The 132,475-nt window shown below is 56.1% G+C and overlaps 13 protein-coding genes across 26 annotated transcripts in view; 2 read left to right on the top strand and 11 right to left on the bottom strand.

The window, feature by feature from the left end:
* LOC122097334 overlaps positions 1-5,409 on the bottom strand; it is a 10,776-nt gene extending 5,367 nt beyond the window's left edge. Inside the window, exons 1-2 of the mRNA XM_042667765.1 lie at positions 4,952-5,409; positions 3,500-4,467 (exon numbers count right to left, since the gene is read on the bottom strand). Coding sequence (XP_042523699.1) covers positions 3,500-4,467; positions 4,952-5,135 — 1,152 coding nt within the window. The 5' untranslated portion in view covers positions 5,136-5,409. The remainder of the gene's footprint in view (positions 1-3,499; positions 4,468-4,951) is intronic.
* Positions 5,410-6,997: 1,588 nt separating this feature from the next.
* Positions 6,998-8,966, bottom strand: Ffar1 (free fatty acid receptor 1). Its single transcript, XM_042668048.1, has 2 exons — positions 8,868-8,966; positions 6,998-8,502 (listed from the first exon to the last, which is right to left on the bottom strand). Exon 2 carries the CDS (start codon positions 8,271-8,273, stop codon positions 7,371-7,373), a length of 903 nt encoding a protein of 300 aa, XP_042523982.1. The 5' UTR covers positions 8,274-8,502; positions 8,868-8,966; the 3' UTR covers positions 6,998-7,370.
* A 2,799-nt stretch (positions 8,967-11,765) lies between these two features.
* Cd22 (CD22 molecule) lies at positions 11,766-23,795 on the bottom strand. 5 transcript variants are annotated; one of them, XM_042667975.1, is made up of 14 exons: positions 23,723-23,795; positions 21,551-21,645; positions 21,013-21,405; positions 19,827-20,114; positions 18,418-18,684; positions 18,031-18,294; positions 16,485-16,742; positions 15,681-15,941; positions 14,941-15,204; positions 14,526-14,622; positions 14,300-14,375; positions 13,447-13,565; positions 12,907-12,997; positions 11,766-12,541 (listed from the first exon to the last, which is right to left on the bottom strand). In XM_042667975.1, the coding sequence occupies exons 2-14, from the start codon at positions 21,585-21,587 to the stop codon at positions 12,362-12,364; spliced, it is 2,595 nt and encodes an 864-aa protein (XP_042523909.1). In that variant the 5' UTR covers positions 21,588-21,645; positions 23,723-23,795; the 3' UTR covers positions 11,766-12,361. The 5 variants fall into 5 exon arrangements, with proteins under 5 accessions (XP_042523909.1, XP_042523910.1, XP_042523911.1 ...); XM_042667976.1 differs by having other exon boundaries at positions 23,730-23,745; XM_042667977.1 differs by having other exon boundaries at positions 21,551-21,609; positions 23,723-23,744.
* A 3,255-nt stretch (positions 23,796-27,050) lies between these two features.
* Mag (myelin associated glycoprotein) lies at positions 27,051-37,782 on the bottom strand. Of its 3 annotated transcripts, XM_042668008.1 has the most exons (10): positions 37,702-37,782; positions 36,954-37,322; positions 35,450-35,502; positions 35,206-35,323; positions 33,882-34,139; positions 31,503-31,763; positions 29,738-30,025; positions 28,854-28,950; positions 28,328-28,427; positions 27,051-27,241 (listed from the first exon to the last, which is right to left on the bottom strand). In XM_042668008.1, exons 1-10 carry the CDS (start codon positions 37,745-37,747, stop codon positions 27,077-27,079), a joined length of 1,755 nt encoding a protein of 584 aa, XP_042523942.1. In that variant the 5' UTR covers positions 37,748-37,782; the 3' UTR covers positions 27,051-27,076. The 3 variants fall into 3 exon arrangements, with proteins under 3 accessions (XP_042523942.1, XP_042523941.1, XP_042523943.1); XM_042668007.1 differs by having other exon boundaries at positions 35,206-35,502; XM_042668009.1 differs by lacking the exon at positions 27,051-27,241 and adding an exon at positions 27,901-28,111 and having other exon boundaries at positions 35,206-35,502.
* On the bottom strand, positions 35,685-74,328 carry Lsr (lipolysis stimulated lipoprotein receptor). 5 transcript variants are annotated; one of them, XM_042668014.1, is made up of 12 exons: positions 74,017-74,327; positions 71,976-72,320; positions 68,327-68,446; positions 65,622-65,681; positions 64,973-65,119; positions 61,656-61,820; positions 61,487-61,543; positions 61,251-61,382; positions 60,436-61,061; positions 60,284-60,317; positions 44,020-44,026; positions 35,685-35,700 (listed from the first exon to the last, which is right to left on the bottom strand). In XM_042668014.1, coding segments are annotated over exons 1-11 (1,782 nt in total). In that variant the 5' UTR covers positions 74,111-74,327; the 3' UTR covers positions 35,685-35,700; positions 44,020-44,024. The 5 variants fall into 5 exon arrangements, with proteins under 5 accessions (XP_042523948.1, XP_042523949.1, XP_042523947.1 ...); XM_042668015.1 differs by lacking the exons at positions 35,685-35,700; positions 44,020-44,026 and having other exon boundaries at positions 59,935-60,317; positions 61,251-61,379; positions 74,017-74,328; XM_042668013.1 differs by lacking the exons at positions 35,685-35,700; positions 44,020-44,026 and having other exon boundaries at positions 59,935-60,317.
* On the bottom strand, positions 44,446-45,687 carry LOC122097526 (hepcidin antimicrobial peptide). The gene is made up of 3 exons (XM_042668089.1): positions 45,556-45,687; positions 44,648-44,707; positions 44,446-44,556 (listed from the first exon to the last, which is right to left on the bottom strand). Exons 1-3 carry the CDS (start codon positions 45,643-45,645, stop codon positions 44,446-44,448), a joined length of 261 nt encoding a protein of 86 aa, XP_042524023.1. The 5' UTR covers positions 45,646-45,687.
* On the bottom strand, positions 47,795-58,671 carry Usf2 (upstream transcription factor 2, c-fos interacting). 3 transcript variants are annotated; one of them, XM_042668045.1, is made up of 10 exons: positions 58,579-58,671; positions 58,151-58,197; positions 57,899-58,017; positions 57,563-57,763; positions 56,576-56,726; positions 56,407-56,494; positions 55,269-55,327; positions 48,837-48,931; positions 48,592-48,720; positions 47,795-48,495 (listed from the first exon to the last, which is right to left on the bottom strand). In XM_042668045.1, exons 1-10 carry the CDS (start codon positions 58,647-58,649, stop codon positions 48,406-48,408), a joined length of 1,050 nt encoding a protein of 349 aa, XP_042523979.1. In that variant the 5' UTR covers positions 58,650-58,671; the 3' UTR covers positions 47,795-48,405. The 3 variants fall into 3 exon arrangements, with proteins under 3 accessions (XP_042523979.1, XP_042523981.1, XP_042523980.1); XM_042668047.1 differs by having other exon boundaries at positions 57,644-57,763; XM_042668046.1 differs by having other exon boundaries at positions 58,151-58,200; positions 58,588-58,671.
* A 1,646-nt stretch (positions 74,329-75,974) lies between the features above and the next one.
* Fam187b (family with sequence similarity 187 member B) lies at positions 75,975-77,925 on the top strand. The gene is made up of 2 exons (XM_042667764.1): positions 75,975-76,705; positions 77,496-77,925. The coding sequence occupies exons 1-2, from the start codon at positions 75,975-75,977 to the stop codon at positions 77,884-77,886; spliced, it is 1,122 nt and encodes a 373-aa protein (XP_042523698.1). The 3' UTR covers positions 77,887-77,925.
* Positions 77,926-88,371: 10,446 nt separating this feature from the next.
* Positions 88,372-94,813, bottom strand: Fxyd5 (FXYD domain containing ion transport regulator 5). Its single transcript, XM_042668071.1, has 10 exons — positions 94,735-94,813; positions 94,234-94,294; positions 92,683-92,763; positions 91,646-91,693; positions 91,031-91,168; positions 89,975-90,049; positions 89,716-89,745; positions 89,531-89,605; positions 88,658-88,697; positions 88,372-88,566 (listed from the first exon to the last, which is right to left on the bottom strand). The coding sequence occupies exons 2-10, from the start codon at positions 94,292-94,294 to the stop codon at positions 88,494-88,496; spliced, it is 621 nt and encodes a 206-aa protein (XP_042524005.1). The 5' UTR covers positions 94,735-94,813; the 3' UTR covers positions 88,372-88,493.
* Positions 94,814-95,285: 472 nt separating this feature from the next.
* Fxyd7 (FXYD domain containing ion transport regulator 7) lies at positions 95,286-102,275 on the bottom strand. The gene is made up of 6 exons (XM_042667762.1): positions 102,248-102,275; positions 99,842-99,871; positions 97,760-97,834; positions 97,622-97,664; positions 97,438-97,478; positions 95,286-95,664 (listed from the first exon to the last, which is right to left on the bottom strand). Exons 1-6 carry the CDS (start codon positions 102,273-102,275, stop codon positions 95,639-95,641), a joined length of 243 nt encoding a protein of 80 aa, XP_042523696.1. The 3' UTR covers positions 95,286-95,638.
* A 302-nt stretch (positions 102,276-102,577) lies between these two features.
* Positions 102,578-107,244, bottom strand: Fxyd1 (FXYD domain containing ion transport regulator 1). 2 transcript variants are annotated; one of them, XM_042668078.1, is made up of 7 exons: positions 107,098-107,244; positions 105,537-105,601; positions 105,125-105,157; positions 104,741-104,815; positions 104,135-104,171; positions 103,085-103,134; positions 102,578-102,855 (listed from the first exon to the last, which is right to left on the bottom strand). In XM_042668078.1, the coding sequence occupies exons 2-7, from the start codon at positions 105,595-105,597 to the stop codon at positions 102,833-102,835; spliced, it is 279 nt and encodes a 92-aa protein (XP_042524012.1). In that variant the 5' UTR covers positions 105,598-105,601; positions 107,098-107,244; the 3' UTR covers positions 102,578-102,832. The 2 variants fall into 2 exon arrangements, with proteins under 2 accessions (XP_042524012.1, XP_042524011.1); XM_042668077.1 differs by lacking the exon at positions 107,098-107,244 and adding an exon at positions 106,385-106,494.
* Positions 107,245-110,612: 3,368 nt separating this feature from the next.
* Lgi4 (leucine rich repeat LGI family member 4) lies at positions 110,613-118,842 on the top strand. The gene is made up of 9 exons (XM_042668093.1): positions 110,613-110,785; positions 111,149-111,220; positions 111,768-111,839; positions 112,337-112,408; positions 112,525-112,596; positions 112,706-112,875; positions 114,801-114,965; positions 115,060-115,565; positions 118,528-118,842. Exons 1-9 carry the CDS (start codon positions 110,613-110,615, stop codon positions 118,840-118,842), a joined length of 1,617 nt encoding a protein of 538 aa, XP_042524027.1.
* A 1,422-nt stretch (positions 118,843-120,264) lies between these two features.
* On the bottom strand, positions 120,265-125,803 carry Fxyd3 (FXYD domain containing ion transport regulator 3). The gene is made up of 8 exons (XM_042668084.1): positions 125,744-125,803; positions 124,102-124,223; positions 122,490-122,522; positions 122,367-122,390; positions 121,622-121,696; positions 121,264-121,300; positions 120,794-120,831; positions 120,265-120,366 (listed from the first exon to the last, which is right to left on the bottom strand). Exons 2-8 carry the CDS (start codon positions 124,139-124,141, stop codon positions 120,347-120,349), a joined length of 267 nt encoding a protein of 88 aa, XP_042524018.1. The 5' UTR covers positions 124,142-124,223; positions 125,744-125,803; the 3' UTR covers positions 120,265-120,346.
* Positions 125,804-132,475: the final 6,672 nt, after the last annotated feature.

Below are 132,475 nucleotides of genomic sequence, written 5' to 3'. Positions count from 1 at the left end.
CCCTCCCTCCCTGCCCCTCTCCTTCCTTCCCTTCCTTCCTTTCTTTCTTTCTTTCTTTCTTTCTTTCTTTCTTTCTTTCTTTCTTTCTTTCTTTCTTTCTTTCTTTCTTTCTTTCTTTCTTTCCTTGTCTTTTGCTCTCAGCACTCCACCACAGCGCCACTTCCAGCTTTTTCTAGGTAGTTTGAGATAAGGATCTCATGGACTTTCCTACCTGGCCTGGGATCGAACCAAAATCCTCCAGATCTCAGCCTCCTGAGTATCTAGGAGGACAAGCGTGAGCCACCAGAGCCCAGCTACTTTTTTTTTGGTTGTGTTGTTGGTCGCGGGGCTTGAACTCTGGGCCTGGGCTCCGTCCCTGAGCTCTTCAGCTCAAGGCGAGCGCTCTACCACTTGAGCCACAGCGCCACTTCCGGTTTTCTGGTGGTTAAGTGGAGATTAGAATTTCATGGACTTTCCTGCCTGGGCTATCTTTGAACCTCGATCCTCAGATCTCAGCCTCCCGAATAACTAGGATTACAGGCGTGACCCACCAGTGCTCAGCTTTTTTTTAAATTGGAAAAAACTAGCAGGCCTTGAGCCTCCTATCTCCACCTCCCAAGGGTCTGGGATGGCAGATGAGAACTATGGAGCCCAGCCTCTTTCCTCTTTCCTCTTTTCTCTTTGCGGCAAAGAAGACACGGAATTCAGAATGTCACAACTCTTACTAAAACCCCGTCTTCCACAGTCTCTTTCTTTCCCTCCGCCCCAGGGCAGCCTGGCTCGTTCTGTTGTGCACCAGAACCATATTTAAGTGTGGCACCGTTTCCCTCCGGTCTTTATTTCTCAGGGACCCTCGGCCCACTGGTGCCTGGCTAAATTAGCACCCTTTCCCATCATTGATAATCCTCTTATTATCAACCCAGCCTTCTCTCCTCTTGCTTCATTTTTTTTTTTTTTTTGGTCAGTCCTGGGGCTTGAACTCAGGGCCTGGGCACTGTCCCTGAGCTTCTTTTTGCTCAGGGTTAGCACTCTACCACTTGAGCCACAGCACCACTTCTGGCTTTTTCTATGTATGTGGTACTGAGAAATTGAACCCAGGGCTTCATGAATGCTAGACAAGCACTGTACCACTAAGCCACATTCCCAGCCCCTAACACCCAGACTCTCTGTAGCCCCCAAGGGGCTCCTATAGAAGGCTCTTATAAAAGGAGCCACGTGCACCCCCAAACATTTACCATTAGTGGGAAATTTACATATAAATATGAATGTACCTGATATGCAAATCAGGGCCATCTATTTGGCTGGCCTGAGGTTCCCTGGGTGGGGAAACAGGAAGGACATAAAGTAAGAAAATCAAGGAATGAAGCTGGCGCCAGTGGCTCACACCTGTCCGGGTTATTCAGGAAGCTGAGATCTGAGGATCATGGTTCAAAGCCAGCCCAGGCAGAAAAGTCTGTGTGACTATTTCTTTTTTTTTTTCTTTTTGCTTATGTGGTGCTGAGGAATCGAACCCAGGGCCTCAGGCATTCAAGGCAAGCATTCTACCACTGAGCCACCTTCCCAGCCCCTGTGTGACTATTTCTAATTCATCAACAACAAAAAGAAAAAAACCAGAATCAGAGCTGTGGCTTACGTGGTAGAGCACCAGCCTTGAGCAAAAGTAGCTCAGAGAGAGAGCCTGGGCCCTGAATTCAAGCCCCGTGACTGACAAAAGAAAAGGCCAGGCAAGGCCTGGGAAGGTGGCTCAGTGGTAGAGCGCTTGCCTCGCATGCATGAGGCCCTGGGTTCCATTCCTCAGCACCACATAAGCAGAAAAAGCCAGAAGTGGCGCTGTGGCTCAAGTGGTAGAGCGCTAGCCTTGAGCTGAAGAGCTGAGGGACAGCGCCAGGCCCAGAGTTCAGGCCCCGTGACTGACCAAAAGGAAAAGAAAAGAAAAGGACAGTATGCTGATCAAGGTCTTTCTGGTTAGGCACCATCTCCTAGCTCTGGGTCTGCCATTGCCTCTGGAATATATGAGGCTCTGAGTTCAAATCGCAGCATCACCAAATGGGAATGTTGTATGCGTGGTTTGTTTGGGTTCTTTTCTTTTTTGTCAGTTGTGGGGCTTGAACTCTGGGCCTGGGCGCTGTCCCTCAGCTCTTCAGCTCAAGGCAAGTCCCTACCACTTGAGACACAGCGCCATTTCCGGCTCTTTCTGCTTACGTGGTGCTGAGGAATCGAACCCAGGGCCTCGTGCATGCAAGGCAAGCGCTCTACCACGGAGCCACCTTCCCAGGTCTTGTTTGGTTGCTTAATGCAGGTGGCGCCCTCTGCTGGTGGCAGGCTTGTGGCTGAGCCCGGGCCGCTGCGCCTCCACCCCAGGCCCGGTGGCCATGTGCAAAGGAAATGAGGCAAAGACCGCACGCCATCTCTCTTTGGTTTGTTAGCCGATTTATTAGGGCACATTTTTCTTCTCTTACTGTTTATCATTGTCCCTGCTACATCTGAATTTCTCCAGCTGTGAGAACTTTCTAGAAAAGTCCATGAGAGAAAGATTGCTGCCTCATTCCCCCCCCCATCCTTCTCCCCTCTCCTGTCCTAAACCACTGGACAGTTCCCTCCACTCCCTCTGCCCCTCACCTACCCCCCCACACCACTGATATGAAGTCAAGAAAGAGGGCGTGGCCTGCTGCTGGGCCTTGCCCCATCCGGTGCCTGAAGGAGGATGAGCAAGGGGCGGGGGAGGAGAGAGGCAAGAATTGGCTTGGTGGTAACACCCTGAGAAAGGCAGGGTTTGAGGGTCAGCAGTGGTAGCGCACACCTGTAACCCCAGCTCTGCGTCAGGGCTTGGGAGGGGCAAGGAGGGCATGGAAATGGGGGTGGGGGGGGAATGGCAGTTCTAGCCAGTCCCGGAAGTACAAACAAAACCCAAAACACAACCAAAGAAAAAGTTATCAAGACCCCATGTCAGTAAGCTGGCTGTGGTGGTCCATTCATAATCATTTCTAGTAGGAAGGCATAAATAGGCGGATTACAGTCCAAACCAAGCCAAACCAAAAACCATGGAGACCTTATCCAGCTGGACGCTGGTGGCTCACGCCTGTCATCCTAGCTACTCAGGGGGCTGAGATCTGAGGATCAGGGTTCAAAGCCCAGGCAGGAAAGTCTGGGAGACTCTTATCTCCAACGAACCAGCAAAAAGAAGGAAGTGGCACAGTGGCTCAAGTGGTAGAGTGCCAGCCTTGAGCAAAAAGGGCTCAGAGACAGTGCCCACGCCATAAACGAAAGCAAAGAAAAGGGGGACTGAGTGGGACATGACTCAAGTGGTAGAGCAACTGCAAGACCCCAAGTTCAAATCTCAGTAGCCCCTCCTTCCCCGCAGAAAGAAAAACGATTTAGAGCTGGGTCAGCTGGGTCTTGAGTCACCCCAGCCTGCCGCTGTGGGGTCCTGCCTGCCCATCCGCAGAGAGCTCCCAAGCTCTCCTGGGTACCCCATTTCCATCTCCCAGGCCTGAGGGGGGTGGGAGAGCCCCCCTCAGGCCTCCCTCTGCCCCCCTCCCCCCTTCCCTTTCAGTTCCAGGCTGCTGTCCACAGCCAGGGGGCTCCTGCCCCCTACCAGCCTCCGCAGAAGGTTCTGGAAGTCGACTTGGAAGCGGGAGGAGGAGAAGTAGTAGACGAGGGGGTCCACGCAGGAGTTGAGGGTGCTGAGCAGCAGCACGTAGCCCCTCCAGGTGGGGCTCACCCCCTGCATGAACCCCACTATGTGAGACACATTGTAGGGCCCGAAGCACACGATGAAGTTGAGCAGCGTGGCGATCAGGAGCCCCAAAACCCGGGTCCTCCGCCGCCGGCTGGCCCCCCGGCCCAGCAGCCACACCAGGCGCCCGTAGCAATAGCTGGTGATGAGCAGGGGTACCCCAAAAAGCAACACGGCCATGGTGAGCCGCACGGGCAACACCACGGCCAGCTGGTCATCTCGGAACTCCAGGTAACACGTCCCATTGCTTCCTTGGCTCTCGGAAGAGTTTCCAGAGAATTCCGCCACGTAGATCACGCTGCAGTGGGCCCCGGACAGCAGCCAGCAGCCCACGCTGACCATGATGGCCTGGCCCAGGCGGGGCCGGGTTCGATACCACAGCGGGTAGGCCACGCTGAGGAAGCGCTCAACGCTCACGGCCGCCAGGAAGAGGGAGGTGAGGTACACGGTGGTGAAGAAGAGGAAGCTGGACAGCGGGCACAGGATGAAGGGCAGAGGCCAGCGCAGGCCGCTGGCCGCCTCCACCATGCGGAAGGGCAAGAAGAGCAGCAGCAGCAGGTCGGACAGCGTCAGGTTGAGCAGCAGCACGTCCACGGCCACCGGGCGCCGGCGGAGTTTGCCCACGAACACCACCAGCGCCAGCAGGTTGAGTGGGAGGCCTACCATGAAGGCCACGAGGTACACAGAGAAGTAAAGCCAGTGATGGCCCACAAAATACGCCCTGTCCATGTGCAACCCCATGATGCCAGGCGCTGCAGAGAGAGAGAGAGAGAGAGAGCGAGAAAGTGGTCATCTGGGTGGAAAATGGGGGGGAGGGAGAGAGACTGGTTAACCCAGGGCTCAGGATTTCATAATAACGGTCAGTGGCTCAGGCCTGTTATTCTAGCTCCTCAGGAGGCTGAGATCTGGAGGATCGCAGTTCTAAGTCAGCCTGAACCACCAAAATCAAAAAAGCTGGAAAAGGGCTGGGAAGGTGGCTCAGTGGTAGAGTGCTTGCCTAGCATGCATGAAGTCCTGGGTTGGATTCCTCAGTACCTCATACACAGAAAAAGCCTGAAATGGCGCTGTGGTTCAAGTGGTAAAGTGGCAACCTTGAGCAAAAATAAAAAAGCTCAGGGATGGCGCCCAGGCCTGAGTTCAAGCCCCAGAACAGGTACAAACAAATGATAAAAGAAATAAAGAAGCGTTTTATCCAATCGCCAGGAGCAATATCACGCCGGCAGCCTCTGAACTCACCTCTCTGAGCAGGGCCGGCCTGGATTCCTGGGCTCCCAGCTTGAGCCCTGAGCCGCCCCCTGTACCCTTTCTCTGGGCTCCTCCCGTCCACCTGCGCTGCCCTATTTATCCACACGGAGCTCGAAGGGGCGGCCCAGGAGCAGAAGCAGGAGATGTCTGTCATGGGCTCCATCAATCGGTCCATATGCAAAAGAGGAGAGCAAATTCCACCACAGGGCCGCCCCAGCGGCTGGCCCTCCCATCCCCCAGGTCTCTTCTCCACCTTCTAGAGTGCTGATGATCCAGGTCGTGGGGGGGCCCAGTGCCCTGGGGGATCCCTGGGACAGTTGCAGAGATGATCATGGACACAGCCAAGCCGGGTGCCGTGGTTCATGCCGGTCATCCCAACGACTCAGGATCTGGAGGATCGTGGTTCGAAGCCAGCCAAGGCAGGAAAGTCCATGAGACTCTGATCTCCCATGAACCACCAAAAGCTGGAAGTGGAGGCGTGGCTTAAGCAGGAGAGTGCCAGCCTTGAGGGGAAAAAAAATTCAGAGATAGCAGCACCCAGGTCCTGAGTTCAAGCTCAGAGAGAAAGAGAGAGAGAGGGAGGGAGGGAAGGAGGGAGGGAGAGGGAGAGAGAGAGATAGGAAGAGAGAGAGAGAGAGACCCATGCATGCTACAACCCACCCCGCTCCAAGGGGAAATAAAATAGGCAGTTCACAAAGCAAGCTGGACACAAAAGGCCACACAATCTATATAATTTCATTTCCATGAAAGACTCAGAATAGGCAAATTTTTTTAAAGAGCTAGAGATTGTCTTGAGAACCTCCTGTGGAAATGAACCGAACAAGAGTAAAATAGAGATCGTATTGGAAGGGTGGAATGTTCTAGAACAACATCATCTTCTGGCCTATGCCTCTGTAAATGTACTCAGAATCGCTGGCCGTTTTGAGCTCAGGTCCGGTGAATGTCACCACAGATAAACTGTCTCCAGGAGGTCGTTAAAAAGTATAACAGGGAGGGCTGGGAAGGTGGCTCAGTGGTAGAGTGCTTGCCTTGCATGCCTGAGGCCCTGGGTTCGATTCCTCAGCACCACGTAAGCAAAAAGAAAAAAGCCGGAAGTACCGCTGTGGCTCAAGTGGTAGAGCGCTAGCCTTGAGCTGAAGAGCTGAGGGACAGCGCCCAGGCCCAGAGTTCAGACCCCACGACTGGACCCTCCCCCCCCCCCCCAAAAAAAAGTATAACAGGGAATAAAAACTTTTTTTGGAGGGGGTGAGGGGGCGGGGCGGATGCTGGTGGTTCAATCTATAACTCTAGCTACTCAAGAGGCTGAGATCTGAGGATCACCAGCCCAGGCAGAAAAGTCCATGAGACTCTCATCTCCAATGAACCACCAGAAAACCAGAAGTAGCACTTTGGTTCAAGTGGTAGAGTGCTCACCTTGAGCTGAAGAGCTCAGGGACAGAGCCCAGGCCCTGAGTTCAAGCCCCATAACAGACAAACAAATAAAACCCTCTATTTTGGAAGATAAGGGAAGGTATAATAAAGATACCATATTAAGCTAAGCATGTTGGTAGTTTATTCCTGTAATACCAGCTAACTCAGGAGAATGAGATCTGGAGGATCCTGGTTCAAAGCCAACCCTGGGGGCAAGGAAATCCATGAGACACTTGTGTGTGTGTGTGTGTGTGTGTGTAGTTGTGGGGCTTGAACTCAGGGCCTGGGCACTGTTCCTGAGCCTCTTTGTGCTCAAAGCTAGTGCTCTACCACTTAAGCCACAGCACCACTTCTGATTTTTGAGTGATTAATTAGAGACAAGAGTCTCACTGGGACTTTTCTGCCCTGAGTAGCTTCAAACCATGAGCCTCAGATCTCAGCCTCCTGAGTTGCTAGGATTACAGGCATGAGCCACTGGTGCCTGGTTTTTACCCAACCAGCAAAAAACCAGAAGTGGAGCTGTGGCTCCAGTAATAGAGCAGTAACTTGGGTAGAAAAGCTCAGGGACAGCACACAGGCCATGAGTTCAAGCTCCAGGACTGGCACGCACGCACACACACACACACACACACACACACACACACACACATGCACACAGGCATGCACAAGAAAGACAAGCACAAATTAGCTGTTTATCAGTCAGCCACTGTCACCAACTTCCTGTTTGCATGCTGCCACCTTGTGGTCGCAAGATGGTATGACAGAGGCCTCTACATTTTTCTTGCCTCCTCTCTTCTTTCCAGATTCAAAGGTTCTTTCTTGGGGTACGGTTTCTTGGGGTGATTTCTAAAGAGAATCACCAGGCTGGCACCGTCCCCCCACCATCTCACCTCCAAAGCCTCCTTCCTATGAGTCCAGCCTGTGGGCAGACAATCAGAAGGACCGGCAGGCACCCCTCTTTCCCCTGCCTCCTGACCACCTGTAGGCCCAGCTGGGGCAGCTACTTCAGGGAGGGCCCTCCCTGGGTTCTGGGCCCACACACGGTCCCCCGTCTGGGGCCAGCACCCAAATATCCAGTCACCAGTGGGTTGAGGACCACGCTCCAGGCCCCAGTGATGAGTCCCAGCTTCCTCCAGGGTCCGCCCAGGTTGGGGTTCAGGAAGTCAGCCACGTTGGAGGCGTTGTAGGGGCCCAGGCAGAGCAGCAGGGTGAGCAGGGCGCCCCCCGCCACCCAGGCCGCGTGCAGCTTCCGCCGGTGGCTGAGCCCCGAGAGCGCCAGGGCGCGCAGGCAGCCCGCGTAGCTCAGCCCCGTCACCCCCAGGGGCACGAAGTACAGCAGGATGGAGAAACTGAGGCGGGCAGGTCCAGCCGAGGCTGGGTCCCAGGCCTCCAGGCAAACCGGGGAGCCATTGATGGGGATGCTCATGCCCAAGGAGTGGGTGCTGTTGTCTAGCCAGCCCCCCGGGGCCTCCAGGCCCAGGACCAGGCCCAGGTGGCAGAGGACCAGCGCCCAGATAAACACGCAGACACCCCAAGAATAGCGGGGCCTCCGGAGGGCCTGGTACCCGAAAGGGAAGGCAGCCCCCAGGTAGCGGCCAGCGCTCAGGGCGGCCAGGAAGCCCCCGCCCGCGTAGAGGGGTGCAAAGTGGGCCAGGGCAAACACAGGGCAGAGGCTGGGGGGCAGAGGCCAGGTCCCCGAGGCCAGGGCCTCCACAGCCTTCAGGGGCAGCGTGAGCGCCAGCAGGAGGTCGGAGCACCCCAAATGCAGGGCGTAGACCAGGCTAGGCGTGAGGCGGCGGCGGGTGTGGGTCATGGCACCCCGGATGGCCAGCACGTTGAGCGGGAACCCCAACGCGAAGGCAGCCACGTAGAGGGCAAAGGACAGCTGTGGGGGCAGGTCCATGGGGACGGTGGGAGGGGGGGCTCGGGTCCCCCAAACCCCCTTTCTCAAGCTGCCCTGGATCTCTTGAGGTCTGATCTGTGGGGGGCTGGATCAGAAGCGGGGCGTCCAGCCCTCCGTCCTCCTCCTCCACCTCTTCCTTCTGGGCTGTCAGATGGCTTCTTATAAGATCGAGGCTCCGTGGGGGGGGTGTCATGCGGGAAACCCCCGAAATAAGGGTGGCTGTGTAGTCCTGGAACGGGTAGAGGTGGGATCTCGCTTAATCCCTGACACTCTGAGCGAAGAGCAGGGGCAGAGAGCTCAGAGCAGATAAGCAAGAGCACCCTCAACGCGTTCACTGCCCCCCTCCCCTTCCCCCCCAGCAAGGGGGACGGCGTCCCCCGTGAATGGGGGCCCCCTATGACAGGCACCAAGGCCCAGAAGCAAAGAAGAGACGTGGGGGGGCGGCAGACAGAGGGGTAGGCCAAGGGGACCCCAAGGAAGCACTCTAAGGACAAGCCTCTTGGGGGGGATGTCAATTCTGGAGACCCCTGTAGATCAGGGGGCCCTAGGGGGATGGGGTGGGGGTTTTAGGGGAGAAGAGCAGTAGAGACTCACCTGACGCCCTGAGATGTCTGTGGGGTTCACTGGCCCCCTTTTCCAAGCAGCTGGAGAGCACCCCTGAGTTAGGCAGTGAGCCGGAAGGAAGGAAGGCAAGTACGGGAGTGGCCATTAGCCCCGCCAGGCTAGCAGCCTGGGTGAGCAGCTAATGGGGCATCTCAGGCAGGGAGGGGGGCTGGACAGCAGGAGGGGAGGGGGAGGGGAGGCAGAGGGGGGGGGGGACTAGATTCTCCCTCCTCCTCCCAGTTCTTTTTTTTTTGTCAGTCCTGGGGCTTGAACTCAGGGCCTGGGCACTGTCCCTGAGCTGCTTTGGCTCAGGATGGGCACTCTACCAGTTGAGCCACAGCGCCACTTCTGGTTTGGGGTGGTTCATTGGAGATAAAAGTCTCACAGCCTTTCCCGCCCAGGCTGGCTCTGAACTGTGATCCTCAGATCTCAGCCTCCTGAGCTGCACACGACATGACAACAAAAGAACCTTTCCAGGGCTCATGTGGGAGGCTTAGCTTCTCTCTCCTCCTTTCTCTCCCTCCCCTAGCTTTGAGGATTTTTGTTGTTGCTGTTTAACTTCTTTGTGTGTAGGGTGGGCACTAGGATTTGAACTCAGGGCTTAGCACTTGTTATATAGGTACTCTACCACATAAGCCACATACCCCTAATTCTTTTTTGCTTGCTTTTTTTCTCTTTTCAACTTTTCTAATAGGGCTTTGTGTTTATACCCTGGCTGGTTTGGACTGTGATCTTCCTCCGGAGGTTCCTAACTGGGATGACAGGTGTGAATCACCATGCTCCGATTTTTATTGGTTGAGATGAGGTCTTGAGTTTGTTGTTGTTGTTGTTTGGGGGGGGTGTTTTGTTTTAGCCTCAGTTGGCCTTCAACTGTGATCCTCCCAACCTCAGCCTTCCAAGTCTTAGTCAAGATTACAGGTTTCAGCCACCATACCTGGCTTGTGTTCCCTTTTTATTCATTTATTTTTTTTTTTTTTTTAATTAGAATTGCCAGAGTGCTGGTGGCTCATACCTGTCATCCTAGCTACTCAGGAGGCTGAGATCTGAGGATCACGGTTCAGAGCCAGCCCAGGTAGGAAACTCCGTATGACTCTTATCTCCAATGAACCACCAGAAAACCGGAAGTGGGGCTGTGGCTCAAGTGGTCGAGGGCTCCCCTTGAGCTGAAGAGCCCAGGCCCAGAGTTCAAGCCCCACAACTAAAGAAAAGAAAAGAAGAAAAGAGACAGGAAACAGTTCAAGGCTGGCCTCAACCCTCGATCTTCCCCATCTTTGCCTCCTGAGTAGCTGGGATTACGGCACATCCCACTGCACCTGGAGAAAGTAATTCTTACTGCCTTGCAATCCACCCCTATGGCAGCCTTCCTTGACCCTCTCCCCCACCCCACCCCCATCCTCTGCACCCCAACTTCTATTTGCATCTTGCTTTGTGCTCCTTCAGAGTCCCAGCGCTGTCATCGGGGCTGTGAGGACTGAGCCTTCCGATGTGGGGATTCGCCTGCCCCCATCCCCCCACCCCCCAAGATCTGCTGTGGTGGGGAGTCCCCAGCCCCTGAGTTTCCTGGACACCTGCTCTTTGCACCTCAGAAAAACTGTTGACATTCTCTCTCCATGGCTACTGGGTCCCAAGCAGTGCCAGCCCCGCCCAGGACAGCGGGGAGACCAAGCTGCTGGGGTTGCCAGGAAGCTAGGCTGGCTCTGAGAGGCGCCAAGGGCTCCCGCAAGAGGACTCCGCCCTGGAAACCTTAGAGGACTCCCAGGCTAGAGATCGCACAAAAAACTGGATCTGTGCAAGTTCAAGGTCTGTGTGTGCAGGGCGGGGGGGGGGGGGGGAGGCAGCTCAGTTTAGCTTAGCAGAAAAAATCATGATTAAAACTCCCAAGCTGGGTGTCAGTGGGCTCCTGCCTGTCATCCTAGCTACTCAGGAGGCTGAGAGCTGAGGATCACAGTTCAAAGCCAGCCCTGATTAGAAAAGTCCAGGAGACTTTTTTTTTTTTTTTGGTTGATCCTGGGCTTGAACTCTAGGTCTGGGTGCTGTCCCTCAGCTCTTCAGATCAAGGAGATCACTCTACCACTTGAGCCACAGCACCACTTCTGGTTTTCTGGTGGTTCATTAGAGATAGGAGTCTCACAGACTTTCCTGCCTGGGCTGACTTCGAACTCTGATCCTCAGATCTCAGCCTCCTAAGTAGCTAGGATGACAGGCATGAGCTACCAGCACCCAACTTCCTGAGAGTTAACCTCCAATGATCCAGCAAAAAGCTAGAAATGGAAATGTGGCTCAATGCAGTAGAACACTAGCCTTGAGCAAAAATTGTAGGGACAGTATCAAGGCCCTGAGTTCAAGCCCCATGACTAACCCAAACAAAAGGACTATCTTATTGTCTGACTTGAGCACAGAAATCACCATGCCCCCCCCCCCATGCCACCCCACAGACAGGACAGAGACCTCTGGCTCTCCGGAATTGTGTGCCTGTGTTTATTGAGCAGCTAGGCCTCTTCTGCTGCCCTTCCTCCCGCTGCCGCCCACCCCCATCCCCCCACCCCCACCCCCCCCACCCCAGGGCAGCACGTGCCTCTCTGTGGAAGGCCCGGTTTGCTGGTGGGCATGTTGGAAGAAGAGAAGGCAGCTGGGCACTGGGCCTCTCTCTGCCTCATTTCCACCCCTCCTGGAGACTACCCCAGGGGCAGAAATTAGACATTGAGTTACTGACTGAGGCCAGGCACTGGTGGCTAATGCCTGTCATCCTAGCCACTCAGGAAGCTGAGATCGAGGGATCGTGGTTCAAAGCCAGCCCAGTAGGAAAGTCCGTGACACTCTTATCTCCAATATACTACTCAGCATGGGGAGGAGGCTGTGGGGGGGGGGGGAACGACACGGGGGGGGGGGGGGCAGATGGCTGGGGTTGGGGGGGACACAGGAAGTTGTACGGTCTGGAATTGGGCTTGCAGAGTGCTGAGGAGGAAGGGGCTGTGTGTGTGTGTGTGTGTGAGTGCACGGGCACACATATGACACATGCTCGCATATGAGTGAATGTGTATGAGCACTGCTTGCGTGCGCACGTGTGTACGTGAATGTGTGTGGGTGTGTGATTAGCACATGTACCTTGCACATTCATTTGTGCGTGTGTGTGCATGAATTTGTGAACATGTATGTATGTCTATGTACGTGTGTGCATTGTATACAGGCGTGCATGTTTGTGTGCATATGTGTGTATTGTCCAAGTGCACAGTGTGTACGTGTGGGTTGCATGGTACGTGTGTGTGCGTGCACACTGCATGCACGTGTGTGGCTGTGTGCATATACTGCACGTGTGTGCGTGTATCTGTGCGTGCCTGCACACACACACGGGCATGCGTGTGCGTGACTGTGTGCATACACTCTGTGCGTGTATCTGCGTGCTTGCACACACACACACGGGCATGCGTGTGCGTGACTGTGTGCGTGCGCAGCCCCTGGGCGGCCCGCCAGTGGCCGCAGCAGAGTCAGCTCTGGGCGATGGTCACGTAGTCCACCTCCTCCGGCCGCGGCCGCCGCTCCCCAGCGCCGAACAGCACCAGCTCCGAGTAGTGCACGCCGTCCTCCCCGGCGCGCTCCTCCGCGCGCGCCCCCGCCGCCTCCTCCGCGCGCGCCCCCGCCGCCTCCTCCACGTTCTCGTAGTCGCCCTGGGCAAAGGCACAGGCCGGGGTCAAGGGTCAGCCGGGCTGTCACGGCCCCCCTGCCAGTCACCCCACAGGCCCCCCACAACCCCACCTGCTGCCCCCCAAAGCCCCCGCAGGGACCCCTGGCCCATCTCCCACGGTGCCCAGACCCTCAGACTTGGGGGACCCCCCTCCATGGGAGTCCGAGCCTCCCTGGGGGGCCCAGGGCTTCCAGAATACACCAAACCCCTCCCACCTCAGCTGCCGGCCCCCCAACTGGATCAGCACCAGGACCTCCCCCCTCCTGGTTTCCCCCACCCTCAGACCCCTCCCCCCAGGTCCCCCTCCCATGACCCCCCACTCCCCTCCCCCCACGGCCGACCCCTTACCACCAGAGGCCTCTGAAGCACAGAATACGTGACCGCCTCGTCCCCCATCAGGAGACATTCTGGGGCCTTGGCGTCCGCGGTGCCGAGGTCCCTGCGGAGGGAGAGGCGATGGAGGGGCACCCCAGGCTGGCCACCCAGCACCCCAGGAAGGAAAGGCCAGATAAAATGCAGCACAGAGCCGGCCTGTCATCTTAACTACTCAGGAGGCCGAGATCTGAGGATCAAGGTTGGAGGTTCGAAACCAGTGAGATTCTGATCTCCAAGAAACCAGCTCCCCCAAAAAAGTTGGAAGTGGAGGTAGCTCAAATGGTAGGACACCAGCCTTGAGCAAAAAAAAAGGACAGCTCCCAGGCCATGAGTTCAAGTCCCAGGACCGACACATAGACACACAGTGTGATACTGAACAGGCAGGCTCCTCGCTCATTCCGGGGCTGGGTACCCCCCCGGAGGGATGCCAGGGGGCACGGTACAGGGGTGCCTGGCCCAGGGATGGCAGACGGGACGCTGGCGCTGCCCCCACATCGGGGACTCAATCCTCACCCCTGCCTCGGTGTGTCGGCCTCCGGAAAACGCAGGACGGCGTAGCTGACCTCGTCATCCATCATGGGGTTCAAACAGCCCGTGGATGGGGGGCCTTCGGAGCGGCGGGCGTGCCGCACCTGCAGGGGAGAACAGCTTACAGCCGGCTGCCCCCCATTTCCTTCTGCAGCCTCTGGACCCCCCAAGATCTCCTGTGTGTGTGCACATGTATGAGTGTGCGTGCATATGCATGCATGTGCCGGGGTTTTTCTATGCAACCCAGGCTCTTTCTCTTGAGTAGCTGGGATTACAGGCATGCGTCCTCACTGTGGGCCCCAAAAGATATTTTATATATATATATATATATAATACATAATATTATATGTTTATATATTATCTAATATATTACATATATTGGTGTGTGTGCATTCCTGAGCTTTTTTTCACTTAGGGCTGCCATTCTACCACTTTAGCCATAGCTCTACTTCCATCTTTTTGGTGGTTCATTGAAGATAAGAGTCTCATAAACCAGAAGCCTGGGTTTAAGCCTGTTATCCTAGCTACCCAGGAGGCTGAGATCTGAGGATCGAGGCTCAAAGCCAGCCAAGGCAAGGAAAGTCCACGAGCCTTTTATCTCTAATAAATCACCAGAAAACCGGAAGTGGCGCTGTGGCTCAAGTGGTAGAGCGCTAGCCTTGAGCTGAAGAGCTGAGGGACAGCGCCCAGGCCCAGAGTTCAAGCCCCATGATCACCTTCCCCCCCCCAAAAAAAAAGAGGAGTCTCATAGTCTTTCCTGCCCAAGCTTTGAACTACAATTTTCAGATTTCAACATCCTGACTAGCTGGGATTACAGGCGTGTCCCACCCAAACCTACCTTTTTATTCCTCACAAAGAAGCTCTGATTGCTGGAACCTTCCTGAAGCCCCTGCTGGCTCTGACTCCTTTTCCATCTGAGAAACAAAGGCTTTTGTGAGGGCCGCATGAGGTCAGGGAAGGGAAGCAGAAGCCCGCAGACTTTGGGGTGGAATGCCAATGCCGGGGAGGAGGAGGAGCCGCTCAGGGAAAGGAGGAAGGCATCAGGGCTGGCGGGAGGACCTCACTTGTGCCGAAGTTTTATCCCCCAAATGGCCAAGATGAAGAGGGTTATGCAGCCCCCAATGCCGACGGCTGTTCGCCTCCCGATGGTCTCCGGACTATCTAGTAGAGAAATAAACCCTGGGAAGCCAGGCACTGTAGCTCACGCCTGTAATCCCAGCTAATCCAGAGGCAGAGATCAGACGATCGTCGCTGTCCCCAGCCAGCCCAGGTAGGGAAATCCCTGCAACTCTTTTCTCCAATGAACCAGCAAAAAGCCAGAAGGGGTGCTGTGGCTCAACATGGTAAAGCGCCAGCCTTGAGCATCAACAAAGCTCAGGCCCTGAGTTTGAGTCCCATGACCACAAATAATAATGATGATGATGATATGGGGAGTGGGGAGGGTCACCCCAGGAGCAGCCAAGAAGTGAGGGTGCTTACAGTAGACGGTGAGGGTGTGGGGGGGCGAGCGGCCGCTGCCCAGCCGGTTGAAACCCTGACACCAGTAAGGCCCCGAGTGCTGGACCTGGGCAGGCTCCAGTCTGAGCGTCGGGCTGGAGAACTGGAGCTGCTGACCGTCGCCGTGGAACCAGGCGTACTGCCACACCGGGGGGTTAGCGTCGCTCTCACAGGTCAGGGAGACCTTCCTGCCCTCCACCACGCTGGCCTGCGGGCTAATGGACACGCGCAGCCTTCGCGGAGCGTCTGCAGGGGGGAAACTGAGTCAGGCTGACAGACACGTGCAGCTTCGGGGAGCACGAGTAAGGGGAAACTGAGTCAGGCTGGTAGCCACATGCAGCCTTGGGGAGTGTCTGCAGGGGAAACTGAGTCATGCTTCACAGGGTGTCTGCAGGGGGAAACTGAGGCTGGCGGAGACGCACAGCCTTGGGGGAGGGCGTCTGCAGGGGGAAATTGAGTCAGGCTGACAGACATATGCAGCTTTGGGGAGCATGGGGAAGGGGAAACTGAGTCAGGCTGCTAGCCACATGCAGCCCTGGGGAGTGTCTGCAGGGGGAAACTGAGTCATGCTAACAGATACACAAAGTCTTGGGGGTAGGGGGTCGGCAGGGGGAAGCTGAGTCAAGCTGATGGCCACATGTAGCCTTCGGGGGGGCATCAATGGGGGGAAACTGAGTCAGGAACCCCCCCTTGCCCCCTTGGGCCATGTCCCCCTCACTCACACAGAACCTGGACAGCATGGGCCCTGGACACTGTGGGGCCCACGGCATTGCTGGCCTCGCAGCTGTAGTCGCCCGCGTCCTCGGGGGTGATGGCGGCCAGGACCAGCTGGGACCCCTCGGCCACGCGGCTGCCGTTCCTCATCCACAGCACGTGCACGGCCTCAGGCCGGGCCCTGTCCACGCTGCAGCGCAAGAGCACGCGCTGGCCCGCGTGCAGCTCCCCCAGCGGACTCTGCCGCACCTCCACGCCGCGCGGGGCGTCTGCAGACACGGGGGAGACAGGGAGATGGCAGACAGGGGGACAGGGGGACAGGGGGACAGCGGGACAGGGGCCTCTTCACCTTCCCACCAGCTCCTCTCCTGCACCCCAGGAGCAGGGTGACCTGCCCGCCCCCAGGGCTCTCTCTCTCTCTCCCTCTCTCTGTCTCTGTCTCTTTCCCTCTCTCTTTTTCTCTCTCATCTCTTTCAGTCTCTTCTGCTCTCTGTGTCTGGCTTTTGGTATGTGTGTTGGTTGTGGGGCTTGAACTCTGGGCCTGGGCGCTGTCCCTCAGCTCTTCAGCTCAAGGCGAGCGCTCTACCACTTGAGCCACAGCACCACTTCCGGCTTTCTGAATGGTTTATTGGAGATAAGAGTCTCATGGACTTTCCTGCCTGGGCTGGCTTTGAACTGCCATCCTCAGATCTCAGCCTCCTGAGTAGCTAGGATGACCCGTGACCAATATCTGGTTTCAGCTGTATTCTTGAAGATGTTGAGCCCGACACCCCGAGACCCCAGTGGGGGCCACCCCTCCCCCCCATGCTTACACTGGACGTCCAAGTTGACAGGCACCGCCCACGAGCACCACTGGTTACACGCGGCACACGCCACGGGGTCGGCATCCCAGGCCACCCTGGGAATGGTCAGCACCCCTGGGATGGGCTCTTCCCAGGGGCCACGGGGGCGCCACTGGAAGTGGGAGACTTGGGGGTTGCTGGAGTTGTAGTGGCAGGACAGGGTCACGGGGTCCCCTTCCCGGATCTCAGCGGTGTTCTCCACCACAGCTTCCACCATCTTGGGAGCATCTGGAACAGAATGGAGAGGCCAGGCATGCACCAGGGTCGATTCTCCTCTCTTGCCTCCTTGCTCCCTCCACTCCCATCCCAACATTTCTATCCAGTTCCCCCAATGTATCCCAACAACACCAGCTCGCCCAGGGCTTCTGTCTTAGGCTGGGCTGTGGGCCTCAGTTTACCCATCTGTCAAATGGGTTCTTGTCTAGACCTGCAGGGTGAGGAGTCTTTGCCCACTGGAGTTTGTTCTGGGGAGGGGGCTAGAGGTGTCAAGCTGACGGTCTGAGGATCAAAAGTAGGGCTTCTCTGTGTCCTGAGTTCAAGTCTGCCCCAAGATTGAAGAGCTGGCAGTGACACCCCCCACAGATCTCCGGAGAGTCATGCTATCTTGCAGTTCATTTATTCATTCATTCATTTCACTCACTCATCCAACAAACATATATATAGCTGGGCACCGGTGGCTCACACCTGTCATCCTAGCTACTCAGGAGGCTGAGATCTAAGGATCTGGTTCAAAGCCAGCCGGGGCAGGAAAGTCTGTGAGACACTTATCTCCAATGATCTAGCAAAAAGTCAGCAGTGGAGTCATGGTCCAAGTGGTAGAGCACATACCTAAGGGATAGTACCCAGGTTCTGAGTTCAAATCCTAGTACTGGCAAGTACGCATGCATGTACACACACATACACACACACACACAATCTACCATTGCTCGTGGCTCATGCCTGTCATCCTAACTACTCAGGTGGCTGAGATCTGAGGATCACAGTTCAAAGCCAGCCTGGGCAGGAAAATCTGTGTGCCACTTTTTTTTTTATGTCGATCCTGGGGCTTGGGCACTGTCCTTGTGCTCTTCAGCTCAAGGTGTGCGCTCTATCTACCACTTGAGCTATATCGCCCCTTCTGGTTTTCTAGTGGTTTATTGGAGATGAGTCTCACAGTTCAAAGCCTGCCTGAGCTGGCTTTGAACCTCAATCCTCAGATCTCAGCCTCCTGAGTAGCTAGGATTACAGGCGTGAGCCACCAGCGCCCAGCTTCTCTTATCTCCAATGAACCAGCAAAAAGCCAGAAGTGGCGCTGTGGCTCAAATGATAGAGCACAAAAGCTCAGCAACAGTACCTAGGCCCTGAGTTCGAGCCCCAGGACTGACACTCCCCCCAAATAGCACACCACATACCCATGAACCCACACAATTTGTTGGGAGGGGACTGGCTATATTTTCCTCATCATGCACACTCTGGGGGCCCTGTGACCCCCATCTTCCCCCCCCCCCCCCCGGCTCTGGCCATCCTGGAGCCTCACACTGCACGTCCAGCTCGGCCGGGGAACCCATCGGTCCTGCTCCGAGGCTGTTGTACGCCAGGCAGGCGTAGGCCCCAGCATGGCGGGGGAGGACACTGGGGAAGTGGACCTTCTCCCCTGTCTCCCCTGCCAGGGCTGCCCCGTTGTGGAACCAGCTGAAATTCCTCGCCGGGGGATTGGCAGAGGCCGCGCACACCAGCTCCACCGACGTGCTCTCCTGAGCTGGTGATGGGTGGATGTGCACCGTGGAAGGTTCTGGAGCATCTGGAAGAAAGGGGAGGGCCAGAGACAAGTTGGAGAGGTGAGGATCTGTCACTTCTTGGGAGGGAGCTCTGCCCCCTCCGGCCCTCCTCCCTCCTCCTCCCACCCCTCCCTCCCCCCACTCACACAGCACGCGGAGGGTCAGCTCCTCCGACAGCCCCAGACCCACGTCATTGGTCGCCTGACACTGGTACTTCCCACCCATGGCCCTGGTGACGGAGTGCAGGACCAGCGTGAGGGTGCCCTGTCCCTCTAGGGGGACCCCGTCCTTCAGCCATGACAAGGCCGTGTACTCGGGGTAGCTGCTGGCCACCTGGCACGTCATGGTCACCAACTCCCCCTCCTTGACGGTGGCTTCATGGGGGCTGATACTGATGTTCAATTTCGGGGTGTCTGCAGGACAGATGGAGAGTGAGGAGGGGAGGAGACAAGCTGTCTTCCACCAGGGTCCCCCTACCCGCCCCCTGCCTGGGATCCTCCAGGATCACGCGCTCAGGGCCTGGGCACTGTCCCAGAGCTTTTTACTCCAAGCTGGTGCTCTACCACTTGAGCCACAGCTCCATGTCTGGATTTTTTTCCCCCTGTAGTTCATTGGAGATAAGAGTGTCCCAGACTTTCCTGCCTGGGCTGGCTTTGATCCTCAGATCTCAGCCTCCTGAGCAGCTAGGATTATATTCGTGAGCCACTGGCCCCGGGCTTACAACTCTTCTTATCTCAGGCTCCTGAGTAGCTGGGATTACAGGCGTGGACTATCGGCACCCAACTAAATGCCAGCTTTTGAAAAAAATAGAGATCTCTATCTGAAATGATGTGCTGTGTTTCTTTGCTAATCTACCACTCACATAGCACTAGCTCACCACTACTTCCTCCAGCCCCAAGCTGGCAGCCATGTTAACGCCTAGGGCCTAGTAGAGCCACTGTAAATATGTTCCTGAATGAATGAATGAATGAATGAATGAGGTACAAAATAAACTCTGTGGAAACTTCAGATGATCCTAAAGCTCACCATCGCTGGTGGAGAGACTGGTTCATTCTTTCTTTTTTTTTTGGTCAGTCATAGGGCCTGAACTCTGGGCCTGGGCGCTGTCCCTCAGCTCTTCTGCTCAAGGCTAGCGCTCTACCACTTGAGCCACAGCGACACTTCCGGCTTTTTGTGTTTATGTGGTGCTGAGGAATCGACCCCAGGGCCTCATGCATGCAAGGCAAGCGCTCTACCACTGAGCCACCTTCCCAGCCCCTGGTTCATTCTTTTATTTATATATTATTTAGATATTTATTTTTAACTTCTGTGGTGCTGGGAATTGAACCCAGGGTCTTGTGTTTGTTCCTTAAACACCAAGACTGATCTCCTACCTCTCCAGCCTTTGGTTTTATGAGATAGAGTCTCTCTATTACAGCCTCAGCCTGGCCTCAAACTTGGCGATCCTCCTGCCTCAGCCTCCCTGAAGGGCTGGGATTACAGGTGTGTGTCACCATAACTGGCCGGGCTGTGGGGAGGGAGGTGACAGGCACTGGGGAGGGGGAACAGGACTCACGTTTCACGCACAGCTGCACAGAGTCCTTAGAGAGGATGGTGGAGAAATTCCTGACCTGGCAGGTCAGCGTCTTCCCATGGTCAGTCCATTGGGCCTGGAAGGTGAGATCGCTGCGGGTATAGACAGACTGGACGGAGAGGGAGACAGAGGTGTGAGCAGAGCCCTTCTGCGACCACCACAGCTGGACGGGGCACCCGGGGCAAGCAAACTCCAGCAGACAGGTTGCAGTGAGGGTCTGTGACTCCCTGATTTCCGTAGGGAGCTGGATCCGAGGTGGGAGAGGCGTCTCTACAAGACAGAAGGGCAGGGCCGGGCTCATTGCCTGCCATCCTAGCTACTCAGGAGGCTGGGATCTGTAGGATCTGGGTTCAAAGCCAGCCTGGGTAGAAAAGTCCAAGGGACTCTTATCTCTAGTGAACCACCAGGAAACCAGAAGTGGGGCTGTGGCTTGAAGTGGTAGAGCGCTAGCCTGGAGCAAACAAGCTCAGGGACGGTGCCCAGGCCCTGAGTTTGAGACCTACAGCTGACAAAAAAAAAAAGATAGCAGGGTGGGACTGGAAATGGTGGAGCAGAGGAATCATCCACACAGATTGCGCCCCCCGCCTCTGTCGCTTCAGAGGGTCCCCCTTCCAGCCCAATCCACTTGCCTGCCCAGCCAAGAGAGTCACTGGAATAATTTTAGGGAATGGTGTTTGATACTTAACTTGGTCCTGGTGCTTCTCTTCTGGGTAGTTTCAAAATTCTCCCTCCTATCCCCTGAGTATTTTTCTTCTTCTTGTGTGTGTGTGGGGGGGGGGGGGGGGGTGTCTGTGTCTGTGTGTGTCTATGTGACAATATTGGGACTTGAACTCAGGGCCTCACACTCACTGTTGGCTTTTTCCCTCAAGACTAGAGCCAAATCTCTTCAGGGCCTGGGCCGCTGTCCCTGAACTCTTTTGCTCACAGCTGACGCTCTACCACTTGGGCCACGGCGCCATTTCCATCTGTTTCGGTGGGCCACTGGAGATAACAGTCTCATAGACTTTCCTACCTGGGGCTGGCATGGAACCACAGTCCTCCAGATCTAGAATGGCAGGTGTGAGCCACCAGTGCCCCTGAGAGGCACAGCCTGATCTTGTGCCGCCCTAAGCCCTGGCGGCTGGGGCCTCCTCTCAGCTGCTCCTCCCAGTCCTCCTGAGAGACTTACTGGAGACATTGAGAGAAAATTTCTCCATCCATTTTAACGTCGGCCCTGACGTCAGCCTCAGCCCCAGCCGGCCGCTGTCCTGTATTGACACGGAGTCGAGACTCAGGGTGCAGTTCTTATGTTTGTCTCCCAGGAAGTGGGCCCTCCCCTGCTCAGGGGGGAACATCCCAGGCTTCGTGTTTTTGTAGAGGACAGTCCCATTGAACTCCTTGGTGACATTATCGAACTCGTAATCATGCAACAGGATCAGATTATCCAGGGTCATCCTGAACTTGGGGATGGAGTACCGGCATGGAATCCACAGGCACATGCCTTCCCAGGTGTAGAAGGTTTTGGGGACCTCAACCTTCCAGGGCTGGTCCCAAGTATTTGAATCAGACCAAGGCAGGTGCTCTGAAAGGTGATCAGAAAGCCAGGAGGAGCCATGGGGACCACAGAGAGGCCAGGCACAAACAAACAAGCAAACAAACAAACATGGATCCTCTCCCCACCCCCACCCCCTCAGAGCCCAGGCTCCTGCCCCGCCCTCAGTCCTTACCCAGAAGGAGGAGGAGCCAAAGGAGAAGGAGGGGCATGGCGTCCTGTCTGGATGGGGGCCTGGAGGGGGGGGAGGAGATTGTCTTTGAGGCCTGCCTGGAATTTAAAAAAAGCAAGATTCGGGCTGGGAAGGTGGCTCAGTGGTAGAGCGCTTGCCTTGCATGCCTGAGGCCCTGGGTTCGATTCCTCAGCACCACATAAGCAAAAAGAAAAAAGCCAGAAGTGGCACTGTGGCTCAAGTGGTAGAGCGCTCGCCTTGAGCTGAAGAGCTGAGGGACAGCGCCCAGGCCCAGAGTTCAGGCCCCATGACCGGACCCCCCCCCCCCCAAAAAAAAAAAAAAAAAAAAAGCAAGATTCCATCTTTAAACCAAGCCAAGACTAGACTTGGTGGCCAAGATCTGGACGATCTCCATTTGAAACCATCCTGGGCAAGATAGGCTGTGAGACTCTTATCTCCAATGAAGCACTAGAAAGCAGAAAGTGGAGCTGTGGCTGAAAGTGGTCCAGTGCTAGCCTTGAACAACAAAAAATAAAGAGTGCAGGACAGCACCCAGGCCCTGAGTTCAAACACTAGGACCGGCAAAAAAAAAAAAAAAAGCAGTGAGAGCATGAGGTCCTGAGTTCAAGCCCTAGTAGTCACGCACACAGACACACAGATACACAGACACACAGGCACACACCTACACACTCAAAGCCAGATACACACTGCCGGTTAATAGAATATAGCTGTGAGCTGGTGGCTGGGGGGGGTGGGAGGGACTCCCAATTTTGCAAACATATCCTGGTGTCTCTTGCTCTTGATCTATGTTAGTAAGTTTTTCTTCTACTGTTCTACACTTAGTGTGTGTGTACACACGTGTGTGTGTACATGTGTGTGTGCATGCCGCAGCATGCATGTGTGTGCTGGTCCTGGGGCTTGAACTCAGGCCTGGGCACTGTCCCCTGGCCTTTTGCTCGAGCTAGTTAGTGCTCTACCACTTGAACCACAGTTCTACTTTCAGCTTTTTTGCTGGTTCATTGGAGATAAGGGTCTCACAGACTTTCCTACCCAGGCTGGCTTTGAACTGTGATCCTCCAGATCTCAGCTTCCTGAGTGGCTAGGAGGATAGGTGTGAACCACCCTTTTACATAAGGCTAAATTTACAGAGTGAAACTGAACTCTCTGTGGCAGTTGGGGCACTGGAGGGTCCCCGGGGGAGCGGGCAGGATGTGCTTTCCGAGTGGAGTGTGTCTCCGGTGTCAGCAGGTCCCATACATGCGTAGGGCTGCTGGTGACCAGCGGGCAGAGGGGGGGTGGGGGGGGGGAGGAGTCTGTCCTCAGGTACCCAGCTGGCCTGGCAGGAGGGCAGAGGGCCTGAAGGACTGAAGGACCACCACATTACCATGTTTTAGCCACAAAATAGTCTTCAAGCTGCCCATCACTTGAGTTCAAAAGTGAAACAAAGCTGGACACCGGTGTCTCCTGCCTGTCATCCTAGACACTGAGGAGGCTGACATCTGGAGGATCCTGAGTCCAAGCTAGCCCAGGCAGGAAAATCCATGAGACTCATCTCTAATGAGCTGGCAAAAAAAGCTAGAAGCATGGGGCTGGGAAGGTGGCTCAGTGGTAGAGCGCTTGCCTTGCATGTATGAGGCCCTGGGTTTGATTCCTCAGCACCATATAAGCAAAAAAAAAAAAAGCCAGAAGTGGAGCTGTGGCTCAAGTGGTAGCGCGCTAGCCTTCAGCTGAAGAGCTGAGGGACCGCGCTCAGGCCGAGTTTAGGCCCCACGACCGGACCAAAAAAAAAAAAAAAAACAGCTAGAAGCAGAGCTGTGGCTCAAATGATAGAGCATTAGCCTTGAGAACAAAAGCTCAGAGACAGCACCCAGGCCCTGAGTCCAAGCCCCAAGACTGGCACCAAAAGAGATATATAATATCTCTTTTATATATATATAGATATATAATATTAATATAGATATAGAGAGAGGGAGAAATCTGCATTCCAAACTATTGTACCTCACACCAGAGGGAGAGAGCGGAACCCCCTCCCCAATCCTGACCACCCCATACTTGCTTGTTGATTGCAAAAAGAAAGCAAAGAACAAAAGCAAACACACACACACACACACACACACACACACACACACACACACACTCACTCACTCACAGAAACAAAACTCAAGCATCCCGTACTTGCCACCCGTGCCTGTGACTCCGCCGCTCCAGCAGGTTCTCAGGGTGAAAAGGGGAAGAGCAGAGCCTTGTGGACCGGCTTGGCCACGCCCCTTCCTCTCTGTGGTTCCCAGGGGACACACACCCCATGGTGACCTGGGAGTGTGGGGGGGTAAAGGTGCACTTGACCATCATCTGCTGGGTCTGAATTGGGGGAACCATTTCTGTTTGTTTTTTTTTTTTCCTTGATGGTCCTGAGGCTTGAACTCAGGGCCCAGGCACTGTCCCTGAGGCCTATTGCTCAAGGCTGGCGCTCCACCGCTTGAACCACAGCTCCACTTGTGGTTTTCTAGTGGTTCATTGGAGATAAGGGTCTCACGGACTTTCCCAGCTTTCAAGAAATGCTGAAGACTCAAGCCAGGACAGCCAAACAGCTGGAAGAGAAACTTGTCCCCTGGAAGGACTGGCTGACACCACCCCCTCACAGCCAGAATGGGGGCCTGGCCCTGACACTGACCCTCCACAGCACCTCTATGGCTGAAGAGCACTGGGGCTCGGGGGGAGAAGGCAGCTTGTCTGAGTGAAGCACTGAAGCGTGTGAAAGTCTTGAGGTTGAAACCCCAGCACTTTTACCAGGTCACTGTGGGTCTCAGAGGCAAGACTGAGTCAGCAGGCTAGGCAACGGTGCTCACGCCTGTAATCCCAGTTACTTGGGAGGTTGAGATCTGAGCATCATGGTTTTGTTTGTTTTGGTTGGTCATGGGGACTGAACTCTGGGCCTGGGCACTGTCCCTCAGCTCTTCAGCTCAAGGCTAGCGCTCTACCACTGTGAGCCACAGCACCACTTCCAGTTTTCTGGTGGTTCACTGGCAATCAGAGTCTCACAGGGACTTTCCTGTCCAGGCTGGCTTTGACCCATGATCCTCAGATCTCAGCCCCCTCACAGGCATGAGCCACTGGTTCCTGGCTCCTATGAGACTCCTATCCCCCAATGAACTACCAAAAAGCCAGAAGTTGGGCTGTGGCTTAAAGGGTAGAGCGCTAGCCTTGAGCAAAAGAGCTCAGGGACAGCACCCAGGCCCTGAGTTCAAACCCCAGTAGCAGCCTTAAAAAAACAAAGCAAAACCAAACTGAAGTAGGTTATGTCCTTAAGCCTGAAGCCTGACCGAAGTAATGCCATTTTGTCCCCCAAGGGTAAAGGCTCCTCACCCCAGAACTGTGGACTGCTCTGCAGAGTCTGCACAAAGTTGTTTGCTGAGCAGATTTTGCAAAAACTACCTCAAAATGTTCTAGCCAGCCAGTAGTTTGGGAAGTAACACTCAGATTTCCTTCTGTCTATGCTATGCAAAACCAAAATGCCCTATACATTGCTTGCTAAAAAGGATGTGGTTTTTGTCTTTAAAAGACTAACTCTGAGTTGTCTCCATGCGGCACAATTGGATACTTGGGTGCAGCCACCGGCCTGGAGAGGAAACACTAAAGACTCCTATAATTTGGCTTATTAATTGTGGCATCCTTTGTTTTCTTGCTGGTTAGCAAACAACAAAACCAATCAGCATCCAGCTATGCAAATCCTGTGGGTGGTGGGAGGAGCCTATAAGAAATCTCTCAGGCTGGGGACTGGGGCAGAGTCAGGAGGGAGAAACTTCAGGCCAGGCACCGGTGGTTCACACCCGCCACCCCAGCTACTCAGGAAGCTGAGATCTGATCATCGTGATTCGAAGCCAACCTGGTGGGCAGGAAAGTCTTTGAGGCTCTTACCTCCAATGAACCACCAGAAAACCAGAAGTGGCGCTGTGGTTCAAAGTGGTAGAGCGCTAGTCTTGAGCAAAAGAGCTCAGCCACAGAGCCCAGGCCCAGAATTCAGACCCTAGGACTAGCATCAAAAAGCAAAACAAAACAACAACATCAAAAAAACCCACTTCAGAAAGTTCTGGACAGGTGAAATATATGTAGATCATAGTTGTGATGATAGTCCCTGCTGTGTAAATGTACATTGGTACAAGTCAGGACCACATTTTGTCTGTTTCTTTAGAAAATGAGCAGAATGCGGTAGCCACATTACGCACCTGTCACGATCTCTGCACATTTTGGGGGGGGAGGGGGTGCCAGTACTGGGACTTAAACTAAAGTTCAGGTGCTGTCCCTGAGCTTTTTTACTCAAGGCTGGTGCTCTACCATTTAAGCCACAGCTCATCCACTTCTGGCTTTTGCTGGTTCATTGGAGATTTCCCTGCCCGGCCTGGCTTTGAACCTTGATCCTCAGCTCTCAGCCTCCTGAGTAGCTGGGATGACAGGCGTGAACTCCAGTACCTGGCACATCTGCACAAAAGCCGATGTTAAAGGGTCCCAGGCAGAGTGAATGCTTGCGATGGGAGGTCGCAGGGGCAGGTGGAGGGGGGATAATGGCCGGAGTAGGGGTGGGACAGGGGCATGACCCGGATGTCCGGTTCACAGGATTCCCTGATGCTTTATGTGGCTTGCTGCTGTATATACGGACTTGCGATAAAATAGCACAGCCCTGCACCCACACCAGCGTCAGGTTCTTGGGTTTGATTCTGTGCTATAATTATGTAAAACAACTGTGTCGGGTGCCAAGCATATGAGCTCTGTTCTATCTTTGGGACTTCCTGTGTGCATAATTATTTCAAAATAGCAAGTTGAAAAGAAAGAAAATTATATATATATACATATAGCTATGTATATATAGAGTTGCTGGGCATCTGTGGCTCACACATCATCCTAGCTACTCAGGAGGCTGAGATCTGAAGATCTTGGTTCAAAGCCACTGCAGGCAGCAAAGCTTGTGAGATTTCATTTCTCCTATAAGTCAGCCAAAAGTCAGAAGTGGAGGCATGGTTCAAGTGGTAGAGCACCAACCTTGAAGCACAAAAAGCCAAGCAAGAGGCTGTAGCGATGAGTTCAAGCCCCAGTATTGACACGTACACATGCGCACTTGTGCACGTGTGTACACATATACACACACACACATACCACCAGCATCTAGACAGGCATGGAGGCCATTTATTTATTTCATGTCCTTTGTATAGAGGTCCTGGGGCCGGGCAGAGGGGGGTAGGGGCAGAAAACCAGGTGGGGGTAGCAATAAATAACACAGATGGACAGAGCTCCCCTCAGACAGACAAGGTTAGAGGAGGATTGAGGGGTGCTGTGGTGGGGGTAGGGGTGCTGGGGGGGCGGCAGGGAAGGAGCGGGGGGGGGCTGGGCCCCCAGGACTTTGCTGTCCCCTGCCTCAGGCCCTTCCTGCCCCATCTCTCCCCCACGCAAGCACGCATGCGCACGCACACACACACTCACTCACACTCAGGAGCAAAGGAGGCCGGTGAGGGAGGCCGAGGGCCGCCTCTGGCCTCATCACTTGACGCGGATCTCGGCGTACTCAGCCAGCTCCTCTGTCAGGGTGTAGCTGTCTTTCGTGGGTCGTTTTCCCAGCTCCGAATGGGAGTAGCTTAGGTCCAGCTCTGGGGGTTCCCCCCGCAGGCCTAGAAGTCTCCTCTCTGAGCCCGGGCGCCTCTCGCTCTGTGCAGGTAGAGGTGGGAGGGACCGTGATCAAAGCCCTCTCCCCATCTTTCGTCCTGAGTGAGCACCCCACTCTGGGATCTTTGCTACAGCTCACTTGAAAGTCTCGTGGGGGGAGGTGGAATGTGTTTGCTGTTTCCGTAGTGCTGAGATTTGAACTTAGGGCTCGAGCTTGCTAGACACCTGTTCTATGGCTTAAGCCACACTTCCATCTCTCTCTCTCTGTCTCTGTCTGTCTGCCTGCCTGTCTGTCTGTCTGTCTGTCTCTCTCTCTCTCTCTTATCTATATGTTTTTCAAGCCAGGTCTTTCACTTTTGTCCCCAGGAGCTGCCTTTGGCTGTCATCTTCTTAACCTCTGCCTCCCTGGGGTAGCTGGGATTACAGGCAGGTGCTGCTAGGCTGGGTCCTGCCCTTGAAAATTTGCTACGTGTTTCAGAAGCCTCCTCAAGAGAGGCTCGCTCTTGGTGGAGATCACTGTAACCCAGAACGCCCTTCTTGATGGGTCTCTATGGTCAGGTCTCAGCTTGCAGGTCCTGGGTTCGATTCTTCTTTGTCTCTGGGAGCTCTTGTCCAGATGGCCTCTGCCACCCGCTCTCCAAGCTCTCCACCCCCACCCACCTGCGTCGGACACACAGGACAGTGGCCACAGACAGAAGGCAGACAGCAAAGTGGACAGAGTGCACAGAGTGGACAGAGGCTGGGTCTGCGGGGCAGGGCTGCCCGGGGTCAGATGATGTCTGAGCTGACAAGGACACACACACACATGCACACCTGCCCCAGGGCCCGGCCAGGTCCCCGGGGGTCGGCACACTGAGGCCCGGACCTACCTCGGGGCTCTCAGTGACTTTCCAAGGGAGAGACCTCTTTGGACTATTGGAGAAGGAAAGTCAATGACAGACAGCAGCGAGAGTTAAGGCCACCCTCGGTACCACCCTCTGTAATCCCTGCCACAGCAGCCTGAGCCAGGGGCTCCAGGAAAAGTGGGGCTGACCCAGCCCTCCACGATGCCCCCCCTCCAATCTGCCCCCCTCCCCACCTCCACCCAGCTCCTCTGGGAATGCACGGTCACATGACCCCGGCCCTCACCTCGTATTTGTCGGGTGCCCCAGAGATGCGGAAGTCAGTGCTGTACAGGATGTGGGGGTTGTCCCCTGCGGAGAAGCTGGAGCTCTCTGTCACGTTCTTTCTGCAGGGCACAGCAGCCCCCGGTGACTCCCGAGTGGTCTTCTCCTCACCCTTTCTGCACCCCCCGCCCCGCTCTCTCTTAAGACTTTGCCCACCCCCACCCACACTCCAGTTGTCCAAGAGACCCTCTCCAGAGTGGCTGGTTTGGAATGACGAGCCTCGTGGCTCCCTGCTTCTGTCCCTGCCCACCTTCCCTGAGCCTCTGGCCGGGGGTGAGCAGGGAACATTTCTGGGGTTGGTTTTTGTTTGTTTGTTTGTTGGCAAGCTAGGAGGACAAAGAGGGTCTATGGCAAATGCTCAGCCGGGCCTTGGCAGGTCCCGAACCACCAGTGGCAGGAACCCTTGTCCCCCAAACCCTCTCTCCACAGACGGGGCGCCTGGCCTCGCTTGCCGCCCAGGCTTCTCACAGCCCCTCATCCCCACTCACTTCCTGCGGGTCTGGGTGATGTAGCACACGATGGCGATCAGGATGGCAAAGGCGACCACAGCGCCCACAGGCCCGATCTTGGCCCACATCAGCCGATCTGAGGACAGAGAAGGCAGGTTCCCAGTGCGTCTGCTGATGGGGACAGACCCAGGCCCAGGAGGCTGGCCAGGTTCCGCCAGAAGGTGGCTGATGCCTGCCATCCCAGCTACTTGGGAAGCTGAGATCGGAGGATCGCAGTTCAACACCAGCTGGAGCTGGAAAGTCCGTGAAACTCTTATTTCCCATGAACCACCAGAAAACTGGAAGTGGTGCTGTGGCTCAAGTGGTAGAGCACTTGCCTTGAGCCCCACGACTGACAATATATATACATCTATACTGACTCAGTAGGCCAGAGCTAATTGGCTGGGAGACTCCAGTTGTTCCTGTCATTGCTGGTTTGGGGGCAGGGCCCCCATGAAGAGCACACACAATCTGAAGGCTGTTTCTGCCCACTGGACAGAAAGGACATCTTTGGTTTTTTGGTTTCTGTTGTTTTTTTGTTGGTGGTGGTGGTGGTAGGACTTGAACTCAGGGCCTCCGAGCTTTCCCTGAGCTTCTTTTGCTCAAGACTAGTGCTCTACCACTCGATCCACAGCACCACTTCTGGCTTTCTGGTGGAACACTAGAGATCAGAGTCTCTCAGACTTTCCTGCCCAGGCTGGCTTTGAACCACAATCCTCAGATCTCAGCCTCCCGAGCAGCTGGGATGACAGGTGTGAGCACCGGCACCCAGCATCTTCATCGATTTAACCAGAGGCCCAGCTTTAGAGGTAGGGTAGGGCTGGACTTAAGAAGGACCCCCTCCTTCCTGGAGCTCCTCTTCACCCTCAAAGCCCTTAACTCACGGGCTCCCTGGAAAGGCAGCTCCAGGCTTTTGGTGCCGTAGAAGTTTCTGGAGGTGCAGATGACGCGGGGCGGGGCCTGCGCCTGGCCACGCAGGGTGAGGATGCTGGTGAGCAGGAGGCCGCTGCGTTCTGAGTACACAAACTCCCGTTCGGTCTCGTTCACTGTCACGTTGCGGGATGGCAGCTCAAAGGCCACAGATGGCTCTGGGTTGGATTTCACCACGCACAGACACTGCACCGTGTCCCGCGCCGCCGCGCAGTGTGACTCCAGGAGGATCATGGGAGCGACTGCCAGGCCAAGAACAAGAGCAACGGAGTTAGAGGCCTCGGGGAGGAGGGTTGAGGCTAGAAGGATCCAACACTGGGGGGAACAGAGGCAGGGGAGTCCCCAGTTCTGCTGCTGATCTGACCCAAAGCCATGGAACTCCTTGACTGAATGATGCACAGACACATTCAAACCACCAGCTTGCAGGATTGAACTCCAAGTCATGGCTGCTATCCCCAAAACAGTGAGAAACACCCACCTCAGCCCTGAATCACTGGACAGAAACCTTTAATAGTATATTTTTTTCTTTTTTGCTGATGCTGGGGCTTGAACTCAGGGCCTGGATGCTGTCCCTGAGTCCCTGAGCTTTTCTTCCTTCCTTCCTTCCTTCCTTCTTTCTTTCTCCGGTCAGTCATGGGGCTTAAACTCTGGGCGTGGGTGCTGTCCTTCAGCTCTTTAGCTCAAGGTCAGCACTCTACCACTTGAGCCTCAATGTCACTTCCAGTTTTCTATAAGAGTCTCACGGACATTCTTGCCCGGACTGGCTTTGAACCACAATTTTCAGATCTCAGCCTCCTGAGTAGCTGGGATTACAGCTGTGAGCTATCATAAGCTCCTGGCTGTGTGTAGTTTTGTAGACAGACTCAGAGAGCTATGAATCCTCCCACCCCCACCCTATCCACCCACCCTTCCAGGATGCTAGATAAACACCAAGGAATGGAGATTGGGCCAGCACTGCCTTGGCGTGAGTGCCAGCTCTGCCATCTAGTGGCTGGGTGAGGTCTCTCAGCATCCACAGACTCCAAGATGGAAGCTCCTGATGTAGACAGGGCAGCCAGGGGTCCTAAACTTGCAAAGGACTATGGGACTCCAGAGGTGGTGAGTTGGAAACACTCTGAATCCATACAAGGACTTTCAGCTCCTATAGGGGAGCATAGGAACTAAAAGCTATAACCAGCCAGTAATCCTAGCTACTCAGGAGGCCGAGACCTGATCATCTTAGTTTAAAGCCATCCTGGGCAAGCAAGTCTGTGAGATTTTATTTTAAATTGTTGATGGTGGTAGTGGTCATGGAGCTTGAACTCAGGGCCCGGATGCTGTCCTAGAGCTTTTTCCGCTCACAGCTGGCACTCTATCACTTTGGTCACATTTCCACTTCTGACTTTTTGCTGGGTCATTGGAGATAAGAATCTCATGGATTTTCCTGCCCCAGGCTGGCTTTGAACTGTGATTCTCCAGATCTCAGCCTCCTGAGTAGCTGAGCTGCCAGGTGTGAGCCACCGGTGCCTGGCTGGATTTTGATTCTGTTGCTGTGGACTCTGCTTCCCTGAAAACCCCTCCCCACACCCTCCCTGCCATCTTCTGGTGAGTAGCGGCAGCACCAGCACAGGCTTCAGGCTGGGATGCCAGGAACCCCGTGGCACCCCTAGATCTCCCCCACCCCGGAACCACGGGTCAGCAGCCTGGGGAGTCAGGGGGAAGGAAAAGGACGGTACGCACACTCCACGGACAGGTTGAAGGCAGTGGCCCGCTGACCATACTGGTTCTCAGCCACACACCAGTACTCCCCATCATCCTCGGGGCTGACGGCGGGCAGCTCCAGCTGCAGCTGGCTCTCGTAGATCACTGTGGCCAGGATCTGCTTCTCCTTGAAGATGGTGAGGATGGGGTCGGGGTTGCTCTGGGTGGAGCAGATGATGGTCGCCGTCTCCCCCTCCACGGCCACCCAGGTCCCATTCACTGTTGGCTTCCAAGGGGCATCTGGGGGGAGCGGGGGAGGTAGTCAGGCCGCCAAGTCCCACCTTCACATGTGACCCTTGACATCCTAAACCTAGTCCACCTCTTCAGGGGGCCCCAAGAGAACCCCAGGCCTGGTGAGTTTTATTTACACAAACGGCCATGCTGTGCCTGGCAGCTTGTCTTTTTTGGATCCTGGAGCTATTCACCCCTTCCTACCTGTGTGCAGGGCCCTATGGATCCCCGGGTCTCACTTTTCCCATCTGGAAAATGGCCTTCTTCAATTTCCATCACACAAACAAGGCCCCTGGTGTCTCATGCCTGAAATCTTTAGCTACTCAGGAGGCTGAGATCTGAGGGTCATGGTTCAAAGCCAGCTTGGGCAAGAAAGTATGTAAGACTTTTTTTTTTTTTTTCTGATCCTAGGCATTGAACTCTGGGCCTGGGCATTGTCCCTAAACTCCTTTTGTTCAAGGCTAGCACTCTACCATATGCGCCACAGCACCACTTTCTGCTTGTTCTGTGATTAATTGAAGAGTCCAAAAAAAGTCAGAAACTGGAGCTGTGGTTCAAATAGTAGAGTACAGGCCTTGAGTGAAAAAGCTAAGGCACAGCACCCAGGCCCTGAGTTTAAGCCCTAGTACTGGCACAAACACGCGCGTGCACGTGCACGAACACATACACACACACACACACACACACACACACACGCCTGCATAAATCCAACTGCATAAATCCAACCTCAAGCTATTATCCCTCACTTGATGAGAACCTGCCTAGTAACAGATACATTTTTAGCTTAAACAAGGTCTATGTGGGATGCCGTAGAATAAAAAAAAAAAATGCATTTCCAACTCAGGACTATGAAAACCAAAAGTCAGGGAGGGGAGTCAGGACCTCCATGGTTGGAAATATGAGAATGAGAATGAGGGAAGGCTTGGGGAGCAGAGGGGTGAACCAGGGGAGCCTGAGAAGTGCATGCACCGAAAGCATTCCAGAAGTGCTATATATGTGGGCTGTGCTGTTGTGATGAGCCCCAGTTCCTGGACACTTTGCTTCAATAGCTAGTTATGAATGAGTGTATGAATGAAGAATTAATGAACACCTTCTTCCTGATGCTGACCTGAGTCATGCAGTGCCCCTGTATCCATACATACCTGATGAGACTTGATAAGGCCTTCAATCCTCTTATTAGAACTACAACCAAGCCAGGCACCAGTGGCTCATGCCTGTAATCCTAGCTACTCAGAGATCTGAGGATCGGGGTTCAAAGCCAGCCCAGGCAGGGAAGTCTGTGAGACTCTTATCTCCAATAAATCATCAGAAAACCGGAAGTGGTGTTGTGGCTCAAGTGGTAGAGCACTAGCCTTGAGCTGAAGAGCTGAGAGAGAGTGCCCAGGCCCAGAGTTCAGGCCCCATGACCAACAAAAAGAGAAAGAAGCCTAGTGTAGTGGCAGAATTCTGAAATCCCCCTACTCAAGAGGCAGAGGTAGGAAGGCTGGTTCCAGGCAAAAACTAAGACCCTCTCTGAAAAATAAAGCAAAAAAAAGGGGGGCTAAAGATATGACTCAAGTAGTAGAGCACCTGCCTAGTGAGCAAAGTGCCCCTGAGTTCAATCCTCAGTGTCATTCACTCCTATCCCCCTCCTCTGCTGGTACTGGGTCTTGATACACAGTCTGAGTGCTGTTACTTAGTTGTTCTTTTTCTGCTTAAGGCTTGTGTCCTGCCACTTGAACCACACTTCCACCTCTGGCTTTTTGCTGGCTTGTTGGAGATAAGAATCTGGCCGACTTTCCTGCCAGGGCTGGCTTTGAACCTTGATCCTCTGATCTCGGCTTCCTGAGTAGCTAGGATGAGGATGTCTGGTGTTTAAGAGCCATCTTGCATTTATTTTAAAGCACAGATCGCCTGGGCTGTGACCTCAGGCTGGGTGAAGTAGCTCAGGCCCAGAGGAGGAATTGTCTTCTCACTGGCGGGCATGCACCAGTACAAAGGGAGGGAGGGAGGGAGGAAGCCCTGGGCCTGCACCCTCCTCTCCATCTTGGCCTCTGTGGCTGGCCCGGGGGTCCCTGAGTGGGTCCCCCCACCTGGGCCTGGCTGGTCCGGGGGTCCCTGAGCCCCCTGCGCGCAGCGCGGACTCACACATGACGCTGAGCTCCACGGTGCGATTGTCCTGGCCGTAGGCGTTCTCGGCCAGGCAGGCGTAGACGCCGTCCTCCCCGGGGGTCACCTCGTCCAGCTCCAGGTACAGGCTCTCGGCCACCGCCTCCCGGAGCACCGTGCCGTCGCGCATCCAGGTGAGCAGCGGCGGCGGGTTGCTGTCAGCGCCGCACAGCAAGCTGACCTGGGAGCCCTCGATGGCCTCCACCGAGGTGTTCATCTCCACGATCACCGGTGGGTCTGAGGCCGGGGGGCGGGGGTTCGGGAACGGGTCATCCCCCGGGGGCAGCGGCCGGCCCCACCCACCGCCCAACCCCCACGCCCAAGTCCCGCCCCCAGCACAGACTCCGCCCTCCCCCGCCACAGCCACACCCCGTCCTTACCTGGTCCCATCCTGGCTGGCCGGAGCCTAGAGCAAGCCCCGCCCCTTCCCGTTAGAGCCCCGCCCTATCAGTCTAGCCACACCCAAGTCCTTGGTCCCACTGGAAGACCCGGCTCAGTTCAGCTAGGTCTGGGCCTGAAGCCCCGCCCAGCCCCCCTCTCGTGGTTCTTCCTCTAGCCCCGCCCAGGCCCCGCCCATAATTAGCTCCTCCCAGCGGAGGCCCCGCCTCTCAGAGGCCTCGCCCACTCCTGCTTAACCCCGCCCAAGCCCCTCCCGTTCATAGCCCGCCCATCTATCACAAGTCTATCCCCGCCCCCTTCCCATCTTACCCTCACCCCCTCGTGTACGTAGCTCCCCTCTTTCTTTTTTGCCAGTCCTGGGGCTGGCACTCAGGGCCTGGGCACTGTCCCTGAGCTGCTTTTGCTCAAGGCTAGCACTCTACCACGTGAGCCACAGCACCACTTCTGGCTTTTTCTGTGTATGTGGTACTGAGGAATCAAACCCAGGCTTCCTGCATGCAAGGCAAGCACTCTACCACTGAGCCACCTTTCCCAGCCCCAGGTCCCACTCGTAAGTCCCGGCTTGGGCCACCATGCGCCCATCCTTAGCCCCTCCCTGACCGGGCCCAGCCTCGCAGAGGCCCCACCCACACCACGCCACGCCCACACCCAGTCCTGCCCTAGCCCCATGCCTTCGCGCGTACTTAGCCAGGGCCACATCCAGGCCCCACGCGAAGTCCCCTGACTTGGCCCGCCATGCCCTCATCTAGCGCCGCCTCTGTCCACACTTAGCTCCTCCCTGACCCGGCCCAGCCTTGCAGAAGCCCCACCCACTCCGTGCTGACCACGCCCACTCTCACCCCGCCCACATCTCCCTCCGCCTATCCCCGGCCTGGCTCCGCCCCCGGCCCGCCCCCAGGCTCACATTTGACGTCCAGGCTGGCGTAGCCCTCGAACTGCAGGGTGGTGTTGGGGAAGGCGGCCTGGCAGCCCAGCCGGTGCCCGTTGGCCTCCCTGGTGGGCACAAAATGCAGCAGCGACACCTGCACCCAGGTACCCTCGTCCTCACGCAGCCGGCCTAGCACGGTGGGCTCCCCCAGCCCCACGTGGCCCAGCCAGCTCAGCTCCGGACGCAGCTCCGGACAGTTATCCGGCACCATGCAGCTGACCTCCACCTCCTTGCCGGCCACCACCTCGGGGGGCACCACGATATTGGGGGTGTCTGCGTGGGGAGAAGAAAGAGAAGGTGAGAAGGCAGTACTGTATTAGGGGCCACACCTCCCTGGACCACCATGATCCTGGCACCTTGTTTCCTGAGGGTGAACTTGAGGCAGTGTGGGGGATGGAACCCTTGCACACGCTAGGCAAACGCTCGACCACTGAGCTACAGCCCAGCCCAAGAGTACACACACATACACGCATGCGCATGTACACCTATGTGTATATACATGCACGTATATGTATATATACATATTTGTGTGTGTATATATATGTATAAACACACATTTATATATATACACACATATATACAGGTCGGTTGTGGGGCTGAACTCTGGGCCTGGGCACTGTCCCTCAGCGATTCAGTTTAAGGCTAGCACTCTACCACTTGAGCCACAGGGCAACTTCTGGCTTTTTCTGCTTATGTGGTGCTGAGGAATTGAACCCAGGGCTTCATGCATGCAAGGCAAGCACTCTACCACTGAGCCACCTTTCCAACCCTTGTTTTCTTTTTTTTCCTTTTCTTATTTTCTTTTGTCAGTCATGGGCCTAGGCACTGCCCCTCTTCAGCTCAAGGCTAGCAAGGCTAGCACTCTACCACTTGAGCCACAGCACCACTTCTGGCTTTTTCTACCTATGTGGTGCTGAGGAATCGAACCCAGGGCCTCATCCATGCAAGGCAAGCATCTACCACTGAGCCACCTTCCTGACCATGTGTATATATATTTATATGTTAAGTAGCAGCCAATAGTAGACAATCTTGTTCCTGTGGAAAATTCTGAATGGCCAGGTGCAATGACCTGCAGCCTGCAAGCTAGAGCTGGGCACCCGGTGCCAGGTGCAGGCAGCAGCCCTGACAACCATTCACTCACAAAGCTGTACACTCTGTTCTTTGTGTGTGTGTGTGTGTGTGTGTGTGTGTGTGTGTGTGTGTGCATGTGTGTGTGTGCCATTACAGGGCTTCACACTCTTGTTCATAGCTGACACTCTACCACCTGAGCCACACCTCCAGTCCAGCTTTGTGCTGGTTAAGTGGAGATAAGAGGCTTTAGGACTTTATGACTTGAGCTCGTTTCCAACCTTTAGCCTCCAAACCCATCCTGAGTAGCTACAAGTGTTCTCATCTCCACTTTACACCAAAGGAAAGCCAGGTCCAGGGAAGACAATTAACTTACTTAAGGTCACCCAGCAAAAGCAGAGACACTCAGCCGCCCCCTAATCATGGCCTACTGCCTTGAGTCACCCCCTCCCCGTGTGCTCCCAGAATAAAAGCAAACGTTTCACCAGACACTGATAACTGGCGCCTGTCATCCTAGCTACTCAGGAGGCTGAAATCTAAGGATCACGGTTCGAAGCCAGCCCGAGGCTTAAGTGATGGAGCTCTAGCCTTAACTTCCAGAGCTGCCAGGCGGGCGGGGGGAGCCCCCCTTACCCCACCCAGCCCCGGGGACTCACTGATGATGTCCAGGACGCTGTGCTCCGAGAATGTGTACTGGTTGTAGCCCCCCAGGTCTCCTCGGAAATAGTACTTGCCCCCCAGCTCCGGGCTGAGGGTGCTGAGCAGCAGGGTGCAGTTCCGTAGGCCCAGGTCCCCCAGCAGGCGGCTGCGCCCCTGGAAGCTCTCGTGGACCACTTGCGTGCGGGACTTGAAGACCACCGGGGGGTAGTTCTTGGGGTAGGGGCTGTTGAAGTACCAGACCCCGTGCACCACCGCCGGCCGCAGCTCATCCGGGAAGTCAAAGCGACAGGGAATGGAGACACAGGTGCCCTCGAAGGCCGAGATGGACGCGGGCATCCACGCGCTCCAGTGGCCGCCCCGGGAGGCTGTGGGCGGGGCAGAGGCGCACGGGCTGATTGACAGCTCCCCTACCCAATGAATGACCAACCTCCAGCTCCCATCACCTGCCAATCAATGGCCCTGGGGCTGAGGACGGGGCAGAGGCGCACAGGTTGAGTGACAGCTCCCGTACCCAATGACCAACCTCCAACTCCCATCACCTGCCAATCAATGGCCCTGGGGCTGAGAACGGGGCAGAGGGGCACAGGTTGAATGACAGCTCCCGTACCCAATGACCAACCTCCAACTCCCATCACCTGCCAATCAATGGCCTAGGGGCTCTTAGGACCAAATAATAATAATAATATAATCAGGACGACAGCAGCCCCATATACCCCCAGTTTGGGGGGGGGGGGGGGTTGTTACCTGAAATCATAATCCAAAATAAAGGTAGTGTTGTGAGGAATATCATTTTGGACAGCAAACCAGTGAGCCGAAGCTGGGGGAAAAAGAGGGATTCATGAGTGAGCCAGGGAAAGTGACAAACGAAGCTTCTGAAAGGCCCCAAGACGCGCAGAAGTAGCTGCTACTCTCGTGTGTATACTTTTTGGTTTGAGTTTTTTTTTTCAGTATTAGGATTTGAACTCAGGGCTCTGTGTTTGCTAGGCAGGCACTCTCCCACTTAAACCACGCCCCCATCCTATCTGCTTTCATCTATTTTTTCAGAAGGATACCTGGCCTTCTTTATCCTGGCTGCCTACCAGTGCAACTCTCCTAAGCCTCCTGCATAGCTGTGATTAAGGATATGATCAACACACTCAGCTTGTTGGTTTAGATGGGGTGAGGGTATCTCACTAACTTCTTTTTCTGTTTTTAGTTGGTCGTGAGGCTTGAATTCAGGGCCTGGGTACTGTCCCTAAGGCTAGCTAGCACTCTACCACTTGAACCATTGCTCCACTTGCGGTTTTCTGGTGGTTCATTGGAGATAAGTCTCACTGCCTTTCCTGCCCAGACTGGCTTTAACCTGTCATCCTCTAGATCTCAGCATTCTAAGAAACCCGGTGTGAGCCACCAGCGGTGTGTGGCCAGCCTTTAGTCTCAGCCACCCACTGTCCTATCTCTGTCTGGTCATGACATGTCGAATATAATATTGAATGCTATTGTGCCCCTGGATAGATCAAGAGCAAGCGGGATCTGGGCTAGTGGCAGGAAAGTAAGAAGTAAGGAAAGCCAAGGAAAGAGAGGGGGGATGGTAGTACCCCGGCCCCTTACCTCGTTCTCCCTGAGTTGACAATTATATCCTGATCTCCAGAAGGTGCCAGTCAGTTCACCTGGAGTAAGAGTTTAGAAAGTGCCAGGGTTGGGGGGTGAGAGGCTGAGCACTTGCTGCCCCCTCTTTTATCATGTACTCTGGCCCTGTAAGCTCCCCAGGAAGCTCCCCCACCCCCTCCAGCCAGGAGATAACAGAAGCCACCACCCTCTCCTTTCCAGACTGGATGGATGACACGTGGGAGAACCGTGGGGAAAGAGATCGGGGGAATGGCAGCCGTGGGCTGGGGTGGAGGGGGGCCAGGAGCAGTGGTGAATGGGGCGAAGGAGCAGTTGTGTCACCCCTGAGGACCTGGGGGTGGCAAAGCAGGGACCCCATCAATGACAGGGTTTCACAGCATCAGCATTCTCCACATGCCGTGTGAATTCCTGCCGCCCTCTGCCACCCTGCGGCCCGGCCCCTGCGGCCCCACCCTCCCCAGAGCCGGGAGCCCAGCACAAAAAGAGGCCTGTTCTGTTCCCTTGGGGGTACTGGGGGACCCCCAGAGTTGACAGTGAGGGGTGGGGCATTGCAGAGTGGGGCCACGAAGGTCCAGGGGGGTGAGCCCCCCCCATTGCCACCGATGCTCTGTGGGTTGCTTGGGTCTAACACCAGGATTTCCAAGTGGCCACTTAGCCCGGCCCAGGCCACCCACTTCCCACAGACACAGATGCATGCTCAGACACATGCCAAGGCTGGACGTGGACAGACAGGACACTCTCTGCCCCATGTGTGATCAAGAAGGTGTCAGCGTATTCGAACTCGCGACTTGGGCGCTGTTCCTGAGCTTTTTCTTTTGACCCAAGGCTAGCACTCCACGACTTGAGCCATAGCTCCACTTCTTCAGGGTTTTTTTTTTGTGGTTCACTGGAGAATGAACTGTGAGCCTCCAGATCTCAGCTTCCTGAGTAGCTAGGATGACAGGTGTGAGCCACCACCACCTGGCAGCCCTGCCTTTTCTTGGGCATGCATGGAGTGGTCCTGCAGGGTACACACACGGTCCTGTGTGCCATGCTCTCTCTCTCAAACACACACACACACACACACACACACACAAACACACGTCCAACAGCAACCACAGCCCTGGCCCCAGTGATAGGTAGATACTCAGATAAGCACTGGCCACACATTCAATGAGCATGTGGAACTTGAATTCTCCATAGGGGATGAAAATTAGTAGTGGGGTAGGGACCCAAACAATACTAGCTGTGACTGATTTGTGTTTTCCCCAAAAAAGCCCAGTGCTCAAGTGTCAGTCTAGGTAGCAAGCTATCCTTACTCCACTTCTGAAGGAGGGGCCCGTGGTTAAAAACGCATCTACAAAGATGATGAGATAACTCACCAATCATGAGCGGCTCACCCCTGTCACCCCAGCCACTCAGGAGGCTGAGATCTGGAAGATCATGATTCAAAGCCAGCCTGGGGCAGGAAAACGCCACAAAAACTATCAAAAACACAAAAATGGAAGTGGAGCTGTGGCTCAAATGGTAGAGTGCTAGCCTTGAGCAAAAATAGAAAATAAAAAAAGCTCAGGGACAGCATCCAGGTCCTGAGTTCAAGCCCTAGGACTAGCAGAAGAAGAAAAAAGGAAAAGTGGAAAAGAAAGAGGAAGAGGAAGGAAGAGGAGGAGAAGGAGGAGGAGGAGAAGAAGAGGAGGAGGAGGAGAAGTAGAAGGAGGAAGGAGAAGGAGAAGAGGAGGAAAAAGAGGAGCTATGCATCTGGATGCACAGATGTTTGTGCACACACACACACACACACACACACACACACACACACACACACACACACCTGCTGTGCACTCAGTTCTTGAACATTCTCATTCACAGCCCAGGGCCCTCAACCAGGTGTCTCATTGCCCCAGCCCAGACCACTGCCACATCACATACCCCAAACTTGGGAGTCCCAGGGCTCCCAGAACCCCTCTTCCTGTGATCCCTTCCCAGAGCCCCAGGGCTGTCCCCAAGAGCCCCCCCAGCATCTTCTCACCAGCACCCAGGATACCTGGCCTTGCACAAAGTCACCCTTTCAGCCCTCCTGGGGCCCCCAGGCCCACCCTGCACCCCGGTCCCCCACTACCTTACTGTAGTACTTACTGGGTGCGGTGGCTTCTGACCTTCTGCTCTGCTAGCCAGGCTCACAGTGGCCCCTGGCCCCCCACTTGCCAGCCCCTCCCTGCCCTGGGGTGCCAGGGGCCGCCTGCCTCCAGGGCCCAGCTCCTCCCTGCCCTGGGATGGGCACAAAGAGCCCTTGTCAGCCTGAGCAGCCTGACGCCCGGGCTCCGCTGGGTCCTTCCTGTGGGGACAGGGCGCTGCTGCACCCCTCCATCCTCCACCCTCATGCAGGGGCCAGGGGGGACAGGAAGGTTAATCTGTCAGTCCCAAATTGAAGGCACAAACCATTGTTTTGTTTTTGTGCCAGTCCTGGGGCTTGAACTCAGGGCCTGGGCACTGGCCCTGAGCTTCTGTTGTTGTTGTTCAAGGCTGAGGCTCTACCACTCGAGCCACAGCTCCACTTCCATCCTTTTTGGTGACTCATTGGAGGTACAAATCTCATAGACTTTCCTGCCCCAGGCTGGCTTTGAACTATGATCCTCCAGATCTTAGCCTCGGGTAACTAGGATGACAGGTGTGACCATCAATGCCCGGCTCAAACCATTGTCCTTTAAGGGTCTGGTGGTGATATTGGTTGTATTCCTGAGGCCAGCAGAGGCGGGGGTCGACAGGGAGAGGAGACAAGTCTCCCCCCACCCCCGACGCCACACCCCCCCCCACACACACACAGTGTTACCCTACCATGTTTCCAGTCACTTGCCCATTTATTTATTTAGTTGCCAGTCCTAGGGCTTGAACTCAGGGCCTAGTGCTGTCCCTGAGCTTCTTTTGCTCAAGACTAGCACTCTACCACTTGAGCCACAGCGCCACTTCCAGCTTTTTCTTTTTCTTTTTTTTTTTTGGGGGGGGGTGTCCAGTCGTGGGGCCTGAACTCTGGGCCTGGGCGCTGTCCCTTAGCTCTTCAGCTCCAGGCTAGCACTCTACCATTTGAGCCACAGCGCCACTTCCGGCTTTTTTCTTTTTTTGCGTATGTGGTGCTGAGGAATCAAACCCAGCGCCTCATGCGTGCAAGGCAAGCGCTCTACCACTGAGCCACCTTCCCAGCCCACTTCCAGCTTTTTCTGAGTAGTTTATTGGAGATGAGTCTCACAGACTTTGCTGACCAGGTTGGCTTTGAACAGCAATCCTCAGATCTCAGCTTCCCAAGTAGCTAGGATGACAAGCATGAGCCACTGGCCCCCAGCTCCTCATATTTTTCCTGCATCCAGAATGACCTTAAGTACCCAATGCCTCTTCTGAGAATACAATGCCCACTCCCACCTCCAAAGGCCAGGGCTTGGCTTTGCCTGCCTCCTTCTGATCAGTCCTGCTTGTGAGGTAGGGCCCTGGATGGGTTCTTCAAATGTCTTGGGGCACCCTGGGCTCCTCTTTCCTGGAAAGCAGACCCCATCCCAGACTTCTCCATCTCTTAGGCTTTGGTGCCGTTTCCCTAGCTGCAGCCCTGCCCTGCGTGCTGTGCTTTTCTTTTCTTGTTGTGGTTTTGTGGGTACTCCAGAGGTTCAGTCACTATTTCATCTGTCCTGGGCAGGTGGGCGGATGGGGGGGACGGAGAGGGGGGGGGTCCGCGGAAGGTGGAGAAACAGCCCGGCTGTCCCCCAGCCCAGTGAGGCTAGAGTAGTGGCCAGTGGAGGAGGGAGGGAGAGGGAGGAGGGAGGGAGGGAGGGAGGGTCCTCAGTCCCCTGGGAGAATGGGGAAATCCCTGGGCCCTGCGTGCCTTGCAGGACTCAGAAGGCACAGGGTCCCGCCCCACCCCCACCCGGCCTCATGAGGTCAGCCTCTGCCCGTGCCTCCCAGCGGGGCACAATGGCCCATTGAAGGAGGGGCGGGGCTTCCACAGCCCCACGGATCCCAGAGAAGAGTGAGACCTGGTGCCTGGGTTTTGGGGGTGAACACGGAGATTGTGGGGCGCTCTGTGTCCTAGCTTTCCATCTGGCTGGCTGTCAGCAGCTCTCGGCTGAGGGTGCTGAGTGGAGGTGGGGGAGGACATGTCCATTCTGACTGTGAACCCCACGGCCAGGGCGGGGGGTTGTTGCTGCTCAGCGCTACAGTAGAGGGGGGAGTCCCCTAAGTTCAGGCTGATGGTTCCAGTGAGGGTGACTGAGGGGATGGATGGGAGTGGGGGAGGGGCAACGGACTCAGAAACCAGACTCACCCGCCTGGCTGTGGAGATCATGGCTTTTCAAAAGAGCAGGTGGGATTCGATCCCTGGGCTTCAGTCCCTGGGCTTCACACTCAGACTGTGAAGCCAGCAGCTAATGGCTCACGCCTGTCATCCTAGCTACTCCAGAAGCTGAGATCTGAGGCTCACAGTTTAAAGCCAGTCCCGGCAGGGAAGTCTAGGAGATTATGTCCAATTAATTACCAAAAAGCCATAAATGCTGCTGTAGCTCTCAGTGGCAGAGCACTAGCCTGGAGCACAACAGCTCAGGGACAGTGCCTAGGTCCTGAGTTCAAGCCCTAGGACCAGCACAAAACAAAACAGAAACCCTCAGAATGTCAGCCATGTGAGCCAGGATGCAGTGGCTTATGCCTGTAATCCACGCTATTCAGGAGGCAGGAATCTGTAAAGATTACAGTTCAAAGCCAGCCAATTTGATAGACTCCATTTTCTTCCTCCTCCTCCTCCACCTCCTCCTTCTCCTCCTCTTCCTCTTCTTCTTCTTCTTCTTCTTTTTGTTGTTGTTGTTGGTGGTCTTGGGGCTTGAACTCTGGACCTAGGCGCTGTCCCTCAGCTCTTCAACTCAAGGCAAGTGCTCTACTACTTGAGCTACAGCGCCACTTTTTCTAGTGGTTAATTGGAGATGAGTCTCACAAACTTTCCTGCCTGGGCTGGCTTTGAACTGTGATCCTCAGATCTCAGCCTCCTGAGTAGTGAGTATTACAGGTGCCACAGGCACCTGGCTTTCCCTCTTCATATATTAACCAACAACATCAAAAGCCAGGCTGGAAGTTTGGCTCAAGTGGTAGAGTACCAGCTGTGAACAAGAAAACTAAGCAAGAGTAACAGGCCTTGAGTTCAAGCCACAGTACCAATACACACACACACACATACACACACACCCATACACACAACCAGAATGTGGCCAAGCTTGGTGGCTCATTCCTATAATCTGTGTTACTCAGGAGGCTGAGGATTGCGGGATTGTGGTTTGAAGCCAGCCTGGATAAGAAAGTTTGTGAAACTCTTATCTCCAATGAACCAGCAAAAGCCTGGAAGTAGAGCTGTACCTCAAATAGTAGAGAACCAGCCTTGAGCAAAACACACACACACATGCATGCACATGTACACACACACCCCTCAGGGACAGTACCCAAGTCCTGAATTTAGGTCTGAAGACTGGCACGAAAAGAAATGAGAAGCTTGGGATCTGGAAGCTTAGTGGCATTTATGAAGCCCTAGGTTCAATTCCTCATTACCACATCAACATCAGAAGTGGCGCTGTGGCTCAAGTAAGTGGTAGAGTGTTAACCTTGAGCAAAAGAAGCTCAGGGACAGTGCCCAGGCCCAGAGTTCAAGCCCCAGGACTGGCAAAAAAAAGAAAAAGAAAAGAGAAAGGAAGGAAGGAAGGAAGGGAGGGAGGGAGGGAGGGAGGGAGGGAGGGAGGGAAAGGAGAAGAAAAGAAAGAAGAAGCACAGCGACTCACGTTTGCAAAATAACAGCGGTTTTATTCCAAAATCACTGGTGAGGGGGTAACAGGTATAAATAAGGGGGGGCTGAGGCTTCGGGTGGGGAGTGGGGAGCGGACCCCACTAAGTCTTGCAGCAAATGCCACAGGCTGATTCCATCTTGCAGCAGCCGCAGCAGAAGACACAGATAGGGAAGTGGCTGTCTCTCCGCTCTCTCAGCTTCTGGGGCACAGGCTGGAAGAAAGAAGAGGGGGTGAGCCCGGGGGGCTGGGGGAGTCTGTGCACAAGAAGGTGGACTTGGGGAGCCAGGGTAAATTGCTCTCACCTGCAAGCCCGTCCTGGCTTCCGCTGTGTGCTGGGGCTGGAGGGCGGCCAGCTCTCCTGCCTACAAGACAGAAGGGACACAGATGACAGCAGGGGCCACAGCACTCAGCCCTGACCTCCCCATCCCCCAGTCCTCCCCACCCTCCTCACCCCCCACCCCCAGTTCCCCAGGAGGACCGTGATATCTTGATTCCTTCACTCTCCCCCCAATCAATTCTTCCTAAAAATGCTGCTGCGCGCCGGTGGCTCACACCTGTCATCCTAGCTACCCAGGAGGCTGAGATCTGAGGATCGCAGCTCAAAGCCAGCCCAGGCAGGAAAGTCCCTGTGAGGGTCTTATCTCCAGTTAACCACTCAGAAACTGGAAGTGGTGCTGTGGCTCAAGGGGTAGAGCGCTAGCCTTGAGCACAAAGAAGCTCAGGGACAGCGCCCAGGTCCTGAGTTCAAGCCCAGTCCAGATCTGTCTGTTCCTCTCTTTCCCTCCCTTCTCCCCCCCTCTCTTGCCAATCCTGGGGCTTGAACTCAGGGCCTGGACACTGTCCCTGAGCTTCTTTTTGTTCAAGGCTAGCCCTCTACCACTTGAGTCACAGCGCCACTTCCAGCTTTTTCTGTGGCTATGGTACTGAGGACTCGAACCCAGGGCTTCATGTGTGCTAGACAAGCACTCTACCACTGAGCCACCTTCCCAGCTCAGGATACAGGTTTTGATAAGAAGGAACTCTCTCCTCTTCTCTCCCCGCTGGCCACGGAGGAGCTGACCCTGGGTGACCCAGGATAAAGCCCGTGTCATTAGGGCAGGCTTCCCCTAGTGCACCGCTCCTAGTCTTCCAGCTGCAGTCTGGATCCCAACTGTCCTGTATGGTGTGGGGTGGGGGACCCCAGCACCCCCAAACCCCCCATGGCTCTCACCTGTTGCTGGAGGTCAGCAGCACTGGCCAGGCTGGAGAGCAGGAGCAGCAGGAGGAGGCAGGCGGCGGGGACCCGAGCAGACAGTGCCATGGTGCCCCGTGCAGTCCGTGTGCTTGGCTGGGATCTGCTCTGAGTCCGTGGTGCAGTTAGTGGACTTTTATGTGGGTAGCTGGAGGAGGAGGGGTGGGGGGCGGGGGTCTGAACCCCCACCCCTTCACCCTGACTCATTTCTAAGAAGGTGGTGGCGCCAAAAGGTCTGGAGAGATAAGCGGGAATGGTGACAAGGGGATTGTGTCATCTTCGTCCCCGGGAGATGGGGGGGGGGGAGGGTCGAGGTGACCCAGGTACCTGGGACTCTGGCAAGCTCCCTTTTCCTGCACATGATGTCACTCTGTTATCTTAGAAAATTTCCCTTCTTGCTGCACAAAGGTCTGGTGCCTCTCACCTCCCCCACACAGACTTTTTTTTCCTGGTCAGTGGTGGGACTTGAACTCAGGGCCTGGGCACTGTTCCTGAGCTCTTTTGCTCAAGGCTGGGACTCTACCTCTTTGAGCCACAGCACCACTTCATTTTCCGGTGGGCACTTTCCTGCCCAGGCTGGCTTTGAACCATGATCCTCAGATCTCAGCTTCCTGAGTAGCTAAGATGACAGGGGTGAACCCCCAGCACCCGGCCCCCTCACCCCATTTCTGAAGTCATTTCATTGTTCATGGCTGTCTGTAGCCATCAGAAAGGGTGTGCAATACTAGGGGTCAGGACATGGGTTCCCTGATGCTATCCTTTGAGCACGTGGAAGGAGGGGGGAAGGAGGGGAACATAGGGTTCCCCAAGAGCCAGAACTCTGGGCTCTCTTTTGACAAGAATCCTCTCAGCCTGTACCTGGTGCCAGTATCCTACACACCAGTGTGATCACTAACTCTCCCAGTGCAGCCTGGCCCATCGGTGGCCCCACAAGAGGTTTTAGATTGTTGGCTGTGTTGTCAACCAATGATCCCAGGACGCTGGTCTCTGACACTGTGGCCTGTGATGTTTGTCATCAAGCTGTTCTGATTCCTGCTATAAACAAGTTTGTGGCGCTCACCTCCCCCCCCCCCCAACGTTTGTTTGGGTTTTTTTTGGTCTGTTGTGGGGCTTGACAGCCTGGGCGCTGTCCCTGAGCTCCTCAGCTCAAGGCAAGTGCTCTACCACTTGAGCCACACTTCGGGATTTCTGGTGATTTACTGGAGATGAGTCTCACAGACTTCCTTGCCCCAGCTGGTTTTGAACCGTGATCCTCAGATCTCAGCCTTTTGGGTAGCTGGGATGACAGGCGTGAGCCCCCAGCTCCCGGCTCCCCCCAACTCTTTAGCACCATCATGCTGGCACCTGAGACTGGCAGTGGTGGGTGTTTCTACCACAGAACTGGCAGACAGACAGAATTCGGTGTTTTGTGCGCAGGTACTGGGGCTTGAACCCTGGGCCTGGACACTGTCCCCTATTAGCTTTTATTTTGTTCAAAGATGGTGCCCTACCACTTTAGCCACACCTCTATTTCTATCTTTTTGGAGGTAAAGTGGAGAGGAGTCTCTTTCCTGCCCAGGTTGGCTTTGAACCACGATTCTCAGATCTCAGCCTCCTAAGTAGCTAGGGTTAGAGGTGTGAGCAACAGTGCCCTGCTTAAAGTTTCTTAATGACTACCGTGATGCCTTCACTTATCTACTTATGGGGACCCCTTCAGTACAAGTGGCCCAGAGTACCCTAAAACCTGAATTCGAGATCCTGGAGGGGAACTGGTAGGGGATGGGGCTGGTGAGGGGCTCAGCAAGGTGAGCAGAGCGCAGGCTTCGCACCAGGGGCTGCGCGGGCCTCCCTGGGGGGCACGGCCAGCACCCCAGCCCTGCTGCCAGGTTTCGTCATCGGCCAGGGGCAGGGGTCATGGTGGAGGCGCCAGAGGCGCGGTGCGAGGCGACAGGCTGCCGGGCCAAGCCAGGCTCCCTGGCCACCTGCCCTCCCAGGGGGTGGGGGGCTCAAGGCCGGGCCCCCTCATTGGCTGCTGCAGAGGGGAGGGCGGTAGTCAGCTGGGCTGGGAGGAACTGTTGACATGGGGGACCCCAGCCTCTTCTACTCCCTGGCCCTGCATCTCACCCCCTGGGGCCTCAAATTCCCCTATCCACCCCCACAGCAGACTGGGGATCTGGTGGTACGGGGGTAGCAGGGCCTAGCCCCTTCCCACCCCCCAAGATGGCCAGACACACAGACAGACAAGGCGGGGGCCGCAGGGGGCCAGTTTATTGCAGTTAAATACCTCTCTATTTTTTTTTTGTCCACTTTTCCATAAAGAAAATTAAAACACACACACGCACGCACACACACACGCACGCACACACACGCACACATACACGCACGCACACACACACGCGCGCACACACTCGGGGGAGCAGGGATCCAGAAACAAGAGGTGGGGTGGGACAAGGCCTCCCTGCATAGGCCCAGGGCCCAGAGGGCCCCCCTCCCCCAAAGCTCCTTTCTTCCCATAAGCACCCTGTCTCAGTTCCTCTAGAGACCAACGAGGCAGTGGGAAGGGCAGGGCCTCTGTCCCCTGGAAGGGGGGGGCGCCTGGCGCAGACCGGGAGACAGACAGACAGACAGACGGACGGACGGACAGGGACTCATTTCCAAGTTGAGGAGGGTGGTGGGCAATGTATCCACAGAAATGCATGTATGTCTCCCCGTGTTTGTTAAAAATCTACTATAAAAAAATCGCAGCTGGGGGAGGGGCGTCGCCCCTCTGTGTGCTAAGGGCTGGGGAGGGCAGCGAGGCCGGCGGCGCACGGGCACCGGGGCGACGGGCACCGGAGGGTCCACCCTGCGTCACTGCCGGGTACCTTCGCCCACCAGCTCCAGGTTGTGCTGCTGTAGCTGGGCTCGGAGGAGGGCGTTCTCATTCTTCAGCTCCTCGATCTGCAGGTGTGTGACATGGGGGTGGGGGGATAATGTGAGGTGGGGCGGGGGGCCCGGCCGGCGGTGTCCTAGCCGGGCTCCAGGCCTGGCACCCACCTGCTGTCGGAGAAGCTCATTGTCCACCTGCAGCCGCTCGGCCTCCTTGAAGGTCTCCTGCATGCGCTGGTTGGTCTGCCTGAGTTCCCGGATGTAATCGCAGGCCTTCGACAGGATCCCCCCTTTACTCTGGGGTACGGGGTGGGCAAGAGCATCAGCGCCAGCGCTGCCCAACCAGCCCAGCCCCAGGACAGCGGTGAGGCAGGCGCCGTGGCCTCCTGGCCCCAGGGAGCGGGGACACTCACCGCTCCTGTCTTACTGTTGTCCGCGTTACAATCTGGAATGATTTTGGAAAGTTGCACGATCCAGTTGTTGATTTTGTCCCTCCGCCTCCGCTCTACTGCAGGGAAAATGCAGCATCCATGGTTATGGGGACCCGGGCTCGGTGGGTCCCTTTGGCGGGCAGATGGTCAACATCGTGACTTGGCTACAGGCTGCCCTGCCGAGTCCTGGCCCTCCAATGCCAGGGCAGAAAGGAAAAGCTAGGCCTCCGGGTTTGTGCTGCTGGGCCTGCCTAGCGCACTCACAAGCATCTGAATCAACGTTTAAAATAAGGCCATTTCCTGTCAGCATCAGCAGCTTTGGGCTTGGGTCAACAGAGCTCTGGACACAGTGGGCTCATATTCTTGGGGGATAAGAAAGGTCTGGAAGCAGCCTGGTGCTGGTGGCTGACGCCTGTAATCCTAGCGATTCAAGAGGCTAAGACTGGAGGATCACAGGTCAAAGGCAGCCCAGGCAAAAACCGGAAGTGGTGCTGTGGCTCTAAGTGGTAGAGCACTAGCTTTGAGCAAAAGAGCTCAGGGACAGCGCCCAGGCCCAGAGTTCAAGCCCCATGACTGAGGAAAAAGAAGGGAAAGAGAGTGAGCGAGCGAGAGCAAGAGCAAGAAAGAAATGTCCAGAAGCCCAGAAGCTTTCCCCCAGGACCTTTGGCCCCCACAGCTCTGCTGTTTGTTTCTTCCTCTCCGTGTCCCTGGGACCTATGAGGGCCTGGCACCCCATCTTCCTGCTGAGCAGTGTGTGGAGAGGGGGCCTTGGAACAGAGGACAAGGGAGCACCAGAGGAGGAGCACTCTGGATGGGCAAGGGCATCCCGCTTCCTCCTCACGTCCTGTCCCTGCACCTCCGTTCCATTCCTTCAAGGGAACCTCATGGAGCATGAACAAGCCGAGGCCAAGGCCTGCTCCTGGCGAGTCCTCATTGGCTGAGCCAGGTGCCCCTCATCCCATCACCAGCCTGAGTGTCAGAGGGGGGCGGCCCTCTGCTGCTGACCATGCCTCCCCTCCCGCAGTGAGCCCAACACCAAGGCTATCTGCCATTCAGCTCGGCCAGGGTTGGGCTACGTCATCCTATGGGCTCTCCTTCGCTGACTTGGACCCTGCCATCTCTTGGGTGCGCCTCACTCCAAGCCATCAGTGGCAGGGGTGGGTGTGTGCGCTCGCACGTGTGTGTGTGCACACACGCATGTACTTCAGATTATATTTACTTCTGAAAAGGTGCATGCCCTGCACAAGGCTGGACCCTGGGGGTGGGTCAGGCCCAGCTCTGTTGTGCACTCCTGCAGCAACCCTGGGAAGCAGAGGACCACACATGATGCTCACCCCACAGCCATGGGAGAGGGAGGCAAGGACACAAGTGACAGGGAGGCGGGGGATGGAGGATCTTCAGAGGAGGCCCAGGAAATGCTGAGGCTGCCTTCCGAGAAGAGGATGTGACAGCATCCCCGAAATGACCACAACAGAGCGGCTCTGGGGCGGAGTGCCTGGCCTGCTCTGGAGGCCTGGCCTGTGAGGTCAGCCTGTGGCTTGGGAAGATCAAGGCCAAGGCCACGTCCACCCCCTAGAAGCTCTCAGATGCTCACGCAGCACTCAGTGCAACCAGGCAGTACGGAGGGGAACGACACATCTGCCAGTGGACTTGGCCCCAGTGACTGATCGCCTCCAGCAACTGAGAACACAAGCAGACTGCAAAAGCAGGGGGGACAGAAGTGGAGGTGTGGCTCAGGTGGTAGAGCACCAGCCTTGAGCCAGGAGAAAAAAGCCAAGTGAGAGGGGGAAGCCCTGAGTATAAGCCCCAGCAAAGACACAAAAACTAATCAAATGTAATTAAAAGCAAAGAAAGAAAAAACCACTCTGGAGAGAAATCTCAACATTCAGTTAGGTGGTCTGTAATACAGAGGGACTGTCTACCTACAACTGTCTCTGTCTCTCTCTCACACACACACACACACACTCCCCAGGACACACTATCAAGGCCAAGGTGACTTACAACACAGAGATTCACAACCAGAGTACAGCTCGTTCTGACAACAGATCTGCAAGGACAACAATGAACAAAAGCAGCCAGAAACTTCATGAACATTAAGCAACGTACCCCCAAATGACCCAAGTCAAAGAAATCACAAGGAAAACCAGAGAACAGGTCAAACTGAGAATGAAAAGAAGCTATTGTAACAGTGACACAGCCTGTGCAGATCCATCAGCCAAGAGTAGTGGCTACGTGTGTCATTTTAGCACCCCAGAGGCAGAGGCTGGAGAATGGAGTAGAGGCCAGTCTCTACTACACAGTGAGACCCTATCTCAAAAAACAAACAGGGGCTAGGAAGGTGGCTCAGTGGTAGAGTACTTGCCTTGCATGTATGAGGCCCTAGGTTCGGCTGGATTTCTCAGCACCACATAAGTAGAAAAAGCCGGAAGTGGCACTGTGGTTCAAGTGGTAGAGCGCTAGCCTTGAGCTGAACCACTAAAGGACAGTGCCCAGGCCCAGAGTTCAGGCCCCACAACTGACTAAAAAAAACCAAAAAACCAAAACTGCAGGGTACCAGTGGCTCATGCCTGTCATCTTAGCTACTTAGGAGGCTGTGATCTGAGGATCACAGTTCAAAGCCAGCCTTGGCAGAAAAGATTGTGATACTCTTACCTCCAATGAACCACCAAAAGCTGGAAGTGGTGCTGTGGCTGAAGTGGTAGAGTGTTAGCATGGGGTAAAAAAGCTCAGGGACAGAGCAGAGCCTAGGCCCTACTAGGACTGGCACAAAAAAAAAAAAAAAAAAAAGAGTGCATGTGTGAAACAACAACAAAAAATCCAGCAAGTAAATAAAAGTCAAAGTAAAGAGAAGTGAGCGACTTCACACAGTGTTGTCAGTGGAACGCAAAGGCGATCAGGCCTGGCATGGAATGCCAGCTTCCCTGTAAAGATCCAGATTTCTAGCCCTGGTCAGCCCCAAATTCTGCCCCAGCCACGGTGGGCTAAGCCATGCACCCTGGTTCACTCAGGTCCGGGGTCCTGCTCCCCGGAGTGACACACCAGAGCCTTCCTTCCTTGAGCCTCCTTAGAACACAGAATGGGATTCCCGGAGCCCCCAAAGCAGCCTGGGCTGTGAAAGGGATCTAAGCACAGGGAGCCGTGCGTGCAGCATGGGAAGGGGGAAGCTGGGCCTGGAGCTCTGTTGGGGCTGAGCGGAGTGCAGGCTGCGCACAGCTCTGAGGGGAGTGTGGACGGAGCCGGAGAGGAAGATGGAGGAGAAAGACGATTTCAGTATTTGTAGGATCGTGGAGACAGTGAGGGTTGGGGTTCACCTTTCTCAGTCACAGACTCACATTCCTACATGGAGGCTAACTTTGTAGGAGGACTGGGAGCAGGTCCTGGGGCTTGAACTCAGGGCCTGGGCACTGTCCCTAAGGTGTTTTTGTTGCTGGTTTTTTTTTCTTGCTCAAGGCTAGTTAGTGCTCTACCAATTGAGCCACAGCTCCTCTTCTGGCTTCAGTGGAGATGAAGAGTCTCAGGGACATTCCTGCGCTGTTGGCTTTTGAACCATGATCCTCAGATCCCTACGTTTTTCTGCTCAAGGCTAATGATCTATCACTCTTCTGGTTTTGTTTTATCCACTTAATTCAGTCATTTTTTGGAGTTGAGTCTCACAGGTTTTGCTGTCTTGTCTGGCTTCCAACCACGATCCTCAGATCTCAGCCTCCTGAGTAGCTAGGATTGCAGGTGTGAGCCACCAGCACCCAGCTGATGCTAATTTTTGCTCCAGCAGAACTTCTGAGGGCCAGGCCTGCCTGCCCTGAACCCCCTGTACTTCTGAGGTCCATGGAAGAGGGGCCAGGCCTTAGATTCCTGATCAAGGTGGCTTGTATGCTAGGTATAAATCAACTTCGGCCCCCTCTGATACACTCATCAGAAACTTCTAAGGGAGAGCCAGACTGGGAAGGAAAGTTGAGGAGCCTTGCCTTGCGGGCAGGTCAGGAGCACAAGGGACTCAGAAAGGGCGGAGCATTAAGAACATTCCTGAAACAGAGGGACAGGCCAGATTAGATGCTTGGCCCACAGACAGGAAAGGGAGCCAGTAGATTTGGCAATGGGTCATCACAGGTGATGTTTAATGGAGCCGCTCTGGTAAGGCCAGACTGCCAGGGGACTGAGTGAGGGGTGGATGGTGGGTCAGCCTGGGGGCGGGGGAATGAATGGATCTGGGCACAGGCAAGAGGTGGGAACCCTACCCTCCAATCCTCAAACTCCCCCAAGTTCCTGTTAACCAAACCCTAACTCCTCCTTTCTCTTTAGAACAACCCACCCTCAATGTCAAATCCAGACCCTACAGCTCTGAAGCGCACCCAGCTCTTCGTTCCTGCCCAGGCCAGGGTCCTACCTGAAGTCACCTCCAACTTGCCTTACCCTTGAGTCCCACAATCCCCACCCCCCCACCTTCAATCTAATATCCAGCTAGGTACGATTTCTCATGTCTGTAATCCCAGCCACTCAGGAGGCTGAGATCTGAGGACCTGGATTCAAAGCCAGACCAGGAAGACAAGCCTGTGAGACTCTTCTCTCCAATTAAACACCAAAAGAGTTAGAAGGGGAGCGGTGGCTCAAGCGCTAAAGTGCTACCTTTGAGCACAAAAGCTCAGGAACAGCATCCAGGACCTGAGTTCAAGCCCCAGAACTGGCACACACAGAAAATAAATAGCCAGGTGCTGGTGACTCACACCTGTAATCCTAGCAACTCAGGAGGCTGAGATCTGAGGATCGAGGTTCAAAGCCAACCTGGGCAGGAAAGTCTGTGAGACTCTTATCTCCAATGAATCACCAGAAAACGGGAAGTGGCACTGTAGCTCAAGTGGTAGAGCACTTGCCTTGAGCTGAAGAGCTCAGGGACAGCGCCCAGGCCCAGAGTTCAAGCCCCATGACTGACCAAAAAAAAAAAGAAAGAAAAAGAAATAATAGGGCTGGGAAGGTGGCTCAGTGGTAGAGCTCTTGCCTTGCATGCATGAGGCCCTGGGTTCGATTCCCCAGCACCACATATGCAATAAGAAAAAAAGCCGGAAGTGGCGCTGTGGCTCAAGTGGTAGAGAGCTAGCCTTGAACTGAAGAGCTGAGGGACAGCACCCAGGCCCAGAGTTCAGGCCCCATGACCAGACCCAAAAAATAAAATAAAAATAAATAATAAAAATCAATCCACAAATCCTCAGCCGGCTGCCTGTCATACCAGGCAACCCTCCAGGACCAGAGACCAAGAGGAGGCTGGGGGAGCTTCAGCCCCTTCCCTATTCCCAGAGTCCCACACTTCCAACAGCTGAGGGCCTCAGCAGACCCTAGGCTTGTGGCTCTTCACCACCCCAACCCTCGTCATCGCTCTTGCCTTCAAGGCCCCTCCAGGCCTTTACTCTAAGATCTCTCAAAGTGTCTTTAAAGTCAGCGATCATTCCTCCAACTCAGCTCTCATCTTTCTCTGGGTGTCCAGCCACGCACCCCAATGCTTGTGACAGCAACATGGCCAGTCTCACCACGTAGCCCAGGACCAGCACACTGGGGGGCCAGGAGGTGGGGGGGAAGGGGAGCTGCACAGCTGTATCACAGCTGGAAGCCAGATGGCACAAGCAGCTTAGAAGAGCAGAACAGGCTCCTTACCCCGCATCCAACCCCCTCAGCACCTGACATGCCATTCAAGGCTTCCAGAGACCTTCCTGAAAAGTTCCTCCTCCCCAGCCCGTGCCCCCCCCCCCCCCAAAACCACCATACTCCTTCCACCCACCACCCCGGCTTCCTTGTGTGGCCTTGCCACGCCTCATCCTCGTTTTCCACCCCTCCCCAGAGCTTCAGATGCTCCAGGCTAGGCCACAGACCTGGCACAGGCCCCATGCCGCCCCGCCAGGTTCAGTAAATATTTGTTGAGGGCTGGCTATTTGGGTGTCAGGCTGCCATGTGTGCCAGGGTGGCAAAGGACCAAGGCAGGGAGACGAGGGACAAAAGACCTCAGGGTGGGATCTAAGCATTCTGGAAAGGGATAAGGGAGACATATGCTGGCCTTGCCTAGCCAGAGCACAGCTCGCTCTTCACAGCTGCCACTGCTGGAGGCAGCTGGCAGGGGAATGGGGTACAGGGGCACAAAGGCACTCCTATGGAAGGCCAGTCCGGGACAACCAGGCCAAGCCAGCTTTTCAAGAGGAACAGGAAAATCCACATGTGATGGCAAAGCCTGCCATTTTAGACACTGGTCATCAATATAAGACAACTGGCCAGACTGAAGTCACAACCGGCTGACTTCTTTCTACTTCCTTCCTTGGCCTCTCCATTTCCACCATGCTAGCCTGCAACGAATGCCTCTCCAACACTTGGAGCATGCCAGGCGATGGGCCTGTGCTGCCACCCTGGCCCTGGCTGGGCCCAGAGTGTCCTTACCCTCATTGTGCTGGGCTCTCCTCCTCTCATCCCGGGGCGTTCTGGTTCCATCGATTTTTCTAGAAGAAGGAGGAAATGCATGTATATTATCTCAGGCCCACTGTCTCAGATTTGACAATTATGTTGGCAAAGTAAACCCAGGTACAGAAAGGTAAATGGCACCAATGGCTCATATCTATAATCTTAGCTATGCAAGCGGCTAAGAGCTGAGGATCTGGGCTTGAAGGAAGTTCAAGAAGGAAAGTCTGTGAGACTTATCTCCAATTCATCAAGAAACTGAAAGTGGAACTGTGGCTCAAGTGGTAGAATACGAATCTTAAGCAAAAAAGCTCAGCTCCAGGACTGGAAGAGAGGCAAAGAGAGAGAGAGGGAGAAAGGGAGAGAGAGAGAGAAAGAGAGAGAGAGAGAGGGAGGGAGGGAGGGGGGGAGACAGACAGAATATGTGCATGTACACGTAGGCAGTTTCTAAACTGGCTTCTTAGAAGCAAAACCCAGCTTAAAAAAAATACAGGCTGGTACCAGTGGCACACACCTATAATCCTAGCTATTCAAGAGGCTGAGATCTGAGGATAATGGTTCGAAGCCACCTCAGTCAGACAAACCTGAAACTTTTTAAAAAAAATTTTTTTGGTCTACCATGGGCCTGAACTCTGGGCCTGGGTGCTGCCCCTCAGCTCTTTAGCTCAACGCTAGCACTCTACCACTTAAACCGTAGCGCCACTTCTGGTTTTCTATTTTATCTTGTCGGAGATAAGAGTCTCATAGACTTTCCTGCCAGGGCTGGCTTTGAACCACAATCCTCAGATCTCAGCCTCTTGAGTAGCTAGGATTACAGGCTGAGCCACCGGTGCCTGGCTAAACCCGAGACCCTTAACTTCAATTAACCGTTAAAAGCAAGAAGTGGAGCTGTGGCTCAACTAGTAGTGCTAGCCTTGAGCACAGAAACTCAGGGCAGTACCCAGGCCCTGAGTTCAAGCCCCAGAACTGGCACCCAAAAAAAAAAAGGGGGGGGAGAATTCCAGCCTGTCCCTGCTGTGAGCTAACCTGCTCCTAGGCCCAAATTCCCTCTCTTCCCCCAGTCTCAATACAGGGCCCTCCCAGCATCCTCTGTTCCTAAGATGGAGAGTCCTGCACATACGGAGAGTAGGGGTGCGTCCGGGGTGCAATTGTTCTCTGTGTTCCTGTCTGAAGCACATCCTGGGGCGTCATCATGACATAGAACTGGCCTGCAGAGATGCAGGGAGGAAAGTCAGCACAGGCTGAGGGGCTCCCCTCCCCCGCCCCCAGCAGCCCCTTCCCCTCCTTACCTCCTGCCTGCAAGCTCTGGTCTGTGGTCTGCACTGACACAGCTGTGGAATCGCCCACACTGGACGCTGGGAAATAGGCAAACCTTGCCTCTCCACTGACAGCCTCAGCTGCTGGGCTGCCACCATTACTAAAGGGGTTTTGGATTACAGCCTGCAGATAACAAGTGAGACAGACAGACAGTCAGACAGACAGGCTAGCCTCAGATACCGTCACCTCACCCATCCCATCTCCCTTTGTTCCTGAGCATCAAATTATTTGTCATGGGGCTTGAACTCAGGGCCTGGGCACTGTCACTGAGCTTTTCTGCTCAAGGCTAGCGCTCTACCACTTTGAGCCACAGTGCCACTTCTGGTTTTGTGGTGGTTCATTGGAGGTAAGAGTCTCACGGACTTTTCTGCCTGGGATGACTTTGAACCATGATCCTCAGATCTCAGCCTCCTGAGAAGTTAGGATGACAGGCATGAGCGTCCAGCACCTGGTGCCCTGCTTGGTGTTTATTTAGTGTGTTCTCTGTGGGGAGGGGAAAGTCCAGTATGTCCCATTCTGTTCCTCCATTTCAGTCCTTGCTGGCTAGATACACAGCTGTCACTTGCTAAACAGCATCCCATTTTATAAATTAAGAAGCAAAAAAGAAAACCCTACACACACACACACACACACACACACACACATATATACACACAGGGCTCATGCCTATAACCCTAGCTATTCAGGAGACTGAGATCTAAGAATCATGGTTCAAAGATTCCTTGAGACTCTTATCTACAATTAACCCTGTAAAAAAAAGAAAAGAACAACATAAAACTCAGGGACTGAGCCAAGATTCTGAGTTCAAATACCAGGACAGGCCTATCTCTGGACCTGACCATGTGTACACTTCCTGTTGTGCCTTGGAGGGGGGAGGGGCTCCCCAATGGCGGAAGCAATGTCCCTTCTCCATGTGTTCCCCTCCCTCTTACCCACCCCGGATGTTGCTGGTCACCTACCAGGGGGAAGGGGGCTGCTGGACCTGGGGGCACGGAGGAAGCGGTAGGGCCGGGACGCTGGGTGGCCCCATCCACACCCACCTGGGCCACAGCCTGCTGCCCCCCAGCAAAAGCAGCGGTGGACACGACGCTGACAGCACCAGCCGTGTCCCCCTGGCCGTCCAGCTGACCATCAGTCACCTGGACTACGCGGTATGTCACCTGCAGGGGGCCGTAGAGAGACAAGGACTGATGCTGGAGGGAGGGGGACCGGCCCCGGGCGTGGAGCGGGGCGGGAGCTGCTTCTCCCCAGGGCCTGCCTTGAGCCCACCGTGGGCACCCCGACTTCCGGCTCACCTGTCCTCCATTATTCTCTGTGCGGAACTGGTACTGGATGTTGTGGTCACCGAACGCCGCCTGCTGGACGCTGGCGATGGCCACCGCCGTCTGCTCCTCCGCCCCAGGACCGTCCCCGCCTGAGACCCGAAGGGCAAAAGTGTTGAGAGGGGTGGGGCGGGGGAGACACGATCAAGGGGTGGGGGGGGGTCGCCATGATGGGAACCCCAGCACCCCCAGGTCTCAGTGGCACCCCCAAATAGACGCCCTCACCTTCTTGCAGCTCGACGCCCTCCTCAGCCTCGGGTCCCTTGTCGTGGCTGCGGGGAGGACAGGAGGCAGGAAGCGAGGTGGCGGAGGGGGCGAGGGGGGTCACGTCTGGCTGTGCACCCCCGGGCTAAGTGCAACGCCCCCCCACCTCCCTGTGCTTTACCCGCGTGCCCGGCCCTGTCTGGAGGCGGGGGTGGGAGTGGGGGTGGGGGTCGGGAGGCACCGGTGGGGGGGCGGGGGGGCAGGGAGGGGGGCGGTCCCCCTCCCTCGCGGCCTCCATTTTGAGCCGGGCCGGCGGCGGCGGCGGGGCCCCGCTCGGGATCATGGCGGCCCCGAGCCTGCACTGGGGAGGGGGGGGGGGGAGACCGGGGCGGGCACGGGGGAGGGGGGTCACGGGGGGGGGGAGGGGAGGGGAGGGAGGGAGGCCTCACCTGGCGGCGGCGGCGGCGGCGGCGGCGGTGGCCGAGGCTGCGGGGTCCAAGCCCGGGTCCAGCATGTCCATGGGGGGGTGGGGGCGGGGGGGGCGCGGGGCCCGGGGGGAGGGGAGGGGGAGGGGAGGGAGGGGAGGGGGCGGGCGGGAGGGGGGGGAGCCCGGCGCTCACGCCGCGCCGCAGGAGGGGACGGAGGAGACACGGGAGCCGCTCGCGCTGATCACGGGGACAAACAGTGGGGTCATGTGAGGCGCCGCCGCTCCCGCCGCTCCCGCCGCCGCCGCCGCCGCCGCCGCCTGTGCGCACGGCCCGGAGCCGCCCGCGCCGCCCGCACCGCCGCCCGCACCGCGCCGCCGGCCGCCGCCGCACTTTTTGTTTTCCACCCGGCCCGCCCTGGAATGGCCGCTGCCGCGGGGATCACCGAACGACCCAACCACCAGCCCGGCCGCGGCCCCGGGCCGGCTCCCGCGGGGCCGATCGCTGCTGCAGGACCTCCGCCGCCGCCGCCGCTTTCTTTTTTTCCCCTTTTTTTTTTCCTGGTTTTTTTTTTTTAACCCCCCCCCCTTTTTTTTTTTTTTTTTTTTTTCCTCCCTTCTGTGACTGGAGCTGCGCGCGCGCGGCGGCGGCGGCGGCGGCGGCGGCGCGAGCCCGGGGCCGGGACGTGCGCGCGTGCGCGCGGGGCGGGGGCGGGGCGGCCCCCCGCCGCTTCCGGGAGCGCGCACGCACGCACGCACGCTGTCTGTCACGGATCCCGCGGACCCGGGGCCGGGCCTACCCCCAGACCCCCCCCCCCACACACACACCCTTTGCCCGGCGCGCGCTGCCTGCGGGTTGGAACGCGGGCCCGGCTGGAACTCCGGGACACCCTGAGGTGGTGATGGGAACCGAATGGGGTGGGGGGTGGGGGGAAAGGTGGCGGCGGGAAAGGCCAGAGAGGCACATCCGGGGTTTTGGAACGAGTAAAGTAGGTCGGCGAGGGAGGGGGGGGGTGTGAATGAGGTGGAGAGGAGCGCGCCTGCGCGTCCCCGATGACCCAAGTGCCCGTGCGCGACGGCGGAGGGCTCGCAAGGCTAGGCGCATGCGCACGTTGGGGCGGGGCCCGGGCTTGCGCTGGGGGCGGGACCACGGCTGCGTGGGGGGGCATACGTAGTCAGCCTGTGCAGCAGCCGGCAGGATGCATGCAGACCGACTTGGGGGGGGTGGGGACGCTTGACTTCCTCTTGTTTTAGGGGAACCCCCCCCCCTCACTCAGCCTGTGGGGAGCAGACTGGACGTGGCCTTCATTGGTCGCACCTACACAGCAGCTTTTAAGGGTTGGGGCTCACCCAATGCAGCCAAAACTTAAAACGCTCAGACTTGTGATTTATAAATTTTATTCGACTTAGGTGGTGAAGAACTTCATCAAATATTCCCCCCCAAAAATATACAAAAGCTACATAACACACACACACACAAAAAGTGCCAGGCACCAGTGGCTCACACCTGTCATCCTAGCTACTCAGGAGGCTGAGATCTGGGGATTGCAGTTCAAAGCCAGCCTGGACAAAAAAGGCTGTGAGGCTCTTCGGCAATAGACCACCAAAAAAGGCAGAAGTGGAGCTGTGGCTCAAGTGGTAGAACGTAGCCTGAGCAAAAAAGCTCAGAAACAGCACCCAGGCTCTGAATTCAGTCCCAGAACCGGCACCAAAAAAACAAACAAAAAATTAGACGACTAAACTTTCCCGACTCAGGGCCAGATTCTGCAAACAGAGAGAAAGAAGATTGTGAGCTGGGTGGGAAGGGGAAGAGGGGTCACCCACAGGGACCCAGAGCTGGGGGCGGGGATGGGGGGGGGTGGGGGGTGGGGGAAGCTCTCACCTTCTTAAGCCTGCGCTCCCTGGAAGCCTGAGAATCTGTCTCAGAGTATGGAGGAGGAGCGGGAGGGTAGTAGCCTTCCTCCTCCTCCTCCTCCTCCTCCCTGTAAGGCCTTCTCTTCTCCCCTGGCCCTTTTTTTCTCAAGGCCTCTTCTATTAGCCGTCCATCATACTGGGGATCACTGGGCCTGGAGCCATCCTCTCGGGGTCGGGGATGGCGGGACCTGAGGTCAGTTTGAGGACGGTCTCTGGACCTGGCATTGTCGTAGTGAGGATCCCTCGAGGGTGGAAAGTCCCTTGGGTCATCTGGGTCATAGAGGTCATCACGGCTGCGGCTCCTGGGGGGGGCATAGGCCCGGCCTCTCCTCCCACTGTTTGGGGGAGACCTCCTCCCTGATTCAGCAGAGCTGGGCCTGGTGTAGTCATCCAAGGCATCCACAGACCGAGCCCGAGGCCGTCCAGCCCCCCGGCCCCCTGTCCCTGGGCGCTCAGGGACAGTGTCTTGCTCCCATCTGGGACTCCGGGGGGAGTGGCGACCCCACTCCTCATCCCGGATCGGGGTGAGGGCAGGACCCCTGGAAGGCCGGGCTCTCCAGTCGTCTTCATGAAGGGAAGTGACTTCACTCATGGCTGTAAGGGAGGACTGGGAGTCACTGATGGGGAGGGGTGGGGGGGGCACAGGAGGGTGGGTACTGTGCAAGGTACTGTGTGGTCCCCTACCTGGGGACCACAGGAGGGAAGGAGGGACTATACCGGAGGTGTGTTAACAACCTTCCCCCTCTTCCTTCAGACCCCAGGTTGGAAAGAGGTGCTGCTCACCCCTCTCTACACGGCCATTGGGCGGTCCAGGTCGAGAGGGGTCAAAGTTGGCCAGCTCTTTCTCCATGTAGTACAGGACGCGCATGGAGTCATCTTGCTGGTTAGCCTGGATCCTGTAGCCACTACGGACTTCTGGGGACAGGAGGGGGAGGAGGAGGCCACACACAGTTGGCTTGGGAGGATGGCTGGGGTCCCAGCCCTTCCCTGTAGACAACCTCAGGATAACAGCTTCTCACCAGAGTTCACACTGCTGTCTGTGTCTCGAAGCAATGGTACGTGGGAGCCATGGCCAACTGAGGGAGAGGATGGCTGCTGAGGGTGGTACAGCTGGAGCAGGACCTTCCATCCCCAGCCTCCCTAGCCAGGGCCCAGCCCCTCCCACCCCACCCCACCCCCAGGCCTCACCTGAGCTGTTCCGGTCATATTCTCCAGGGTAGCCATTGTAGACCGGGCCCATGGGAATGAGGGCAGGCGGTGGGGGCGGGGTCTTGGCCGGGGAGAGGTGGGTGTAGATGCTGGGGGCGTAGATGCTGGGGACCCCTGACGTGGCTGCTTTGCCGGCGGCGTATACTGAGGGCACACAACGGGCATGAGAAGGCGGCCAGGAAGGCTGGGCAGCCGATGGCTCCCGCCTGTCATTCCTAGCTACTCAGGAGGCTGAATCTGAGGATCGCGGTTTTAAAGCCAGCCAGGCAGGAAAGTCTGTGAGCCTCTTATCTCCAATAAACTACTCAGAAAAAGCTGGAAGTGGCACTGTGGCTCAAGTGCTAAGAGGTGCTCAAGGATAGTGCTCAGGCCCCAAGTTCAAGGCCCAGGACCAAAAAAAAAAAAAAAAGTATCCAGGAGCCAAGCTGCCCTGTGCTGTGCTAGGATCTGGAGAATATGCTGTTCCTACCGATTTCTGCAGTACCCCATAAGGCTAAGGGTCGCTGGCATCCCAAGCCCTCGCCTCCTATGTGACTCCTGGAGTTTTCAGAAAGGGGAGGGGTGGGTAAGCACTGGGAGCTCACCCCCCCTCCCCCCGCAGCTCACTTCACACACTTTGGCTGGACATTCCAATGGCATTCTGCCATTTGCCAGTCAAACTGTTTCCCATGCAATTGCTACTGTAAGACATTATCAAAGACACTGGCTGTTCCCAGATCTGTGCTTTTAGGGGACGGGCCACTGCTGCCTCTACAGCAAGTAAGTACCCCTGTGTTGGGCTCATCCCGGTCCCCTAGTTCCAACTCCTAGCCACCCCCCCCACCCCCCGCAAGCACCCACCAGCTCCCTCCCTCCCTCCCCCCCCAGCTCAAGGGCAAAGCCTTCTGTTCCTTCCTCCCCAAGGTGGGAGGCTAGGTCTTTCCTGGTGGCTGGGCTTGGGACAAGGTCACTGGCTTATGCAAATCACTTCCTCTTGAGGACTCTGGAGGCTCAGCCAGGCTCCCTTGCGCCCCTAGTTTCATTTAGAAGCTGAAGACTTCAGCGCTCAACTCCACCCAGGAGAAAGCCTTCATTATCTCAAGTGACTTGCCATGGTATAATTAGCAGGGGGTAGCTGCTACTTCCTGTGGGCATTAGAAATAACAGGGAGGGATGGTGGCTCATGCCTGTAATCCCAGCCACTCCAAAGGATGAGATCCTTAGGATCTGTTTAAAGCCAGCCCCGGCAGGAAATTCCGTGAGACTCTTATCTCCCAGTAACCAGCAAAAAAGTTGCAAGTAGAGCTGTGGCTCAAGAGCGTGGGCCTGGAGTAGAAAAAGTAAGAGTTGGCCTTAGGTTCAGCCATAAACTTCCTTATCTGGGAAAAGATTTATGTGTGAGAGGAGGCCTAAGGTTCAGCCATAAACTTCCTTATCTGGGAAAAGGTAGGTGTGTATGTGCGAGTGCGTGTGCGTGCATGCGTACTTGAACTCAGAGCCTTGCCCAGCTTTTTTCTTTTTCTTTTTTTTTTTTGGGGGGGGGGTCTGGTCGTGGGGCCTGAACTCTGGGCCTGGGTGCTGTCCCTTAGTTCTTCAGCTCAAGGCTAGCACTCTACCACTTGAGCCACAGCGCCACTTCCGGCTTTTTTTTTTTTTGCTTATGTGGTACTGAGGAATGGAACCCAGGCCTCATGCAGGCAAGGCAAGCACTCTACCACTGAGCCACCTTCCCAGCCCCTTGCCCAGATTTTTGGCTCACATGCTCTACCATGTGAGCCACACCTAGCTTTTTTGCTGGAGATAAGTCTCACAAATATTTTCTGCTCAGAAACTTAGCTTTGAACCATGATCCTCAGAGCTCAGCCTCCTGTGTGGCTGGGATTACAGTTGTGAGCTACTGGTACCTGGCAAACATTTGATTTTTAAAGGGGATTTTACTTTCTTGTGAATATCTTAAGACTGTTGGATATACTCTCTTCCCACACGCTTTTTGTTGGTGGTGGTGGAGTCTAGGCACTGTCCTTGAACTTTTGTGCTTAAGGCTAGTGCTCTACCACATGGAGCCACAGCTCCACTTTTGGTTTTCTGGTGGTTCATTGGAGATGAAGAGTCTCACAGGACTTTCCTGCCCAGTCTGGCTTTGAACTATGAATCTCAGATCTCAGCCTCCTGAGTAGCTAGGATTCCAGATGTGAGTTACCATCACCTGGTGCCCTGTTTGTTTAATGTGTTCTCTGAGGGAAGGAGATAGCCCAGTGTGTCCTATTCTGAGCCATCAGTGCCTGGCTGAAATTACACTTTTTTTTTTTGTCGGTCATGGGGCTTGAACTCTGAGCCTAGGCGCTGTCCCTCAGCTCTTCAGTTCAAGGGTAGCGCTCTACCACTTGAGCCACAGTACCATTTTCGGTTTTCTGAGTGGTTTATTGGAAAAGAGAGTCTCAGGGTCTTTCCTGCACGGGCTGGCTTTGAACCGCAATCCTCAGATCTCAGCCTCCTGAGTAGCTAGGATTATAGGCATGAGCCACCGGCGCAGGCTGAAATTACACTCTTAAAAGAACAAGGCCAGGGCTGGGAAGGTGGCTCAGTGGTAGAGAGCTTGCCTTGCATGCATGAGGCCCTGGGTTTGATTCCTCAGCACCACATAAGCAGAAAAAAAAGCCGGAAGTGGTGCTGTGGCTCAAATGGTAGAGCGCTAGCCTTGAGCTGAAGAGCTGAGGGGCAGCGTCCAGGCCCAGAGTTCAGGCCCCATGACCAGACCCCCCCCCCCAAAAAAAAAGAACAGAGCCAGGCATCGTTGGCTCATGCCTGAAATCCTAACTACTCAGGAGTCTGAGATCTGAAGATCATGGTTTGAAGCCAGCTTGGGCAGCAAAGTCCCTGTGAAACTCTTATCTCCAATTAATCACAGAAAAAGCTGGAAATGGAGGCTGTGGCTTTATGTAGTAGCACATTAATTAGCCTTGAGCACAAAAGCTCAGGGACAGCACCTAGGCCCTGAGTTCAAGCCTAGGATCAGCAAAAACCAAAACAAAACAACAGAAACCTCAAAAACAAAATGAAAATTCAAAGTTGAAGTAAATAAATGATGAGCAGGTTCTCCTTTTTTGGGGGGGGCAGTACTTGGATTTGAACTCAGAACTTTTCCCTTGCTAGGCAGACGCTCTGTCACTTAAACCATGGTGCCCTAACCCAAGAAGTCCTTTGGGCCTGGTTCTCCTTGGGCTCACCTTACCACCCCACCCCCGGGCAAGGAGTAGGAGTGGCAGGTGAAATCTGGCACCGAGGCCAAATAGAGGGTGCGAGAGACGGGCACTTACAGGCCTCGGGGCAGCAGCACTTGTCCGGGCAACAGGGGCATCTGACGTAGCAGCAGCAGGTATGCGGGCAGCACTGACACCAACAGATGGCTAGGAGGAGGAAGACGAGGAAGGCGGCCAGACATACCACGACCACAAACAGCCAATCTGTAAGCAAGAAGAGAGTGGGCCCTCATCCAAGAGATCCTGCAAAGAGACCAGGACAGAAGGGACAGGAATGGCCAGGGACAGACACACAGAACCAGCGGGACTATTTGCAAAGCTGTTAGAAAACCTGCTACCCTCACCACTAAAACCCATGCCCTTCCAACCCAGGCTGGCTCCTCCATGTTACAGGAGGGCGTCACAAGGACACAGCAGAAGAGAAGAGAGACCTGCCGGCAGGAGGCGACAGAGAGCCATGGCCCCATCCACCCCTGGAGAACAGGGCACGGCAGGGGAAGGAATGCCAGTCACTCAAGAAACTGTATGCACCCCAGGCCCTCGGCCAGCCAGGAGAAGTATGGGGTATGGTTAGGGGAAGGGAAGAGGGTTTACCGCGAGCAGAGACGATGGAGTTGGGGTGAACACCAAAGACAGAATGTTCAGGGGACTCCAGAGAGAAATCCAACTTTAGTAGACGCCACGCGCCCCACCCCCACCCCCATACCTTCCATGGGCCCCGCCCGAAAATCAGGTAAGAGCTCAGTCACCACCCCTGAGGTCCTCCCTGGAGGGACAAAAGAAAAAGACAGATTATGCTGGCCTTAGCCAGCCAGGCCACCCAGCCCCAGGGGAAATGCCCTTCCTCTGGCCTCATCAGTGGGGGGGGGAGGGGGGGCAGAAATCTGGCCACCTTCCATGCTGCCAGAGGCACATTGCTCTCCCTGACCCCCAAACACATTCTCATGGGGTCCCCAACAGTGTGACCCCAGGACTGGCTTCTCCCGTGGGCTCTAACCCAGGCGGAACAGCCCATACATGGCAGGGACCATCTTAGATTCTGCCAGAATGTTCAAGCTTTTCAAATCTGGGGGGGGGGGGGGGGGGAAGCGCATATATAATACTGAAGTCTCTTGAGAATAATAACACAATCACTAAACAAGATTTTGTTTGTTGTGATTTTCTTTGTTGCCAGTCCTGGGGCTTGCACTGAGGGCCTGCTCGCTGTCCCTGAGCTCTTTGGCTCAAGGGCAGCGCTCTACCACTTTTGAGCCACAGTGCCACTTCTGGCTTTTTGCTGGTTTAAGTGGAAATAGTCTCATGGACTTTCCTGCCCAGGCTGGCTTTGAAGCACGATCCTCAGATCTCAGCCTCCTGAGCACCTAGGATGACAGGCGTGAACCACCCGCGCCTGGACTTCTCCTCTTGTTTAATCTCCGGTGTATTAGACAAATTTCACGTTAGGAAAAATGGAAAAAGATAGAAAGACGGGACTCAGTCTCAACAGGCTAGGAATGTTTGAGGAGCAGTGAGGGGCCACAGCCTTCCCACGGGATCCAAGGTTGTGCAAGGAGGTGGGGTTGGAATTAGGCTTTCATGGGATCTGAGCAAGGAGACAGACAGGTTATTGAAAAAGCCCTTAGGTCTGGGGAAGTGGGGGCTTCCGGCTGGGCTCACAATGGGATGTGTACAGCCAGACTCAGGTGGAATGTCCCACCTGCATTAAGCAGTCTGCGCATATCTGGTGTAATAGGATGGGGGTCAATCCTTCACATATAACCAACCCCCCCCCCAAAAAAAAAGAGCTGGGCACCAGTGGCTCACACCTGTAATCCTAGCTACTCAGGAGGCTGAGATCTGAGGATCTCAGTTCAAAGCCAGCCTGGGCAGGAACAGCCATGAGACTCTCATCTCCAATGAACAACCAGAAAACAGGAAGTGGTGCTGTGGCTCAAGTGGTAGAAACGCTCGTCTTGAACTGAAGAACTGAGGGACAGCGTCCAGGCCTGAGTTCAAGCCCCACAGCAGACAAAAGAAAAAAAAATCTACCCAGTACCCAGAGGACAAAAGCAAAGCTGCTGTGTGTGTGTAGGTGCATGGTGCCCCTGGGCCAGGGCAGAAGGCGCCAGTCTCTTCCCAGGTCTGCCTTCAGCCCTCCACAGCAGGGGGTGTGGGGTGTGAAAACACTTCGGGTGCTGGTGGCTCACGCCTCTCATCCTAACTATTTAGGAGACTGAGATCTAGAGAACTGAGGTTCAAAGCCAGCCCTGGAAGGGAAAGTCCGTTAAGATTCTTTAATGAACCACCAGAAAGCCAGGAGTGCAGCTGTGGCTCAAGTGATAGAGCATCAGCCTTGAGCAGAAAAGCTAAGGACAGCACCCAAGCACTGAATTCAAGCCCCAGTATGTACATACACACACACACACACACACAGCTTTTTTTTTTTTTGAACACCAAGTCCATATGCAGCCCAAGCTGGCTTTGAACTTTGTCTTTTCTGGTACAGAAACTTGAACTCAGGGCCTCATGTTCTCAGCATTTTTTCCTCACATCCTGTGCCTCTACCACTTGAGACATGCTTCCAGGCCAGCATTTTTGCTAGTTCATTTTTGCTGCAGATGTAGTCTTTTTTCTGCCTTAACTGGCTTTGAACTTTAGTCCTCTAGGTCTCAGCCTCTTGAGTGGTAGGATGTCAAGTGTCAGCTACTGAACCCAGCCTATTTGGAGGTGGAGGGGGATTCCGGTACTGGGATCGGAACTTCCTTACACTTGCCAGGCAGGGCTTTCCTGCCTGAGCCGAGCTCCCACCCCATTCCCCTCCAGAAATACATTGTAATAACTGTTTCCTTTGTGTTTACATTGTATCGGGAATTGAAGGAATCTCAGGACTGAAAGTTTCCCAGAGGATCTGTTAGGTCTCACATAAATGCCCCAATTTTACTTTGCTTATCTTGTGCCAGGGCTTGAATTTAGGGCTTTTATAGCTCAAAGCTAGCACTCTACCACAAGAGCCATAGCATCACTTCCAATTTTCTAGTGCTTAATTGAAGAGAAGAGTCTCATGAACTTTCCTGCCTGGACTGGTTTCAAACGGCCATCCTCAGATCTCAGAGTAGCTGGGATTACAGGCACCACCACCCAAACCCATCCCTGTTTCATCCAGGGGACTGAGACATGTGGGGTGCCAGAACCCCCTCCATACAAGGATCAACTCTGATCACATGTTTGCATAAAATGGGGTGATTTCCCCAGAATCTCCTTGACAGTGCTGGTGGGCGGAGGGGACCCTGCCTGGGGTGCTGGCTAACACAGAATCCCAGTGACCGGCAACACCACGAGGGGGCAGCAAAGCGAGAGAGAGCCGCAGGACAGACAGTGGACAGGAATGGACAGAAGTCAGGCCCTGTCCCCAGGGCCCTTGCCCCCACTCACCAAGAACAATCAGCTCGGCGTAGGCCTCATTGTTTCCACCCAGGTCCTGGGCTGAGACCACCGAACAGTAATATACCCCGCTGTCCCCCCAGGCCGTCTGCTCAAAGGTGAGGTCAGCATCTGGGGGTGGAAGGAGACAGGGTGAGGACATCTGAGGGTTCAGGGGGACAATTCCCAACAGGGCCTGAGCCCCCCAGCACACACATGCGCACACACGCACGCACAGCCCAGAGAGGCAGGAGACAGCCTGACTGTTCAAATGAATCCTGTGGAAGTTAAAAATAGGGAACCGCTGAGCGCCGGAGGCTCACGCCCGTCATCCTAGCTACTCAGGAGGCTGAGATGTGAGGATCATAGTTCAAAGCCAGCCTGGGCAGGAAAGTCCCTGAGACTCATATCTTCAATAAACCACCAGAAAACCGGAAGTGGTGCTGTGGCTTAAGTGGTAGAGCCCTTGCCTTGAGCTGAAGAGCTAAGGGACAGCGCCCAGGCCGAGTTCAAGCCCCACGACCAATAAAAAAAAATAAGATAAAATAAATAGGGAACCAAGTAGGCTTGCTTCTAGACAATGAACTTGAACTATTACAAAAAAAACCTAGCTGGGGGTGGGAGGGGTGCATGGGAACAATAGCTCTCACCTGTCATCCTAACTACCCAGGAAGCTGAGATCTGAAGATCAGAGTTCAAAGCCACCCAGGCAGGAACCTCAGTAAGACTAATCTCCAATGAACCACCTGAAAACTGAAGTGGCACTGTGGCTCAAAGTGGTAGAGCACTAGCCTTGAGCAAAAGAACTCCGGGACAGAGTGCCCATGCCCTGAGTTCAAGCCCCAGGACTGGTGCGTGCGCACACACACACAGACACACACACAGAGCCAGTTTTGGGGGGTGGAGGGAGTTCCCAGCAAAGAGACAGCATGAACTAGGTCAGGTCCCAGATAACAGGGAGATGGGCAAATGGGCGGGGAGGGCAGCAAGGGTGAAGCGTAGGAGTCTCCCAGAGTTCCTGCTGCACCCTCCCTTTCTGTCCCCACATTCTAGGTCAGTCCTGGGCTTGGGGACGCCCAGGGCTGCGGCAGCCCCAGGCCAGGCGAGCCTGCCCATTACCCCGCTAATGAAAGTCCCGCAGCACATCCGGCTTCCTCTCCACTCCTTGGGCCCTCATCAGATAAATGTCTCCAGCGCACCAGCCAGGGCTGATGGCATCTGCTTGGTGACTCTGCCTTAGGTCCAGGCGGAGTGGGGGTGGGGAAATCCAGGACAAGACTTAAACCACCCCAGCCATTTCCACAGAGTCAAAACCACTCTCTTTTTCTGTTTTTCCTTTGTTTTTGTTGTTGATCATCGGACTTGAACTCAGGGCCCGGGCGCTGTCCCTGAGCTTTTTTTCTTTCAAGGCTGGCATTCTTACTAGTTAAGACACTTCCAGCTTTTGGGTGGCTCATTAGAGTTAAGAATCGCACAGATTTGGGACTGAGAATGTAGCTCAGTGGTAGAGTGCTTGCCTAGCATGCATGAAAGCCCTGGGTTCAAGTCCTCAGTACCACATACACAGAAAAAGCCAGAAGTGGTGCTGTGGCTCAAGGTGTACAGTGCTAGCCTTGAGCAAAGGAAGCTCAGGGACAGTGCCCAGGCCCTGAGTTCAAACCCCAGGACTGGCAAAAAAAAAAAAAAAAAAAAAAGTCTCACAGACTTTTCTGCCTGCGCTGGCTTTGACCCATGATCCTCCTGAGTAGGATGACAGGCATGAGCCACTGAAACCTGCCATACTCCAGATTTTTCTGCAGCACCCCCTTGGCCTCTTCATTTCCCACCTGGGTCTCTTACAGTCTGTCAGTGGGCACAGGGCACCGTGGCCTGGATCACCCGCGTTTTCTGCTCTGGGTCCATGGCACTGGCGGAAGGAGGTCACTGGGAGGCGACTGGCAGCGAGCACTATGTGCTAGAGTTGGGGGAGCTCTCCTGGCTGCCATGCTATCTCTAGCTTACTCTGTCCCTAGCTGGGGGGGAGGGTTAAAGAGGGGTGCCAATGAGGTTCTAGGTTCACTCCCCTCTTCCCCCCCCAACACAACAGCAAGCAATGATTCAGACCTGACAGCAACCCCAGTCTCCAAGCAAGGAAGTCTTGCAATATTTTTGCAAGTCTCACGCATCAGGGTTTGGCCTACACAGTATTTTTGTGTGTGCGCCCTCCCCTCTAGGTGTGAAACATGGCTTGTGAGCTTCTTTGGCTCAATCCTGAGCCCTAGGCCCCCATCCTTCCTGCAAGGGAGACACCCAGTTCCTGCTCCCTGAGCTGCCTCTAAAGTTCACAAGCAATTGTTTTGTTTTGGTCGTTCCTGGGGCTTGAACTCTGGGCCTGGGCGCTGTCCCTCAGCTCTTCAGCTCAAGGCAAGGGCTCTACCACTTGAGCCACAGTGCCACTTCCGGTTTTCTGGTGGTTCATTGGAGGTGAGAGTCTCATGGCTGTTCCTGCCCAGGCTGGCTTTGAACCGAGATCCTCAGATCTCAGCCTCCTCAGCAGCTAGGGTGACAGGCGTGAGCCACCAGCTCCTGGCACAAGCAGTTGTTTTAAGCACAGGGAACAGATGTTGGTCTGGGCAGGAACAGGAGAAATGAGGCCCCCACGACTCCAGGCTCTAATTTCCTCCCCTCCACATGTGAGAGGTGGACCCCCCATACTTTCAGAGGCACCAAGATTACTCCAGTGCTAGTCAGTGGATACAGAGCCTCTGAAGTCATGGGTACCCCACAACTACAGAAGGGGGGCCAGGACCCACCCTGCGTGGAAGGACACTATTTGATTTTCCTGGAATTATGTGAACATTTTGCTGTTGATACTGGGGCTTGAACTTGGGGCCTGGGCGCTATCCCTGAGCTCTCTTGCTCAAGCCTAGTCCTCTACCACTTTGAGCCACAGCACCACTTCTGGTTTTCTGGTGGTTCATGGGCAATAAGAGTCTCACGGACTTTTCTTCTCAGGCTGGCTTTGAACCGTGACCCCTCAGATCTCAGCTTCCTGAGTACCTAGGATGAACAGGCGAATTTTACTCTTAAAGCCAAGATGGTGGGCGATTCTAGGGACAGCACTTATAAGTGCTTGCCCCACAATGAAAGTGGAAGAGGAGGAAACATCATGGCTACAGGGTTTCCGGAAAAGGGCAGAGACACAATGGCTGTTTACCTAGCACGGCCTTTGGCGCAGCTCCCATCAGAGAGTGAGGAAGACCCAGACCCTTTGAGGGCTCTGGACAATGCATGACCCCCTGCCTCTCCCCCTACATCCAGCCTTATCCAGCTGTGCAGTTTTGTGCCCAGCAGGGAGCCAGTTCCAGCACGCTGGTGCTGGCATGGAGAAGCCAGGCATGGGTGGCTCACATGCCTGTAATCCTAGCTATTCAGGAGGCTGAGATCTAAGGATTGAAGTTCAAAGCCAGCCCGGGCAGGAAAGTCTGTAAGACTCATCTCCAATGAACCACAAAAAGCCAGAAGTGGTTCTGTGGCTCAAGTGGTAGAGCATAGAAGCTCAGGGACAATGCCCAGGCCCAGAGTTCAAGCCCCAGGACAGGCAAAACAACCAACCAACAGATTCTCTCCATTTAAGATCCCCGAAGGCCTCCCATGCCACCCCAACCCCGGGGTCACCTACTTCCGGTAATGGTGATCCTGCGGCCCTGGTAGTAATCCCCCAGGGTCACCGCGTTGCCCTGCTTGGTGGCCACTACCCGGACGGTACGCACGCTGTCCTGGCACTCCACATACGGGTTATAGCCAGGGTTCCCGGCCGCGATCTGCGCGTTGAGCTGGTTGTCTGAGCTGGCCGGGGAGAAGGCATCGGCGATGCGGTCTCGGCAAAACGATTTATATTTCCAGATCACGATGGGCGCCGTGAGAGACGCAGCCATCTGGTAGCTGCAGGGCAGCGTCACCGGCTGGAAGAGGATGACCACATGGTACGGGTCCGACACAGTCACTTGGACGGCGCTGGCTGGAACTGAGGACAAAACAAACATCAAGATGGGCACTGGTGATCATGCCTGCAATTCTAGCTGCTAAGGAGGCTGAGGTCTGGAGGATTTGTAGTTCAAAGCCAGGTTCAAAGGCAGCCCAGGCAGAAAAGTCTCTGAGATTCTGAACCACCAGAAAACCATGAGTGGCTCTGTGGCTCAGAGTTAGTCTTGGGCAAAAGAACTCAGGGACAGTGCCCAGGCCCCGAGTGCAAGTCCAACAAAAAGAGAAGAAAAAAAAAAAAACACCAGCAGAGGGGGCTGAGAGATCAGGAAGTCACTTCAATACCAGTGAGTAAGATGCTTTGTCACCTGCTGTCATCTGCCTGACACTTGGGAATGACTTTCTATAACACTCAGCATCCATTGTTCCTTAATCCCCAGGATCCGTTGTCCCCATGGGTGCTGAAAAATGGCCTGTCAAGCCTGGTTATCTGTGGCTCCTGCCTGTCATCCCAGAAAGCTGAGATCCGAGGATCTCTGTTCAAAGCCAGCAAGGGGCTGGGAAGGTGTCTCAATGATATAGTGCTTGTCTAGCACACATAAAGCCCTGAGTTCGATTCCTCAGTACCACATACACAAAAAAAGCCAAAAGTGGCCCTGTGGCTCAACTGGTAGGGTGCTAGCCTTAAGCAAAAGAAGCTCAGGAACCGTGCCCATGTCCTGAGTTCAAGCCCCAAGACTGGCAAAAAATAAATAAAGGCCAGCCTGGGCAGGAAAGTCCGTGAGAGTCTTATTTCCCAAGAGCCACAAAAAGCTGGAAGTGAAGCTGTGGTACAAGTGACAAAGCACTAGCCTTGTATGGAAAAAAAAAACAACACCTCAAGGACAATGCCCAGGTCCTGAGTTCAAGCCCCAGGCGTGGTGCGTGCACACACACGCAGCTCTCTCTCTCTCTCTCTCTCTCTCTCCCTCTCTCACACACACACACACACAGAGCAGGATCCATCTCACATCCCACAGTGCCTTGAGCCCCCTCCCCAGCCCGCTCACCCCTCCTCTGTGGTCCCAGTTCTTAGCCCGCCCCCAACCTCTCCCTCAGCCTCTCCCTTCCAATGCGCCACCCGAAGTCAGCTCCGACGCACCCCTAAATGCGCTTTCTGTTAGACAAAGAAAAATGTCCCCCCCACTTCCCCCTTCCCTCCCTCAAGCCGACACAGGATCCAGAGGAGAGGCGGGCGGGCTGGTTTCAGGTCCAGAGGTCCTTCCCGGCCGACTGACGCACAGATACCACATCAGGTGGAGACTACACGGACGCCCGCGGAGCCCGGGGGTGGGTAGGGCTGGCGGCCTCTTCCCCGTTACCCCAACACTTCAGAAACCCCGGGGTGCGCCTGAGAACCCCTCTCCCCCAACCCCACAGCCTTTTGTGTGACCGACCCCTTCTTATCCACAAAGCACCCCACACACATACTCTCTCTCTAAAACCTGGGCAGCTTTCGGGGCTCCAGATCTGAACTTCCTGCAGCCTCTGGGAACACTGTGGGAGAGGCCGGGGGTGGGGTGAGGACCCCCTACAATTCCTGGGGGTGGAGGAGGGAGCAGATCCGAGGCGCGAACTCTGCGCCCCCCCCCCCAATTCCTCACCTGCCCACTCGCCTCCTCGGGTGCGGAGTCCCTGGGAAGTTCCCCGGCCCACCCCCCGCCTCCGGGCCCCCCATCCTGTACAGAGCCCCCCCATACCTGTACAGCAGGTGCTCAGGAAGAGCCACAGGAGGACGGCGGCGGCCGGGCGGGAGCCGGGCCTACAGCAGTGCGCGCCGGGCCGCGGCGCCATCGCCACCTGCGGGGCGCGTCCCGGGCACCGGGAAGAAAGCGGGGTCACCAGGGGGAAAGGGGAGGCCGCGGAGGGGCGCACCGAGGCCGGGAGGGGGGCGCCCAGCTCCTCCCTTCCGGATCCCCTTCCCCCGTCCCGAGCCCCGGGCGGGATGCCCTGGGAAAAACTTTCAACAAAGAGAAACGCGGCGGGGCACCCGCAAGTTTCCAGGCTTATTTCAGGAGAGGGTGGGAAAGAAACGGGGGGGGGCGGAGAGGTCCTGGGGGACCGGGCCACCCCTGCGCCTCCGGGGCAAATGGATCGGCCCAGGTACACAAGGCATTAAAAAGGGCTGGGCCTGGGGGGCTGGGGAGGGCGGGGCTCCCGGCTCCGCCCCGGAAGTGGGTCTGCCCAGGTGTGCACCGCCCCCGGGAGGGGGAGGGGAGGGGTGGGCGGAGGGCGGCGCCACCGAGACCCTGGACCCACCCTCCCACCGCCAGTCCAACTTCTGCTCCTCGCGGCGTCCAAGACGATCGGGGGGACCGAGGACGGCCGGGGCCGATCGCTGGGCGGGCGCGGCTCACCTGTGGAGGGGAGCTCGGTCCTCCCCTCACCCCCCCCCCCCCGCCCCGCGCGCACACACGGGGGCCGCCCAGGTGCGCCCCGAGGGCGGGGCCCGGGAGCTGCGGGGTGAGGTGGGGGGTGGAGGAGGGAGAGCACCGTGGTCCTCCTCACTGGAGGATCAAAGCCCTCCCCCCCAAAAAACAAGTTGTCTCCACGGCTCCCCCACCTGTGGCCCAGCCCCGGGGCCGGCCTCCCCGCCTCCCCCGGGTCAGGCCTCCGGTCCCCGCCCTCCTCCCCCCCCTTTCCCGCTCCTCGCTCCCCCCGCCCCCTCCGGACCCGGGATCCGTTTCCGCCCGGACGGCCCCGGACCTCTCCACCTGCGCGCAGCCCGAGCGCTCGCGCTGCGGCGCGGCTGCCCCCTGGCGGCGGCAGGCGGGAGTGCAGCCGCGGCCGGCCTGGGAAAGGCGCGGGCCTGAGCCCCGGTGCCCGCCCACAGCGTCCTGCGAACCTCCAGGCGGAGGGTGCAGCGCTCACCCAGGCATTTCCGGGGATCCCCCCAGGTCTTGGCCCACCACACCCCCCCCCCCCCGCCCTCGGCTGGGCCCAGTCGGTTCCAGCCACCTTCCCGGATGCTGACTCCCGCAGGCCACTGGGACTTGAAGACCAGGGTGGAATTTATTTATTTACTGATTTGTTTTGGTCGGTCGTGGGGCTTGAACTCGGGGCCTGGGTCCTGATGCCGAGCTCTCCAGCTCAAGGCAAGCGCTCTACCCGGTTTTCTAGTGGTTTATTGGAGATAAGAGTCTCACGGCCTTTCCTGCCCGGGCTGGCTTTGAACCTAGAACCGCGATCCTCAGATCTCAGCCTCCTGAGTAGCTAGGATGACACATAGGAGCCGTTGAGACCTGGCTTCCAGCCTGTCCTTTTGCTGCTTAATTGGAGATGGGAGTACCAGGGACTTTTCTGTCAGCTACTCCGGAGGCTGAGATCTGAGGATCGCGGTTCAAAGCCAGCCCGGGGCAGGAAAGTCCGTGAGCCTCAACCTCCAATGAACCACCAGGAAACCAGAAGTGGCGCTGTGGCCCAAGAGGTAGAGCGCTCGCCTGGAGCCGAAGAGGCTCGGGGGACAGCGCCCAGGCTCGGAGTCGTCCGGGAGCCCTTCCGGCCTGACGGCCAGTGGGGAGGGAGGGAATCCCCCCCCCCCACCCCAGGCTGGGAATTCCCCCAGGCCGGCTGACGGCGGCGGCGGCGGCGGCGGCGGCGGCGGGGGGAGGTTCCGCGGTGACGTCACAAGGCGGGGGGCGGAGCCTCGGCACCAGCCATGGCCGGGCTGCCCGCGCTGGGCGCCGCGCTGTGGCTCAGCCTGGCGGCGGGCGCCGTGTGGACGCAGACCCTGGTGAGATGCCCCCGGGCCAGCCTGTGCCGCCGGGCGCTGGTGTCGGGCAACGACGTGGTCCTGCAGTGTGACAGCCACCGGGCGCGGTGGTACTTCACGTCGGTGTGGGGGGAGCAGCTGGCCCTGCTGAGCCCCCTGTCCCACTTCACCCCGCTGCCCGGGGGCGGCCTGCAGCTGCGGAACCCGCAGCCCTTCCACGCGGGGCTCTACCGCTGCCAGCAGGACGACGGGACCCCGCTGGTGGAGTACGAGGTCGACTTCCAGGACGCCAGCGGCCTGCACGTCACCCACCAGGGCCTGGGCCAGCAGCCTCTCTGGAACCAGACCCTGGTGGTGGGGCCGGCGGCCGTGGAGATCTTCACCCAGTGGGGCCCCTGGCAGGACTGCAACCGCTGCGGGCAGCCCGGCGAGCGCAAGCGCCTGGGGTACTGCTACATACAGGACCCCCCCGAGCCCCCCACGGCCTGCGGGCTGTACCTGGGGGACCGGAGGCTGTCGTACCCCCGGGCACAGCCCGAGCTGCAGGTGGAGGCCTGCCACACGCCCTGTGTCTTCCCCAAAGAAACACACCAGCCCTTCTTCGTCTTCGACATTTACCCGCTGGGCAGGCTGACCTCGAACCTGTGGCTCAGCTGCCCTTTGGCGTCCATCTACAGGTGACCCCCCAGCGGGGCTGCAGCCCTCCCTGGGGCCCTCCTCCCCGCCCCCCCCCAGCTTCCCCTGATACCGGTCCTGGGACTTGAACTCAGAACCTGGGGGGTGTTATTTTTGTTGGTGATGGCAGTGGTGGGGCTGGAACTCAGGGCCTGGGCACTGACTGTCTCTTGAGTTTTTGTGCTCAAGGCTAGTGCTCTACCACGTTAAGCCCCAGCTCCACTTCCAGCTTTTTGGTAGTTAATTGAAGATGAGTCTTTCAGACTTCCTCCCTGGGCGGGCCTTGAACGTAGATCCTCAGATTTCAGCCTCCTGAAGGGGATTCTGGGTGTAAGCCACTGGTACCCATCTGGGTGCTCTTCAGTGTTTTGGTTGTTGCTGCTTTGCTTTTTGTGCTCAACGTTGGTGCTCTACCACTTGAGCCACATCCATTTTCAGCTTTTTTTTTTTTCTGGTTCGTTGTAAATGAACCTACCTGGGCTTACTTTCAAACTATGATCCTCAGAGCTCAGCCTCCTGAGTAGCTGGGATTAAAGGCATAAGCCCATGTGGTTTGCCATCTCCCTTTTCAGAGGCGGACTTAGATGACACAAAAGCTGGAGATCAGATCCCAGCCCACCCAACGGGAAAAATGGAGCTCTAAGAGCCCCCCATTTTACCACATGTCTCCCCTGCCCCCAGGCTCCATGAAGGGAGATCAGTCTTTGCTGTTTCCCCAGGGGGAGGAGGTCTCTCCTGTGCTGACCCCACTTTCTCCCTGCTGCGTGGAGCTAACCTTGTTCCCTTCTGCAGGCCAGTACGCTGGGAGATGGACGGCAGGCCGGTTACTTGGCAAAGCCAGCTGTCTGGCCAAAATAACCACACCTTCCTGTCCCCCCTCACCGGCGGTGAGCAGCTGCAGATTTCCCAAATGGCCACCTACAAGTGCTTCGTGGAGCAGGAACTCGTGGCCCAATTCAATCCGGTCACTCCAGAGAGGCTGGAGGCCCGGAGGCCGGGGCCAGAGGCTAAGCCATGGAGGCTGGGCGAGGCCGAGGCCCTGGCTGGGCAGGCAGATGCTGTCCTCCAGGGGCTGAAGCTGGCCCTGTGTGCGGGGACCATCCTGGCTTTGTTAGGTTTGTTGTTCAAGGTCCTGCGCCCCGCTCAGGGCCAAAGAAGCAATCCAGCAGTGCTGGTGACATAAAATAAACCCTGGGGCCGGAGGAGCCCTGGGCCTTCAGTACTGGCTGCCATTCTGTTCTTCATTGTTGGTTTGGGGTTTGGGGGTTGTTTTGTCGGTGGTGGGATGAACTCAGAGCCTGGGTACTGCCCCTGAGCTTTCTCCTAGTGCTCTACCACTTGAGCCACAGTGCCACTTCTGGTTTTCTGATGGTTTATTGGAGATAAGAGTCAGGGATTTTCCTGCCTAGGCTGGCTTTGAACTGCGATCCTCAGATCTCAGCCTCCTGAGTAGCTAGGATTACAGGCGTGAGCCACTGGCTTGGACAGACTTTTAAAACACTTTTTTGGCAATAGGTTCCATTACTGTCCTCATTATTTGTTGACTTGGCCTGCCAGAGACTCATGCGCATTTTCTCAGAGACCACTGGCTCCTGCAGAGTCTCTGTCTCAGGGAATCCTGGAGCCCTGTCTGGTTCAGGGTGGGTGAAGGTAGAACCGATCTTATTCTGCGGAGGCCCCTCTTCTCTAGGAGGCTCTTCCATTTGGCGTCTTCATTGCTTCATTATAGTAAAATTTTAGGGCGATGAATTTGAAAAGGTATTAATATTTCATTTCTTATTCTTGAATTCTGGGAACAGCCTGGCCTGGTGATTCCTGTGTATCAGCTGAGGTTTGCTCTTCCCCGCCCACCCTGAGCCGTGCCCAGGCTTCCTTGGGGCTTGGGTTTGGTGAGTCTGGCTGGGCTGGCAGACCTGGAAACAATTAGGAGGGGGCACAGGACAAGTAGGGAGAAACATCAGGGCCCAGGGCGGAGCCGGGGACTAGGGTTCTGTCTCTCCTCTACTGTCCTTGTCCTTGACACAGTGGGTTTAAGAAAGAGGCTATACATTAGAAAGGACAAAATAATGGTATTCGCAGGGAAATGGATGGAACTAGAAGAAATCATGTTGAGTGAGGTAAGCCAAGAGCAAAGAGACAAATGACACATGCTCTCCCTGATAAGTAGATGTTAAATCCAAAACATAAGGGGATACGACAAAGTAAACAAAAGATTTGAGAAACAAAGGACCTCCACTCATCTGGTCGAATCATTACTAAATGACCCCATGCTGCTGACCACATAGATAGTATATTATGGTATATATGTGCACACCAGAGGGAAACTAGGAGGAGGACACAGAACTAGAGGGAATCAGGGAAAAACATACAACAGCGGGACCCATCAGATGCACTGGACATTGACCAAAACGAACTAAGCAACTCAGTGGCAGCGATGGGAGGGAGGGAACAAGTGGGAAAGAGGGAACAGCTGATGCTATGCAAAAGGAAAGAAATGTACATGCCACCCAATGTGGAAGAAATAACTGTATTGCAAAGCTCATAGAATTCATAAACTTAGCCGGGCCCTGATGGCTCACGCCTGTAATCCTAGACACATCAGGAGGCTGAGATCTGAGGATCACAGTTCAAAGCCAGTCCGGGCAGGAAAGAAGGTGAGACTCCTATCTCCAATAAACCATCAGAAAACCGGAAGTGGCGCTGTGGCTCAAGTGGTAGAGCGCTCGCCTTGAGCTGAAGAGCTGAGGGACAGTGCCCAGGCCCAGAGTTCAAGGCCCACGACTGACAAATAAATAAATAAAATAGAATTCATGCCCCATGAAGGTTGGAATGTGTTTGTGACTTTTAAGTATCACTGTCCCACTATACCATGAAATTTGTGAAATTTATGTAATCACATCAAATTGCAGAAAGAAAGAAAGGGGAAGGGAGGGAGGGAAGGCAGGCAGGCTACAGTTGACCAGGTGCTGTGGCTTACGCCTGTAATCCTAGCTACTCAGGGCACTAACATCTTAAGGTCAACCTGGGCAAGAAAATCTGGAAAACTGATCTCCAACGAGCTACCAAAAAGCCAAAAGTCAGCCAAGCATCCTTGGTTCATGCCTGTAATCCTAGCTACTCAGGAGGCTGAGATCTGAGAATTGAAGTTCAACGGCAGTCTGGGCAGGAAAATCCAACTTGGCCCCAATAAAAACAGAAGTGGAGCTGTGGCTCAAGTAATAGAGGACCAGCCTTGAGCTACAACAGCTGCGTAGGAACAGCGGTCAGGCCCTGAGTTCAAACCCTAGGACTGGCACAACCCAGGTTTGCCCACAAAGGGACCCAAATAGCAAGTGCCAAGACTACATGAGTGTCAGCCCAAGAACAGCACACTGCACCTGGCTCTGGCTGGGGAGGCCCGCGCTGGCCACATGAGCCAAAGGTTGGCGTTTGGGAAGATTCAGTGGAATGTGATGTAGCAATGACTCAGTGCTGTGGGCAAAGCACTCCAAAACCACTGGCCACAGACAACATCAATGTACATTGTCTTCACTCAACTGGTGTTGAGGTTTGCATATAAAAGGTCATTTCCCCCAACATTTAGGCCCTGAGGCCTTGGACCCCGAAAGAGGAGACTGGATTCTTAGGACTTTGATCTAATCAATAGATTCAGCCACTATGGATTTGCGATTTGATGGTATTTGGGGAGGTGCTGGAAACTTTCAGCCTCAACTTCAGACCTTTCCTTTGGAGGAAGCTGGTCACTGGGAGTATGGTCTACTAGGAGGTATGGCCTGATTTGGAGGAAGTGGGTCTATGGCTGCGGCTGCTTAGGAGGCAGGGCTTGATTAGAGGAAGTAGGCCACTGGAGATGTGGTCTATTATAGAGGAGGTAGGGCCTGATTGGAGGAAGTGGTCTCCAGAGGTGTGGTCTATCTGGAGGTGGGGCCTGTTAGAGGAAGTAGACTACTGGGGGGGGGGGGGGGGGGGGTTCTACAAGAGGCCAGGCCTGATTGGAGGAAGTGTGTGTGTGTGTGTGTGTGTGTGTGTGTGTGTGTGTGTGTGTTTGTATGTGTGTGTGTGTGTGACAGAGACAGAAAGAGCTACTAAGACAGAACTTGATTGGAGGAAGTGGGTCACTGGGTGTGGCCTATTTTCTTTTTCTTTTTGGTGGGTCATGGGGCCTGAACTCTGGGCCTGGGCGCTGCCCCTCAGCTCTTCAGCTCAAGCCAAGCGCTCTACCACTTGAGCCACAGTGCTACTTCCGGTTTTCTGGTGATTTATTGGAGATAAAAGGCTCATGGACTTCCTGTGTCCTGGCTGGCAGCAATCCTTGGATCTCAGCCTCCTGAGTAGCTAGGATGACAGGTGTGAACCACTGGCACCCGGCTGAAATGTGGTCTGTAGAAAGAGTTTGGTCTACCAGGAGCTGTGGCCAGTTTGGGATATCACTGAGATCACAAATGGACACCATCATGCTCAGCTTCTTCGTTAAAATGGGGTCTTCCCAAATTTTTGCTCAACTAGCTGCAAAATTTGTTCCTCCAGATTTGTGCCTTCAGAGTAGCTGGAATTACAAACTATGAAACACTGCCCTGGGATAGATGCCATCTATTGATGAGAGATAGGCATTTATTTGGGTATGGAGGGGGAGAATTAATGTATTCCTTCTGCAGGATTTACATTAAGAAGGAATACATGGGCTGTTAGAACTGAGAATTCCAGGCTGGGAATGTGGCTTAGTAGTAGAGTGCTTGCCCAGCATGCGTGAAGCCCCGAGTTCGATTCCTCAGTACCACACAAACAGAAAAAGCCAGAAGTGGCACTGTGGTTCAAGCAGTAGAGCACTAGCCTTGAGCAAAGAGAGGCTCAGGGACATGTGGAGCCCAGGCCCTGTGTTCAAGCCCCAGGACCAGCAGGGGGCGGGGGGGGGGGACCCCGGGGGGGGGGACCCCCGAAGAGTGGAGAATTCCAGGAATGCTGTCTGCTTCAGGCCCAGTTCGACCCAGGTGTTCATACAAAGTCCCTCCGACCCATCAGTCTTTCTCTCTCTATTGTACTTTCCTGAAGCAGATGCTTTCCCAGAGCAGACAAGACATCTTTCAGCAGCTCAGCCTGAAATCACAGCCTCCCCCCCTCCCGGGAAGCGGCCTCATTTCTAACCTTATCAACAGTGCTCACCTTGTGCTGGGTGTGGCGCTGAGTGCTTGTCAAGTGTGAACTTAGTTTCTCATCCTCACACACTCCCAGGCCTAAGAACTACCTCTTGCATTTCACAGATAGGGAAACTGAGGCCCGAGGTAGTTGACAAACCTTGGCTTCCAGAATCTGCATTGAGTCCCAGTCTGGAGCCAGGGTCAAGGCTAGCTTCTGGAGACTTCAAGATGGGGGAGGGGGTCCCCCAGAAGAGCCACAGGACAAAGCAATCAGCCATGTGTCTGCCTCTTCCTCCTCCTCCTCCTCTACCCCTGCTGCCTGGCACAGCCTTCCCAGAAATCCCTGGGAGACAGACTGACCTCATGCAGGCCGGGCGGGTGGGGTGACGCTGGGGGGAGCTGGCCAGTGTGTCCCCAGGCCTGAGTCACTGGGCAGGGCTGGCCAGGCCGGAGCCTGTGCCCAGGACAGGGTGGCAGAGGGAAGGAGTGGGGGATGGGGGGGAAAGGTAGCAGCTAGGGCATCACCCCTTTTACATGTAGGCACAACTGATTACCCAGAAGACCCCATGCCCTTGCCCCCCCCCCCCAAGAGGCCTGGGCTAGATGCCAGGGCCTACTTAACACATTTATGAGAAACTCAGACGTGGCTATTTATAACCCTTTGATCTGCCTGCCAAGGGCAGTGGGTAAGTGCCTCCTGCTGGGCCAGGGCCTCCAGCGAGCTGGGCTATAGGGCTCCAAGGGGAAACTGAGGCTCCAAGAGGCCTAGGCACCTGCACATAGCCTCACGGGCGGTGTGTGGCAGAGGCTGCGTTGGCACACAGGAAGTGGTCAAGTCGATGGCTGCACAGGGCCAGTAGCACTTTCGCTCAGTGCTTTGCTTTTAAACCTTTTTCTGCCTCTATTTTCTTTCTTTTTTTTTTTTTTTTGTCAGTCGCTGGGCTTGAACTCAGGGCCTGGATGCCGTCTCTGACCTCTTTGCTGGAAGCTAGCTCCACTTTCCATTTTCCCAGGTGGTTCGTTGGACATTAGACTCTCAGAGACTTTCCTCCCTGGGCTGGCCTTGAACCACGATCCTCAGATCGCAGCCTTCTGAGTAGCTGGGGGTTACAGGTGTGAGCCACAGGTGCCTGTGGCTCTCCTGGAGCCTCCACTTTTGGGGGCAAAGTGGGGTGAGTGCCTGACACCCCTCATTGCTACAGTCAAGAGGCGGGGCAAAGGCCACGCTCAAGACGGGGCCTGGCACAGCAGACCTTCAACACCAGCGTTTCCTGTTGTTGCCGGGCTGCAATGATTCAAGCCTGACGCTCAAGGGTGGGCAGGACCGGCTGGCTGCACAGCGTCCTGTGGAATATTCCAGAACTTCCCAACTGACCCTCCCCCCCATCCCTCTGCTCAAGGAGACAGGCTGTGGACGCAGGAAGATGAGGTCACCATCCCAGCCTCTGATCCTCAGGGACCTGTGGTTAGGTTTCCCCCATGTGCCTGTCTGTCACCCCATTTCTCCCAGGACACCCCTTCTTTCTTCCCAGGCCATCAGCGGCCTGCCCTGTGCTGAGAGATGATTTGGCGCTTGGCATGTTTTGGTTTGGGTGGTTTGTTTGGGGGGGGGGCTTTCATGGGTATGCCACTGGGGTATGGTTCCTGGGTGTTACCCACAAGGCCATTCTCTACTCACTTCCTCACCAGGAAGTGGAGGCTTGCATTCCTAAGCAGGCCCCTTCCTTCCGGTGCACGCGGCTTTAGTTCCTCCCTGGCCCCACCCGCTTCCACACCCCTGGGGAGGGCAGTGCCCACCTGGCGGGGCTGGGGTAGGCGTGACTGCAGTCATTCATTCACGCACAAATACATTTCTTCTTTCCTTTTCCAACCTGGTCTGCTCTGTGGCCTGGTGTTCTGAGCTGCTGGGGGGTCACTGTCTGTATATGTGGGGGACCCCTGCCCCACAGGGTAGCTTTACTTCCAACCATAAGCCTCAGGCTGCTGCATCTGGGCTTGTTTGTTTGTGCCAGTACTGAGACTTGAACTCAGGGCCTGGGCATGTGTCCCTGAGCTTTTTCACTCAAGACTGATGCTTTACCACTTGAGCTACAGCTCCACTTCTGGCTTTTTTTTTGGGGGGGGGGGGGAGGCATTGTTTATTGGAGGTAAGACTTTCCTGCCCTGGGTTGGGTTTGAACTATGATCCTCAGATCTCAGCCTCCTGAGTAGCTGGGATGACAGGGGTGAGCCACCGATGCATGGGTTGCCCTGGTTAATTCTGAGATGGATCTTGCTTTCTGCCCAGGCATATTTGGACTGTAATTCTCTCGTTCGCCCTCTACCGTGGCTGGGATGACAAGTGCGTATCTCCAGACCCAGCATTTTTCTATTGAGATGAGGTCTCGAAAACTTTTGGGGTTTTGTTGTTGTTGTTGGGTTTTGGTTTTGGTTTGGTTTTTGTCTTTTTGGCCAATGCTGGTCTGGAGCCATGATCCTTCTGATCTCTTCCTCCTGAGCAGCTGACAAGAAAACATGTGAGCCACCAGAGCCAAGCTTCCACTTTGTTTTTGAAGTAGAAAAAATTGCCCATAGCCGGTGGCTCACACCTGTCATTCTAGCTATTCAGGAGGCTGAGATCTGAGGATGGAGGTTCAAAGCCAGCCCAGAGCTGGAAAGGCCTTGAGACTTTCTCAGTGAGCCACGGAAACCTCTGGACAGCGTGTGGGAGGAAAGCTTTCTGAAGGCTGCAGTTCGGAGTGGTTTGCTTGGTATGAAGTAAGTGAGCCGAGAGGATAATCCTGAAATTAGCATGTAGACTGTGCAAGATAAATATTTATCAGAAGAACCCTCGTGGCTGGTCTGCCTATCGGTGCGGGTGGAGAAAAACGGAGGGCTGCTATAAAGTTATATCCAGCTGAGAATTGCAGACTCAAATTTCATACCAAGTAATGCAATGTCTCTTTATGTGGCTTGCTGGAAGGGAGGAAGTTTCTTTTTTCTGCTTTTTTTTTTTTTTGAGATACTGGCTAATAGTACAGACTGGTCTCAAGGTTGCCTCTTACTTCCCAAGGGCTGAGATTACAGGCATGCGCTACCATGCCCATCCATCCTGTATTTGAATTTTTATTTCTATGTCAGCATCAGTGCTTGAACTCGGTCAGGGCCGTGTGCTTTTGCTTAGTTTTTTCCCCTCAAGGTTGGTGCTATAATTTCATGAGCCATGGGCTGGGAAGGTGGCTCATTGGTAGAATGCTTGCCTTGCATGCCAGTGGCCCTGAGTTCGATTCCTCAGCACCACTTAAGCAAAAAGAAAAAAGCCGGAAGTGGCGCTGTGGCTCAAGTGGTAGAGCTCTAGCCTTGAGCTGAAGAGCTGAGGGACAGCCCCCAGGCCCAGAGTTCAGGCCCTACAACTGGACCTCCCAAAAAGAAAAATTTCATGAGCCACATGTGGCTCTGTGTGTGTGTGTTCGTTCGTGTGTATACACACACACACACACACACACACACACACATCCTGGAGCTTGAACTCTGGGCCTGCGTGCTATGAGCTTTGTTTTTAACTCAAGGCTAGTGCTCTACCACTTGAGCCACGTCTCTACTTCCAACTTTTTGCTGGTTCATTGGAGACAAGAGTCTCACAGACTTTCCTACCTGGGTTCGCTTTGAACCACGAACCTCAGAGCTCAGCCTCCTGAGTAGTTAGGATGGCAGGCGTGAGCCACTGGCACCCCCCCCCCCCCCCACTTCTGGCTCTTTTCTGGGTTAATCAAAGTTTAAGAATCTTTTGGATTTATCTGCCCAGGCTGACTTCAAACCACAGTCCTCAGTTCTCAGCCTCCAGAGTAGCTGGAATTACAGGCGTGTGCACCTGCACTCGGCTGCGTTGCTTTTGATTAATAACATCATTTTCATTTGCTAGCCAGTTCCCAGCACTCTGCCCCCCCCCTCACCCCACTAGGAGTGAGTGGCCATCCACCCTTTCCAGGAGATGGATGGCAGGTATAGATCACTCATGAGCAGCGGCTGCTTCCCCCACACAGTTAATAGACTAATAAAATGAGGGCTCTGCCTACACAGCAGAGTAAAAGAAAATGGATTTGCTTATCAATAATGCAGACTCTCGGCTCCTGCGCCGGCGAGTCTTACACTGCCTTGGCAGCTGTTTGCCTCTGACCTGATTCTGCTTCTGAGCCGGAGGCAGAGTGAAACTCAGGTATTCTCAGGAGGTGGAGCCTCTGGAGGGGGCGGGGTCTCTGCCCACCTCCTCCCTCTGGGGAGAGATCCAAACACTGTGGCCTGCCTAAGGAGTTTTGTTATCAACCAAGCCTTCTGCCCCAAGTGGCAAAAATGCAAACTGGCTGAAGCACAGAGGGGATTCACTGGTTCTTACCAGTCCAAGGACAGTGTGGATTTCAGGAATGGCTAGATCCAGGTGATGAAGTAAATTACTGATTCTCCCTCCCTCTCTCTTAGCCACACCTTTGTTTTCCTCACACTGATTTGATTTTTGTGTGTCTACAGATTTTCATCTCCTAGTGGCAAATATCTTTTGCCCCTCCAGCCTGTCAGCTACAGACAAGCAACTTACAGCAGAATGAGAACTGCATTTTTTCTTTCTTTCTTTCTTTGGCCAGTCCTGGGGCTTGAACTCAGGACCTGGGCACTGTCCCTGAGCTTCTTTTGCTCAAGGCTAGCACTCTACCGCTTAAGCCACAGCACCAACTTCCAGCTTTTTCTGTGTATGGAGTACTGAAGAATTGTTTTGTTTTGTTTTTTTGGGTCCGGTCGTGGGGCCTGAACTCTGGGCCTGGGCGCTGTCCCTCAGCTCTTCAGCTCAAGGCTAGCGCTCTACCACTTGAGCCACAGCGCCACTTCCGGCTTTTTTCCTTTTGCTTAAGTGGTGCTGAGGAATCGAACCCAGGGCCTCAGGCATGCCAGGCAAGCGCTCTACCACGGAGCCACTTTCCCAGCCCTAACACTGCATCTTCAGCCCATCATCTCTCACTGGCCCTCCTTAAACATCTTGCTCAGGTCTAGATCCAGGAAGTAAGGTGTGCAGACTTCAAATTCAGGCCAAATTACCTCACCTGGGAAGAAGAAAGGCTGCTTCTGAGGGAGGACAGGAAATGGATGTACATGTGGCCTTGGGCCTTGAATTCAGGGCCTGGGCCCTGTCCCTGAAGCTGTTTTTCACTCAAGGTTGGCACTCTGCCAGTTGAACCACTGCTCCACTCGGGCTTTTTACTGGCTCATTGGAAATAAGAGTCTCAAGGACTTTCCTGCCCAGGCTGGCTTGGAACCATTTATGGGACATACACTATGAGGCCATAATGGGAGTCGTGGGGGGGTGGTCCTGGGTCTGCAGGTGCCGGGAGCCGGTGGGTGGGGTGCCCTGGAGTCCCGCCCCTCCCCTTCCCTGTCACTGTGTGCCCAGCCAGCGTGGGGTGAGCTCCGGCTTCTTTTTCCCTTCCAGGTCTCTCCATGGCTCCCGGCTGCTCTTAGCTCAGTATTGATTTCCCGTGCATGACCCGGCCTTTTACAATACGATTAATTAACTTAAAAAGGAACTTGATTGTTTTGTGTGCATGTGCCAGTCCTGGGTCTTGAACTCAAGGCCTGGGCACTGCTGTCCCTGTTTTTTTGTTTTTTCCCCTTCAAAGCTGGCGCTCTACCACTTTGAGCCACAGCTCCACTTCTGGCTTTTTGCTGCTTCATTGGAGATGAGTCTCACAGACTTTCCTGCCCAGGCTGGCTTTGAATCACGTTCCTCCACATCTCAGCCTCCTGAGTAGCTGGGGTGACAGGTGTGAGCCACCAGTACTGGGCTCCTAATGTATTCTCTGCCATTTGTGGACATCTTCTTCTTCTATTTCTTTCTTTTCTTTTCTTGCCAGTCCTGGGGTTTGCACTCAGGGTTTGGGCACTGTCCCTGAGCTTCTTTTGCTCAAGGCTAGCACTCTACCCCTTGAGCCACAGCACCACTTCTGGCTTTTTCTGTGTTTGTGGTACTAAGGACTTGAACCCAGGGCTTCAGGCATGCTAGGCAACTACTCTACCCCTGAGCCACCTTCCCATCCCTCCCTTCTATTTCTTTCTGCGTTTTTGTTGTGTTTTGTTTTCCTCTGTAACTCCTGACCTACCAAGGTGATGTACAGCCACCACCAGCCCAGGGTGAAGTTTGTGCAACTTCTTTTTTTTTTTTCAATACAACTAGCTATGAGAGGATCTTGTCTCTTGACTTTAGCAAGAACCAGTCTAACCACTGCTACCAGCCCTGCCCCACTCCCAGGCCCCCTTGGGCTGCTGAGTGACCGCAGAAGATCCCACTGGAGCCCGTGTGCCTCTCTTCCCTCATTCCACCCGCCCCCCCAAGCCTCCTCCATACACATGTGAAGGTGCTGGTAGGCTTGCCCTGAGCCATGGGTCACCCAGGGGCCTGGCTTATAGCACGGGGAGGTTGATTGGACTTCAGGTAGGGTTTGATCAAGGTGCACAGGTGCAGCCCTACCTCAGCCTCCTGAGTAGCTGGGGTTACAGATATGAACCACGGGTGCCTGGCCAAACTTTATTATTTTTCGTCTGAACAGGGAGACAAGGTGAGGGACCGCGCTGGGGCTGGGGAGGCCGGAGGAGGAGGAGGAGGAGGAGGAGGACGAAGAAGAGAAGGTGACTGTCAGCTGCAGGCTTGGTTCCCAGCACCGCCATCTTCCTGCTCCGGGCGTCTGGTGCGGACCACACTGTAGGCTCTGGTGAGGAGAGAGGAGGGGTTGTGGGAAGCTGGAGGGGCTGCATCTTGGGGTGCCCTCCAGTTGTTGCCCCCATTTCCAGTGCACTCACCTGTGCCGGCAAAGCCGGGACATCTGCCTGCACTTGCCACCTGTGGGGGAAGGAAACAGTGTGTGTGTGTGTGTGTGTGTGTGTGTGTGTGTAAGCTCATGTGGGTGGGGCTTGAACCCAGGGCCTGGGTGCTGTCCTGAGCTTTTCACTCAAGGATGGTACTCTACCACACCTCCACTTGCGGCTTTTTGCTAGTTAACAGGAGATAAGAGTCTCATAGCCTTTCCTTCTGTGGGCTGGCCTCAAGCATCGATCCTCATTTCTCAGCCTCCTTAGTAGCCAGGTGTGAGCCACAGACACCTGGTCACTGAGGGGTGTGCTCTACACCGGGTGATGCCACAAGCGTGTGACTGAGAACCCCACGCACGCACACGCACACACATACACACGCACACACACACACACACGCGCGCGCGCGCGCAGCAAAACAGCCGTGCTAGGCCCCGAATCTGGAGCTCCTCCACGCTGCTGCACACACGTGCTGTGGAGGACTCAGGCTGTTTTGTGAATCACTGCTTCACTCAGCCCAGGCAAGGAAAACAGGGTGAAACAGGGAAGAAGAAAAGAAAAATCAGTGTCCTGCCGGACGCCCGTGTCTCAGGCCGGTCATCCTAGCTACTCAGGAGGCTGAGATCCGGAGGATCACGGTTCAAAGCCAGCTGGAGCAGAGAAGTCCGTGAGACGCTTCTCTCCAATGAACCAGCAACAAAGCCAGAAGTGGCTCTTGTGGCTCAAGTGGTAGAACGCCAGCCCTGAGTGAAAAAGCTATGGGACAGCGCTCCGGTCCTGAGTTCAAGCCCTGGGCTCAACATTTTGATCCCAGCCCAGGCCTCCTCTTCCCAGTACCAGATCCACCCAGCCCTCCATTCTTACTGGTGAGGATAATGATGCCTGTGACAAACAACACAGCTGCCACCAACAGACCCCGCTTCCGGAGCGTGCCTTCATCTGCAGACAGACAGACAGACAGACAGACAGACACAGACAGGGGGGGGGGTCAGGTCCGGATGCCTCCACCTTTCCTCCCCGGATAACTTCCTGGGGGGCAACTCACTCACCATAAAAAAAGGGGTCGAACTCGTCTGCACCTGTGGGGCAGAGGACACGGGTCAGAGGTCAGGAGAGGTTTGTTGAGTGAATAAGTGAGCGGCAGACAGGTTCCTCACCCCTCTACCCCATCCCCTCTGCCCAGCTATAGAACACATGTGCATGCACGTGTGTGCACACGTGTGATGTGTGTAGCATCTCCATGGCAGGAACATTCCAGAACATGACCAAGAAAAGCCCTGTGAAGTCTATGAAGAGAGTTTTACTGACCCCGTGGCTTAGGAGTCCGGGGGTGCGTCCAGAATTGTTTGCCTGCTGACTGATCCTCTGAGAATGTTGGGGTGCCTGTAGAAGAATGAGCAGACAGAATGGGGAAGGCAGGAGGGGCCCCCTCAACCTCAGAGCTGGAGAGAAGGTCCTTCCTGACATCTGTGCGTTTAAGGGTAACAGGCAGCATGGCCTCCATCTTCAGCCAAGCCTCCTCTCGCCACCCCACTCAGAACCCAGAGCTAAAGGGGAGTTGAACCCCTGACTCGTCACACGGGATGATGGGGGAGGGGAGGACGCTGGCCAGATTCTCTTCATTCAAAATAAAGCCTTGCGGGGGGGGGGGGGGGGGGGGGGGGAGGGGACGGGGGGGGGGGGTGGCCCTCAGGGCTCAGGCCTGTCATCCCAGCTATTCAGGAGGCTGAGATCTGGAGGATTGCAGATTGAAGGCAGCCTAGACAGGAAAGTCTGTGAGACTCTTATTGCCAATGAACCAGCAAAAAAAAAAAGCTGGACTAGAGGCATGGCTCAAGTGGTAGAGCACCCGCCTCAAGTAGGGAGAAACGAAAGCTAAAAGAGGATGCCTAGGCCCTGAGTTCAAGACCCAATTCTGGTGCGCACAAGTGGGCACGTGTGTGTGTGTGTGTGTGTATGTACACATACACACAACTTTTGTTTGTTTTGTCAGTCATGGGGTTTGGTCCCAGGGCCTGGGCACTGTCCCTGAGTTCGTCTGCTCAAGGCAGGTGCTCTACCACTTGAGCCACAGCTCCACTTCTGGCTTTTTGTCATGATTCATTGGAGATAAGAGTCTCACAGACTTTCCTGTCCAGGCTGGTTTTGAACTGTGACCTTCTCGATCTAGATCTAGTCTTCTGAGTAGCTGGGATGACAGGCCTGAGCCACTTAACCTCCCACCAGAACCCACACAGTTCCTGGAAAAATGGGTCAGCGATGGCTGCAAACAGGTGCTGAGAGAAACTCGCCCTGGAGGGAAGGCGGAGCGGGGCAGGACTTCCACAGAGACTGGAGGCTCCAGCTCTCTGCCCCGAGGCCCACCTCTCTCACTGGTCCCGTGCTTGTCTGACTCCGTCACTGTCCCCGCGGGTGCCTGCGTCGTCGCGGTGACAATCCCTGTCCCAGCCTGCGGCTCCATTCCCTCAGTCTCCAGCTTTGTGTGGCTTCTGGTTGCTTCTACTTGGGCGAGAGAGCAACAAGAGAAGAGATAGTAGTGAGAAAGGCCGGGAGCCAGTGCTCACGCCTGTAATCCCAGCGACTCAGAAGGCGGAGATCTGAGGATCGCGGTTCAAAGCCAGCCCAGGTAAGAAGATCTGGGAGACTCTTATCGCCAATGAACCAGCAGCAAAGCAGAAGCGGTGCTGCGGCTCAAGTGGTAGAGAGCTCGCTTTGAGCAATAAAGCTAAGGGAGAGGGGAGAGGATAAGGCCCTGAGTTCAAGTTCTAGTACGGATACAGAAGGAAGAGGAGGAGGAGGAGGAGGAAGAGGAGAAGGAGGAAGAGGAGGAGGAGGAGGAGGAGGAGGAAGGAGAGGAGGGGGAGAGGAGGAGGAAGGGAATGGAGGGGTCTTGGCTGCGCTATTACCCCGGGGTCCAGGGCTGGTGGGGACAGCACACCGAATGTCATGGCCACCACCCCAGCCCTGCCCGGCTCTCACCTTCAGCCGGCGCCATCAGCATGGTTGTAAAGTCTCGGGCAGTTGTATCTGGAGTGGAGGGAAAATTTGAGGTGTCAAAAGCTGGGCACCATTGGTTCACCCCTAGAATCCCAGCTATTCAGGAGGCTGAGATCTAAAGGATGGCGGTTCAAAGCCAGCCCAGGCAGGCAAGTCCCTGAGACTCTTTATCTCCAATGCACTACTGAAAAATGCCAGAAGTGGCGCTGTGGCTCAAGTGGTAGAGCGCTCACCTTGAGCTGAAGAGCTCAGGGACAGCGCCCAGGCCTTGAGTTCAAGACCCAGGACTTGAACACACACACACACACACAGAGGAAAAGGAGGAGAAGAGGAGGGAGGGAAGAAGTGGAGAAGACCCACAGATGAAGAGTTTGGGGTGGGGTTCCCAAAGCAGCTCAATTCTGATGATGTGAGATCACCGGCCTGGTCAGCGCTCACACACAAGGAGACCCCCACCAACCTATGACAGGTCCCCCTCCCTGGAGTGCTGGTTACCACCTGTTTTACCAGCCCTTGAGAAATCCTGCTCAAAGAAAGGCATCTGGAGCCGGGCGCCGGTGGCTCCTGCCTGTCATCCTAGCTACTCAGGAGGCTGAGATCGCAGTTCAAAGCCAGCCTGGGCAGGAAACTCCCTGAGACTCTTATCTCTAATGCACCACCAGAAAACCAGAAGTGGCGCTGTGGCTCAAGTGGTAGAGCGCTCGCCTTGAGCTGAAGCGCTGAGGGCCAGCACCCAGGCCCATGGCTGACAAAAGAGAAAAAAAAAAAGAAAGAAATGCATTTGGCTACACATTCCAAAAGCCTCACATTGTACATGCCAGCACCCCACTTGTTCTGACCAGACCCCTCCCTCAGAATCACCCCCTAAGAACAGCCCTGCCCTGCTCCTGAGGAAGTAAATACCAGCAGACAGAGCCCAGAGAGCTTTGAACAGCCAACCTCAGATCCCAGTGTGCAGCTGCTGTTATTGGTCACATAGCCAGGTAGGATCTTAACTACAGATCAGCCTCTTTCCCCACCTGTAACATGGTTCCCAGCAGGCGTGTTTTCAGTAGTCAGGTCTACCGCAGAACGGGATTCAGGATTGTGCAATGTCTGTCCTGCAGAAACAAAGATGGGAAGTTAAGAGTGAGGCCTCTTGCTCCCTTCTTGAATCCTGACCCCCCCACCCCACTCCCATACTTGGACTTTAAACTCAATAGGCTGGGAAGGTGCTCAGTGGTAGAGTGCTTGCCTTGCATGCATGAAGCCCTGGGTTCAATTCCTCAGCACCTCATAAGCAGAAACAGCCGGAAGTGGCGCTGTGGCTCAAGTGGTAGAGCACTAGCCTTGAGCTTAAGAGCTGAGAGACAGTGCCCAGGCCCGAGTTCAGGCCTCACGACCAACAACAACAACAACAAAACCCTCAGGGCCTTGTGATCTCACTTGGTGGGTGTTTCTGGTTTGTTTGTTGTTGTTTTGCCAGTCCTGGGACTTGAACTCAGGGCCTGGGCACTGTCCCTCAGCTTCTTTTGCTCAAGGCTAGCACTCTACCACTTGAGCCACAGTTCTGTTTCTGGCTTTTTCTGTTTGTGTGGTACTGAGGAGTCAAACCCAGGACTTCATGCATGCTAGGCAAGCACTCTATCACTAGACCACATTCCCAGCCCCTATTATTGTTTTGTGTGTGTGTGTGTGTGTGTGTGTGTGTGTGTGTGTGTGTGTGTGTGTGTTTGCTCAAGGATGGTGCTCTACCACTTGAGCCACAACTCCACTTCTGGCTTTGTGTGTGTCTGTGTGTCTGTGTGGTTGATTGGACATAAGAGTCTCACAGACTTTCCTGCCCTGGCTGGCTTCAAACTGCAATCCTCAGATCTCAGCCTCCTGAGTAGTAGCAATTACAGGCCTGAGCCACTGGCGCCAGACCACAGATCAATATCTAGCATAGTCTACAAGAAACTGACTTCATGTCTTGCCTGTCTTTGCCCACAATCTGATTTTTTTTTCCACGTTCACGCTTGGGAATTATGGATGGATGGGGCGCCTGCCGTGAGGCTGTGGGCTCTTAGGGGGACATAGAGCCACCACAATCCCAGCTCCCCACTCACTAACTTCTGGCCCAGGGCTCTTCCCCCTGGCTGAGCCTCAGTTTCCTTATCCATCAGGTGGAAACAGAACACACTTGAGAACCCACAGCTAAAAATCCCCCCCTCCCACCACCTGCCACCTTAGAAAAGTGTTCCCCAGATAGACTCAACAGGTTTAACTCTTCAGCCTGGACCCAGCTGAGCCCCTTTTGTCTAACGAACCACTTATTATTTTGCTGGGATTTTTGAGTCTCCTGGCTGCCAAGTAGAAAATGGACACCCCACCTCAGAGCCAAATCAAACTTCATCCCGGTTGGAGGTGAAGGGGAAGGCGTTCAAGCCGGACAGATTCTGGCTAGACTCTTTGGAAGCGCCACCCGTGGTTCTGTGGTGTTCAAACAGGGTGTCACCCCGAAACTGCCTAGCAGTCCCCACTTCCTGCGGGGGCCCTCGGTAGGGGAGGGGGAGGAGGAAGGCAGGCAGAGCATCCGTTCAGGCTCTTACCTCTGCTGGGCGCAACCAGGCCAACCAGGATGAAGACACACAGGCAACCGAAGGGCCACATCTGTGGGGTGAGGGGGTCAGGCCAGCGGGGTGTGGCCTGGGGCAGCTCTGGGATGGGGGCGATCTTGCAGCTCACCCCTTCTTGAAGCAGACACCCCTAGTTTCAAAGACCTCCCACCCCGAGCCAGGGCTGATAGCTGACTTTGGGGCCAGGGCAAGAGGGCGAGAGGGTCTCAGAGAATGGGAATTACAAGCCAACACCCCATTTCCCCTTTTCCTGCTGGTCTTTCCCCCCACTCTCCCCCCAAAAAAAAGAACACCAAAAACCACTAAGCAACAGCAGCCAGCCCACCTGGTCCCCCCAAAGCATCCAGCACCCTGGAAGCAGAAAGGTCCTGGTTATCCCCCCCCCTTCCCCAGCACCCCCAGGTGGGACCCCAGGAACGGGGAGGGGAGGCGGAGAGGGCGGGGCGGCGGGGGGGAGACTGAGGCCTGGCTTACCACGGAGCTCAGCCTGGGTCCCGGGCCGCAGCCTGGGGGTCGGAGGACGCGCGAGCGGGCGAGGGTGTGGCCTGGTGGGCGTGGCCAGTGGGCGGGACTCGCGGTGGGCGGGTCCCGGATAGGCGGACTACAGCGCGCTGGGGGCGTGGCCTGGGCGTGGGCGGGGCCCCCGCGGGCGGGGCCGGCGCCCAGTCATCAGTCATTTCCTCCCGGGTTTCCTGGCCTGGAGGTGGGGCGGGTGAGAGCGGGAGGGCCGGGTAAGGGTTGGGGGGACCCCCGGGGAAGGCTGGAGGGAGACGGGGCGGCTGGGGGTGGGGAGGATGGAGAGGGAGGACCTGGAGGGGGCAGGATGCAGGGAGGGCTGGAGAGGGTGGGATGGAGATCTGGAGGGGGCAGGATGGAGTGGGGGGGCCGGGGAGGGGGGGAGGTGGGCTGGAGATGGGGGGGCTGGGGGAACCTCCCGGGGCGGGCGAGGCCCTGCACCCCCAGTTCCGTCCTCCACCCCGCGTGCCCACAGATGAGAACACACAGCCCGGGGAAACCGAGTGCACGTTTATTAAGCTCAGGACGCGGACGCCGGGGCGACGTGGGGGCTGCAGGCCTCGGGCGGAGACGGTGAGGTGCAGGGCGCTGCGGGCGTCCTGGGGGGCTGGGGCCGGACGCCGGGGGGGTTCCAGGAGCTGGAGGCCTGAGTCCCTGGGTGTGGGGTGCAGACGGGCTCTTTGGGGTATTGCCAAGGCCTGGGGAGGGACAGCGGGGTGCAAGGGCTCCAGCCTTGGGATGGGTGGGGCGGCTCATTCCGGGGAGCACTCCCCAGCACCAGGCCGGGGTCCCCACCGCCTTCACCGGGTCGTCCGGGTCCCAAATCCAGGCAGGGACAGCAGAGGAAGCTGTCAGGCCGGTCTTAAACGCCGCCGCCACCTCCAGGGGCTGAGGAAAGCAGGGACAGTCAGAAAGATGGGACGAAGCCAGGCGCTGGGGACTCACGCCTGTCATCCCGGCTACTCAGGAGGCTCGGATCCAGAGATGAGGATTCAAAGCCACCCCCCCCACTCCCTTGCCAAAAAAGTCTGTGAAACTCTTTTCTCCAATGAAGCACCAAAAAAGCCATAAGTGGAGTTGTGGCTCAAGTGGTAGAGCGCCAGCCTTGGTGCAAAAAAAAAGAAAGAAAAAAAAAGCCAAGGGACAGCGCCCAGGCCCTGAGTTCAAGCCCAGGTACAGACACAAAATAATTATGTAAGAGGCAGACAGAACCCCAGCTCTGACCCCCCCTCCTTCCCCCAAGTCCCTGGGAAGGGTGCAAAGCCACTAAAATCAGGTCAGGATATTTTTATATAATTAGCATGAACACCCTAAAGTGCTGCCTTCTCCAACCCCATCTCCCCACCCCGCCCCCCACCCCCCCACCCCCCCCACCCAGCCCCCCACCCCCCCCATCTCCCCACCCCGCCCCCCAACCCCCATCTCCCCACCCCGCCCCCCACCCCTCCTGTCTTTCTCTGTAACTCCCATCCACTTGTACCCCTCTGCCTGCCCTGCCTCTCCCCCGCCCCCCATGTCTCTACTCGGCTCTGTCTCTCTTCCTACAAGAGATTTCTCCTACCCACCTCCTCCTCCACCCTCAGACCTTCTGGACCATCCAGCTTTTTCCTCCCAGCCCTACACATTCTGCTTTTAGGGTGGTAAGATTTGAACTCAGGGCTTTGCATTCACCAGGCAAGTGCTCTGCCCCCTTGAGCTACACTCTTTGGGCTCTGGTCATTTTTGAGATGGTGTCTTTTTTTTTTTTGTCCAGGCTGTAATCCTCCTATGTATGCTTTGCATGGCTAGGATGACAGGTGTGTAGCACTATACTCAGACTTGTCTGTTTAGATGGCGGGTGGGGGAGGGAGTTGGAAACCTTGTTTTGTTCAAGCTGGTCTTGAACCATGATCCCCACCCTCCCACACCACAGATTGCTTTTCTTTCTTTCTTTCTTTCTTTTTTTCCTTTCTTTTATCCGAAACTGGGACTCCACTTAGTATCTGACACGTTCACTCACTGACTGGCGCTCTACCATCTGAGCCACACCACCAAGCTCCATCCACAGATTCCTTTTAAAGATGAACTTTAAAATCTATATCCTATGTAAATGTTTTTGGTTGTTTCAATATGCAAAACCTTTCCTCCTTGCTTATTGCTCTTCCTTGCCCTTCCCTCCGCCCCACCCCTCTTTTATCGTGCCAGTCCTAGGGCTTGAACTCAGAACCTGAGCGTACTTTCCCTTCGTTTTTTCACTGAAAGCTAGTGCTCTAGCACTTGAGCCACAGCTCCACTTCCAGTTTTTTTTTTTTTCTTGTTGTTGTTTTTTCTGGTTCATTGGAGTTAAATAAGAGTCATAGATTTTCCTCCCCAGGCTGTCTTTGAACCTCAATTCTCAGATCTCAATCTAGGAGGGAGATCTCAACCTAGCTAGAACTACAGGTGTGAGCTACCACGCAGTGCCTGGTGTTTGAGGAGGAGTGGGAGGGATCTTTGTGACTCTTTAGGACATGCCCCACTGCCCGCTGTGGGTTGGTGTGTCCCCTTGGTGAGTGGGGGTGGTGCTCAGCCTCGTGTGGAATCATTCCACACCTGCCAGGGCCTCCACAGACACTCTGGTCTTCTAAGACACCCCTCCCCCATTTCTGCAGCCCTCCTAGAACCCCACGCTCTGGCCCTCACCTGAGGAAGGAAGTTCTGACTTGCAGGACTTACACGTTGGGCTAAGAAGGCAAAGCAGAGACAGAGAGAGACAGAGACAGAGAATATATAAGAGGTTATACTTTCTTTCTGGGCCCTGGGTTAAGGGAGCACCCCAGGATACACGCCCCCCTCCCACTTTTTCCTTCCCCCACTTCCTCCAGACCTCTCAGACCTGGAGTCCGCCTTCCTGCACTTTACTTTCTTGCCTGTTGAGAGAGAGAGACAGAGCATGAATGAATGAACGAATGAATGGGTGGATGGATGTTCCTGAGTGCAGTGGGAAGTGGGGAAAGGCACTCACTGATGATGATGATGATGCCCAGCAAGAACATCACGGTGGCCAGGGTCATGCCCACGGTCTGCACGGTGGCGTAGTCTAGGAAGGGAGACGACAGGACGGACAGGCCGTGACCGCGGGGGCGGCTCACCCCGCCCAGCTGCACAGCGGCCTGCTGGAGTCCAGGAGGTCCAGGATCTGGGGGCGGGCTCCCCCGGGGCCTCTCTCTCCCCCCTCTGCTCCCCTCCCCTGCCTCGGTTTTCTTTCTGGATTCTACTTCTCTGTAGAACCAACGCCCTCCACGCTGCCTCTCCCTTGGTCCTCATTCAGAGGGCCCAGGCCATTGTCCATCACGGGCAGCTTCTGCACCATGATCGGAGCCACACCCGGCCTCGCCTCAGAGCCGCCTCTGGTGTCTGCAAATGCCAGGTGAACACCAAGGCCCTGGAGGCCCTGAATGATCTAGCCTGCCTGCCTCCTTCCCTCCCTCCCTCCCTTCCTTCTCTCCCTTCCTTCCTTCCATCCTTCCTTCCTTCCTAGACCTCATCTCATCCACCTTCCCCAGCAGTCCCCTGCCCCACAGCCACCCTGCAGTTCCTGGATTCTTTCCAGATGTCAACCTGTCTCAGGGCCTTTGCTGCTCCCACTAGCTGAAAGTTCTTCCTCTAAATCCCCACACAGTTCCTCCCTCACCAGTCTTCCCTGGCTGTCCTGTTTAGAATGTTTGCCCCAAAGAATGATGATTATTCTGTGTGGTGGTGGTGGTGGTGGTTTTGTGCCAATACTGAGGCTTGAACTCTAGGATCTGGCATTGTTTCTTAGTCTTTTTCACCCAAGACTAGCGCTCTACCACTTGAGCCACAGCTCCCACTCCAGGCTTTTTTTTGGTGGTTCAGTGGAGCTAAGAGTCTCTCAGACTTTTCTGCTTAATCTGGCTTTGAACCAAGACCCTCGGATCTCAGCTTCCTGAGTAGTTAGGATTACAGGCAGTGGTGCCGGGCTTAGCAGTATAAGAAACATTTCTCACCGGGTGCCAGTGGCTCACGCCTGTAAGTCCTAGCTACTCAGGAGGCTGAGATCTGAGGATCATAGTTCAAAGCCAGCCTGGGCAGGAAAGTCCGAGAGACTCTTATCTCCAATAAACCACTAAAAAACTGGAAGTGGCCTTGTGGTTCAAGCGATAGAGCGCTCACCTTGAGCTGAAGAGCCCAGGGACAGCGTCCAGGCCCAGAGTTCAAGTCCCATGACCGACAAAAAGAAAAGAAACACTTCTCATTTCATTTGCTGGAGTGTCTGAGTCTGTTCATTGGGTCTCAAGGAAAGCAGGATTCCGGGCTAGGTCGCTGGGGTGCCTGCCACAGGGCTTGGCATAGATCCGGGGTTCAGTAATCACCAGCAGTGGGCCAGGCTTCTGCCCACTACTAGCTGAATTTCGTATTGTGACAAAGTGCTCATGTTAAATAAATCTGAGTCATGGCTGGCTGGCTGGCTGAGTGTGGAGGGGAGAGCCAGGCAGAGCCTCTCCTAGCCACTAAGCAGTCGATATTTGATCTGAAGCCAGAGGAAGAGAATGGAGTCTGCACCTACTACGGAGAACGGGGGAGGGGGGAGGAGGGAGGAGATGATGGACAGCAAGTGCAAAGGCCCTGAGGTGGTAAGGAAATTGATCTACTGGAGAAACAGCATGACTGAGCAAAGATGGTGGGGTAGAAAGGTGTTTTTCACAGGAAACTGGGGTCGGATAGCAGTGGTAACTTCTTTGAGCTTTGAGTGCCATGAGGTTGATAATAAGGTATTGTGCTGGAAAATTCCCCAAAGTGGGAATTAGTATGGATCTTGAATACAGAAGGGACCAGAGAGGCAAAGTTACTTGTCCAAGGCCACACAGCTACATAGTGAGTAAGCAAGGCTCAAATCCAGCAGCCTGGTGGTGTTGGAGTTATATTAAGGCTCAGTGGGGCATCTGGTCCGTCCCCCCACGCCCTCCCTGGTCACTCTACCCTCCATGACCTCATCTGATACAAGCTATGCCACTCGGTATGGCCCACTTCAGCCATGACCCCTCACCCAGCCACATCTTCATCTATCCAAAACACCAACACTCACCATAGTAAAATGGGTCAGGCTCCTCCGGACCTTCGGGAGGGAAGAAAGAGACACAGAGAGAAGGAAAAAATATTTCAGCAGTGAGTTTGATCGCATTTTTGATCACTGCTGTATGCCATGGCTTCCGCCTGTCATCCTAGCAACTCCGGAGGCTGAGATTTGAGGAGCAAGGCCAGAAGCCAGTCCAGAGAGGAAAGTCCGGGAGATTCGTATCTCCAATGAGTCACCAAAAAGCTGGAAGTGGTGCCGTGGCTTAAGTGGTAGAGCACTAGCCTTGTGTGTGTGTGTGGGGGGGGGGGGGAGCTGTTTGACAATCCTAGGGCTTGAACTCAGGGCCTGGGCTTGTCCCTTAACATTTTGCACTCTCCCATTTGAGCCACAGCTCCATTCCCAGCTTTTTGAGGCTTTATTGGAGATCAGAGTCTGATGAACTTCCCTATCCAGGCTGGCTTTGAACCATGATCCTCAGATCTCAGCCTCCTGAGTAACTAGGATGACAGGCGGGAGCCACAAACACGGGACACACTCCCCTCCCCAATCCCCCCCCCCCCTGCACTTTTCTGGCCTTCTGCAAACCCTCCTCCATTTTGCTCAAGACCCCTAGAGTGAGCTCCTGTCCCTGATTCCCCTTGGGTTCCTGGCTGAGAATTGGGGTTTGGTGCCCAAGATTCTCTATGCTGCCACAAATCTGGATCCTTTGGGGTGTGGCTGGGCCAAGGAGGAGTCAAGGAGGCCAGGGAAGGAATGTGCCCCACTCTTGGCCACTTGCCAGGAAGCCATCAGCAAGGAGGAGGTTGCCATGGCAACTGGGGCATCTTGAAAGGTGATGCCCTCCCCCCCCCCCCACCCCCAGCACCCTGGCCCAGGTCCTGTTTATAAGGTTTGTGAGTTGAGTCCAGTCTTGTCTCTCTCTCCCTCTCCCTCTCTCCCTGCAGAACTGGCTGGCTTCTAGCCAAACCCAGGGTCTTTCTTAGAGACCTAATTTCAAGTGTGTTCAAGCACCCCCCTTCTTCTCGCTACACCCCTAAATTCTCCCTCTTGGTTTTCTTTGCAGGGGAAATTAAAAAAAAAAAAAAAAGCGCCTCTCTTCCATCTCCTCAATAATTCATGAATCCATTCCTTCAGGACACAACAGGCTTCTTTCCCCTCCCCGACCAGCCATTTCCCACCCTCCACCCCCCCCCCAGGGGTTTCCCGAGGCCTGAGGTCCCCCCTCTTCCTTGCCTGGTGTGACTGGGGCAATCGGGGTGGGTGTCCAGGCGTCTGCACCCCCACCTCCGCCCGTCTGCCCTCATCCATCCACCACCTCTGCGAAAAAGCAAGAGCCCTGGACCCTCGCCAGCCCCGGCGCCCTCCCCGCCTCCCCTCTCCCTAGGGTGGCTTCCAACCTCCGCAGCCCCCTCCACCCCCACCCCTGCTTCCCGCCCTGCAGAGAGCGTGCGGAGGCTGCCTGCCTGCCGCAGCCGCTGCCTGCTGGGGAAGGGGGGAAAGGAAGGGAAGGGAAGGAGAGATCGGGGTGCAAGGTGGGGTTCCCCCTTCACTGCCAGGAGGCTGCCGGTCAGTGCAGGCAGCAGCAGCAGCAGCGAGCGGGGAGAGGACCTGGCCTTGGCCCTTCCCCCATGGAAGCCGGCGGGCTGGGGCTGGGGCAGCGGGGAGAGGGGGTGGAAGTGGGTTAATGGGTGTGAAATGGGAATGGTTGTGTGGCGGGATGGGGGGCCACGGGGCGGGGGGAGGGAGGGACTCTGATCCTGCTAGAACTGGAATCTGGAACTGGACCTGATAGGGAAGGGAAAGGGGAGGGGACTGCCAGCACCCCACTCCCACCTGGGAGGCTTTGCTGCAGTGGTTCTCACCCCACCCCAGGCTGCCACCACACCCCACATCCATCTCTGCCTCGCTTTTCTCCCAACCTGCCTGGCAGGGATGATAGGAAACACCAACCACAAGAGACCAGGATGCTTAGGATGCTGGGAACATTAAAAAAAAATGTGGGGACCCTTCCCCTGGCCCACCTTAGGGTCCTGAAATCTTCTAGAACCTCTCTGACTGCAGAACCCCACCGGCTCCCATCCCGCATCCTTCCTATCTGCTAGCACCACGGTGCTGGACCAACCACCCCCGTTGCCATAGCAACCTGTCCGAGCATCCCTTCTCCCGGGGACAGCCCTCTCTGCCCATAGGTCCCGCACCTGGATCAAAGTGCGGGGGGGGGGGGTAGGGGACACCCCCCCAAAGGGGGGAGTGGAGGGGGGTCGAGGGATGCAGCAGAGAGGTCCCCACCCATGGCAGGAATAGCCACATCCCCTCCTGACTCCTTCCCGCCCCGTTCCCTAGCCCCCTCTTCCCCACGCTGCGCCCCCACGCGCACTCGCGCACCCACTCTCTAAGATGATGACACTCACTCACCGATGGTGGGGACCTCAGTTGGGGTCATGATGCCGAGCCAGAGCCACAGAGGGGGGAAACGCTGCTGAAGATGTCTGTGGAGGCAGCAGCTGGAGACAGGACAGACCGATGTGGGGGGGGGGGTGGGGGGGACGGGGGGGGGGAGCCCTGGTGTGTGGGCAGGGGGAGGGGCTGCAGCCAATGGAAGCCCGGGGATCCCGCCCCCGGGCCAGGCCACCCCGCCCCCGCCCCGCCCCCCGCCGACGTCCCCGCCCCTTCCCCAAGGGTGGGGGCCACAGGGAGGGGGCTGCGGGGCTCGAGGCACGCAGAGGGACTGAGATCCACACGGGCTGGAGAGAAAAAGCACGTTTTATTGGAATTCTAGCCGGCACGGGGGCATCTGCTGGGGCCGGGCCGGGGCAGGGGGGGGGGGGGAGGTGGCAGGCAGGTGTGCAGATCCTGTGGGGTGGATGGATGGGCGGGAGGCTTCCAGCCCGCCTGGCCACCTCGCCTCCCTGCCCCCTCCCCGGCCTCCTCTCCACCCCCCCCCCCCCCAGCCCGGGCTGCGCTGCAGGATTGCTCTGGGCTCCGTGGCTTCAGGATTCTCTACCGCATGCGGGTGGACAGACCTGAGGGGAGGGAACGCACAGCCTGGGTGTCAAGAGGAAATCGGGGCGCCTGGGATGCGGGAAGGAGGCAGGGCTGGGGCAGGGCCTCTCTTCCTGCCCCCCACTCCCCACTTCCAGGCAGAGGGCTGGGGGCAACTTTCCTGCCCCCCTCCCTCCTCCAGGGAGAGCCAGGAAAAGGTTCTGAGAATCAGCTTTCACCCTCAAACACCCACAGTCTCCCCAAACTCACGACGGATGGAGCTCCGGAAAGTTCCCTCCTCTTCATCAGGCTCCCCAGTTCTGGAAAGGAAAAGGCAGAGACAGATGGAGATCCAGCCACTCCCGGGTACCCCTCAATGCAGCCCTCCTTTCCCATATGGGGGGGGGGGGACCAGGCCCAGCTCTGCATAAGAAACAGGCTTGGGAGAGAGGGGGGCTACTGTGAACCTGTGAATGAACCCCCAGAAGCAGCCTAACTGTGCTGCAGGAGCCCAGACCACGCCTGCCATCCTAGCTACTCAGGAGGCTGAGATCTGAGGACCGAGGTTCAAGGCCAGCCCAGGGAAGGAAAGCCTGCCAGACTCTTATCTCCAAGGGGCCAGCAAACAGCTGGAAGTAGCCGGGTGCTGGTGGCTCACGCCTGGCATCCTAGCTACTCAGGAGGCTGGGATCTGAGGATCAAGGGTCAAAGCCAGCCGAGGAAAGAAAGTCTGTGAGACTCTTATCTCCATTGAACCACCAGAAAACCGGAAGTGGAGCTGTGGCTCTAATGAGAGAGCCACGAGTGAAAAAGCTCAGGGACAGTACCAGGCCCCGAGTTCAAGCCCCGGGACCGGAAAAGCGGAAAGCAGGGCTATGGCTCAGTGGTTGGGCCTCAGACGCACACATCTATCTATCTATCTATCTATCTGTCTGTCTGTCTGTCTGTCTGTCTGTCTGTCTGTCTGTCTGTCTGTCTATCTATATCATCACTGTCTGCAGGTGCCCGCGCACGCCCGGCCATGGGCGGTGGCCATGGGTCGTCTGTGCCTGAAATGTGCGTGGAAAGCTGAGTGGACCCCGGGCTGGGATCCAAAGGGGGCCGCGGGGTGCGGTGATCTCATCTTCCCCTGCTCGGGGCGTTCTCCCGCCCCGTGCTGGTGCCGCTGCCGGCCTCGGGTCACCCCCGGCCGCCGCCGCCCCGCCCCGGCCCGGGACCCGGCTGGGGCCGGGCACTCGGTCAGCCGGCGCGGCCGGCCGCTCGCAGCTAGCTGGGCACCGCGGGGCGAGTGGAGACCGTGAGGAGGGACGGGCTGCTTACTTCTGCTGCTGGTTGAACTTGCACCGGCATTTCTTGCCTGTGAGGATAAGGAGGAAGCACGGGCTGAGAGCCTCGCCGGGAGCGCCCCGCGCCCCGCCCGGCCGCCGTGCGCTCCCGGAGCAGCGCAGCCGCGCCCGCCGGGGAGGCGTGGGAGGCGGGGCGGGGCCTGGGCGGTCCCGGAGGTGGGCGGGGGTGGCAGTGGGCGAGGCCAATGCGAGGCTGGAGGCGGGCACCTGGCGGGGGCGGGCTTTGAAAGGGGCGGGGCCACGGGTAGGGTGGCGGGGGCGGGGCCGCAGAAGGGGCGGTGCCAAGGTGGGCGTGGTGGTCTAAAGTGGGCGTGGTCGACAACAAGCTGGAGGCGGAGCCGAACGGGGAGGGGGCGGGTTTAGAAGTAAGGCGGAGCCAGGACAGGGTTGGAGGTAGAGGGGTGGGCTGTTTGGGGGCGTGGCCTGACGGCCACGTTCGTTTTGAGGGCGGGGCTGGGGCGGAGTCATGACTATCCAAGCGGGAAAGCGGGGGCAAGGTAGATGGTGGGCGTGGCCCTGGCGGGCTATGGGTGGGATGGGGTCCGGGACGGGTGGGGCCCAGGTGGGTGCAGACACTCACTGAGGATGATGAGGATGCCCAGGATGAAGAGGACCCCGGCGATGGTAAGGCCTCCGATCCTCAGGGATTTGTAGTCTGTGCATAGGGGAGGAGGAGGGAAAGGAGATCAATTAGAGAGCAGACAGAGGAGGAGAGGGGGAGAAGGGGGGGAGGGGGGAGGATAGAGGGGAGGAGAGGGGGAGGGGGGAGGATGGAGGGGAGGAGCAGGGCGGGGGGGGGGGAGGAGCAGGGGACAGCAGAAGATGGGCCATCGGGTACTGTGAGAGCTTGAGTCAAAAGGGGAGAGAAACAGAAAGACAGAAACAGAGACAGACAGACAGAAACAGAGACAGAGGGAGAAAAAAATAAAACCCAAGGCCTCCCCAAAATAGAAGCTCCCCTTACCATAAGTGAATGGGTCGTGTTCCGGTGAAGCTTCTGGAAAAAAAAGAGAGAGCCAGAGAACGCAGAGTTTGGCTGCTGCCCCGACTAGGAGCAGGAGCTGGGAAAGACCCTTTAGGGCCTCTGGTCTTCGGGGCTGGCATTTTGGGAACTGTGGGGCCCTCAGCAGACAGCCCTACCTGCCCTGGGTCCTAGCTGCCCTCTCTGTCCCTGACTTGAGGTGGGGTGGGGGCCCCACCAGCCCACCCCAGCCTCATATCTTCCAGTGTGTCATCGGTCCCCAAAGACAGCCACCATCCACTCCCACCTCCCGCTGGCCCACAGGATCTTCTCCTCCTCCAAATGCCAGCCTGTAAGTGACGGTCATGGGGACTCCCATTTCCTGTCACTCCATTTCCTTTCTTCTCCAACTCACCTGCCTTGGCCATGGCTAGGAGGCCCACACAGAAAACCAAGGTGTGGCTGACAGGTGCCATTGTCCTGAGGAACAATAAGAGTAAGTGAAAGGCTGGCACCAGTGGCCCACGCCTGCAATCCTGGCTACTCAGGAGGCTTCGAGCTGGAGGATCGAGGTTCAAAGCCAGCCTGGGCAGGAAAAGATATGAGACTGTGGGGGGTGGGGGAGGGAGGGGTCACGGGGTTTGAACTCTGGGCCTGGGCACTGTCCCTCAGCTCTTCAGCTCAAGACAAGCACTCTACCACTTGAGCCAGCCACAGTGCCACTTCCGGTTTTCTGGTGGTTTATTGGAGGTTAAGAGTCTCAGACTTTCCTGCCTGGGCTGGCTTTGAACCTCCATCCTCAGATCACAGCCTCCTGACTAGCTACGATTACAGGCGCGAGCCACCAACGCCCGGCAATATGAGATTTTTAATTCCAATGAACCACCAGAAAATCAGAAGTGGCACTGTGGCTCAAAATGGTAAAGCACTAGCCTTGAGAAAAAGAGCACACAGACAATGTCCAGGCCTTGAGTTCAAGCTCCATGACTGACAAATAAATAAGTAAGTAAATAAATAAATGAGGGGAAAGTTGGCCTGCCCCTATAATGCCGCCCAAATCCAAAGGGGTTAAATCCTACACAAGCCAGGGCTTAATCACAATTGTCAGTCATTCAGCCTAGTTGCCCAAGAAACAGGGGCACCGCTGGTTTCATGGGGCTGTGTCACCAAAACAACTCACACAGTTGTGGAGAGATGGACACGCAGAGGCCTCCCTGCTCCCCAGGCCTCCACCTCCAGATTCCCCCCCCCACACACACCTACCCTAGCGGGGGGTCAGAATTGCAGGTGACAGCCAGCCAGCCAGAACAGACCATACTGGGCCCTGGTCCCACGAGTCCCTGCACACCCGGGCTCCGCTGTGTCTCTTGTAGTCCCAGCACTCTAGCTCTGGGCTGCCCGCCCGCTCTCTGCCTGACCCTGGGTATAAATATCTCCCACTTCACCCCTGAGGAATTCGCACAGGCCACCGGGCCACAGCCTTTCCCTCTTCTCCCCACTTGTATGGTTTGGGGGGGGTCACACATAGATAAGTAAAGCCTGGTGGGTCACACGCTGCTGAGCCACCCCTGATTCTGTTAGAAAAGCGAGGGAGGGGGGAACCAGCCCATGGGGCCACCTCTGGGTGCCCCTAAGCAGTCAACACCAGCCAAAGAACCTCAGAGACAGAAGACAGATGTGCAGGGCGTGGCCGCGCATGCGCACAGGGGCAGAGCCAGACCGCAGCCATGGCCCCCTCCCTCCCACTGCTGGCTGGGGGTGTCTTCGTGTGACAAGAAGATCTGTGTACACCTACACCCCAACAGCAGGGAGCCACCCTCGTTCCTACCCCGCAGCACCCCTACTGTTTCTGTTTTCTCCTCCCAGCCTTGGGTCAGGCCTGCTGGGAGCCAGGATTGGCCCCTCCTGTTCCCAAAAATAGGCCGCCCAGGCCCAGGGGAGAGGGCCTATGGGGAGTGTGGGGGGAGGACACTTACCCCAATCTCACTGTCTCCTGCTGAAAGAAGGTCTCCCCAAATGTCCGGGCTGTGACCCAGGGGCTGACACTTCAGACCCCCTGGTCCAGGGCTGGAGCCGGGCACCCCTAGCAGGCTCCCCTCTTGGCCCCACCCTTCCCCTCCCCAACCAGCAGCTGTAATTGGAGCCCGGGCTGGAGGGGGGCCAGGGGGCGGCCCCCAGCCCAGACCGCCCCGGTCCACTCGGTTAACTCTCTCAGCTCAGACTGCATCTACAGCCGCGCCCCAGGGCATGCACAACCCATGGGGGACTCAATCTTACCTATGGGGCCTGCCCCAGCATGGAGCGTGTGCAACACCGGGGCAGAAGGTCAGGCGGGCTCAGGGTGAACAAGCCCAGCGACTTCCGATCACAGTGTTCTTTTTTGGTTTTAGTTTGGGGTTTGGGGGTGTTTGTTTTTTCTTGGTCCTGGTTTGGGGACTTGAACTCAGAGCCTAGGTGATGGCCCTGATTTTTTTCCCCCTCCTGTTCAAGGCTAGTACTCTATCACTTGAGTCACAGCTCTACTTCCAGCCTTTTGCTATTTCTTTGGAGATCATACTCTCAGGGACTTTCCTGCCTGGGCTGGCTTTGAACTTCGATCCTCAGATCTCAGCCTCCCCAGTGTAGCTGGGATTACAGGAGTAAGCTACCAGGGCCTGGCTGACCACAATATTCTGTGCAGTCCTTGTCAGAGTCCCCGGGTTGTTGGTTTCTTTCGGAGGTCTTTCAGTGTGTGTGTGTGTGTGTGTGTGTGTGTGTGCTGTCTCCTGCTGGCTGTGAGATTCACCAGGGACTAGCGTGCACACACGCACGCGCGCACACACACATACACACACCACATGGACATGGCTGGCCACACAGACAGACAGGTACAGTATGTTCATACAGTGCAAACCACCAACCAACATGTTTAACCTTGAACTTTCCCTTCCATGAGCTCATGTGGCCCTGATTACATGTATATGGGGGGTGGGGGGTGGGAAGGGAGCTAGACATAATCTGAGTTCACAGGCCTTGGTGACAGGAAGCTCAGGTCAGGCCTAAACTCTGCCTCCTGGTTATGTGACATTGGGCAACCCTTGTCACCTCCCTCCCAGGATTTCCTGAGCTATAAAATGGAGAAATCAGAGGCTAGGAAGGTGACTCAGTGGTAGAGCGCTTGCCTAACATGCATGAAGCCCTGGGTTCGATCCCTCAGTACCACATACACAGAAAAAACCAGAAGTTTCACTGTGGCTCAAGTGGTAGAGTGCTAGCCTTGAGTAAAAGAAGCTCAGGGACAGTGCCCAGGCCCTGAGTTCAAGCCCCAGGAGAAAAAAGAAAAAAAAAAGGAGAAATCAAGCTGGGTTCTAAGGATCGTGGTTCAAAGCCAGCCTAGGCAGGAAAGCCTATGAGACTCTTATCCCCAGTGAACCACCAAATAATAACAATAACAGTAATGATAAAGCTGAAAGTGGAGGTGTGGCTCAAGCAATAGCAGGGGTAAAAAGCATGATCCTCAGATCTCAGCCTCCTGAATAGCTAGGATTACAGGCGTGAGCCACTATACCAGGCCTCAAGATTGTTTTCAAGAAGAGAAAACAGACATCTAGCCAAGGGCAGCTGGTTTTCCTGAGGTTCTCCCTTGGTGATTAAGGACAGAAATGGTCCCCAGCTTTAAGTGTCAGACACCACTCTCAGGAGCCTGGATTCACACCTAGGACACGTGTGGCCCAGTCTTATACCCACATGCACCTGGCCCCAGAGACCGCCAGTGGCTCTGAGGCTCCTCCATGCCTGGCTTTCTGAGCCCCCACAGCCTCTGGCCTGGGTGGCCCTGCACCCCAGGGTCACCAGCCATTTCTGGTTAATAATAACTCTAATGTTTACGCAGCTCAAAGGTGGGGACAGAGAAGGTAGGGCGCCAACAGGAGGTGGGGGGGGGCCACCTGGCCAGCTCCTAGCTGATCCAGCTTCCTTCCCTTCCCCGGCTCACTCTGGATCCTTGACTGCCCCCTGGTGGAGTAGCTAGGAAGTCCCTAGCTGGGTGATGCTGGGTAAATAACTCAGCGTCTCTAAGTCTCAGTTGCTCAGGAGGTTGAGATCTAAGGATCTGGTTCAAAGCCAGCTGGGGCAGGAAAGGCCGTGAGACTCTTATCTCCAATGAACCAACAAGAAGCTGGAAGTGGAGGTGTGGTTCAAGTAGTAGAGTGCCAGCTAAGGGATAGCCCAGGACTGAGTTCAAGTCCCAGTACTGGTGTGTGTGTACCCGTGTGTGTACACACGCACGGGTACACACACACACACACACACACACACTCAGGCTCTGCCTCCGGCTGTTCATCCTCTTCCTCAGTTTCTCTCCCTGGAAACAGATACAAAGTCCTCCCTCCTGCCCCCCCCCCCTTTTTTTTTCCCAATCCTCAGGGCCTGAGCACTAACCCTGAGCTATTTTTACTCTACCACTTGAACCACTCCTTCACTTCCAGCTTTTAGTTTGTTTGTTTGGGTTTTGTTTTGGCGGTTCATTAGAGGTAAGAGTCTCACGGCTTTTCCTGCCCAGGCTGGCTTTGAACCGTGATCCTCCGATCTCAGCATCTTGAGTAGCTAGGACGAGGGACATGAGCACTAATGCCCAGCTATAAGAGGAAGTTTTAGCGCAGAGCTTGGGGCTGAGTTAAGAGCAGCAAGGGAGATGGCGTGGCAGTTGGCAGGACCTTGGGCTGAGTGAGCTGTGGGGTTCTAAGGGTTAATTGCAGAGGAGGGGAAAAGAGGGGGGACAGGCAGGGCAGTGGCCCTGCCCAGTGTGGCCACCAGAGGGCACAGTTGGACCTGGGCTGGCCCTTCTATCCCCTGTGACAGCGCCCACCACACCCTCCAAGAGAAGGGGCCCTGGCTGGGCGTGGCCAGTGTCCCCCACCCCCATCTCCCATCTGTACAGCCACCTGATCCCCGCCCTGGGGACCACCGCCTGGATGGACCGATGGGAGCATCTGGGATGAGGGTTAGCTGGGAGCGGTCTGATGACCCCCCCTACCTCCCCCCAGAGAACATGGATCCCTTCCCCAGGTCCCCAGGCTGTGCTTCTGAGAGCCTCTGACCCCCCTCCCCCTCCCCTCCCCTGCCCCTCCCCCTCCTCATCCTCTAACTCTCCCTGGCTGAACTCATCTGAGGCCATCAGGGAACAGGGGCGCGGGCGGCAGGGAGGCTGGCGATGCAGAGGGACACACGGACACACACACCCAAAGAGCTTGAGCCCCAGACAGACGGACAGACACACCGAGGCCTCGAGATCCACACTGGAGATTCAAGTCAGGAAGCGAAAAGAGACCCCATAGCAAGTCAGACGGCCAAGATCTCATCGCAGGGCCGCGGGGCAGGCCGAGAGCAAGGCGCTCGCCCCCTCCGGGCTGCGGGGCGCCCGGCTGGCATCATGTAGTGTGTGCAGGGGGGAGCCGGCCGGGTGGAGGCTGCGGGGGGCTTTAGTGGGGGGCTGGAGGGGAAGGGCAGGGGGATGGGCGGGGCGAGGCTGCTGCTGCTGCTGCTGCTGGCTGGGGCATGGGTAGGGGTGGCCTGGAGACCCCCAAAAGGGAAATGCCCCCCTCGCTGCTCCTGCTCCAAAGACAGCGCCCTGTGTGAGGGTTCCCCAGAGCTGCCCGAGAGCTTCACCCCAACACTTCTGTCACTGTGAGTGTGTGGTCCTCGTGGGGCTGGGGGAGTGAGGGGGAATGGGATGCTGGGACCCCCCCAAGGGTGGAGGCAGAAAGTAGGGGGGGGCAGGATCCCTCTCCCCAGCAGGAACTTGGAGAGCAAAGGATCTTGGGATGTTCGGGAGAGAGCTAAGAGGGTTAGGAAGGCAGTACTGGGGAGATGTGGGGGGCTCAGGGAGTGAGCAGTCAGGGGGTGCAGGGTGAGTACTGTTGGGGTCCTTGAAAACTACAAGGGCAAGTAGGGGGGAGAAGCACGGAGCTCCCCGGCGGGGCTTGGTCGGGTTTGGGATAGAACCTTGAGATGGCTTTCTCCTGACGCCTCCCCCCACCGTGTCTCCAGCTCACTTGTGAGACTGGGGGTGCCCCAGCTGAAGGCCGGAAGCTTCCTCAAGATGCCAACTCTGCACCTGCTGTGAGTGAGGCCTGGGCCCTGGGCTGCAGGAATTCCTGCACATGTGTGTGCATGTGTGCATACACGAGGGTGTTAGTCCCATGGAGTGTGTACATGCGTATGTGTCCATGTACACCCACCAAAAGCCATGTGGGGGCCCATGGGCTGAGAGTGAAGACCAAAGTTCCAGAGTCAGAAGGGGATCTGAACCCTGTGCTAGTAGCTTACACCTGTCATCCCAGCTACTCAGGAGGCTGAGATCTGAGGATCATGGGTCAGAGCCAGCCAGGGGTAAAAAAAAATCTGTGTGAGACTATTTCCAATGAAATAACAAAAAGCCAGATGTGGAGCTGTGGCTCAAGTGGTAGAGCACCAGCCTTGAGCACCCTTGGGGGGTGGGGGCGGGGCAACAAACAATGCTCAGGCTCTGAGTTCAAACCCCAGCACTGGCAAAAGAAGGAAGAAGGGAGGGAAGGAGGGAGGGAGGAAGAGAGGGAAGGAAGGAAGGAAGGAAGGAAGAGAGGGAAGGAAGGAAAGAAGGAAAATTTCCATCTTGCTCCTTTCTCAGACTCTTCACATCCAACTCCTTCTCTGTGATTGAAGACGATGCATTTGCCGGCCTGTCCTATTTGCAGTACCTGTGAGTCAGGGCCGGGGCGGGGCACAGGTGGGCTTGGGAGGAGATGCCTGGCGCACCTGCAGCAACCAGAGTAGCAGCAGGAGCTGATGATGGCGATAAAAATGGAGGAACTGAGTCAGATCCCAGCGGCTCACACCCATCATCCTAGCTACTCAGGAGGCTGAGATCTGAGGATCGGGGTTCAAAAGCCAGCCCGGGGAGAAAAGTCCAGGACACTTTTCTCACCAGTGAACCAGCAGAAAACCAGAAGTGGAGGTGTGGCTCAAGTGGTAGAACACCAGCCTTGAGCCACAAAGCCGAGAGACAGCACCACCCAGGCTCTGAGTTCAAGTCCCAATACCCCCTCCTACACACACACACACACACACACACACACACACACACAGAGGTTTTTCAGGTTTCTCTGCCATCACTGAAGTGAGGGGCCCAAAGGTAACACTTCCCATGGTCCCCCAATTCTGGGGCACCCCCTCACTCTGCCTCCCCCCCCCCTCCAGCTTCATTGAGGACAACGAGATCGGCTCCATCTCCAAGAATGCTCTCAGAGGTCTTCGCTCGCTCACTCACCTGTGGGTGCCCCCCCTCGCCCTCCCTGACCACACCCTGTACCGCTCCCCCTCCCCCCCATGCCCCTGTCCCCCAAGACAGCTGATGGAGTTCCCTTCTCTTCCTCTCCTTCCCCAAGGAGCCTGGCCAACAACCGCCTGGAGGCCCTACCTAGATTTCTCTTCCGAGGCCTGGACACCCTGACCCACGTGTGAGGATGGGGAGGTGGGGGGCCCTCCCCGCTCACTCCCATCCACCGCTCCCACCCAGGTGGGGCAGCTGGGTCCCAGCCCCTTTCCCTCCGTGGCTTTTGGTCCCAGGGATCTGCGGGGAAACCCTTTCCAGTGTGACTGCCGAGTGCTGTGGATCCTGCAGTGGATGGCCACGGTGAATGCCAGCGTGGGCACCGGGGCCTGCGCCGGCCCCGCTGCCCTGGCCCGCACGCAGCTCCAGCATCTGGAGCCAGCCAGCTTCAAGTGCCGGTCTGTAGGTAAGAGTGTACAGCCTAAGCCAGGCACGGTGCCTCACGCCTGTAATCCCAGCCACTCAGGAGGCCGAGATCTGAGGATCCTGGTTTAAAGCCAGCTCCAGCAAGAAAGTCAGTGAGACTCTTATCTCCAATCAACCAGAAACTGGAAGTGGCATTGTGGCTCAAGTGGTAGAGCACTCATCTTGAGCAAAAGAAGCTCAGGGACAGTGCCCAGGCCCTAAGTTCAAGCCCCACTACTGACCACAAAAACAAAAGGAGTTCACAGCCTTCTCCCACCCCCAGGGCTAAGAGGGACAGCAAGGGCTCTCCTCCCCTCCCACCGCTCCCAGGAGAAGGCTAGGGGTGTAGGGGGCGCTGGCAGCCAGACGGAGGGACTGACCTCACTTCTGGTCCTGTTTTAGGCCTGTGAGATCTTGAACACATAGCATCATATTCCCAGCCTCAGTTTCCTTATCTGCAAAATAAGAACATGAAGGCAAAGCCGGGTGCCGGTGGCTCACACCTGTCATCCTAGCTACTCAGGAGGCTGAGATCTGAGGATCACGGTTCAAAGCCAACCCAGGCAGGAAAGTCCATGAGACTAAACTAGAAAACCGGAAGTGGCACTGTGGCTCAAGCAGTAGAGCACTAGCCTTGAGCTGAAGAGCTGAGGGACAGCGCCCAGGCCCAGAGTTCAAGCCCCATGACCGACCTCCCCCCCCAAAAAAAGCGAAGGGTCAGTTCCGAGGCCCTGAGTTGGAGTCCCAGCACTCACACACACACACACATACACACACACACCTTAGCTGTGACATGTTTCTGGGGACAGGACTCAAAGCACAAGGAGGTTTATCTCCAGGGTCACCCTTGTTTCGTTTTTCTTCTGGGGCTGGGGCTGAAAGCCAGAGCCCCGCCCACCCAGGCAGGCGCTTTGCTGCCCAGCCACACCCCAGGCCTGCCTGGGAAACTGTATTCAGAGACTGCACAGGCCTTCAGTGACACCACCCTCCTCCCCGGCCCCAGAAGTGAGGGGAACACTGTGGTGCTGACCTCATGGGACAAACAGTTCTGGGGATTAGGCAGGTGGGTGCTAAGTGAGACATGACGCCAAGAAGAATGCTCTAAAGAGGGGCTGGAAAAGTGGCTCAGTGGTAGAGCGCTTGCCTTGCATACATGAAGCCCTGGGTTCGATTCCTCAGTACCACATAAGCAGAAAAAGCCCGAAGTGGTGCTGTGGCTCAAGTGCCTAGGCCTAGAGTTCAGGCTCCACAATTGGCAAAAAAGAAAAAAAAGAATGCTCTAAAGACAGTGTCGTGGCTCACGCCTGTCATCCTAGCTCCTCAGGAGGCTGAGATCTGAGGATCACAGTTTGAAGCCATCAGCTTGAAGCCAGCCGGGGCAGGAAAAGTCCATAAGACTCTTATCTCTAGTGAACCAACAGAAGTGGTATTATGGCTCTAGTGGTCAAGTGCCAGCCAGACTCAGTGCCTAGACCCTGAGTTCAAACCCCAGGCCGGCACAAAATGAAGAACATGCTATGCTTTGTGATCAGAACATGGAGTGGAGAGATACTTTGGGACGGTGTCTTGCCTTTTGCTGTTGTTGTTGTTGTTGGTGGTGGTGGTGGTGGTGGTGATGGTGGTGGTGGTGGTGGTGGTCATGGGTCTTGGGCCTGGGCGCTGTCCCTCAGTTCTTCAGCTCAAGGCGAGCTCTCTATCACTGGAGCGACAGCGCCACTTCCCATATTCTGGTGGTTCATTGGAGATCAGAGTCTCATGGACTTACCTGGGCTGGCCTCCAACCTCATTCCTCCCATCTCAGCCTCCTGAGTAGCTAGGACGATTGTCTGTGAGTCCCCCCCCCTCCATGCCCGGACAGCCCTTTGGGGGGGGGAACCTCCCAGGCCTGCCCACCTCTCTCCTGTCCCCCCCACCCCCACCCCTTAGAGCTGTCCTGGTTCCAGAGGATCGAGGACCCCGCGCTGAGCGTGGAGCCCTTCTCCTACCAGGGCGCGGCCCACGTGGTCCTGGCGCAGCCCTTCGCGGGCCGCTGCCTCATCCTGGTTTGGGATTACGGCCTCCAGCGCTTCAGGCCTGAGGAAGAGCTGTCGGGTGAGGCCTGCCCCCTCCCCTGCCCCCCGTCCTGCCCCCCTCCTGCCCCCCCAGCCGCCCCCCGGTGACCGTGCGCCCCGCACCCCGCCCGCAGCGCCGTCCGTGGTGTCCTGCAAGCCGCTGGTGCTGGGCCCGCGCCTGTTCGTGCTGTGCGCCCGGCTGTGGGGGGGCTCGCAGCTGTGGGGGCGCGCGGGCCCCGAGCTGCGCCTGGCCCCGCTGCAGGCGCTGGGCCCCGGGCGGCTGCTGCGGCCCAACGACGCGGAGCTGCTGTGGCTGGACGGGCAGCCGTGCTTCGTGGTGGCCGACGCGTCCAAGGCGGGCACCACCACGCTGCTGTGCCGCCAGGGCGCCGGCTTCTACCCGCGCCAGAGCCTGCACGCCTGGCGCCGCGACACCGACGCCGAGGTGCTGCGCCTGGACGGCCGGCCGCACCTGCTGCTGGCCTCCGCCTCGCAGCGGCCCGTCCTCTTCCAGTGGCGCGGCGGCCGCTTCGAGCGCCGCACCGACATCCCCGAGGCCGAGGGCGTCTACGCCGCGCGCCACTTCCACGCCGCCGGCGAGGTGTTCCTGTGCCTCACGCGCTTCATCGGGGACTCCATGGTAAGGGGGGTGGGGGGACTGCCGGCTGGGGGAGGGGCGATCGTGGCCCCCCAGCAATCCCACCCACCCCAGCAATCCTACCCCCCCCAGCAATCCTACACCCCCCCCAGCAATCCCACACCCCCCCAGCAATCCCACACCCCCCCAGCAATCCTACACCCCCCCAGCAATCCCACACACCCCCAGCAATCCCACACCCCCCCAGCAATCCCACACCCCCCCAGCAATCCCACACACCCCCAGCAATCCTACACCCCCCCAGCAATCCTACACCCCCCAGCAATCCTACACCCCCCCAGCAATCCTACACCCCCCCCAGCAATCCCACCCCCCCCCAGCAATCCCACACCCCCCAGCAATCCTACACCCCCCAGCAATCCTACACCCCCCCAGCAATCCCCCCCCAGCAATCCTACACCCCCCAGCAATCCTACACCCCCCCCAGCAATCCTACACCCACCCAGCAATCCTACACCCCCCCCAGCAATCCCACCCCCCCCCAGCAATCCTACACCCCCCCCAGCAATCCTACACCCCCCAGCAATCCTACACCCCCCAGCAATCCTACACCCCCCCAGCAATCCTACACCCCCCAGCAATCCTACACCCCCCCCAGCAATCCTACACCCACCCCAGCAATCCTACACCCCCCAGCAATCCTACACCCCCCAGCAATCCTACACCCCCCCAGCAATCCCACACCCCCCCCAGCAATCCCACACCCCCCCAGCAATCCCACACCCCCCCAGCAATCCTACACCCCCCCAGCAATCCCACACCCCCCCAGCAATCCCACACCCCCCCAGCAATCCTACACACCCACCCCAGCAATCCCACACCCCCCCAGCAATCCCACACCCCCCCAGCAATCCCACACCCCCCCCAGCAATCCTACACCCACCCCAGCAATCCCACACCCCCCCAGCAATCCTACACCCCCCAGCAATCCTACACCCCCCCCCAGCAATCCCACACCCCCCCAGCAATCCTAACCCCCGCAGCAATCCTAACCCCCCCAGCAATCCCACACCCCCCCAGCAATCCTACACACACCCCCAGCAATCCCACACCCCCCAGCAATCCTACACCCCCCCCAGCAATCCCACACCCCCCAGCAATCCTACACCCCCCCAGCAATCCCACACCCCCCCAGCAATCCTACACCCACCCCAGCAATCCTATACCCCCCAGCAATTCTACACCCCCCAGCAATCCTACACACCCCCAGCAATCCTACACCCCCCAGCAATTCTACACCCACCCCCAGCAATCCTACACCCCCCCAGCAATCCTACACCCCCCAGCAATCCTACACCCCCCCCAGCAATCCCACACCCCCCAGCAATCCTACACCCCCCCAGCAATCCTACACCCCCCCAGCAATCCTACACCCCCCAGCAATCCTACACCCCCCCAGCAATCCTAACCCCCGCAGCAATCCTAACCCCCCCCAGCAATCCCATACCCCCCCAGCAATCCTACACACACCTCCAGCAATCCCACACCCCCCAGCAATCCTACACCCCCCCCAGCAATCCCACACCCCCCAGCAATCCTACACCCCCCCCCAGCAATCCCACACCCCCCCAGCAATCCTACACCTACCCCAGCAATCCTACACCCCCCAGCAATTCTACACCCCCCCAGCAATCCTACACACCCCCAGCAATCCTACACCCCCCAGCAATTCTACACCCCCCAGCAATCCTACACCCCCCCAGCAATCCTACACCCACCCCCAGCAATCCTACACCCCCCCAGCAATCCTACACCCACCCAGCAATCCTACACCCCCCAGCAATCCCACACCCCCCCAGCAATCCCACAGCCCCCAGCAATCCTACACCCCCCCAGCAATCCCATACCCCCCCAGCAATCCTACACCCCCCAGCAATTCTACACCCCCCAGCAATCCTACACCCCCCCCAGCAATCCCACACCCCCCCAGCAATCCCACACCCCCAGCAATCCTACACCCCCCCCGCAATCCTACACCCCCCCCAGCAATCCCACACCCCCCCAGCAATCCTACACCCCCCCAGCAATCCCACACACCCCCAGCAATCCTACACCCCCCCCCAGCAATCCCCCCCCCAGCAATCCTACACCCCCCCCAGCAATCCTACACCCACCTCCAGCAATCCTACACCCCCCAAGCAATCCTACACCTACCCCAGCAATCCTACACCCCCCAGCAATCCCACACCCCCCAAGCAATCCTACATCCCCCCCCAAACAAACTTCTGACCTGGCCTGGGGGAGCCCCAGGGGCTGCTTTATTTTTTATTCTTCCGGTGCCAAGGCTAGGATTTGAACTCAGGGCCTGGGCTCTGTCCCTTAGCTCTTTTGCCCTGCCCCTTTGAGCTACTGCAGCTCCACCCGCTGGGTTTTCCAGATGGTTCACTGGAGATCAGAGTCTCATGGCCTTTCCTGCCCCAGCTGGCCTCAAACCACCATCCTCAGATCTCAGCCTCCCTGAGTGGCTGGCAGGCATGAGCCACCAGTGCCACCAGGCTTCGGGTGTTACCTTTGGACTCTGAGTCCACCTCCACCACTGTGACCCATCAAAGCTGGTGGGCCCTAAAAGATTACCCCCAGGATTATATTCTTTTTTATTTATTTATTTTTGTCAGTCATGGGGCTTGAACGCTGGGCCTGGGCGCTGTCCCTCAGCTCTTCAGCTCAAGGCGAGTGCTCTGCCACTTGAGCCACAGCGCCACTTCTGGTTTTCTGAGTGGTTGATTGGAGACAAGAGTCTCACAGTCTTTCCTGCCCGGGCTGGCTTTGAACCACCATCCTCAGATCTCAGCCTCCTGAGTAGCTGGGGTGACAGGCAGGAGCCATCAAGCGTCTGGGCTGGATGGTGACTTTTATAAAGCTAAGGATGCTCTGGGAATGTGGGGGGCTCCTATCTGGCTCCCCAGATGCCCCCGGCTGAGCCAGCTGCACTGCCCACCCACAGGTCATGCGCTGGGACGGCTCCATGTTCCGCCCCCTGCAGCTCCTGCCGTCCCGAGGCGCCCACGTCTTCCAGCCCCTGCTCATCGCCAGGGACCAGCTGGCCATCCTGGGCAGTGACTTTGCCTTCAGCCAAGTCTTCCGCCTTGAGCCCGAGCAGGGGCTCCTGGAGCCGCTGCAGGAGCTGGGCCCCCCAACTTTGCTCTCCCCCAGGGCCTTTGCCCACGTCACCTTAGCGGGCAAACACTTCCTCTTTGCCGCCTGCTTCAAGGGCCCCACGCAAATCTACCAGCACCACGAGCTGGACCTCAGCGCTTGAGCTAGCAGTGCCCTGTGCCCACCCAACCTGCACAGTGCTGGAGGATGGGGGCTGGCAGGCTGCGTCTGGGGGCGTGGCCTGGCAGGCCAGAACCAATCATCAACCATAGATCCAGCCTCAGCCAGGTGGAGGATTTGCCCCGCTGGGGAAAATGGAGAATTGCTGCCTGCTGCAACTTTGAAGCTGGGCAGATGTCCCCCTCTGCCTGCCCCCCGCCCCCCGGGCTGACTAAAAGAGGGGGGCAGATCCCCCTACCACGAAGATGACTTGAGGGGGAGCTTTACTTAGAGTCACAATACAGTGGGGATGGGGGAATCTGAGGGGTGCTCATGCAAATGTCTGAAAGCACCCAACTCAACTTTACCCTGTGAAAGAACCCAAGGAATGCTAGGCGCCGGCTGGTGGCTGGCGGCTGGCGGCTTGTCATCCTAGCTACTCAGGAGGCTGAGATCTGGAGGATCGCGGTTCGAAGCCAGCCCAGGGCAAGAGAACGCCATGAAGACTCTTCTCTCCAATGAACCAAAACAAGCCAGAAGACATGGAGCTGTGGCTCAAAGGGGCAGAGCAGATAATGCTAAGGGACAACGGCCCTCAAGCCTTGAGTTCAAGTCCTGGTCCTGGCACCCATTAAAACACAAACCACCACAACAGAAAGAATACGGTCCTTGCCTCTGAACTCATTCTGGCCAATGGCTTTCGGGCTGGCCTTTGTGACGTCACTGTTGCTGGGCAGTGCTGCTGTACATCCAGGGGTTCACACCCAGTGGGAAGAGGGAGATGGAGCCTTGGGTACTCTCTCCCGAATACGGAGGAGGGGACAAGACAAGTCATATGGATTTGACAAATGTGCTGGCACCCGCCCCCTTGCCCATGGTTGTGGGGTCCTGGAAGGGACCCTGGGGGCAGGGGGGGGGTGTCTCGTGAACGGTTTTCTGGTTTCTGGGTGAATGGTTCATTGGACATAGACTCTCACAGATGTTCCTGCCTGGGCTGGCTTTGAACCTCGACCCTCTACGATCTCAGCCTTCTGAATAGCAAGGATGACAGGCGTGAGCCACCTGCGCCTGGCTCCGAGTTTTCTTTTTCTGAAATCTTGTCTGTCTGTCTCCAGGGCCTAGTAGGGAATTCTTTTGGGGGTGAAATGTTTGGAAAAGATTTAGGGGAGGGGATGAGAACATTTGGGAAGTCTTCCTTGAGTATTGGGAGCTTTGAGGTCCCCTGGGGTTCTCATATCCCCTAGGGCCACCCTCAAGGGGTGCAGTGGGGAATAGTTCTTCACCTCCTGGTCCCCAGCCTCACCCCCCACCCCCGCCCTGTGCACCCACACAGAGTCGCCAGACCTCCTGGGTGGCAATCAAGATTACATTTTATTCAAAACTAAACAGACAGCTCCTTCCTAGGAGAGCTGAGGGGAGAGGGGGACATGCCAGCCTGGGTGGGGGACTTCTGCGCAAGGCCAGGACCTGGGACAGAGGCCCTCCAGGCCGTTTTCGGTGAGCCGTCCTCAGCAGCTGTGGGCAGAGCCTGGGAGAGGTGAGGGAGGATGTGTGGAGTTCTACCTCCCCAGGGCACCACCGGCAGGTACACGTATGCAAATGAACGTGCCCCGTATGCAAATGAACGCATGCTATGTAGGGGAACTGCCACACATGCAAATGCCAGCACACACAGGCAAACGCTGCAACCCATATGCAAATGAGCTCACGGTATACTCCTCCCCACGCACACATCCAGGCCAGTGCTGCACCCCCTGTGCAAATGGGCACACACACGCAAACTGATGGGCACATACCCGCACGCACACGCAAGTGTGCTTCCTCCCATGCCAATGCAAGCGCAGGCACACAAATGCTCAAGCACACAGGCAAATACATGCACACATGCAAATGAGTGCCATGCACACCGACCCCTCACTTCCAGCTCCCCTCCCCACCAAGCTGTGTTGTCTTACCTGGAGTGATGAGGGGCGGGGCGTCTCCTGTGCCAGGACTGGGGAAATCAAAGAGGTTCAAATCCATCTCCTCTCCCATCTGGCTGTCCATCTGTCCTCTCCCTGTCCTAGCTGGTTCAAGGCTAGGCAATTCTCAGTCCATCCACACAATGGCTACTTTTCCCTTGTGGATTTACCCAGAGCTGGGATGGGACCATTTCTGAGTTTGGAGACTCTGGGATTTTTTTTTTTTTCTTTTCTCTACCACTTGAGTCCCAGCTCTATTTCCAGCATTGTGCTGGCTCACTGGAGATGAGTCCCAGAGACTTTCCTGACCAGTCTGGCTTTGAACTAAGATCCTCAGGTCTCAGCCTCCTGGGCAGCTAGGATGTCAGGTGGGAGCCATGGGTGCCTTGCTGGCTTCCCTGTCATCCAGGATTTGGGGGAAGTGTGATTTTTCCCAACGTTTTCATACCCAGAATCCACCTTACCTGGGCTTCTGTCTGAATTTGCATTTGCATTTTCCACCTGTTGGGGGAAGGAAGGGTGGTCAGGAGAGCAGACTCCTCCCCATCTGTCATGCAACTCTCCTGCTCCCAGATCTGTGTGTTAGTTGTTATTTCTATGGGTTGTGGGGCTTGAACTCTAGGCCTGGGCACTGTCCCTCAGCTCAGCAGCTCAAGCCACAGCCCTGCTTCCAGTTTTCTGGTGGTTCCTTGGAGATAAGAGTCTCACAGACTTTCCTGCTTGGGCTCTCTGAACCATGATCCTCAGATCTCAGCCTCCTGAGTAGCTGGGATGACAGGTGTGAGCCACCAGTGCCTGACTGGAGCTAGGGCTGGTACTCACTCAGGAGGATGATGATGCCCAGGGCGCACAGGACCCCCGCACAAATAAGCCCGCCGACTCGAAGACTGTGCCAGTCTAGGGAAAAAAAATGGCAGAAGGACACTTCAAGGTCAACCCAGTCTCCACCAACCCAAATTCTCAGGGCCTCCTGGGAGTCGTAGCAATGAGAGAGCAGGTAAGGCAAGTGTTCACAGGCAGGTTTACACCCCCAAACAAACAAAAGTATGTCTTGTCGAGTCAGGCAGAGATAAGCAATCAGCTTGAGGGCAAAAGGTAGAGAAGGAGGCTTCTAGAACGGACCCTTTGAGACCTTCTGATTTGTCAGGAATGATTTGCCAGAGGCCAGCAAAGGAATCCTGTGTGGATTTGGGAGAAAGCAGTTGGAGCAGAAGAACTAGCAGATACAAAGGCCCTGAGGTCAGTGGCCCTGGGCTGGGCCACAGGAGGCCATAGTGGCTAGAACAAGGGTGAGAGGTTCTGGGAGGGGGGAGGGGATGGCAGGACCCCAGGGGATGATCAGTGGAACTTGGTGGGGGAGGGGCAGAAGCCAGTCAAGGCAGGTTCTTCCCAGCCCCAGGAAGCTTTCTTAAGTCTACCATCTACTTATCCAGTCTTCTTCAAGGCCTGATGACCACCTCTAGAACAAGTCCCGGGGTCCCAGCCCAGCCCACCCCGCCTGCAGCCCTTGAAATAATGTGGGTTTGTAGGAGGCAAAGTGGGGGGATGGAGGGACACAAATTCTCACCATAGTAGAAGGGGCTGTTTTTATCTGCAAGGAAAAAAAAAAAAAAAGACCCATGAATCCAGTCGTGGGCGGGGGAAGCCTCCAAGGGAAAGTTCCAGAGAAAGAAAAAACATTCAAACTCACCTTCAGGATCATTAGCATCCAGGGCAGGCAAACCTGGGGAGGGGGGACAAGCAGGAAGGAGGAGAAATGATAATGGTGGCCGCAGCAGAGCCCATAGGCCCTGAGCATCCACGGAGGGCCTCCTTGAAGGAGGGGAGAGGAGAGGAGGACAGATCCTACCTCAAGGGAACAGAGCAGCTGCCACAGTGCCAGCCATCACGCCCCCCAGCCCCACACCTGTGAGTCACCGCAGATTTTTGCTACCTGAAATAGGTAGTAAATTTGTTCCATTTGTTTCTAGACCCAAGGCCAATCCAGGCCTCCTAACAGAGACCAGGGGGAGAGACAGATGGTTCCCATTCTTAGGGAATCTGTTTCCCTCCCCACCCTCACACCACCCCGCCATTGCTAGCTGGGCCCCTCCAAAATGAGTCACTTTCCTGACCTTCAATCCCCTTTCACGCAAGACGTGACTTTGTTTACCCCAGCCTCCTCAGTGGAATTATATTAAAAACACAAAACAAGGGGCTGGGAAGGTGGTCAGTGGTAGAATGCTTGCCTTGCATGCATGAGGCCCTGGGTTTGATTCCTCAGCACCACATAAACAGAAAAAGCCAGAAGTGGCGCTGTGGCTCAAACGGTAGAGCACTAACCTTGAGCTGAAGAGCTGAGGGACAACGCCCAGGCCCAGAGTTCAGGCCCCACAATTGAATCCCAAAAATAAATAAATAAAATATATATGTAGCCAGGCACTGGTGGCTCACGCCTGTAACCCTAGCTACTCAGGAGGCTGAGATCTGAAGATCATAATTCAAAGCCAGCCCCGGCAGGAAAGTCTATGAGACTCTTATCTCCAATCAACCATCTGAAAACTGGAAGTGGCGCTGTGGCTCAAGTGGTAGAGCGCTAGCCTTGAGCTGAAGAGCTGAGGGACAGCGCCCAGGCCCAGAGTTCAAGGCCCACAACTGACTAAATAAATAAATAATATATATATATATATGTATGTACACACACACACCTACATATACACAGACATGTAAATTCTGTCAAGCCCGTGCTGGGGCACAGGCCTGTAATCCCAGCTATTCAGGAGACTGAGATGTGAAGATTAAGGTTCAAAGCCAGCCCCTCAATGTGTGTGGGGGGGGAGCCTCCAAAAGTTCTATGAGATTCTTTTTGTTTTGTTTTGTTTTTTTGGGGTCCGGTCATGGGGCCTGAACTCTGGGCCTGGGCGCTGTCCCTCAGCTCTTCAGCTCAAGGCTAGCACTCTACCACTTGAGCCACAGCGCCACTTCTGGCTTTTTTGTTTCTGCTTATGTGGTGCTGAGGAATCGAACCCAGGGCCTCAGGCATGCAAGGCAAGCGCTCGACCACTGAGCCACCTTCCCAGCCCCAGTTCTGTGAGATTCTTATCTCTAGTGAACCAGTCAAAAGCCAGAGGTGGCACTGTGGTTCATGTAGTAGAGCACCAGCCTTGAATGAAAAGATGTCAGGCAGGAGGGGGAGGAGGCCCTTGGTACATACAAGGTAGAGCCAGACGGGGGCAAACCTGCATGGCCTCAGAAAATGAAGACACCTCCTTTCACCTCTGGAGGGAGGGGGTGGCTCAGTGCAGCGTGTGGGGGTCACTCACCTGCCAGGATGATGAGCATGCTCAGGGCCGCCTCCCGCATGGCGGAATACAGATCTAAAGGAACCCAGAAAATGGGCCCTCGCTTTAGCAGAGCCGGCAGCCTGGGGCCTGGTTTCCCTGGGCTGAGAGATAAAGAGGAACCCCAACTTTTAGTGTGTGTGTGTGTGGTGGGGTGTTGGTAAGTGATCAGGATTAGCAGGGCCTCGGGGTGTTTTTGTTGGGGGGGGAGGGGAAGGAGGCAGGCCCAGATTCTGGGGTGTGTGTATGTGTCTCCCACAGACAGTTTGGAGCCTGCCTGGCTTGGCCCCACTCCTGGATGGGGTCTAGTGGGCACCCCAGGCCGCGGTGCAGGGGGGAGGGGGGCCAGCTGGCTGGAGGCTGGAGGCTGGAGGCTGGGGAGAGGCCTGGCTGCGATCCCAGGTGCATCTTCCCTCTCATCTACCCACCACCACCTCCCCCCTCCCCCAGTGCCAGCCTGAACCCCCTTCTGCCCCATCCAGGCCCCCCAGCTCCACCTGGCTGGTCCCCTCCGCTTCTCCCAGCCGGGCCTGGCACTGCGTCTGCTCAGCTGCCACCAGGGCCCCATGAGAAGCCAGGTTCTGGGCCCAGCCCACGCCATTCCCCACTGCTCCCCACCATCCAGCCCCCAGGACCCCCAGGCTCCCCTTCCACCTGCCAGGGCCAGCACATACTCGGGGGTGCCCTGTGTGCTCCCCATGGACGCCTCAATCTCCCTCTGCCTGTTCATCCTTGCGTGTGTGTGTGTGTGTGTGTGTGTGTGTGTGTGCGTGCACGCATGTGCGTGCGTGCAGTCATGCGCCCATACTGGGGTTTGAACCCAGGGCCTGGGCACTGTCCCTGAGCTTCTTTTCTGCTCAAGGCTGGTGCTCTACCACATGAGCCACGGTTCCACATCCGACTTTCTGCTGCTTAGAGACCAGAGTCTCCCGGCCTCCCTGGTGCCCCTCGGGCATGGCCGCTGGCCTCGGCTCTCAGCTCCCGAGCGCCTGGGACGGCAGGCGTGTGCAGCCGCACCAGGCCTGCTGCCAGCCGTGCTTGGAAGATCCGAGACCCCATTCCCACAGCCACACCCCAGAGCTCGAGACTCAGAGGTGGGGGTGCCAATGCACCCCCAAATCTCTAATCCACACTATCCATCGCAGAGCCCCCAGGCAGCACCCCATTTCCTAGCAGTCTCCAGCACCCATCTTCCCACTCCTAGACCCCCAAGTTCACTTCTCACCCAACAAGACACCCCAAAACACCCTAAAATACCGCTTAGCTACCAACCAGACACCCCCAAACACCAGAAAATACCACTCAGATACCAACCAGATACCCCCAAACACCCTAAAATACCCTTCAAATACCCCCATCATCCAGACAGCACCCCCAAATCCAGACACCTCCGGTCATTCTCACATCACCCGCACCCCACTCAGGGCTCACCCCTAATGTCTGTCCTGGGCCCCCCCAACACGGTGGGACCTTCTCCAGTCTCCAGCCTGGAGAAGTCCGGAACCTTGAAGGTTAGAACATTCTAGAATCTTGAACCAAAGGCCTTCTGTGTGGCCAGGTTGGTGGGGCGCAGGGAGAGGGAACGTGGGGGGAAGCCGAGGGGGGCTGGCGGGGAAGGGCTCACCTGTGGGGCTCACCGGGCTGCACCGCTGGTTCTCCAGAGACTGAGTCACCCCAGGCCCTAAGCCAGACTATCCACAGCCGCGCCCTGAGCAAACCAGCAAACCCGGGCAGGTAGAGGACAGGTCCGGGGCTCAGGCCTCCCCCACCCCATTCCTGTCTTAAAGAGACAGCTCCGAGCCAGGGCTGGAGGCCCACGCCTGCTACCCTAGCTCCTCAGGAGGCTGAGATCTAGAGGATGGTGGTTCAAAGCCAGCCCAGACAGGAAAGTCCAAGAGACTCTTCTCTCCAATGCAGCAGCAAAGAGCCAGAAGTGAAGTTCTGGCTCAAAGGATAGAGCACCAGCCTTGAGCACATAAGCGCCTAGGCCCTGAGTTCAAGCTCCAGGAGCACCCCCCCTTCCCCCAGCCACAGGCGCAGCCTTGGAGAGACAGAGGGAGACGAGGAAGAATTGCCACTTGGGCCAGGCGCCAGTGGCTCACGCCTGTAATCCTAGCTACTCAGGAGGCTGAGATCTGAGGATCCGGTTCAAAGCCAGCCCTGGCAGGAAAGTCCGTGAGACTCTGATCTCCAATAAACCACTCAGAAAACCGGAAGTGGCGCTGTGGCTCAAGTGGTAGAGCGCTCGCCTTGAGCTGAAGAGCTGAGGGACAGCGCCCAGGCCCAGAGTTCAAGCCCCACGACCGACCAAAAAAAAAAAAAAAAGAATTGCCACTTGACTCCCTAGAAAGGGGACTGGCTTCTTCCGAGGTCCTGGGCCCCAAAGGACCCTGAGAAGTGATAGACTGTGGAGCTCAAAGACACCTTGTAAAGAGCTGGCCTCCAGGACTTCCTCTGTGTTGTTTTTTCTTTCTTTGTGTTGGTCCTGGGGCTTGAACTTAGGGCCTGGGTGCAGTCCCTGAGTTGTTTTTTTTTGTTTTTTGATTTTCACTCAAGGCTGATGCTCTACTACTTGAGCCACAGCTCCACTTCTGGCTTTTTACTGGTTCACTGGAGATCAGAGTCTCATGGACTTTCCTGTCTGGGTTGGCTTTGAACCATGATCCTCTAAATCTCAGTCTCCTGAGTGGCTGGCATGGCAGAGTGGGCTGGTGCCTGCAGCTAGCTGACATGCTTTTAAAGCCAGTAGGAGATGCTGATCAGATCCGGGATGTGAGATCTAGGATCTCTAAAACCACAGCCCCCACCCTTGGCTCACACTTGTCATCCCCGCTACTCAGGGAGGCTGAGATCTAGAGGATCACATTTCGAGTCCAACCCCAGTCAAGAAAAGTCCATGAGACTCTTCTCTTCAATGGACCACCAAAAAGCCAGAAGTGAAGTTATGGCTCAAATGGTAGAGCACCAGCTTTGAGCAAAAAATGCTGAGGGACAGCGCCTAGGCCTTGAGTTCAAGCCCCAGGACTGGCATACACCTAGGGCTTGTTCCCCAGCCCCTGCCCCGCTCCCTGTGGGGCCCTGCTCACGGCATTCCTTCCTGCTGGGGTCTGTGCTCATGTCCCTGCTGGGGGTGCTCCCCCCAATTCCGCCCTTCTTAGACAGAGGGACTTTTGTCCCCGGGGCTGGATGGAGAACAAGGCAGCATTGAATGGCTGGCAAGAATTGGGGTCACGGGGAGGGACAGGGGCAGGAAAGGGGCAGCTCCAGGCTGGCCACCAGCTGGACTCCAGACGACCCCCCAAAAGCATGGTGGGGGCAGAAAGGCAGCCAGGGGCAGCCGGGCGGGGGTGCTGGAGGAGGGGACTGGAGGGGGGGTGAAGACTCTGCCTGCCAGGGATGTGGGAGCAAAGGACCCCCACTTTTGCACGAGGGAGGAGGGGGGAGCAGGCACAGCTGCCCCCCCATTTACACTGAGTTCTATTTTGTAAGCTCCCTCAGGCAATTTCTCAACCCCATCCCTAGACAAGGACTGCACCTGTAGTTGCTCTCTTTAAGAGCGGGCAGATCCTTCTCCAAGGAGATCAAAACACAGGAAGGAAAAACCCTGGGAAGGGTGGGGAAAAAAGGAGGAAGGACCAAGTCAGCTTCAAAGGGGTCTTTGTGCCTGGTCAGACAGCTCCAGCTTGAATGTCCCTGGGAGAAGCACACACCACCCCCCTCTGTCCCCCCCCCCCCCAAAAAAAACCCCACAACACTGGGGGTCTCGGGAGTAGTGGTGCATTGTCCCCCTCTGCTGGAGCAATATGGAAGTGCAGCACAGTCTCTCGCTTAACATTGAGAAGAAAGCCTTTCTTCCTGGCTGCTGAGGCTCATGCTCTACTATTTGAACCACAGCTCCACGTCTGGCTTTTTGCTGGTAGATTGGAGATGAGAGTCTTACGGACTTTCCTGCTCTTGTTGATTCTCAGTTCTCAGCCTCCTGAGTAGCTAGGATGACAAGCGTGAGCCACTGGCGCCCAGCTTGAAAAACATTCTTCACAATGGATTCATCTCAAGTGTGATAACTCCTTGGTCAGGCACCTTCCTTAAGCCAGGCATGGTTTAGGGCGACACAGTTGGGCCACAAATGAAGAGAAAAGGTTCTCATAACCCCACTGATTTTTTTCTTTTTGTGACCTCCCTTCCCAAGCAAACAAGGCTCCTTTCCTGGGCCTCAGTTTCCCCAGGTGTACAAAGGAGCAATAATAGCAAGTAGCTGGCAATTCACCTGGTGGCTCACACCTGTCAGCCTCGCTATTTGGGAGGCTGAAATCTGAGGATCTCAGTTTGAGGTCAGCCCAAGCAGGAAACACTGAGACTCTTAACTCCAATGAACTATCGAAAAGCTGGAAGGAGAGCTGTGACTCAAGTGGTAGAGCGCCAACCTTGATTGAGCTAAAGCTCGGGTCAGCGCCCAGACCCTGAGTTCAATCCTGGGACCAACAAGCACACAACAACAACAATAATAATAATCCGGTGATTGCCAGGCAGGGCGGGCTTTCAGATTCAGTGGGGAGCACTATGTGGGTGATTAACTGGGAATCTGCTCCCCTTACAGGAAGGGGGTGAAATGGAAGGGGCGGAGTTGGGTGTTTTCTAACACAAGTAACAAAGGAACTCTTGTAAGTTAGCCAGGCCTTCCGGCAACCAGCACAGATCCACCCCTGAAATAAACGTCCCTGGTCTCACAGGAGAAGTTAACCACAGCAGATACATTCTTTGGAGATAGTTGTAATAAGAAAAACGGATGGGGGGGGCTGGGAAGGTGGCTCAGTGGTAGAGTGCTTGCCTTGAATGCATGAGGCCCTGGGTTTGATTCCTCAGCACCACAAAAGCAGAAAAAACCAGAAGTGGGGATGACGCTCGAGTGGTAGAGCACTCGACTTGAGCTGAAGCGCTGAGGGACAGCGCCCAGGCCCAGAGTTCAGGCCCCACAACCAGCCAAAAAAAAAAGAAAAACTGATGGGGTATATGAGGAGATGGACCCCCCACTTTACCCTCTCTCCCCGCTTAGCAGCTGTGAGCGCTGGTCGGCCAGCATGAAGTCATCAATTGATGGCTCTTGAAAATGGGGTCAGCTGGGCGCTGGTGGCTCACACCTGTCATCCCAGCTACTCAGGAGGCTGAGATCTGAGGATCGTGGTTCCAAGCCAGCCAGGGCAGGAAAGTCTGTGAGACCCTTCTCTCCGATCAGCCACCAGGAAACGGGAAGTAGCGCTGTGGCTCAAGTGGTAGAGCACTAGCCTTGAGCTGAAGAGCTCAGGGACAGTGGCTAGGCCCAGAGTTCAAGCTCCACACCACACACACACACACACACAGGGGCAAGATGGGAAATACAGACATTTCAGGATGAAGTTGGGGGAGGCTGGATAAGGAAGGAATGAATGAGGGCCCTGATTTGAGCAAAGCAGGGCTCCAAGTGTCCCTAGCAATGAGAGATCTGGATTGCTTGGGGTTTTTTTTTGGGGGGGTGGGTCCAACTGAGGGCCTTGCACTTGCTAGGCAGATACTCTACTACCTGAGCCATGCTTCCAGCCCCCCTCCCTTTGTTTTTGCATTGGTTATGTTGGAGGTAAGATCTCGCTTTATGGCTGAAGGTCAGCTTGAAGCACGATTCTCCTACTTGTGTCTCTGGGGCTAGCAGACACATGCCATTGTACCCACATACCATGCTTCCCACGAGCTGGGATATCAGGCCTGCACTGCCATGTCTAGTCAGTAATTGAGTTGGAGTCTTAGGGGAAAAAAAAAAAACAAAACTTTTTTTTTGCCCTAGTGACCTCAAACTATAATCCTCCAATCTCTGCCTCCAAGCTAAGTACAATTTCAGGGCAATAAGGGGTTCCAATCAGCTGGGAAGGATGGGCATCTTAGCTTGCCAAGGGCTGGGGGGGTCCTTCGTGGGAGCTGGCACGGGAGGAGGTAGGTGCAAGTCTCTGCTGTACCCCAGGCAGACTCTGTGTAAGGGCGGAGCTGGCTACCGGCCAGCCGGGCATCTAGCATACCACGGCTGATGCCGTGCAGGAGTGTCAGAGGTAAGTCTGGGCAGAGGACATGTGCTAATCGTGCCAGGGCCACTGGCGAGGAGCCCAGAGCTATTCATCAAAGTGAACGGAGCTGGCCCATCCAAGACCTGCCCCGGCAGGCTCAGTGTCTGAGGCTCCAGTCTCTCTTTCTCTGGTCAGTTGTGGGGCTTGAACTCATGACCTGGGCCCCTGTTCCTGAGCTCTCTCGCTCCAGGCGAGTGCTCTACCACTTTGAGCCACAGCACCACTTCCCGTTTTCTGCTGGTTCATTGGAGATAAAAGTCTCAGGGACTTTCCTGCCCGGGCTGGCTTCAAACCACCATCCTCAGATCTCAGCCACCTGAGCACTAGCCTTGAGCAAAAGAACTCAGGGACCGTGCCCCAGGACCCGCACACATACAAAACAACAACAACAAAAGTTGGAAAAACTGCTTAGTGCTCTTGACCAAGTCTGTTTGGCAGCAGGACCAGGACAGGGGACATAGACATTAGTCCCTTGGGCATCAGACAGCACCCATTGCCACAGCAAATGTGACCCCAGCCTCTGCCAGGCGGTCTCCCTGGGGGCTGAGCCAGGATCAGGCAGTTGGAGAATGACGCTATCACAGCCAGTGATGGCTGAAGACAGCCAATCAGAGGCTCAGAGGCACAGTGAGTGGCTGTGGGTGAGACCTGGGGCTCTTCCTGTCTGGAGGAGGAGCCAGCCTTGGGGAGCATCTCAGAGGGATGGGGGGGTGGGGACCCATAGAAATGAAGGCCTGACTGAGCTAGCCAAGACACCCACTCTTAGCACATTAATTATGTAAGGCGGCTGATGCGGTTTTCTGTAAGCAGCAAACAGAAGGATGCTAGGAGGGCAGGGCCCAGGGGAGGAATCAGGCCTGGGGCAGCTCAGTGTCTTCAGGGATGCTCAGGAAGGCCACGCCCCTGGCCCTGCTGAGGAAGCCACGCCCCTGTCAAGACTGGGGGTTTAAGCCACGCCCCTGGCTCTGCTGGGGAAGTCAGGCCTCTGGCCAGGCTGGGGAGGCCAGGGGAGGCTCTGACAATACAGGAGAGGCCAGGTCCCTGGCCTTGGGGGAAAAGCCATGCCCCTGACAATACTGGGGAGGCCACGCCCCTGGTCTTGCTGGGGAGATAATCCCTAACTCTCCAGGGGGGTAGCCATGACCCTGGACTGCCCCAGGATGGACTGTGTTCCTTCAGAGAAAGGACTGAGGTGGAGGCTGGAGGCCTGGCCTGGCCAGGGGTCCTGGGAGCTCCATACCCATCCATCTGGCTGAGGCTTAGTGGGGCCTGGGGGTGAAGAGTTGAGTGAGCAGGGAGGGAGGAGACATGGTTAGGAGCTTCCCTAATGAGCAACCTTAGCCCAAGTACCCAGAGCCTCTGAAGAGCTCATCTCTGTCCCCCATTCACAGCAAACAGGGAAACTGAGGCACTGCTTGGCAGAAGCTAAGTCTGGGAGCGTCAAAGGCAAGAGGCTGTGGAACACTGACTGTGGAGTCCTGGGCCACACTGTGAGAAATGCACAAGTCCTGGGGCAGCCATGATGGGAGGAAGCTCAAGTCACTCACCAAGATGAGTCGGGAGTCCCAGGGGCCCCAGCATGCAAGACTTCCAGCCCACAGGTCAGATTCTTCCCTCCCCTGCACTTTCCCCCAGCTGGTCACGTGGGGCAGGCATACAAGCCCTGTCCAACTTAAGTCTTAAGTCATAGACTCCATTAAGCTCTAATAAAATGGCTGTTATTTTACACTGCTGGAATCCAGGGCGGTTTGTTTGGTCGCCATAGGGCAAAAGAATGGCTCATTTAGTTAAGTGCGTTATTAAAACAGCATTGCTTTTTTTCTAATGCAGGAATTACAATCCATCTCCCTGCCCACTCTGCTATTTGAACATAACTCCACGATTATTCCCGCATATAAAATGAATGGTTTTCACACTCCTGGTTAATCACAGTGGTTGTTCCTATTTACAATGTAATTACCAAGGAAAGAGAAACTGCACATTTCTCTCCCAAGGCTCCGAGGTGAGAATGGCAGGCACTGGATAAACACCCGCAGAGCACTCACTTCCCAGCGGCAGGTACAAAGCCAGCACAGACACCAGCCCCTGTGTGCACCGGATACAGCCACGCTCGCCCTACAGATGATTGAAACTTCAAATTCAAGTATACAGAGACATGGCCTTTCCTGCCTGGGGTGGCTTTGAACCTGAGTAGCTAGGATTACATTCAGTCTTTTTTTTTTTTTTTTTAATCGGTCATGGGGCTTGATTTCAGGGCCTGGGTGCAG

The sequence above is a fragment of the Dipodomys spectabilis genome, unplaced genomic scaffold, assembly GCF_019054845.1.
Source record: "Dipodomys spectabilis isolate Male_0828 unplaced genomic scaffold, ASM1905484v1 ptg000422l, whole genome shotgun sequence".
Taxonomy (NCBI): Eukaryota; Metazoa; Chordata; class Mammalia; order Rodentia; family Heteromyidae; genus Dipodomys; species Dipodomys spectabilis.
The sequence above is the reverse complement of the archived record's forward strand: the minus strand, read 5'-3'. Positions and strand labels throughout refer to the sequence as shown.

Excerpts from the sequence above, each read along its gene's own strand:
- Lsr (XM_042668014.1), bottom strand. The coding sequence starts at position 74,110 with ATGGCGCCGCGGCCCGGCGCGCACTGCTGTAGGCCCGGCTCCCGCCCG. Across the intron at positions 72,321-74,016 it reads CCTGAGCACCTGCTGTACAG|TTCCAGCCAGCGCCGTCCAA; the intron begins GTATGGGGGGGC and ends TTTTGTCCTCAG. Across the intron at positions 68,447-71,975 it reads CAGGATCACCATTACCGGAA|ATGCTGACCTCACCTTTGAG; the intron begins GTAGGTGACCCC and ends TTCCACCCCCAG.
- Lgi4 (XM_042668093.1), top strand. The coding sequence starts at position 110,613 with ATGGGCGGGGCGAGGCTGCTGCTGCTGCTGCTGCTGGCTGGGGCATGG. Across the intron at positions 112,409-112,524 it reads CTTCGCTCGCTCACTCACCT|GAGCCTGGCCAACAACCGCC; the intron begins GTGGGTGCCCCC and ends TCCTTCCCCAAG. Across the intron at positions 112,597-112,705 it reads CTGGACACCCTGACCCACGT|GGATCTGCGGGGAAACCCTT; the intron begins GTGAGGATGGGG and ends TTTTGGTCCCAG.
- Fxyd1 (XM_042668077.1), bottom strand. The coding sequence starts at position 106,437 with ATGGTCTGTTCTGGCTGGCTGGCTGTCACCTGCAATTCTGACCCCCCG. Across the intron at positions 104,816-105,124 it reads ACACGACCCATTCACTTATG|ACTACAAATCCCTGAGGATC; the intron begins GTAAGGGGAGCT and ends CCCTATGCACAG. Across the intron at positions 104,172-104,740 it reads GGGCATCCTCATCATCCTCA|GCAAGAAATGCCGGTGCAAG; the intron begins GTGAGTGTCTGC and ends TTATCCTCACAG.
- Fxyd7 (XM_042667762.1), bottom strand. The coding sequence starts at position 102,275 with ATGACCCCAACTGAGGTCCCCACCATCG. Across the intron at positions 97,835-99,841 it reads GCCTGACCCATTTTACTATG|ACTACGCCACCGTGCAGACC; the intron begins GTGAGTGTTGGT and ends CTCCCTTCCTAG. Across the intron at positions 97,479-97,621 it reads GCGGACTCCAGGTCTGAGAG|CCCAACGTGTAAGTCCTGCA; the intron begins GTCTGGAGGAAG and ends TTGCCTTCTTAG.
- Cd22 (XM_042667975.1), bottom strand. The coding sequence starts at position 21,587 with ATGCCCCTCCTTCTCCTTTGGCTCCTCCTCCTTCTGG. Across the intron at positions 12,998-13,446 it reads GCCGACACACCGAGGCAGGG|GGACCTCGGCACCGCGGACG; the intron begins GTGAGGATTGAG and ends CTCCCTCCGCAG. Across the intron at positions 12,542-12,906 it reads TGCTTCAGAGGCCTCTGGTG|GGCGACTACGAGAACGTGGA; the intron begins GTAAGGGGTCGG and ends GCCTTTGCCCAG.
- Usf2 (XM_042668045.1), bottom strand. The coding sequence starts at position 58,649 with ATGGACATGCTGGACCCGGGCTTGGACCCCGCAGCCTCGGCCACCGCC. Across the intron at positions 48,721-48,836 it reads ACAACAGTAAGACAGGAGCG|AGTAAAGGGGGGATCCTGTC; the intron begins GTGAGTGTCCCC and ends CCCGTACCCCAG. Across the intron at positions 48,496-48,591 it reads ATGAGCTTCTCCGACAGCAG|ATCGAGGAGCTGAAGAATGA; the intron begins GTGGGTGCCAGG and ends ACACACCTGCAG.
- Fam187b (XM_042667764.1), top strand. The coding sequence starts at position 75,975 with ATGGCCGGGCTGCCCGCGCTGGGCGCCGCGCTGTGGCTCAGCCTGGCG. Across the intron at positions 76,706-77,495 it reads CCTTTGGCGTCCATCTACAG|GCCAGTACGCTGGGAGATGG; the intron begins GTGACCCCCCAG and ends TCCCTTCTGCAG.
- LOC122097526 (XM_042668089.1), bottom strand. The coding sequence starts at position 45,645 with ATGGCACTGTCTGCTCGGGTCCCCGCCGCCTGCCTCCTCCTGCTGCTC. Across the intron at positions 44,708-45,555 it reads CTGCTGACCTCCAGCAACAG|GCAGGAGAGCTGGCCGCCCT; the intron begins GTGAGAGCCATG and ends TCTGTCTTGTAG. Across the intron at positions 44,557-44,647 it reads AAGCCAGGACGGGCTTGCAG|CCTGTGCCCCAGAAGCTGAG; the intron begins GTGAGAGCAATT and ends TCTTTCTTCCAG.
- Ffar1 (XM_042668048.1), bottom strand. The coding sequence starts at position 8,273 with ATGGACCTGCCCCCACAGCTGTCCTTTGCCCTCTACGTGGCTGCCTTC.
- Fxyd5 (XM_042668071.1), bottom strand. The coding sequence starts at position 94,294 with ATGTGGCCCTTCGGTTGCCTGTGTGTCTTCATCCTGGTTGGCCTGGTT. Across the intron at positions 92,764-94,233 it reads CCTGGTTGCGCCCAGCAGAG|GACAGACATTGCACAATCCT; the intron begins GTAAGAGCCTGA and ends TTGTTTCTGCAG. Across the intron at positions 88,698-89,530 it reads AGGCATCATTATCCTCACCA|GTGGCAAGTGCAGGCAGATG; the intron begins GTAAGAATGGAG and ends CTTCCCCCACAG.
- Mag (XM_042668007.1), bottom strand. The coding sequence starts at position 37,747 with ATGATATTCCTCACAACACTACCTTTATTTTGGATTATGATTTCAG. Across the intron at positions 37,323-37,701 it reads ATTTTGGATTATGATTTCAG|CCTCCCGGGGCGGCCACTGG; the intron begins GTAACAACCCCC and ends CCCCGCCCACAG. Across the intron at positions 31,764-33,881 it reads CGTGGAGCTCAGCGTCATGT|ATGCCCCTTGGAAGCCAACA; the intron begins GTGAGTCCGCGC and ends CGCTCCCCCCAG.
- Fxyd3 (XM_042668084.1), bottom strand. The coding sequence starts at position 124,141 with ATGCGGGAGGCGGCCCTGAGCATGCTCATCATCCTGGCAG. Across the intron at positions 121,697-122,366 it reads AAACAGCCCCTTCTACTATG|ACTGGCACAGTCTTCGAGTC; the intron begins GTGAGAATTTGT and ends TTTTTTCCCTAG. Across the intron at positions 120,367-120,793 it reads CCCGCCCCTCATCACTCCAG|GCTCTGCCCACAGCTGCTGA; the intron begins GTAAGACAACAC and ends CACCTCTCCCAG.